Source organism: Aphelocoma coerulescens, chromosome 22 (genome assembly GCF_041296385.1).
Source record: "Aphelocoma coerulescens isolate FSJ_1873_10779 chromosome 22, UR_Acoe_1.0, whole genome shotgun sequence".
In the NCBI taxonomy this organism is placed as follows: Eukaryota; Metazoa; Chordata; class Aves; order Passeriformes; family Corvidae; genus Aphelocoma; species Aphelocoma coerulescens.
Window position 1 is genome coordinate 1,327,392 of NC_091035.1, and position 106,803 is coordinate 1,434,194.

A 106,803-nucleotide genomic window follows, 5' to 3' on the forward strand; every position below is an offset into this window, starting at 1 on the left:
GCCCGGGGGGGGCCCCCAGCGCCGGCTCAGGAAGGATTTCCGGGAGGGTGGGGGGCCGGGAACGGGCGTGGGAATGGGGGACATCCTGGCGGGGCTTCCTGGGGCGGGGGATGAGGGTGGCACGGGCACAGCTGGGGTGTCACGGGCACATCTGGGGTGTGATGGGCACAGCTGGGGTGTCACGGGCACAGCTGGGGTGCCACCGGCACATCTGGGGTGTCACGGGCACATCTAGGGTGTGATGGGCACAGCTGGGGTGTCACCGGCACATCTGGGGTGCCACCAGCACAGCTGGGGTGCCATGGGCACAGCTGGGATGTCACGGGCACATCTGGGGTGTGATGGGCACAGCTGGGGTGCCACCAGCACATCTGGGGTGTCACGGGCACATCTAGGGTGTGATGGGCACAGCTGGGGTGCCACCAGCACAGCTGGGATGTCACGGGCACATCTAGGGTGTGATGGGCACAGCTGGGGTGTCACCGGCACATCTGGGGTGCCACCAGCACAGCTGGGGTGCCATGGGCACAGCTGGGATGTCACGGGCACATCTGGGGTGTGATGGGCACAGCTGGGGTGCCACCAGCACATCTGGGGTGTCACGGGCACAGCTGGGGTGCTGCTGGCATGGGCAGAGTGGCATGGTCCTGCCCATAGTGCCAGAGGCAAAGAGGGGGTGCCATGGGGATCAGCTGGGGTGCAACAGGGAAAAACGGGATGCCCTGGGCATGGCTGGGGTGCAACAGGCAAATCTGGGGTGCCAAGGGCACAGCTGGGGTGCCATGGGGAAAACTGGGGTGCCCTAGGCATGGCTGGGGTGCCACAACACAGCTGGGGTGCCACAGGGAGAGCCAGGCTCCCACAGGCAAAGATGGGGTGTCATGGGCATGGCCAGGGTGCGACGGGCAAAAAACGGGGTGCCACAAGCACAGTCACAGCGCAACAGACAAATTTGGGGTGCCACAGGCCAATCTGGGGTGCCCTGGGCACGGCCGGGGTGCCACAGGAGCGGCCAAGCTGCCGTGGGCACGGCTGGGGTGCAACAGGCACGGCTGGGGTGCAACAGGCACAAGGACAGGGACAAAAGCCCAGCACGGGTGCCACAGGCCACGGCGCGTGCTGGGCACGACCCGGGTGCCACGGGCAAAGCTGGGGTGCCACGGGCACACTTGGGGTGCCCTGGGCATGGCCGGGGTGCCCAAAGCGGGGACCGGCCCCCTCAGGGTACAACAGGCACGACGGAGTCCCCGGTGTGCCCGCGTTTGGCGCTGGACACCCGGGGGTGCCCTGAGGGGCCTGGGGTGCCGCGGCCCCGGGCGGGTCCTGTCTCGGGCGGGGGGTCCCCACGGGGGTGCCAACCTGGGGGTCGCCAAGACGCTGCCCTCCCATTCCAGGGGTCCCCACGGCGCTGCCCTCCCATCCCGGGGGTCCCCACGGGGGTGCCAACCTGGGGGTCCCCACGACGCTGCCCTCCCATCCCGGGGGTCCCCACGGGGGTGCCAACCTGGGGGTCCCCACGACGCTGCCCTCCCACCCCGGGGGTCCCCACAGCCGCGCACCCCCGCGGGTGGGGGCTCCCCCCGCTCCCCCCGTTCCCCTGTTGCCCGTACCGGGGGGGGGGGGGGGTCCCGGTGCACCGACGGATCCGAGCGGCGGAGGAGGGGGAGGTCAGGGGGTGCCCCCGTTACGGGCGGGGGGATTCCGGCCCCTCCATCAACGGCGAGGGTGGGGGGGGAGCCGGTGCCGATCCCCGGTACCGGGAGGAACAAAGCGCCTCCCCCTCCTCCTCCCGCCCCCGCGGCTCCGCCACAACAATACCGGGGCGGGGCGGGGGGGCCGGACCGGCGCGGGGAGGGGGGGGCCCGCACTCACCTCGGGGCGCGGCGGCGGCGGCGGAGGCGGAGGGGCGGGAGGCGGCCGTGAGGGGCTGGGGGGGGTCCGGGGGGGGGGCCCGGCCGGGGCGGCCGGCGGCGGGAGGCGGCGGCGCGGGGCGGGGGGCCCGGCGGGGCCCGGGCGGGGCGGCGGCGGGAGGCGGCGAGGCGGGGCGGGGGCCCGGGGGGCGCGGGGGGGCCCGGCCGGGGCGCGGGAGGCGGGAGCGGCCGTGAGGGGCGGCGGCGGGAGCGCGCCGCGCGGCTCCGCGGGGCCCCGCCCCGCCCGTGACGTCACGGGCCCCCGAGGGGAGGGGGCGGCGGGTCGGGTCGGGTCAGATCGGAACCGCTCGGGTCGGCTGCCGTTGGATCGGAAGCGTTCGGAACCGCTCGGGTGGGGTGCGATCGGATCGGAACCGCTCGGGGCAGATCGGAACCGCGTCCGCTCGGAAGGGCTCGGCTCGGATCGGCTCAGAACCAGTCGGGTCCTACTGGAACCAGTTGGCTCGACCCAGCTCAGCGCAGCCCAGCTCGGCTCGGTTCGGGCCGGATCCAGAACCAGGCAGCCCGGCTCAGCTCAGCTGGGCTCAGCTCAGATCGGTTTGGATCGGGTTGGATTGGATCAGAACCAGTTGGCTCAGTTCAGATTGGCTCAGATTGCATTGGAACCAATTGGGTCCAATTGGAACCACTCAGCTCAGCTCAGTTTGGGTCGGAACCAGCAGGCTTAACTTAGCTCGGCTCGTCTTGGCTTGGCTTAACCCTGCGCCACTTGGCCTGGGCCTGGCTCAGCCCAGTTCAGCCCCACTGGCCTGGCTTGGCTCAACCAGGCTCAGCTCAGTCTGGCTCGGCCCAGTTCTCGGCTCAGCCCGGTTCGGGGTGTCCTGGTTAGGCTTAGCCCAGTTCAGGCCACCTTAACCAGTCTCAGCTCAACCCGGTTTGGCTCAGCCCAGCTTGGTTTAACCCAGGTCAGCCCAGCCTGGCTCCACTGGCCTGGTTCGGCTCAACCAGGCTCAGCTCAGCCTGGTTTCACTCACTCCAGTTTGGCTCAGTTCAGCTCAGTTTAACCAGGCTCGGCTCAGCTCATCCCAGTTCAGCCCTACTTGACCAGTCCCAGTTCAGTTCTTTTCATCCCAGTTCAGCTCAGCTCAATTCAGCCCAGTCTACCCAGTCCCACTCCAGCCCAGTTCAGCCCAGCTTGCCCAGTCCCAGTTCAGTTCTTTTCACCCCAGTTCAGCTCAGCTCATCCCAGTTCAGCCCAGCTTGCCCAGTCCCAGTTCAGCTCAGGTCATCCCAGTATAGCCCAGCTTGCCCAGTCCAGCCCAGCCCCGCTCAGTTTTGGGGTGCCCATGGCCCCGCTGCCCCCAGGACCCCCGGGATGGGGTGGAGGGACAGGGCCCCCCCTTCCCGCCCCGGCAGCGCCCCGGCACCTCCTGCTCCAGCTGTGCCAGCTGCCCCGGGGGCACGGCGGGTGGCAGGGACACGGCGAGTCCCCACTGCCATCCCCGGTGCCATCCCTGGTGTCATCCCCGCGCCCATCCCCGGTGCCATCCCCGGTGCCATCCCCGGTGCCATCCCGGTGCCATCCCCTGTGCCCATCCCCTGTGCCCATCCCCGGTGCCATCCCGGTGCCATCCCCGGTGCCATCCCCTGTGCCCATCCCCTGTGCCCATCCCCGGTGCCATCCCGGTGCCATCCCCGGTGTCATCCCCGTGCCCATCCCCTGTGCCCATCCCCTGTGCCCATCCCCGCTGCCATCCGGTGCCACCCCCGGTGTCATCCCCAGTTCCCATCTCCGGTGTCACCCCCAGTGCCACCCCCGGTGCCATCCCGGTGCCACCACCGGTCCTATCCCTGTGCTGCCCCCGCTGCCATCCCCGCTGCCATCCCCGCTGCCATCCCCGCTGCCATCCCCGCTGCCATCCCGGTGCCATCCCGGTGCCGTTCCCTCTTTGTCCCGGTGCACCCGGCCGGAATAAAGGAATTAGAGCGGCCCCATCCCGGCGCTGGCGCGGGGCCGCGGGGCTGTGCCAGCTCCTGTCACCCGCCCGCCGGTGGCACCGGGCACCCGCGGCACGGCGGACACGGCGCTGCGGGCACGGAGGGGCTGGCACCTGCCCGGGAATCCTGCCCGGGAATCCTCTCCGGGAATCCTGCCCGGGGTTCATTCCCGGGATACTTTCCTGGGATACCCGACCGGGAATCGCACCCGGCGTCCCTGCCCAGGGTCCATTCCCGGGGTCCCTGCAGGGTCCATTCCCGGGATACCTGCCCGGGATACCTGCCTGGGGTCCCTGCAGGGTCCCAGCCCGGGATACCTGCCCGGGAATCCTCCCCGGAGTCCCTGCCCAGGATTCCAGCCCGGGATACCTGCCCGGGACAGGGTCCATTCCCGGGATACCTGCCCGGGAATCCCGGTCCCTGCCCAGGGTCCCTGTCCAGGAATCCTTCCTGGGATACCTGCCCGGGGTCCCAGGATACCTTCCCGAGGCACCTGCCCAGGAATCCTATCCCGGGTCCTTCCCGAGGTACCTGCCCAGGAATCCTGCCCGGGAATCCTATCCCGGGTCCCTTCCCGAGGTACCTGCCCGGGAATCCTATCCCGGGTCCTTCCCGAGGTACCTGCCCGGGAATCCTGCCCGGGAATCCTATCCCGGGTCCCTTCCCGAGGTACCTGCTCAGGAATCCTATCCCGGGAATCCTATCCCGGGTCCCTTCCCGAGGTACCTGCCCAGGAATCCTATCCCGGGTCCCTTCCCGAGGTACCTGCCCAGGAATCCTATCCCGGGTCCCTTCCCGAGGTACCTGCCCGGGAATCCTGCTCATGAATCCTATCCCGGGTCCCTTCCCGAGGTACCTGCTCAGGAATCCTATCCCAGGTCCTTCCGGAGGTACCTGCTCAGGAATCCTATCCCGGGTCCCTTCCCGGGGTACCTGCTCAGGAATCCTTCCCGGGATCCCTTCCAAGGGTCCCTGTCCCGGCGAGGGGGAGGAAGGAGAGGAGGAGGACGAGCCCCAGGCGGGCAGCGCCGGTGTGGCGGCAGAGCCGGGTGACCTCCCGGGACAGGACAAGGTGTGCCGTCCCCGAGGAGCCCCGAGGCCTCGTGGTGACCTCCCCCGCTGGGGCACGGCCGGGCTGGCACCTCTCCGGGCACCGCTGGCACCGCGCTCCGCTAATTAACGGGGCCGAGATAATTAACGGGGCCGGGATAACGAGGGCACGCGCAGCCGGGCAGATGGCACCGAGCCGCGTCCCCAAGGGCACCGGGGCGACGCAGCTCTGCCCGCGTCCCCTGCCACCCTGAGATGCCCAGGGTGCACCCACAGCACGGGGTGGGCACTCCGGGTCCCCCCGATGCCCAGGGGACATCCCAGTGCCCAGGGATACCCCGATCCTCGGTTCCGAGTGACCCCTCGATGTCCAGGGACCCCACAGTGCCCAGGGATACCCCGATCCTCGGTTCCGAGTGACCCCTCGATGTCCAGGGACCCCACAGTGCCCAGGGATACCCCGATCCCCGGTTCCGAGTGACCCCCCGATGTCCAGGGACCCCACAGTGCCCAGGGATACCCCGATCCCCGGTTCCGAGTGACCCCTCAATGTCCAGGGACCCCACAGTGCCCAGGAATACCCTGATCCCGAATTCCAAGTGACCCCTCAATGCCCAGGGACCCCACAGTGCCCAGGGACCCCCGAGTGCCCAGGGATACCCCGATCCCGAATTCCAAGTGACCCCTCAATGCCCAGGGACCCCACAGTGCCCAGGGACCCCCGAGTGCCCAGGGGACATCCCAGTGAGATTGTCCTTGGGGACAATTTGGGGGCGACCAGAGCCCCCCGTGGGGCTCAGGGAGGCCCTTGGGGACAATTTGGGGGCGACCAGAGCCCCCCGTGGGGCTCAGGGAGGCCCTTGGGGACAATTTGGGGGCGACCAGAGCCCCCCGTGGGGCACGGGGAGGCCCTTGGGGACAATTTGGGGATGATCAGAGCCCCCCGTGGGGCACGGGGAGGCCCTTGGGGACAATTTGGGGATGATCAGAGCCCCCCGTGGGGCACGGGGAGGCCCTTGGGGACAATTTGGGGGCGACCAGAGCCCCCCGTGGGGCACGGGGAGGTCCTTGGGGACAATTTGGGGGTGACCAGAGCCCCCCGTGGGGCTCAGGGAGGCCCTTGGGGACAATTTGGGGGCGACCAGAGCCCCCCGTGGGGCACGGGGAGGCCCTTGGGGACAATTTGGGGGTGACCAGAGCCCCCCGTGGGGCACGGGGAGGTCCTTGGGGACAATTTGGGGGTGACCAGAGCCCCCCGTGGGGCTCAGGGAGGCCCTTGGGGACAATTTGGGGGTGACCGCAGCCCCCCGTGGGGCACGGGGAGGCCCTCGGGGACAATTTGGGGGTGACCGCAGCCCCCCGTGGGGCACGGGGAGGCCCTTGGGGACAATTTGGGGGTGACCAGAGCCCCCCGTGGGGCACAGGGAGGTCCTCGGGGACAATTTGGGGGTGACCAGAGCCCCCCGTGGGGCACGGGGAGGCCCTTGGGGACAATTTGGGGGTGACCAGAGCCCCCCGTGGGGCACAGGGAGGTCCTCGGGGACAATTTGGGGGTGTCGCGGACCCCCTTTGGGCCACCACGTGTCGCATCACCGGGAAGGGGCGTGGCTTGCAGGAGGGGGCGTGGCCTACGTCATCATCAGCCAATAGGAGGCGGCACTCAGCGCTCTGACCCCGCCCCCCGCCGCCTTCAAACCCTCGGGCGCTCAAACGTCAATCAAACCGTGGCGGGCGGGCTGCCCAGCCAATCACAGCCAGCTTTCAGCGCGAGGGGCGGGATTTAACGGACACCAACCAATCAGAACGGGCGGTGGGCGGGGTTTGGCGCTCCGCGGGCTCAGGCGCATTCCGGGTCGTTTCCGGCTGACCCGGAAGTTCCGCTGTGGGCGCTCCCGGTGCGGCGGCGGCGGCGGCGCGGCCTCGTCAGGCCCCGTTCCCGCTCCCGTTCCCGGCCCCGTTCCCGCTCCCGGCCCCGTTCCCGGTGCAGCCATGGCGGACGTGACCGCCCGTAGCCTGCAGTACGAGTACAAGGCGGTGAGTGCGGGCCCTGTGTCCCGAACCCCCCTCCCGGTACCGGGTGTTCTTAGGCCCTGCCCCCCGTGCTCTTAACCAGCCTCCCCCACCCTCCCTCAGCCCCAGTTTGGGACCCCCCTGACCCCTCTCAGCCCCATTTTGGGGGTCCAGACTCCCCTCAGGGCTCTCTAGGCCCCGTTTTAGGACCCCTGGGCCTCTCTCGGCCCCGTTTTGGGTCCCCTAAATCCTCCTCAGACTCCCCCAGCCCCAATTCGGGACCCCCCGGGCCCCCCTCAACTCCGTTTCGGGACCCCCAGCGCCATGTGAGGACCCCCCCAGACCCTCCTCAGCGCCATTTGGAGACCCCGAGTCCCATTTTGGGACCCCCAGACCTCCCTCAGCCCCAGTTTGGGATTCCCAGACTTCTCCCAGCCCCAGTTTGGGACCCCCAGCCTCATTTTGGGACCCTTTGGACCCCGCTCAACCTCATTTCAGGACCCCCAGCCCCATTTTGGGACCCTTTGGACCCCCCTCAACCCCATTTCAGGACCCCCAGCCCCATTTTGGGACCCCCAAACCCTTTTCAGCCCCATTTTAGGACCCCTGGGCCCTCCTCAGCCCCATTTTGGGACCCTTTGGGCCCCCCTCAACCCCATCCCAGCCGCTCAGCACCCTCTCCCCCCCATCCCCTGTGCCTCCTTGCCCTCCCTCTCACCCCATGTCCCGTTTTCCTCCCGTTTTTTCCTCCCGTTTTTTCCTCCCGTTTTTTCCTCCCGTTTTTTCCTCCCGTTTTTTCCTCCCGTTTTTTCCTCCCGTTTTTTCCTCCCGTTTTTCCTCCCCCGTTTTTCCTCCCCCGTTTTTCCTCCCCCGTTTTTCCTCCCCCGTTTTTCCTCCCCCGTTTTTCCTCCCCCGTTTTTCCTCCCCCGTTTTTCCTCCCCCCTTTTTCCTCCCCCCTTTTTCCTCCCCCCTTTTTCCTCCCCCCTTTTTCCTCCCCCCTTTTTCCTCCCCCCGTTTCCTCCCCCGTTTCCTCCCCCGTTTTCCCCCCCGTTGTTCCCCCCGTCTTCCCCCGTTTTCCCCCTCCTTTTCCCCCCGTTTTCCCCCCGTTTTTCCCCCGGTTTCCCCCCGTCTTCCCCCTGTCTTCCCCCCATCTTCCCCCCGTCTTCCCCCCGTCTTCCTCCCGTCTTCCTCCCGTCTTCCTCCCGTTTATCCCCCCGTCTTCCCCCCGTCTTCCCCCATTTTTCCCCCTCCTTTTCCCCCATTTTCCCCCCGTTTTTCCTCCCCCAGAACTCCAACCTCGTGCTCCAAGCCGACCGCTCCCTGATCGACCGGACGCGCCGCGATGAGCCCACGGGGGAGGTGCTGTCCCTGGTGGGGAAGCTCGAGGGCACCCGCATGGGCGACAAGGCCCAGAGGACCAAGCCCCAGATGCAGGAGGAGAGAAGGGCCAAGTGAGCGGAAAACCGGGAATTCTCGGAGCTCGGGGTGGGATGGGGTTGGGAGAGAGGTGGGAGGGGTCGGGGGGGGGGGGGTTCTGCTTGATGGGTTCTGGGATGGAGTTGGATGCTGGATCCTGGGAAAGCTGCTTTTCCTGGTTCCAAATTTCCCAGGAAAGCTGCTTTTCCTGATATCCAATATCCCAAAAAAAGCTGCTTTTCCTGATATCAAATTTCCCAGGAAAGCTGCTTTTCCTGATATCCAATATCCCAAAAAAAGCTGCTTTTCCTGATATCAAATTTCCCAGGAAAGCTGCTTTTCCCGGTGCCAAATATACCACAGAAGTTGTTCTTCCAGGCCCCCAAATTTCCCAGGAAAGCTGCTTTTCCCTGTGCCCAATTGCCCAGAAAAGCTGCTTTCCCTCCTCCCCAAACTTCCCTGGGAAAGCTGCTTTTCCTGGTCCCCAAATTTCCCAGGAAAAGCTGCTTTTCCTTATGCCCAAATTTCCCAGGGAAAGCTGCTTTTCCTGATCCCAAATTTCCTGGGAAAGCTGCTTTTCCTGGTCCCAAATTTCCCAGGGAAAGCTGCTTTTCCTGGTCCCAAATTTCCCAGGGAAAGCTGCTTTTCCTGGTCCCAAATTTCCCAGGAAAGCTGCTTTTCCTGGTGCCCAATTCAGGAAATGATTTGGGCTGGAAGGGATTTTAAAGCCCTTGAAACCCATCGAGCTCCCACTGTCCCGGATTCCAACCCGGCCTTGGGCACTGCCAGGGATCCAGGGGCAGCCACAGCTGCTCTGGGAATTCCAGCCCAGCCCCTCCCCACCCTCATTCCTTCCCAAGATCCCATTTAAATCTCCCCTTTCCCACTGGGAAGCCATTCCCTGTGTCCTGTCCCTCCAGCCCTTGTCCCCAGTCCCTCTCCAGCTCTCCTGGAGCCCCTCCAGGCCCTGCAAGGGGCTCTGAGCTCTGTCTGGGACTTTCCCTTCTCCACTTCGAGATTTTGGGAATATTTGGGGGTGGGAAACCCGGAGCCTCTGGACGCAGAGACACTTGGAAAAAGGGGCACGAAAAATGAAAAGAAATGGGGTTTCCCACTTTAGTTTGGGAAGAAAGGGCCTGGAGAAGAGCGGGGTCGGGGCTGTGAGTGCCTCAGGCTCCCGTTTTTCCCTTTTCCCAGGAGGAGGAAGCGGGATGAGGACAGGCACGACATCAATAAGATGAAGGGGTACACGCTGCTCTCCGAGGGCATCGACGAGATGGTCGGCATCATCTACAAACCCAAGACCAAGGAGACCCGGGAGACCTACGAGGTCCTGCTCAGCTTCATCCAGGCCGCCCTGGGGGATCAGGTGAGCCTGGGACCATCCCTGGGAGATGGGAATGCAGCCCTTGGATGGGGGAATGCAGCCCTGTTGTCCCAGCCGGGATGGGTTTGGGTTGGGAGTTTAAGGGGCAGCCGGTTCCACCTCAGCTTTCTGCTGGATCTGAGGTCCAAACCCTGTCCAGCCTGGCCTTGGGCACTTCCACGGATTCCAGGGAGCATCCAGGGTTTCTTCCCAGTATCCCATTTAAACCAGGATGTGGAATCATGGACGGGTTTGGGTTGGAAGGGACCTAAAAGTTCATCAAGTCCCACCATGGCCAGGGACCATCCCAAGGTGCGCCAAGCCCCGTCCAACCCGGCCTTGGGCACTTCCAGGGATCCAGGGAAGCCAGAGCTGCTCTGGGAATTCCATCCCAGCCCTTCCCAGCCGGGAATTCCTTCCCATTATCCCATTGAAACCAGGATATAGGATCGTGGAATGGCTGGGGTTGGAAGGGATGCCAAAACCCATCAAAAGTCCCACCATGGGCAGGGACACCTTTCACTATCCCAGGGTGCTCCAGCCTGGCCTTGGGCACTTGCAGGGATCCAGGAGCATCCAACATTTCTTCCCAATATCCCATTTAAACCAGGGCATGGAATCCCAGACCGGTTTGGGTTGGAAGGGAGCCTTTCAGTCCCACCACGGGCAGGGACAGCTCATCCCAGATTGCCCCAAACCCCATCCAGCCTGGCCAGGAACCCTCCCAGCCATGCAGGAAGCTCCCATTTCCCTCCTGGCCACCACGAGGAGTTGTCCTTCGCTTTCTCCTCCCCGTCGGCGCCGTTTCGGCGCCGTTCCCACGTTGGAGCCACCTTTGGGTGCTCGGAGAGCCCGCGGAGGCTCCGGTGTGGGATTCCAGGGGTGCTGTCCCGTTGGCAGCCGCGGGATATCCTGTGTGGGGCCGCTGACGAGGTGCTGGCCGTGCTGAAGAACGAGAAGCTGCGGGACAAGGAGCGGCGCAAGGAGGTGGAGCTGCTGCTGGGCCAGACGGACGACACGCGCTACCACGTGCTGGTCAACCTGGGCAAGAAGATCACCGACTACGGCGGGGACAAGGACATCCAGAACATGGGTGCGGGGTGCCACGGGGGTTTGGGGGGGTTTGGGGATTTTTTGGGGATTTTTTGGGATTTTTTGGGATTTTTTGGGATTTTTTGGGGATTTTTTTGGGGATTTTTGAGAGATTTTTTTGGGATTTTTTGAGGATTTTTTGGGGATTTTTGGGGATTTTTTAGGGATTTTTAAAGGTTTATTTTTTATTTTTTTGGGGATTTTGGGGGGATTTTTTTGGGAGTTTTTGAGGATTATTTTGGGATTTTTTTGAGGATTTTTTGGCATTTTTTGAGGGTTTTTTGGGATTTTTTTTGGATTTTTTTGGGATTTTTGGGGGATTTTTTGGGATTTTTTTGGGATTTTTAAAGGTTTATTTTTTATTTTTTTGGGGATTTTGGGGGGATTTTTTAGGATTTTTTTGGGATTTTTTTGAGGATTTTTTTGGGATTTTTTTGAGGATTTTTTGGCATTTTTAGTGGATTTTTTTGGATTTTTTTGGGATTTTTTTGAGGATTTTTTGGCATTTTTTGAGGGTTTTTTGGGATTTTTTTGGGATTTTTTTTGGATTTTTTTGGGATTTTTGGGGGATTTTTTGGGATTTTTTTTGGATTTTTAAAGGTTTATTTTTTATTTTTTTGGGGATTTTGGGGGGATTTTTTAGGATTTTTTGGGGATTTTTTGAGGACTTTTTGGGGATTTTTTTTTTTGAGGATTTTTTTGGCATTTTTTGAGGGTTTTTTGGGATTTTTTTGGGATTTTTTGAGAATTTTTTGGCATTTTTTGGGGATTTTTTGAGGATTTTTTTTGATTTTTGAGGATTTTTTGGGGGATTTTTGGGGATTTTTTGAGGATTTTTGGGGATTGGGATTTTTAAAGGTTTATTTTTTATTTTTTGGGGGGTTTTGGGGATTTTTTGGGGACTTTTTGAGGGTGTTTTGGGGATTTTTGGAGGATTTTTTGGGATTTTTAAAGGTTTCTTTTTTATTGGTTTGGGGGATTTTTTGAGGATTTTTTGGGGATTTTTTGGGGGAATTTTTTGGGATTTCTTGAGGGATTTTTTTGCCTTTTTTGGGGGGGATTTTTTTCAGGAGTTTTTTGGGATTCACAAAGGCCCAGGGCTTTTTCTGAGACTTCCCAGCAGAAATTCCGGACATTTTCCTTATGGGATAACTTTCATCCCCTTTCCCCCCATCCCATTTCCCTCCTGGAACCCCGTTCATCCCAACCTGGCACCTTCCAGACCCCATTTTTCGGGATGAGCCCAGCAGGGAGCCCTTGCACCATGGATGGGGGGTTGCTTTTCCAGCCCCCCAAAGGATTTGGCTTTGCCTTTCCGGGGTGTGGCTGTGGGAATTCCGGGGCTGTGGCCCCCAATTCCCGGGAATTCCCGGTAATTCCGGGCCCTGTTCCCTGCAGATGACAACATCGACGAGACCTACGGGGTCAACGTGCAGTTCGAGTCTGATGAGGAGGTGGGAGCTGCCCCCATTGTCCTGTTTGCCTCCACCCCATTTCCCTCCTGGCACCCCGTTTATCCCCATTTCCCTCCTGGAACCAGGTTTATCCCAGTTTTCTCTCTCCCATTTCCCTCCTGGGACCCTTTTTATCCCCATTTTCCTCCATCCCATTTTCCATGTGGGACCCCATTTATCCCCATTTCCCTCCTGGCTCCCTGTTTATCCCTATTTCCCTCATGGAACCAGGTTTATCCCATTTTTCTTTCTCCCAGTTTCCTCCTGGGATCATTTTTATCCCCATTTTCCTCCATCCCATTTTCCCTCCTGGGACCATTTTTACCCCATTCCTCTTCATCCCATTTTTCGTCATCCCATTTCCCTCCTCAGACCCCGTTTATCCCATTTTCCTCCATCCCATTTTCCTCCATCCCATTTTCCTCTATCCCATTTTTCTCATGGAAACTTCTCCATCCCATTTTCCATGTGGGATCCCATTTATCCCCATTTCCCTCCTAGGACCATTTTTATCCCATTTTCCTCCATCCCATTTTCCATGTGGGACCCCGTTTATCCCCATTTTCCTTGTTGGGACCATTTTTATCCCATTTTTCTTTGTCCCATTTTCCTTCATCCCATTTCCCTCATGGAACCAGGTTTATCCCATTTTTCTTTATTCCATTTTCCATGTGGGACCATTTTTATCCCCATTTTCCTCCATCCCATTTCCCTCCTGGCTCCCCATTTATCCCCATTTCCCTCCTGGAACCAGGTTTATCCCATTTTTCTCTCTCCCAGTTTCCTCCTGGGATCATTTTTATCCCCATTTTCCTCCATCCCATTTTCCTCCATCCCATTTTCCTCCATCCCATTTTCCATGTGGGACCCCATTTATCCCCATTTCCCTCCTGGCTCCCTGTTTATCCCTATTTCCCTCATGGAACCAGGTTTATCCCATTTTCCTCTATCCCATTTTCCTGCTGGGACCATTCTTATCCCATTTTTCTTTGTCCCATTTTCCCCTCTCCCATTTCCCTCCTGGGACCCCATTTATCCCATTTTCCTTCATCCCATTTTCCACCTGGAACCAGGTTTATCCCATTTTTCTCTCCCCCATTTCCCTCCTGGGACCATTTTTATCCCAATTTCCTCCATCCCATTTCCCTCCTGGCACCCCGTTGATCCCAATTTCCTCATGGAACCAGGTTTATCCCATTTTCCTCCTGGAACCATTTTTATCCCATTTTCCTCCCATTTTCCTCCATCCCATTTTCCTCCATCCCATTTTCCTCCATCCCATTTTCCTCCATCCCATTTTCCTCCATTCCATTTTCCATGTGGGACCCCATTTATTCCCATTTCCCTCCTGGGACCATTTCTATCCCATTTCCCTCCTGGGACTCCGTTTATCCCCATTTCCCTCATGGAACCAGGTTTATCCCAATTTCCTGTATCCCATTTTCCTCTATCCCACTTTCCCCTATCTCATTCCCTCCTGGCTCTCTGTTTATCCCATTTCCCTCCATCCCGTTTTCCATGTGGGACCCCCGTTGATCCCCGTTTTCCTCATTGGGAGGAAAGGGACAAAAAGAGGATTTTTGGAGGGAAATCCAGGAATATCCATTGGAAAATTGACAGATTGGGAGGAAAAGCAGGATTGGGATCCTGGGATCAGGACTGGGAGGGAAGGGGGTAAAAAAGGGGGGGGAAAGGGGATTTTTGGAGGGAAAGAGGGGTAAAAAGGGGATTTTTGGAGGGAAAAGAGGGGTAAAAATGGGATTTTTGGCGGGAAAAGAGGGGTAAAAATGGGATTTTTGGAGGGAAAAGAGGGATCAAAAGGGGATTTTTGGAGGGCAAATCCTGGAAAATCCATTGGGAAATTTGACAGATTGGGGGAAAAAATGGGATTGGGATGCGCTGGTCAGCATGGAAATGTTCCTTGGGATTGGGAGGGAATGAGGGAAAAGGGGGATCAAAAGGGGATTTTTGGATGGAAATCCTGGAAAATCCACTGGGAAATGGCCAGATTGGGATCCTGGGATATATCGGATTGGGAGGGAAGGGGGTAAAAAAGGGGGGAGGAAAGGGGATTTTTGGAGGGAAAAGAGGGATCAAAAGGGGATTTTTGGAGGGAATAGAGGGGTAAAAATGGGATTTTTGGTGGGAAAAGAGGGATCAAAAGGGGATTTTTGGAGGGAAAAGAGGGGTAAAAAGGGGATTTTTGGTGGGAAAAGAGGGGTAAAAAGGGGATTTTTGGAGGGAATAGAGGGGTAAAAATGGGATTTTTGGTGGGAAAAGAGGGGTAAAAAGGGGATTTTTGGAGGGAATAGAGGGGTAAAAATGGGATTTTTGGTGGGAAAAGAAGGGTAAAAAGGGGATTTTTGGTGGGAAAAGAGGGGTAAAAAGGGGATTTTTGGTGGGAAAAGAGGGATCAAAAGGGGATTTTTGGAGGGAAAAGAGGGGTAAAAATGGGATTTTTGGAGGGCAATCCCAGACTATTCCTGCAGGAAGGGGACGAGGACATTTACGGGGAAGTTCGGGACGAGGCCTCGGACGATGACATGGAAGGGGACGAGGCCGTGGTTCGCTGCACCCTCTCGGCCAACGTGAGCTTGGGATTTCCCGGGAGAATTTTGGGAATCCGGTGGCGTTTTGTGGGGAGCCGACGTCGTTTTGGGGATGGGGAATAATGGGATTTTTATGGGAATTTTTGGGATTTTTGTGGGATTTCGTGTCCCTAAACATTCCCGTTTCACCCTAAACCCAGGGGAATTGTTGGGATTTTTATGGGAATTTTTTTGATTTTTGGGGGATTTCGTGTCCCTAAATATTCCTGATCCACCCCAATCCCTGGCTGCAAACCCGGGGGAATAATGGGATTTTTATGGGAATTTTCGGGATTTTTGGGGGATTTCGTGTCCCTACATTCCCGTTCCACCCTAAACACAGGGGAATTTGGGGGATTTTTATGGAAATTCTTGGGATTTTTGTGGGATTTTGTGTCCCTAAACATTCCCGTTCCACCCTAAACCCAGGGGAATTGTTGGGATTTTTATGGGAATTTTTGGGATTTTTTTTGGGATTTTGTGTACCTAAACATTCCCGTTCCACCCCAAACCCAAGGAATAATGGGAATTTTGGGGATTTTCCCTAAGCATTCTGGTTCCACCCTAAACACAGGGGAATTGTTGGGATTTTTATGGGAATTCTTGGGATTTTTGTGGAATTTCATGTCCTTAAACATTCCTGATCCACCCCAAACCCAGGGAATAATGGGAATTTTGGGGCTTTTCCCTAAACATTCCCGTTTCCCCCCAGTCCCAGGGAAATAATGGGATTTTAATGGGAATTTTTATGGGATTTTCCAAATCTTGTGTTCCTAAACATTCCTGTTCCACCCCAAACCCATGGGAATAATGGGAATTTTGGGGATTTTCCCTGAAGATTCCAGTTCCACCATAGACACAGGAGAATTGTTGGGATTTTTATGGGAATTTTGGGGATTTTTGTGGGATTTCATGTCCTTAAACCTTCCCATTCCACCCCAATCCTTGGCTGCAAACCCAGGGAATAATGGGATTTTTATGGGACTTCTGGGGATTTTTATGGGATTTCCCAAATCTTGTGTCCCTAAACATTCCCGTTCCACCCCGACCCCACGGGAATACCGGGAATTTCGGGGGTTTTCCCAGCTGGTGGCCTCGGGGGAGCTGATGAACTCCAAGAAGAAGGATCTGCACCCGCGGGACATCGACGCCTTCTGGCTGCAGCGGCAGCTCAGCCGCTTCTACGACGACGCCATCGTGTCCCAGAAAAAGGCAGACGAGGTCCTGGAGATCCTCAAGGTCTGTGGCCACCGAATCCTCAGGATCCGGGGGATTTTTCCATCAAAAAAGCGGGAATTTGCCTCAAAACCCCGTTCCTGGTGTTTGGTCCCACTAAATGAAATTGTGGCCCAACCGGAGCGGTTCCAATCTTGGAACTCCCAGGGATCTCCTGAGGGGAATGTGGTGCTGTTTCCTGGGAAATCATCGTCCATGGGGTCTGGTTCCATCCTTTTTGCCGTGTTTTGGGGGAAAAATGGGAATTGGGGTTGGTTTTGAGGCTCCAGGATTGGTTTTGAGGCTCCGGGATTGGTTTTCCCTCTATCCCTGGGCTCTGTTTCCCGCCTATTTTCCATTCTGCAGTGGAAAACTGGGAATTGGGGAGATCCTCAAGGTCTGTGGTTGCCACATCCTCGGGATCTGAGGGATTTCTCCATCAAAAAAGCGGGAATTTGCCTCAAAACCCCGTTCCTGGTGTTTGGTCCCACTAAATGAAATTGTGGCCCAACCGGAGCGGTTCCAACCTTGGTCCCTGAATTCCCAGGGATCTCCTGAGGGGAATGTGGTGCTGTTTCCTGGGAAATCATCGTCCATGGGGTCTGTTTCTGTCCTGATTTCCGTGTTTTGGGGCAAAAATGGGAATTGGGATTGGTTTTGAGGCTCCAGGATTGGTTTTCTCTCTATCCCTGGGCTCTGTTTCCCGCCTATTTTCCATTCTGCTGTGGGAAACTGGGAACTGGGGAGATCCTCAAGGTCTGTGGTTGCCACATCCTCGGGATCTGAGGGATTTTTCCATCAAAAAAGTGGGAATTTGCCTCAAAACCCCGTTCCTGCTGTTTGGTCCCACTAAATGAAATTGTGGCCCAACCGGAGCGGTTCCAATCTTGGAACTCCCAGGGATCTCCTGAGGGGAATGTGGTGCTGTTTCCTGGGAAATCATCGTCCATGGGGTCTGGTTCCATCCTTTTTGCCGTGTTTTGGGGGAAAAATGGGAATTGGGGTTGGTTTTGAGGCTCCAGGATTGGTTTTGAGGCTCCAGGATCATTTTTCCCGGCTCCAGGATTGTTTTTCCCTCCTTTCCTGCAGTTCCTGACCTCCCCTCGCCTTCATCTCTTGGAAGACAGGGATTCTGGCTCTGTGGGGGCCGGAGGGGAGTGAAAATTCCATGTTTTTCTTCCCAGACCGCCAGCGATGACCGGGAATGTGAGAACCAGCTGGTGCTGCTGCTGGGCTTCAACACCTTCGACTTCATCAAGGTCCTGAGGCAGCACCGGATGATGAGTGAGTTCCTTTCCCTTTTCCCGCTTTTCCAACGGGATTCCAGCTGGTTTTGATCCGTTTTTCCCTGGTTTCCCCCCCGTTTTCTCCCAGTCCTGTACTGCACTTTGCTGGCCAGCGCCCAGAGCGAGGCGGAGAAGGAGCGGATCATGGGGAAGATGGAAGCCGATCCCGAGCTCTCCAAATTCCTCTACCAGCTGCACGAGACAGAAAAAGAGGATCTGATCCGGGTCAGGAAGCTGTGGGATCTGTGGGATTTGTGGGATCCTGCTTTGGGTGGGAAGCAGGAGCTGCCGGAATCCCCCCACATCCGTGGGAAGCGCTGCTCCCTTCGCCACTTCCCCTTTCCTGGGAAAAAAGGGTCAGATCAGCAAATTTCCCAATTTGAAACTGGTTTGAACTGGTTTCAGACCCCCCTGGGTGTGTTGGTTATCCCAGTCTGTGGGATTGAGGAGCTCCTGGATGTGTTTTCCCTTTTTCCCTCCGGCAGTTTTCCCAGTTTGGGGTCTGTGGGATTGAGGAGCCTCCTGGATGTGTTTTCCCTCCTTCCCCTCAGCGATTTTCCCAGTTTTGAACTGGTTTTAACTGGTTTCGGTGCCACCCTGGGTGTCACCTCTGCTTATCTCAGGATTTGCACTTCCATAGCTGATTGTGGGGTTGTTTTTTAGGGATTAACACCCCATTCCTGCTGGAAAACCCCACTGGTTGTGTTGGTTATCTGGTTATCCCAGTTTTTGGGGGCTGTGGGATTGAGGAGCTGCTGGATGTGTTTTCCCTCCTTCCCTTCTCCTGGATGTCACATTTGTGTGGAGAAATTCGGTTTTCCTGCCAAAAAGGGTTATTCCTGGTTTATAAAAATGGTTGTTCCTGGTTTCTGGAACAACCCAAAGGAATTGGGGGAACAGGAGCACCTTGGATGAGGCTGAGCCCCCCTTCCTTGGGCCTGAATCCCAATATTTCCCCACAGGAGGAACGCTCCCAGCAAGAACCACATTTGTGTGGAGAAATTCGGTTTTCCCACTAAAAATGGTTGTTCCTGGTTTATAGAAATGGTTATTCCTGGTTCCTGGATGCCTTTCCTGAGGGAATTGGGGGGACAGGAGCACCTTGGATGAGGCTGAGCCCCTTCCTTGGGCCTGAATCCCAATATTTCCCCACAGGAGGAACGCTCCCAGCAAGAGCCACATTTGTGTGGAGAAATTCGGTTTTCCCACTAAAAATGGTTGTTCCTGGTTTATAGAAATGGTTATTCCTGGTTCCTGGATGCCTTTCCTGAGGGAATTGGGGGGACAGGAGCACCTTGGATGAGGCTGAGCCCCTTCCTTGGGCCTGAATCCCAATATTTCCCCACAGGAGGAGCGCTACTAACAGGAGCCACGTTTGTGTGGGGAAACTCGGTTTTCCCACCAAAAATGGTTATTCCTGGTTTATAAAAATGGTTGTTCCTGGTTCCTGGATGCCTTTTCCTGAGGGAATTGGGGGAACAGGAGCAGCTGGCAGCCCTTGGAGGAGGCTGAGCTCTTTCCCTGGAGCTGAATCCCGATGTTTCCCCACAGGAAGAACGCTTCTGATGGGAGCCACATTTATGTGGGGAAATTCGGTTTTCCCACCAAAAATGGTTCTTCCTGGTTTCTGGATGCCCATTCCCGAAGGAACTGAGGGAACAGGAGCACCTTAGATGAGGCTGAGCCTCTTCCCTGGGTCTGATTCCCGATTTTTCCCCACAGGAGGAGCGCTCCTAACAGGAGCCACGTTTGTGTGGGGAAACTTGGTTTTCCCGCCAAAAATGGTTATTCCTGGTTTATAAAAATGGTTGTTCCTGGTTCCTGGATGCCTTTTCCTGAGGGAATTGGGGGAACAGGAGCAGCTGGCAGCCCTTGAAGGAGGCTGAGCTCTTTCCCTGGGGCCTGAATCCCGATGTTTCCCCACAGGAAGAACGCTCCCGGCGGGAGCGCGTGCGGCAGTCCCGCATGGACACAGACCTGGAATCCATGGATCTGGACCAGGGAGGAGAGGTAAAATCCTTGGATCTGCTCCCAGAACACTCCCAGCCAGGCCAAAAAGGGTTTTAGAAGTGACATCCCCCAGATGTGCTCAGGAAAGGTGGATTCCCACCTGGATGCAGCAGCTTTCCCTTTGATCCTCCCCCTGCGTTTGCACCCCAGGATGATTCCCAAACCCTTTTCCCTTTTCCCGTGGTTTCCAGGCGCTGGCTCCCAGGCAGGTGCTGGATTTGGAGGATCTGGTGTTCGCCCAGGGCAGTCACTTCATGGCCAACAAGCGGTGCCAGCTCCCGGACGGATCCTTCCGGAGGCAGCGCAAGGGATACGAGGAGGTTCACGTGCCCGCCCTCAAACCCAAACCCTTCGGGGCTGACGAGGTTGGTGCCCGGTTTGTTCCCAAAAAACTGATCTCCGAGCCCTTTTCCAGAGCCTAAAGGGGCTCCCAGGGAGCTTGGAGAGGGATTGGGACAAGGGCTGGAGGGACAGGACACAGGGAATGCGGTCAGAGTGGCAGAGAGGAGGATTTGATGGGATTTTGGGAAGGAATGAGGGTGGGGAGGGGCTGGGCTGGAATTCCCAGAGCAGCTGTGGCTGCCCCTGGATCCCTGGCAGTGCCCAAGGCCGGGTTGGAATCCGGGACAGTGGGAGCTCGATGGGTTTCAAGGGCTTTAAAATCCCTTCCAGCCCAAATCATTCCCTGAACTGGGCACCAGGAAAAGCAGCTTTCCTGGGAAATTGGGCACGAGGAAAAGCAGCTTTCCTGGGATATTGGATATCAGGAAAAGCAGTTTTCCTGGGAAATTGGGCATGAGGAAAAGCAGCTTTCCTGGGAAATTGGATATTAGGAAAAGCAGCTTTCCTGAGAATTTGGGCATGAGGAAAAGCAGCTTTTTTTGGAATATTTGCAGCCTCTGGGTTTTGCTGAGCTGCTCTAGAAGGGGATGGTGAGAAAAGGGAATTAGCCCTCAGGAAAAGCAGCTTTCCTGGGAAACTGGGAAATTGGAGCAGCTTGGGATGGGGGTAGGCATCCCTGGGGGTGCAATGGGGGCAGGATTTAAGGTCCCTTCCCACCCAAACCCTTCCAGTATTCCGGGATATCGTGCCAGACCCTTTCTGGGGCTTCCCTGCAGAGCCCCAGCTTTAATCCCACAACTTCCCCCCGTCCGCAGCCACTTCCCAATTCCCCTTTTCCCACTGCTCGTCCCGTGCTGAGCTTCCCCTCCTGGGGTTTTGCTGAGCCCTCCCTCTGGTTTGGCTCCTTCCTTTGCGCCTGGGCCAGAGCTGGGAATGATTCCTGGGGATAAATCCCAGTTTTTATCCCAATCTGCCCCTCAAACAGGACTTTTCCTGAGTGTGAGCCCATCCTTTAATCCCAGATCTGTTCCCACCCTGAGCACCGGGAGCAGGTTGGGTTTGGGGTTTCCATGGAAGCTGAGAGGGTAAAAAATGAGAGTTTTCCCTCTTTTCTGATTAATTGGGAATTGTCCTTTTGGGAGGAGGGAATTTTTGTGCATCCATTAATCCCAGATCTCTTCCCATCCTGAACTCTGGGTTGGGTTGGGAGGGTTTGGGGTTTCCATGGAATCTGAGAGGACAAAAAATGAGTTTTCCCTCTTTTCCAGCTCTGATTAATTAGGAATTGTCCTTTTAGGATGAGGCAATTCATGGATTAAACCCACCTGGATTAATTCCACATCTCTTCCCACCCTGAGCACCGGGATCAGTTTGGGTTGGGTTGGGTGGGTTTGGGTTGTCCATGGAAGGAAAACGAGTTTTCCCTCTTTTCCAGCCCCGATTAATGAGGAATTGTCCTTCTGGGATGAGGGAATTTGTGTGTGCATTCTCCCCCCTCCTTTCCCCCTCCTTTCCCCCTCCTTTCCCCCTCCTTTCCCCCTCCTTTCCCCCTCCTTTCCCCCTCCTTTCCCCCTCCTTTCCCCCTCCTTTCCCCCTCCTTTCCCCCTCCTTTCCCCCTCCTTTCCCCCTCCTTTCCCCCTCCTTTCCCCCTCCTTTCCCCCTCCTTTCCCCCTCCTTTCCCCTTCCTTTCCCCTTCCTTTCCCCTTCCTTTCCCCTTCCTTTCCCCTTCCTTTCCCCTTCCTTTCCCCTTCCTTTCCCCTTCCTTTCCCCTTCCTTTCCCCTTCCTTTCCCCTTCCTTTCCCCTTCCTTTCCCCTTCCTTTCCCCTTCCTTTCCCCTTCCTTTCCCCTTCCTTTCCCCTTCCTTTCCCCTTCCTTTCCCCTTCCTTTCCCCTTCCTTTCCCCTTCCTTTCCCCTTCCTTTCCCCTTCCTTTCCCCTTCCTTTCCCCTTCCTTTCCCCTTCCTTTCCCCTTCCTTTCCCCTTCCTTTCCCCTTCCTTTCCCCTTCCTTTCCCCTTCCTTTCCCCTTCCTTTCCCCTTCCTTTCCCCTTCCTTTCCCCCTCCTTTTCCCCCAATTGGTTTCAGTGCAAAAGCTGCCCAAACACACCCAGGCCAGGTCTGAGGGGTTCAAAACCCTCAGCAGGATCCAGATCTCCACAATTGCTCCACCATCCCGGGCCTTTTCCCATTTGCATCCTGATACCCCACATCTGGAAACAAAGCCTGAATTCCTGGTTTTCCCTTCTTTTCCCTTCATTTTTCCTCCTTCCCAGCAATTGGTTTCGGTGGAAAAGCTGCCCAAATACGCCCAGGCTGGGTTTGAGGGGTTCAAAACCCTCAACAGAATCCAGAGCAAGCTGTTCCGGGCGGCGCTGGAGTCGGACGAGAACCTGCTGCTGTGCGCTCCCACGGTGAGATTCCCGGGATTTCGGGGCGCCTTTGGGCTTTGGCACTGGCCGGGCACCCGCAGAAGTGGCTGGCTCGCCCTCCCCTGGCACAGCTGGGCAGAGGAGAGAGGAAAACCATTAACAAGGGGTCCGGGAGGTGAGATAAGGACGGGCAGGAAACGCTCCCAGGGCAGGACGGGCTCGGCTCGGAGGAGCACGAGGAGAAGCGAAAGAAACCCTTAAAAGCACCTTTTTCACCCCAATTCCTGCCTCCTGCCTGCTGAGAGCACAGGGGAAAGGGGGGGGCTTTGGTCAGACCCATCCCTGTGGATCTCCATGGCTGGGGTGGATCTCTGCATCCCCATGGATCCCCATGGGCTGCGGGTGGATCTCTGCATCCCCATGGATCCCCAGGGGCTGCGGGTGGATCTCTGCATCCCCCGTGGATCCCCAGGGGCTGCAGAGGGGTCCCTGTGGCCCCCAGGCCTTGCAAAGCCAAGCTGGGGTGCCCGGTGCATTGGGGTGCCTGGTTTTGGGGTGCCTGGTGCACTGGAGTGCCCGCTCTGTTGCGGTGCCCAGTTTTAGGGTGCCTGGTGCACTGGGGTTCCCACTCTGTTGCAGTGCCCGGTTTTGGGGTTCCCACTCTGTTGTGGTGCCTAGTTTTGGGGTGCCCCGTTTTGGGGTGCCCGGTGCACTGGGGTTCCTGCTCTGTTGCGGGGCCCGGTTTTGGGGTGCCCGGTGCACTGGGGTTCCCACTCTGTTGCGGTGCCCGGTTTTGGGGTTCCCACTCTGTTGTGGTGCCCAGTTTTGGGGTGCCCGGTGCACTGGGGTTCCCATTCTGTTGCGGTGCCCGGTTTTGGGGTGCCTGGTTTTGGGGTGCCCGGTGCACTGGGGTTCCCGCTCTGTTGCGGGGCCCGGTTTTGGGGTTCCCACTCTGTTGCGGGGCCCGGTTTTGGGGTGCCTTGTGCACTGGGGTTCCCGCTCTGTTGCGGGGCCTGGTTTTGGGGTGCCTTGTGCACTGGGGTTCCCGCTCTGTTGCGGGGCCTGGTTTTAGGGTGCCTTGTGCACTGGGGTTCCTGCTCTGTTGCGGGGCCTGGTTTTGGGGTTCCCGCTCTGTTGCGGTGCCCGGTTTTGGGGTTCCCGCTCTGTTGCGGGGCCCGGTTTTGGGGTGCCCGGTTTTGGGGTTCCCGCTCTGTTGCGGGGCCCGGTTTTGGGGCGCGGCTTTGGGGTGCCCTGTCCCCGGGGCCGGCCGGGCGCCCTGGTGAGCCGCGCGGGCGTTGGCCGCAGGGCGCGGGGAAGACGAACGTGGCGCTGATGTGCATGCTGCGCGAGATCGGCAAGCACATCAACATGGACGGCACCATCAACGTGGACGACTTCAAGATCATCTACATCGCCCCCATGAGGTCCCTGGTGCAGGAGATGGTCGGGAGCTTCGGGAAGGTGAGACGGGCTGGGGTCGGATCCCAGGGAGGTTTGGGGTCGGATCCCAGGGGAGGTTTGGGGTTGGATCCCAGGGGAGGTTTGGGGTCGGATCCCAGGGAGGTTTGGGGTTGGATCCCAGGGGAGGTTTGGGGTCGGATCCCAGGGAGGTTTGGGGTTGGATCCCAGGGAGGTTTGGGGTTGGAACCCAGGGAGATTTGGGGTCAGAACCCAGGGGGGTTTGGGATGAGTGGGATCAGATTCCAGGGAGGTTTGGGCTCATGGAGGGGTTGGGGTTGGGAATGGAGGTGGGGAAGGGGTTGGAGAACAAGGAGAAGAGTCTGGAGAACTCCTGAAGGGCTCAACCTGGAGAAAAGGGGGATCAGGGGTGGGATATGGGGTTGGAGATCGTCCAGGGATGGGATATGGGGTTGGAGAGCGTCCAGGGATGGGATATGGGGTTGGAGAGCGTCCAGGGATGGGATATGGGGTTGGAGAGCGTCCAGGGATGGGATATGGGGTTGGAGAGCGTTCAGGGGTGGGTTATGGGGTTGGAGAGCGTCCAGGGGTGGAGAATTCCTGAGGGAGCTGGGAAAGGGGCCCAGCCTGGAGCAAAGGAAGCTCAGGGGGGACCCTTGTGGCTCTGCACAAGTCCCTGACAGGAGGGGGCAGCCGGGGGTGGGAGGGGATTTTGGGATCTTAGCCCGGGGAACAACCACCAGGACAGGAGGGAAGGGCCTCGAGGCGCGCCAGGAGAGGTTTGAGCGGGATTTTGGGACTCTCCGTGCTCATCCCGCGGGTTTTCCCCAGCGTTTGGCCACCTACGGGATCACGGTGGCCGAGCTGACCGGGGACCACCAGCTGTGCAAGGAGGAGATCAGCGCCACGCAGATCATCGTGTGCACGCCCGAGAAGTGGGACATCATCACCCGCAAGGGCGGCGAGCGCACCTACACCCAACTGGTGCGACTGGTCATACTGGTGAGCGCCCGGGGCTCCTCCACGGGGATCTGGGCTTTGGGCTGGAGGAGCTCAGGTTTGCAGATGTTTTCGTCGAGAAATCAACCCAAAATTGGGGTTTGATGGGATCTTGGGAAGGAATGAGGGTGGGCTGGAATTCCCAGAGGAGCTGTGGCTGCCCCTGGATCCCTGGGAGTGTCCAGGACAGGGTTTGGAGCCACCTGGGACAGCGGGAGGTGTCCCTGAGGGTGGCTCTGGAGGGGATTTAAGGTCCCTTCCCAAGCTAAACCAGTCCAGGATTCCATGTTTAGATGGGATTTGGGGAAGAAATTCCTCCCTGTGAGGGTGGGGAGGGATTGGGAGAGGGACTGGGATAAGGGATGGAGGGACAGGACCCAGGGAACGGCTTCCCAGTGGGAAAGGGGAGATTTAAATGGGATCTTGGGAAGGAATGAGGGTGGGGAGGGGCTGGGCTGGAATTCCCAGAGCAGTTGTGGCTGCCCCTGGATCCCTGGAAGTGCCCAAGGCCGGCTTGGAGCCCCCTGGGACAGCGGGGAAGTGTGGGACCCATGGTGGGACCAGATGAGCTTTGAGGTCCCTCCCAACCCAAACCATTCCAGTATTCCATGTTTAGATGGGATTTGGGGAAGGAATCCTGACTTTTGAGGGTAGGGAGGGGCTGGGCTGGAATTCCCAGAGCAGCTGTGGCATCGCTGGACGTGCCTAAGGCCAGGCTGGACGTGCCCAGGCGTGGTTCCCGTGGTGGGGCCGGATGAACTCTGAGATCCCAGCGGCTCCACGATCCCACAGATCGGCCTCAGGGGTCGCTCCGTGTCCGTTCCCTTTTCCCAGGACGAGATCCACCTCCTCCACGACGACCGCGGGCCCGTGCTGGAGTCGCTGGTGGCCAGGGCCATCCGCAACATCGAGATGACGCAGGAGGACGTGCGGCTGGTGGGGCTCAGCGCCACGCTGCCCAACTACGAGGACGTGGCCACGTTCCTCAGGGTGGACCCGGCCAAGGGGTTGTTCTACTTCGACAACAGGTATTGGGAAAAACGGGAGGAGCTTTTCTAGCTGGATTTCCATCCATCCTTCTGTTCATCCAGCCATCTCTGGATCCATCCAGCCACCCCTGGATCCATCCCTGGATCCATCCATCCATAGATCCATCCCTGGATCCATCCAGCCATCCCTAGATCCATCCATCCATAGATCCATCCCTGGATCCATTCAGCCACCCCTGGATCCATCCCTGGATCCATCCAGCCACCCCTGGATCCATCCATCCCTCCCTGTATCCATCCATGCATCCATCCCTCTGTCTGTCCCATCCATCCCTCCCTGGATCCATCCCATCCCTCCGTCTCTCCATCCCCGTGTCCATCCCATCCCCGTGTCCATCCTCGTGTCCATCCCATCCATCCCTCTGTCCATCCCCGTGTCCATCCCATCCCCATGTCCATCCACGTGTCCATCCCCGTGTCCATCTCCATGTCCATCCCTGTGTCCATCCCCATGTCCATCCCATCCCCGTGTCTATCCCATCCCCGTGTCCATCCTCGTGTCCATCCCATCCATCCTTCTGTCCATCCCCGTGTCCATCCCATCCCCATGTCCATCCCCATGTCCATCTCCGTGTCCATCCCCGTGTCCATCCCCATGTCCATCTCCATGTCCATCCCCGTGTCCATCCCCATGTCCATCCCATCCCCGTGTCCATCCCACCCCTGTGTCCACCCCCGTGTCCATCCCATCCATCCACGCCTTTATTGATCTTTGGGATTGGCTTTTTGAGGGTTTGGGTTTTCCATGGAATCCCAGGGGACGGAACGCGCGGCTTTTCCCTCTTTTCCAGCCCTGGGTGATTGGGAATTGTCCTTTTGGGATCAGGGAATTTCCGTGTCCGCACCGGGATAAATCCCGGATCCTTTCCCGTCCTCAGCGCCGCGTTGGGCTTTGGGGGTTTGGGTTTTCCTTGGAATCGGCGACCACAGCACAAAAAGAATTTCTCCTCTTTTAATGAATTAATGAATTAATGATTAATGATTTATTTTGGGATCTCAGATCCCCAAAAAATAAAACCTTGGACAAGCCAGGGAAACCCTGCTGGAGAAAAAACCCCAAACCAGGCTGCTGCTGCTGCTGCTTCCCAAAATTCCCTTTTTCCTCCCTGAATACCCCCGGAAATTCCACAAATCCCAACAAATCCCAGAACCACCAGAACTCCCGGAAAACCGAGGCGCAGACAAATCCAACTGCTCCAAATAAAACCCCCAGGATGTGACTTTTGAGCTTGGTTTTGTGTTTTTTTTGTTTTTTTTTTTTTTTTCCTGGAGATTTCTCCTCTCATTCCTCATTCCATTTTTTTTTCCCGGATCTTTTGCCCTCTCCCAGTTTCCGGCCCGTGCCCCTGGAGCAGACCTACGTGGGAATCACGGAGAAAAAAGCCATCAAGCGCTTCCAGATCATGAACGAGATCGTCTACGAGAAGATCATGGAGCACGCCGGCAAGAACCAGGTCGGAGGAGGCATTCCCGACCTTCCTTTTCCCTTCATCCTGGAAAAAAATCAGGGATTTTCCCTCTTCCCCCCCCATTTTGAGCTCCGGATGCTCCAGAGAAATTCCTGGCAGGGTTTGGGTTGTTTGTGGATGGAAAATGAGTTTTCCCTCTTTTTTTTCCCGTTTTTTTTTCCCCTGATGGATTGGGAATTCTCCTTTTGGGATGAGGGGGTTTTTGTGTCTGCACTGGGATTAATCCCAATTTTTTCCTGCAGTTTTCCCTCTTTTCCATCTCTGATTCATTGGGAATTCTCCTTTAGGATGAGGGAATTCCTGGATTAATTCCACCTGGGTTAATCCCAGATATTTTCCCGCAGTTTTCCCTCTCCTCCAGCCCCGATTCATTGGGATCTCTCCTTTAGGATGAGGGAATTTCTGGATTAATCCCAGATTTTTTCCCTCAGGTTTCCCTCTTCTCCAGCCCCGATTCATTGGGATCTCTCCTTTAGGATGAGGGAATTTCTGGATTAATCCCAGATTTTTTCCCTCAGGTTTCCCTCTTCTCCAGCCCCGATTCATTGGGAATTCTCCTTTAGGATGAGGGAATTCCTGGATTAATCCCAGATACTTTTCCCTCAGGTTTCCCTCTTCTCCAGCCCTAATTCATTGGGAATTCTCCTTTAGGGATGAGGGAATTCCTGGGTTAATCCCAGACCTTTTCCCGCACTTTTCCCTCTTCTCCAGCCCCGATTCATTGGGAATTCTCCTTTAGGGATGAAGGAATTCCTGGATTAATCCCAGATACTTTCCCCTCAGGTTTCCCTCTTCTCCAGCCCCGATTCATTGGGAATTCTCCTTTAGGGATGAAGCAACTCCCCCGTTTCCCCACCCCTGTCTAACCCCTGGGCCCAGCTGGGCTGGCCATTCCCCCGGAGCCGGAATTCCGGGCTCATCCCGGTTTTCGCCGCGCCCCTGCCGCAGGTGCTGGTGTTCGTGCACTCGCGGAAGGAGACCGGGAAGACGGCGCGGGCCATCCGGGACATGTGCCTGGAGAAGGACACGCTGGGGCTCTTCCTGCGGGAGGGCTCGGCCTCCACCGAGGTGCTGCGGACTGAGGCCGAGCAGTGCAAGGTGAGGGGAAAATCCTGAGGGGATTTGTGTGCAGGGCTTGGTCTGGGGAAAGTGGGGTTATGTGGGGAAATTGGGGAAATCCTGAGGGGATTTGTGTGCAGGGCTTGGTCTGGGGAAAGTGGAGTTATGTGGGGAAAATTGGGGAAAAATTGGGGAAAAATTGGGAAAATTCCTTCAGGGAATTTGTGTGCAGGGCTTGGTCTGCAAGGGAGTTATGTGGGGAAACTGGGGAAATCCTGAGGGGATTTGTGTGCAGGGCTTGGTCTGGGGAAAGTGGAGTTATGTGGGGAAATTGGGGGAAAATTGGGAAAATTCCTTCAGGGAATTTGTGTGCAGGGCTTGGTCTGGGAGAAGGTGGAGTTATGTAGGGAAATTGGGGAAATCCTGAGGGGATTTGTGTGCAGGGCTTGGTCTGGGGAAAGTGGAGTTATGTGGGGGAAATTGGGGAAAAATTGGGAAAATTCCTTCAGGGAATTTGTGTGCAGGGCTTGGTCTGGGGAAAGTGGAGTTATGTGGGGAAATTGGGAAAATTCCTGAGGGGATTTGTGTGCAGGGCTTGGTCTGCAAGGGAGTTATGTGGGGAAATTGGGGAAATCCTGAGGGGATTTGTGTGCAGGGCTTGGTCTGGGGAAAGTGGGGTTATGTGGGGAAAATTGGGGAAAAATTGGGGAAAAATTGGGAAAATTCCTTCAGGGAATTTGTGTGCAGGGCTTGGTCTGGGAGAAGGTGGAGTTATGTAGGGAAATTGGGGAAATCCTGAGGGGATTTGTGTGCAGGGCTTGGTCTGGGGAAAGTGGAGTTATGTGGGGGAAATTGGGGAAAAATTGGGAAAATTCCTTCAGGGAATTTGTGTGCAGGCCTTGGTCTGGGGAAAGTGGAGTTATGTGGGGAAATTGGGAAAATTCCTTCAGGGAATTTGTGTGCAGGCCTTGGTCTGGGGAAAGTGGAGTTATGTGGGGAAATTGGGAAAATTCCTGAGGGGATTTGTGTGCAGGGCTTGGTCTGCAAGGGAGTTATGTGGGGAAATTGGGGAAATCCTGAGGGGATTTGCGTGCAGGGCTTGGTCTGGGGAAAGTGGGGTTATGTGGGGAAAATTGGGGAAAAATTGGGGAAAAATTGGGAAAATTCCTTCAGGGAATTTGTGCGCAGGGCTTGGTCTGGGAGAAGGTGGAGTTATGTGGGGAAATTGGGGAAATCCTGAGGGGATTTGTGCGCAGGGCTTGGTCTGCAAGGGAGTTATGTGGGGAAACTGGGGAAATCCTGAGGGGATTTGTGTGCAGGGCTTGGTCTGGGGAAAGTGGAGTTATGTGGGGAAATTGGGGGAAAATTGGGAAAATTCCTTCAGGGAATTTGTGTGCAGGGCTTGGTCTGGGAGAAGGTGGAGTTATGTAGGGAAATTGGGGAAATCCTGAGGGGATTTGTGTGCAGGGCTTGGTCTGGGGAAAGTGGAGTTATGTGGGGAAATTGGGGAAAAATTGGGAAAATTCCTTCAGGGAATTTGTGTGCAGGGCTTGGTCTGGGGAAAGTGGAGTTATGTGGGGAAATTGGGAAAATTCCTGAGGGGATTTGTGTGCAGGGCTTGGTCTGCAAGGGAGTTATGTGGGGAAATTGGGGAAATCCTGAGGGGATTTGTGTGCAGGGCTTGGTCTGGGGAAAGTGGGGTTATGTGGGGAAAATTGGGGAAAAATTGGGGAAAAATTGGGAAAATTCCTTCAGGGAATTTGTGTGCAGGGCTTGGTCTGGGGAAAGTGGAGTTATGTGGGGGAAATTGGGGAAAAATTGGGAAAATTCCTTCAGGGAATTTGTGTGCAGGCCTTGGTCTGGGGAAAGTGGAGTTATGTGGGGAAATTGGGAAAATTCCTTCAGGGAATTTGTGTGCAGGCCTTGGTCTGGGGAAAGTGGAGTTATGTGGGGAAATTGGGAAAATTCCTGAGGGGATTTGTGTGCAGGGCTTGGTCTGCAAGGGAGTTATGTGGGGAAATTGGGGAAATCCTGAGGGGATTTGTGTGCAGGGCTTGGTCTGGGGAAAGTGGAGTTATGTGGGGAAAATTGGGGAAAAATTGGGGAAAAATTGGGAAAATTCCTTCAGGGAATTTGTGTGCAGGGCTTGGTCTGGGAGAAGGTGGAGTTATGTGGGGAAATTGGGGAAATCCTGAGGGGATTTGTGTGCAGGGCTTGGTCTGCAAGGGAGTTATGTGGGGGAAATTGGGAAAATCCTGAGGGGATTTGTGTGCAGGGCTTGGTCTGCAAGGGAGTTATGTGGGGGAAATTGGGAAAATCCTGAGGGGATTTGTGTGCAGGGCTTGGTCTGGGGAAAGTGGAGTTATGTGGGGAAATTGGGGAAAAATTGGGAAAATTCCTTCAGGGAATTTGTGTGCAGGGCTTGGTCTGGGGAAAGTGGGGTTATGTGGGGAAATTGGGGAAAAATTGGGAAAATTCCTTCAGGGAATTTGTGTGCAGGGCTTGGTCTGGGAGAAGGTGGAGTTATGTGGGGAAATTGGGGAAATCCTGAGGGGATTTGTGTGCAGGGCTTGGTCTGCAAGGGAGTTATGTGGGGAAATTGGGGGAAAATTGGGGAAAATTGGGGAAATTTGGGGAAAAATTGGGGGAAATTTGGGAAAATGCCTTCAGGGAATTTGTGTGCAGGGCTTGGCCTGGGAGAAGGTGGAGTTATGTGGGGAAATTGGGGAAATCCTGAGGGGATTTGTGTGCAGGCCTTGGTCTGGGGAAAGTGGAGTTATGTGGGGAAATTGGGGAAAAATTGGGGAAAAATTGGGAAAATTCCTTCAGGGAATTTGTGTGCAGGGCTTGGTCTGGGGAAAGTGGGGTTATGTGGGGAAATTGGGGAAAAATTGGGAAAATTCCTCCAGGGAATTCATGCCCAGCCCTTTATCCAGTGAAAACCTGGAGCCCCCATTCCCGAGGGATTCAGCGCTGGATGTGGCACTTGGGAGAGGCCTTTTCCAGCCTCTCCAATTCCCTAAATCCATCCTGGGAGCATTCCCAGCTTTTCCCCTGGGCTATCCCTCTTTTCCCTGGGCTGTCCCTCTTTTCCCTGTCTTCCTGGGGTTATTTGGGAAAATTCCATCAGGGAATTTGTGTCCAGCCCTTGATCCAGAGAAAAGGTGGAGTTATGTGGGAAAAAATAGGGAAAAAATAGGGAAAATTTGGGGAAAATTTGGGAAAAAATTGGGAAAAAATTGGGAAATTTGGGAAAAATTTAATAAAAATTGGGAAAATTTGGGAAGAATTTGGGAAAATTTTGGAAAAAATTGGGAAAAATTTGGGGAAATTTGGGAAAATTCCTCCAGAGAGTTGGTGTCCAGCCCTTTATCCAGGGAAAGGGTGCAGTTATGTGGGAAAAAATTTGGGAAAAAATTGGGAAAATTGGGAAAAAATTGGGAAAATTGGGAAAAAATTGGGAAAAAATTGGGAAAATTCCTCCAGGGAATTCATGCCCAGCCCTTTATCCAGTGAAAACCTGGAGCCCCCATTCCCGAGGGACTCAGCGCTGGATGTGGCACCCGGGGACGCTCTCCGAGGCCTTTTCCAGCCTCTCCCATTCCCTAACCCCCACCCTGGGAGCATTCCCAGTTTTTCCCCGGGTCTATCCCGCTTTTCCCTCCCTTCCCGGGGTTACCTGGGCTGTGTTTGTGCCGCAGAACCTGGAGCTGAAGGATCTGCTGCCCTACGGATTCGCCATCCACCACGCCGGCATGACGCGCGTGGACCGGACGCTGGTGGAGGATCTCTTTGCTGACAAGCACATCCAGGTGGGATGGCAATTCCAGAGGCAATTCCCGGCTTTTGATCCTCACAGAACCCCACACCAGCCGTGTTTTTCCGGGGTAAAACCCGGCTTGAGCTCGTCCCGCTCTGCTGCGGAGGCGGCGGGGATTTGCCTGAAGGGTGGGGAGAAAATGGGAGCTGAAAGTGGATTTTCTGGGAATGTTTGAGGGCTGGGATTGGCTGGGAAGGGGAAGTGGGAAAAGGGAATTGGGCACCAGGAAAAGCAGCTTTTTTTGGGATATTTGGGATGAGGAAAAGCTGCTTTTTTTGGGAAATTTGGGATGAGGAAAAGCAGCTTTTTTTGGGAAATTTGGAACCAGGAAAAGCAGCCTTTTTTGGGAATTGGGCACCAGGAAAAGTACCTTTTTTTGGGATATTTGGGATGAGGAAAAGCGGGTTTTTTTGGGATATTTGGGATGAGGAAAAGCAGCTTTTTTGGGGAAATTTGGAACCAGGAAAAGCAGCTTTTTTTGGGAATTAGGCACCAGGAAAAGCAGCTTTTTTGGGGATACTGGCTATCAGGAAAAGTGGCTTTTTTAGGGAATTGGATATCAGGAAAAGCAGCTTTTTTGGGGTATTTGGGATGAGGAAAAGCAGCTTTTTTTGGGAATTGGATATCAGGAAAAGCAGCTTTCCCGGGATATTTACAGCCTGGGAGTTTTGCTGAGTTGGTTTGGAAAGGGGAGCTGGGAAAAGGGAATTAGGAATCAGGAAAAGCAGCTTTTTTTGGGATATTTGGAATGAGGAAAACCAGCTTTTTTTGAGAAATTTGCTGATAAACGGAAGGCAAAGGACTTTCCCAGGAAATTCCAGCCTGGATCCTGCTGTTCTCTGGCCCTTCCTGTGCTCAGCCATCGGGACATTCCCACTCCTCGCCCTTTGTCCCTTCTCCAAAACATTTCCAGCCATTTCCTTCCTTGGGAAGAGCTTTTTGGGTGCATTTTGGAGGTTTCTGGCTGGATTTTGGAGGTTCCTGGCTGGATTTGGAGGTTCCTGGCTGGATTTTGGAGGTTCCTGGTTGGATTTTGGGGGTTCCTGGCTGGATTTGGGGGTGCCTGGTTGGATTTTGGAGGTTCCCAGGTGCATTTTGGGAGTTCCTGGTTGGATTTTGGAGGTTTCTGGCTGGATTTTGGAGGTTCCTGGCTGGATTTTGGAGGTTCCTGGCTGGATTTTGGGGGTTCCCAGGTGGATTTTGGAGCTTCCTGTCTGGATTTGGGGGTTCCTGGTTGGATTTTGGAGGTTCCTGGTTGGATTTTGGAGGTTCCTGGTTGGATTTTGGAGTTCCTGGCTGGATTTTGGAGGTTCCTGGTTGGATTTTGGGGGTTTCTGGCTGGATTTGGGGGTTCCTGGTTGGATTTTGGAGCTTCCTGGGTGGATTTTGGAGCTTCCTGGGTGGATTTTGGAGGTTCCTGGCTGGATTTTGGAGGTTCCTGGTTGGATTTTGGAGGTTCCCAGGTGGATTTTGGAGGTTCCTGGTTGGATTTTGGAGCTTCCTGGGTGGATTTTGGAGGTTCCTGGCTGGATTTTGGAGGTTCCTGGTTGGATTTTGGAGGTTCCCAGGTGGATTTTGGATCTTCCTGGATGGATTTTGGAGCTTCCTGGCTGGATTTTGGAGCTTCCTGGCTGGGTCTGATCCCTGTTTCCCTGCAGGTCCTGGTGTCCACGGCCACGCTGGCCTGGGGTGTGAACCTGCCGGCCCACACGGTCATCATCAAGGGCACCCAGGTGTACAGCCCGGAGAAGGGGCGCTGGACGGAGCTGGGAGCGCTGGACATCCTCCAGGTGGGAACTGGGACGCTCTGGCATCCGGGGCAGGATTTTCCCGTCCTCAAATCCCATCTAAAATCCCATTTTTGGGATTCCTTCGTGCTCATTGCTCTTCCCAGTGCTGTGGGATTGGAGGGGAGGGGGGGAAATTGCTCAGGAATTCCTTGCCCAGACCCATCCCAGATAATTCCTCTGGAATTCCATGCCCAGACCCATCCCAGATAATTCCCCAGGAATTCCATACCCAGCCCCATCCCAGCCAACCCCTCCGGAATTCCACACCCAGCCCCATCCCAGCCAACCCCTCCGGAATTCCACACCCACCCCCATCCCAGCCAATCCCTCTGGAATTCCATACCCAGCCCCATCCCCATCCCAGCCAACCCCTCTGGAATTCCACACCCACCCCCATCCCAGCCAATCCCTCCAGAATTCCATACCCAGCCCCATCCCAGCCAATCCCTCCAGAATTCCATACCCAGCCCCATCCCAGCCAATCCCTCAACAATTCCATACCCACCCCCATCCCAGCCAATCCCTCAACAATTCCACACCCACCCCCATCCCGGCCAATCCCTCCAGAATTCCATACCCAGCCCCATCCCAGCCAATCCCTCAACAATTCCACACCCACCCCCATCCCGGCCAATCCCTCAACAATTCCACACCCACCCCCATCCCAGCCAACCCCTCCGGAATTCCACACCCAGCCCCATCCCAGCCAACCCCTCCGGAATTCCCGGCCCCCCTGACGCGCTGTCCCGCCGGCAGATGCTGGGCCGCGCCGGGAGGCCGCAGTACGACACCAAGGGAGAGGGAATTCTCATCACGTCCCACGGGGAGCTCCAGTACTACCTGTCCCTGCTCAACCAGCAGCTGCCCATCGAGAGCCAGATGGTGGCCAAGCTGCCGGACATGCTCAACGCCGAGGCCGTGCTGGGCAACGTCCAGAACGCCAAGGTGGCCGGGAATTCCCACCTTCCGGAGGGATTTGTGCCCCTGGATCCATCCCTGGTGGAGTTGGGATGGGGTTTGTAGGGATCTGTGCCCATGGATCCATCCCTGAGGGAAATTGGGATGGGGTTTGTAGGGATTTGTGCCCGTGGATCCATCCCTGGTGGAGTTGGGATGGGGTTTGTAGGGATTTGTGCCCCTGGATCCATCCCTGAGGGAGTTGGGATGGGGTTTGTAGGGATCTGTGCCCATGGATCCATCCCTGGTGGAGTTGGGATGGGGTTTGTAGGGATTTGTGCCCCTGGATCCATCCCTGAGGGAAATTGGGATGGGGTTTGTAGGGATTTGTGCCCGTGGATCCATCCCTGGTGGAGTTGGGATGGGGTTTGTAGGGATCTGTGCCCCTGGATCCATCGCTGGTGGAGTTGGGATGGGGTTTGTAGGGATTTGTGCCCCTAGATCCATCCCTGAGGGAGTTGGGATGGGGTTTGTAGGGATCTGTGCCCATGGATCCATCCCTGGTGGAGTTGGGATGGGGTTTGTAGGGATTTGTGCCCCTGGATCCATCCCTGAGGGAAATTGGGATGGGGTTTGTAGGGATTTGTGCCCGTGGATCCGTCCCTGAGGGAGTTGGGATGGGGTTTGTAGGGATTTGTGCCCCTGGATCCATCCCTGAGGGAGTTGGGATGGGGTTTGTAGGGATCTGTGCCCCTGGATCCATCCCTGGGACAATTTGGATGGGATTTTTTAGGGATTTGCTGGCAGGGATTGGGTGGTCGGGATGTTCTTGGAAAAGTTTTTGGTGTGGGAATAGAAATTCAGAGAATTCCAGGCAAAATCAGGGAATTCTTGGAGGGTGGGGGTGTTTGGGGCTTAATTCCAGAATGTTTTCCTGGTGTTGGAGAGGAGCCGGTGTTTGGAAAGGGGAGGTGAGGGAAGGGATGAGGGACAGGGAAAAGCAGCTTTCCTGGGAAATTTGGAACCAGGAAAAGCAGCTTTCCTGGGAAATTAGGGACTGGGAAAAGCAGCTTTTCCGGGAAATTTGGAACCAGGAAAAGCAGCTTTCCAGAGGAATTTGGTACCAGGAAAATCAGCTTTCCTGGGAATCCCAGCTGGATTTTGTTGGGATTCAGCCGGGATCCAGCGGGATTTAACTCCCAGCTCCACTCTGGACCTCCCCCGGTGCTTCCTGGGCTTGCCAGGACATCCCTGGGATGAGCCAGGATTTGGGAATTCCTTAGGATGCGGTGAACTGGCTGGGATACACCTACCTGTACATCCGGATGCTCCGCTCTCCGACGCTCTACGGGATCTCCCACGACGACCTGAAGGCGGATCCGCTCCTGGAGCAGCGGCGCCTCGACCTCGTCCACACCGCGGCCCTGATGCTGGACAAGAACAACCTGGTCAAGTACGACAAGAAAACCGGGAATTTCCAGGTGGGATGGCAAGAAAAGTGGGAATTTCCCGGTGGGATGGTGAGAAAACGGGGGGGAGTTTCTAGGCGGGATGGTGAGAAACTGGGAATTTCCAGCTGGGAGAGTGAGAAAATGGGAATTTCTCAGCGGGATGGGAAAGAAAGCAGGAATTTCCAGGTGGGATGGCAAGAAAATGGGGAATTCCAGGTGGGGTGGAGAGGAAAAGAAACTGGGAATTTTCAGGTGGGAAGGCAAGAAAAGTGGGAATTTCCAGTTGGGATGGGTTATCCCGGCCATTCCCGTGGATTATCCCGGCCATTCCCATGGGTTATCCCGGCCATTCCCGTGGGTTATCCCGGCCGTTCCCATGGTTTATCCCGGCCATTCCTGTGGGTTATCCCGGCCGTTCCCGTGGGTTATCCCGGCCATTCCCGTGGGTTATCCCGGCCGTTCCCGTGGGTTATCCCGGCCGTTCCCGTGGGTTATCCCGGCCATTCCCGTGGGTTATCCCGGCCGTTCCCGTGGTTTATCCCGGCCATTCCTGTGGGTTATCCCGGCCGTTCCCATGGTTTATCCCGGCCATTCCCATGGGTTATCCCGGCCATTCCCGTGGATTATCCCGGCCATTCCCGTGGGTTATCCTGACCATTCCCAGGGTTCCTCCTGACCATTCCCATGGTTCCTCCTGACCATTCCCATGGTTTATCCCGACCATTCCCGCTGTTATCCCCACCATTCCCGTGGTTTATCCCGACCATTCCCAACCATTCCCAACCTCCCGGCTGTTCCGGCTGTTCTCCCGACGGTGCCGGCCGTTGTCGCGGCAGGTGACGGAGCTGGGCCGCATCGCCAGCCATTACTACATCACCAACGAGACGGTGCAGACGTACAACCAACTGCTGAAACCCACCCTGAGCGAGATCGAGCTCTTCCGCGTCTTCTCCCTGTCCTCGGAGTTCCGCAACATCACCGTGCGCGAGGTACGGGCGCAGCGGGAACGGGCGACGGCCGACGGCGGCCAACGTCAAACACCCAACAGCAGGCAACATCCACCACCCAACGTCCACCACCCAACAGCAGCCAACATCCACCACCCAACGTCAAACACCCAACAGCAGCCAACATCCACCACCCAACGTCAAACACCCAACAGCAGCCAACATCCACCACCCAACGTCAAACACCCAACAGCAGCCAACATCCAACAGCCAACGTCAAACACCCAACAGCAGCCAACATCCACCACCCAACGTCAAACACCCAACAGCAGCCACCATCCAACAGCCAACGTCAAACACCCAACAGCAGGCAACATCCACCACCCAACGTCAGACACCCAACATCCACCACCCAACGTCAAACACCCAACAGCAGCCAACATCCAACACCCAACAGCAGGCAACGTCAAACACCCAACGTCAAACACCCAACAGCAGGCAACATCCACCACCCAACGTCAAACACCCAACAACAGCCAACAACAGCCAACATCCAACATACAGAAACACCCAACGTCAAACACCCAACAGCCAACAACAGCCAATGTCAAACACCCAACAACAGCCAGTGTCAAACGTCAGACACCCAACATCCAACACCCAACAACACCCAACGTCAAACACCCAACGTCAAGCACCCAACAACAGCCAGTGTCCAACATCAAACACCCAACATCAAACACCCAACAGCCACCAACCAACACCCAACACTTAACAGTACCCAGCACCCAACATCCATCAATCAACACTCAACAACAGCCAACTCCAACACCTAACAGCCAACAACACCCAACACTCAACATCCAACACCATCCAACAGCCAGCACCCAACATCCAACACCCAACACTCAACATCCAACACCCAACACTCAACATCCAACACCATCCAACAGCCAGCACCCAACATCCAACACCCAACACTCAACATCCAACACCCAACACTCAACATCCAACACCATCCAACAGCCAGCACCCAACATCCAACACCCAACACTCAACATCCAACACTCAACATCCAACACCATCCAACAGCCAGCACCCAACATCCAACACCAACAACACCCAACATCCAACACCCAACACTCAACATCCAGCACCCAACAGCCAACAACATCCAATACCCGACACCAGCAACACCCATCACCCACACCCAACACTCAACGTCCAACACCCATCACCCAACACCCATCTCCAACACCCATCCCCAACACCCAACACCCAACACCCATCACCCAACACCCATCACCCAACACCCAACACCCATCACCCATCACCCAACACCCATCCCCAACACCCAACACCCATCACCCATCACCCATCACCCAACACCCAACACCCATCTCCAATCCCTAATTCCCAATAAAACCTCAGGATACGGATCCAGAATCCCGGGACGTGCGTCCCACCTTTGGGATTGGGCATCCCTAATTCCAGAGTGCGCATCTTGGATTTCAGGAGCCGCATCCGGAATTTTCGGGATGTGCATCCGGAATTCCAGAGCCTGGATCCGGAATTTCGGGATGTGCGTCTGTAATCCGTAAAATTCCAGGATGTGAATCTGTAAAAGTCCAGGATGTGAATCCACAAAAGTTCAGGATGTGACTCTGTAGAAGTTCAGGATGTGCATCCATGAAATTCCAGGATGTGAATCCATGAAATTTCAGGATGTGAATCTGTAAAAGTTCCGGATGTGCATCCATGGAATTTTGGGATGTGAATCCGTAAAAGTTCAGGATGTGCATCCATGGAATTTTGGGATGTGAATCCGTATAAGTTCAGGATGTGCCTCCATGAAATTCCAGGATGTGCATCCATGAAATTCCAGGATGTGAATCTGTAAAAGTTCCAGATGCGAATCCGTAAAAGTCCAGGATGTGCATCCATGAAATTTCAGGATGTGAATCGATTAAAGTTCAGGATGTGAATCCGTAAAATTCCAGGATGTGAATCCGTAAAATTCCAGGATGTGCATCCAGGATTGCCGTTCCTCGGGGGATGCGGAGCCGGTGGCTCCAGTTCCTTTGGGAGCTGCAATTCCCTCCGCCCCACTCCCGGACTCCTCCTGGAGAGGGGAATTTTCCCCTGGAGATCTCCCAGCTCCTTTCCCGACCTCTCCCAGCTCCGTGAGGAGCACCCGGTGTAGGCAGCGAAAGCGTCCGGACGAGATTTTGGAGAGAGGCGGGGGAAAAACCAAGGAAAAGCTGGAATTCCCACCTGCTGTGGGCGCTGCAGAGCTTTTCCAGAGGGATCATCCCGGCCCTCCATCCCTGTTTTCCCTCAGGAGGAGAAGCTGGAGCTGCAGAAGCTGCTGGAGCGAGTGCCCATCCCGGTGAAGGAGAGCATCGAGGAGCCCAGCGCCAAGGTGAGCCCCGCAGGGAATTCCCGGCGGGAATTCTGCTCCCTTCCCTCGCTGGGGTGTCCTGCACGGGGCTGGGAAGCTCGGGGAGAATCCGGGTGCTCCGTGGGCGCAATGGGAGAGGGGAATGGGGTGCCAGGAAAAGCAGATTTTTTGGGAAGGGGGTGCCAGGAAAAGCGGCTTTTTTGGGAATGGGAGTCCAAGAAAAGTGGCTTTTTTGGGAATGGGCTTTTTTGGGAATGGGACTCCAGGAAAAGCGGCTTTTCTGGGAATGGGACTCCAGGAAAAGCGGCTATTTTTGGGAATGGGGCGCCAGGAAAAGTGGATTTTTTGGGGATATTTGGAATGAGGAAAAGCGGATTTTCTGGGAAACTTGGAACCAGGAAAAGCAGCTATCCTGGGATATTGGATAGCAGGAAAAGCAGCTTTTTTTGGGAATTAAGCACCAGGAAAAGCGGCTTTTTTGGGAATGGGGCACCAGGAAAAGTGGCTTTTTGGGAATGGGGTGCCAGGAAAAGTGGCTTTTTTTGGGAATTGGATATCAGGAAAAGCAGCTTTCCTTGGGAATTGAGCATCAGGAAAAGCAGCTTTCCCAGGATATTCCCTGAGAGCCTCTCCGTTGCCATTCCCAGATCAATGTCCTGCTCCAGGCCTTCATCTCGCAGCTGAAGCTCGAGGGCTTCGCCCTCATGGCTGACATGGTCTACGTGACCCAGGTGAGCTGGGAATTCCCTCGGAATTCCACAGGGGAGAATCTGCTTGGTCCACAAAGGGCGGATTTGGAAAGGGGAATCGCCAGCTGCTCCACTCGGGCCACATTCCGGCTGGGCCACGGCCATTCCCACCCTGGAAATGGAGGTTTTGGGGTAAAAATTCCCCTGGGAATTAGAGGTGGGAGCGGTGGGAAGTGCGGATTCCTGCCAGGGTTGGGAGTGGGATCCTCATCGGAGCCTGTGGGGCGAATTTGGGAAGTTGGGAATCGCCAGCGGCTCCACTTGGAGGTGTTTGGGGTGGAAAATCCTAAATTGTCCTTCCGGGCTTCGGAAGGAAAGATGGGAAAAGGTTCAGAATGGCAGGATGGGAGGGGATGGCTTCGGAGCGGGAAAGAGGGGATTGAGGTGGGATTTTGGGGAGGAATTCTCCCTTTTGGGGCTGGGCTGGAATTCCCAGAGCAGCTGTGGCTGCCCCTGGATCCCTGGAAGTGCCCAAGGCCGGCTTGGAGCCCCCTGGGACAGCGGGAAGTGTGGGACCCATGGTGGGACCAGATGAGCTTTGGGGTCTCTCCCAACCCAAACCATTCCAGTATTCCATGTTTAGATGGGATTTGGGGAAGGAATCCTGACTTGAGGGTGGGGAGGGGCTGGGCTGGAATTCCCAGAGGAGCAGCTGTGGCTTCCCCAAGGCCAGGCTTGGATGGGATCCGCTGGACGCTGTGGGGCGGAGCCAGTTGGGATTTCCGGTCATTCCCACCCCAAACCATTCCGGGATTCCACGTGGAGATTGAGATGGGATTTGGGGAAGGAATCCCTGCCTGTGAGGGGCTGGGCTGGAATTCCCAGAGAATCTGGGGCTGCCCCTGGATCCCTGGAAACGCCCAAGGTCGGGCTTGGCTGGGCTCCGCCCGTCACTGTGGGGTGGCACCGCTTGCGGTGACCCCGGTTGGGATTTCCGGTCATTCCCACTCCAAACCTCTCCGGGATGGCACAGGGTGGGGAGGGGGGGATGGTCTGGGAATTTGGGAAGAGCCGGGAGGTGACCACGGAGCCGCTGCCTGTCCCGCAGTCGGCCGGGCGGCTCATGAGGGCCATCTTCGAGATCGTCCTGAACCGCGGCTGGGCCCAGCTCACCGACAAGACCCTCAACCTGTGCAAGATGATCGACAAGCGCATGTGAGTCTGGGACGGGCCTGATCCCCGGGATTCCCGGGATTCCCGGGATTCCCGGGTGTCCCCTGAGCCCCCGGCTCGTCCCCGCAGGTGGCAGTCCATGTGTCCCCTGCGCCAGTTCAAGAAGCTGCCCGAGGAGGTGGTGAAGAAGATCGAGAAGAAGAATTTCCCCTTCGAGCGCCTCTACGACCTCAACCACAACGAGATCGGTGCTGAGACGGGGGGGAAAAATCCCCCAAATGCGGGCTGGGGAGGGGTTTGGGGTCATGGGAAAATCCCCCAAATGCGGGCTGGGGAGGGGTTTGGGGTCATGGGAAAATCCCCCAAATGCGGGCTGGGGAGGGGTTTGGGGTCATGGGAAAATCCCCCAAATGCGGGCTGGGGAGGGGTTTGGGGTCATGGGAAAATCCCTCAAATGCGGGCTGGGGAGGGGTTTGGGGTCATGGGAAAATCCCCCAAATGCGGGCTGGGGAGGGGTTTGGGGTCATGGGAAAATCCCCCAAATGCGGGCTGGGGAGGGGTTTGGGATTGTGGCACAGGGAAATTCCCAAATCCAGGCTGGGGAGGGGTTTGGGGTCATGGGAAAATCCCCCAAATGCGGGTTGGGGAGGGGTTTGGGATTGTGGCACAGGGAAATTCCCAAATCCAGGCTGGGGAGGGGTTTGGGGTCATGGGAAAATCCCCCAAATGCGGGCTGGGGAGGGGTTTGGGATCGTGGCACGGCTTGGACAGAGGGGTTGTGGCTGCCCCTGGATCCCTGGAAGTGCCCAAGGCCGGCTTGGAGCCACCTGGGATAGGGGTGGGAACGGGGTGGGATTTCAGGTCCCTCCCAACCCAAACCATTCCAGGGTTCCTTGGGCTGGTTTAGATGGGATTTTGGGAAGGAATTCCTGGCTGGGAGGGAATTCCCAGAGGGGTTGTGGCCATCCCTGGATCCCTGGGAGTGCCCCAGGCCGGGCTGGAGCGCCCTGGGACAGGGGAAGGCGATTGAAGGTGATTTTGTGGGATGGGATTTAAGGTCCCTTCCACCCCAAACCATTCCAGGACCCTGTGGGCTGCTTCAGATGGGATTTTGGGATGGGATTTTTGACTGTGAGGGTGGCGAGGTTGCCCAGAGGAGAGCTCAGAGCCCCTTGCAGGGCCTGGAGAGGCTCCAGGAGAGCTGGAGAGGGATTGGGATAAGGGATGGAGGGACAGGACACAGGGAACGGCTTCCCAGTGGGAAAGGGGAGATTTAAATGGGATCTTGGGACGGAATGAGGGTGGGGAGGGGCTGGGCTGGAATTCCCAGAGCAGCTGTGGCTGCCCCCGGATCCCTGGAAGCGCCCAAGGCCGGCTTGGAGCCCCCTGGGATAAGGAAAGGTGTCCCTGCTGGAATGGGATGGGATTTAACCTCCTCCCACCCCAAACCATTCCATGATTTCCACGGAGAAGTTGAGGAACCGCTCCAGGTCACCCCTCCAAGGGTCTGGAGAGGCCTCACCTGCCTCAGAATCCCGCTCCTGTCGGCATCGGCGCTGACCCCATCCCGGTTGATTTTTGTTTTCCCCCCCCACCCCACCACCTCAGGGGAGCTGATCCGGATGCCGAAAATGGGGAAAACCATCCATAAATACGTGCACCTGTTCCCGAAGCTGGAGCTGTCCGTGCACCTGCAGCCCATCACCCGCTCCACGCTCAAGGTGGAGCTCACCATCGCCCCCGACTTCCAGTGGGACGAGAAGGTGGGGCCGGGACGTCGCGGTTTGGGGCGGAAAAGGGGCGGTTTGGGGCTGCATTGTGGGAATTCTCAGGGGGAATGTGCTGGTTTGGGGGGGGGGGAATGGGATTTATGGGGTTGGGGTGTGGAAATCGTGAGGGGAAAATGGGATTTATGGGGTTGGGGTGTGGAAATCGTGAGGGGAAAATGTCCTGATTTGGGGGGAAAATGGGATTTATGGAGCTGGGGTGTGGAAATCATGAGGGGAAAATGGGATTTATGGAGCTGGGGCTTTGAAATCATGAGGGAAAAATGGGATTTATGGAGGTGGGGTGTGGAAATCATGAGGGGAAAATGTCCTGATTTGGGGGGAAAATGGGATTTATGGAGCTGGGGGGTTGAAATCATGAGGGGAAAATGGGATTTATGGAGGTGGGGTGTGGAAATCATGAGGGGAAAATGGGATTTATGGAGGTGGGGCTTTGAAATCATGAGGGGAAAATGGGATTTATGGAGGTGGGGCTTTGAAATCATGAGGGGAAAATGGGATTTATGGAGGTGGGGGGTTGAAATCATGAGGGGAAAATGGGATTTATGGAGGTGGGGCTTTGAAATCATGAGGGGAAAATGGGATTTATGGGGCTGGGGGTTTGAAATCATGAGGGGAAAATGGGATTTATGGAGGTGGGGGGTTGAAATCATGAGGGGAAAATGGGATTTATGGAGCTGGGGGTTTGAAATCATGAGGGGAAAATGGGATTTATGGAGCTGGGGTGTGGAAATTGTGAGGGGAAAATGTCCTGATTTGGGGGGAAAATGGGATTTATGGAGGTGGGGGGTTGAAATCATGAGGGGAAAATGGGATTTATGGAGCTGGGGTGTGGAAATCATGAGGGGAAAATGGGATTTATGGGGCTGGGGGTTTGAAATCATGAGGGGAAAATGGGATTTATGGAGGTGGGGCTTTGAAATCATGAGGGGAAAATGGGATTTATGGAGCTGGGGGTTTGAAATCATGAGGGGAAAATGGGATTTATGGAGCTGGGGTGTGGAAATCATGAGGGGAAAATGGGATTTATGGAGCTGGGGTGTGGAAATCATGAGGGGAAAATGTCCTGATTTGGGGGGAAAATGGGATTTATGGGTCTGGGGTGTGGAAATTTTCGGGGTAAAGGCCTAATTTAGGGGGAAAAGGGAAATTCTGGGGCTGGAGCATGGAAATCATCAGGGTAAATGTCCTGATTGGGGGGCAATGGTAAATTTGGGGTCTAATGGTAAAAACCATGAGGGAAAGCACATTCCTGGGGTAAAAAGGAGGAATTTTGGGGTTGAATTGTAAAAACCATGAGGGAAAAACACAATCCTGGGGTGAAAATGAGGAATTTTGGGGTCCAATTATAAAAACCACGAGGGTAAACACAATCCTGGGGTGAAAATGAGGAATTTTGGGGCCGGATTGTAAAAAACCATTTGGGAAGACACAATCCGGGGGGTGAAAATGAAGAATTTTAGGGTTGGATTGTAAAGACCATTTGGGAAAACGCAATCCTGGGGTGAAAATGAGGAATTTTGGGGCCGCGTTGCCGCGCTGGAGCTCCTGAACAACCTGGAAATTTGGGGCTGGGGCAGGGAACTGAGAGCTGCCCCTTTTCTCCCAGGTTCACGGCTCCTCCGAGGCTTTCTGGATCCTGGTGGAGGACGTGGACAGCGAGGTGATCCTGCACCACGAGTACTTCCTGCTCAAGGCCAAGTACGCCCAGGACGAGCACCTGGTGACGTTCTTCGTGCCCGTCTTCGAGCCGCTGCCGCCCCAGTACTTCATCCGGGTGGTGTCGGACCGCTGGCTCTGTGAGTGCCCCTTTTCCCTGGGATTTATTCCTGGTTTTTCCCAGGGTTTATTCCCGGCTTTCTGGCTCTGTGAGTGCCCCTTTTCCCAGGGTTTGTTCCCGGTTTTTCCCAGGCTTTATTCCCGGTTTTTCACGGGGTTTATTCCTGGTTTTTCCCAGGGTTTATTCCCGGTTTTCTGGCTCTGTGAGTGCCCCTTTTCCCAGACTTTGTTCCCAGTTTTTCCCGGGCTTTATTCCCGGTTTTCTGGCTCTGTGAGTGCCCCTTTTCCCGGGCTTTATTCCTGGTTTTCTGGCTCTGTGAGTGCCCCTTTTCCTGGGCTTTATTCCTGGTTTTTCCCAGGGTTTATTCCCGGTTTTTTGGCTCTGTGAGTGCCCCTTTTCCCTGGGATTTATTCCTGGTTTTTCCCAGGGTTTGTTCCCGGCTTTCTGGCTCTGTGAGTGCCCCTTTTCCCAGGGTTTGTTCCCGGTTTTTCCCAGGCTTTATTCCCGGTTTTTCCCAGGGTTTATTCCTGGTTTTTCCCAGGGTTTATTCCCGGTTTTCTGGCTCTGTGAGTGCCCCTTTTCCCAGACTTTGTTCCCAGTTTTTCCTGGGCTTTATTCCCGGTTTTCTGGCTCTGTGAGTGCCCCTTTTCCCAGAGTTTATTCCCGGTTTTCTGGCTCTGTGAGTGCCCCTTTTCCCGGGATTTATTCCTGGTTTTTCCCAGGGTTTATTCCCGGTTTTTTGGCTCTGTGAGTGCCCCTTTTCCCTGGGATTTATTCCTGGTTTTTCCCAGGGTTTGTTCCCGGCTTTCTGGCTCTGTGAGTGCCCCTTTTCCCAGGGTTTGTTCCCGGTTTTTCCCAGGCTTTATTCCCGGTTTTTCCCAGGGTTTATTCCTGGTTTTTCCCAGGGTTTATTCCCGGTTTTCTGGCTCTGTGAGTGCCCCTTTTCCCAGACTTTGTTCCCAGTTTTTCCTGGGCTTTATTCCCGGTTTTCTGGCTCTGTGAGTGCCCCTTTTCCCAGAGTTTATTCCCGGTTTTCTGGCTCTGTGAGTGCCCCTTTTCCCGGGATTTATTCCTGGTTTTTCCCAGGGTTTATTCCCGGTTTTCTGGCTCTGTGAGTGCCCCTTTTCCCAGACTTTGTTCCCGGTTTTGCTGGGCTTTATTCCTGGTTTTCTGGCTCTGTGAGTGCCCCTTTTCCCGGGCTTTATTCCTGGTTTTCTGGCTCTGTGAGTGCCCCTTTTCCCTGGGATTTATTCCTGGTTTTTCCCAGGGTTTATTCCCGGTTTTCTGGCTCTGTGAGTGCCCCTTTTCCCAGAGTTTATTCCTGGTTTTTCCCAGGGTTTGTTCCCGATTTTCTGGCTCTGTGAGTGCCCCTTTTCCTGGGCTTTATTACTGGTTTTCTGGCTCTGTGAGTGCCCCTTTTCCCGGGATTTATTCCCAGTTTTTCCCAGGGTTTATTCTTGGTTTTCTGGCTCTGTGAGTGCCCCTTTTCCCAGACTTTGTTCCCAGTTTTTCCCGGGCTTTATTCCCGGTTTTCTGGCTCTGTGAGTGCCCCTTTTCCCGGGCTTTATTCCTGGTTTTCTGGCTCTGTGAGTGCCCCTTTTCCTGGGCTTTATTCCTGGTTTTTCCCAGGGTTTATTCCCGGTTTTCTGGCTCTGTGAGTGCCCCTTTTCCCTGGGATTTATTCCTGGTTTTTCCCAGGGTTTGTTCCCGGTTTTCTGGCTCTGTGAGTGCCCCTTTTCCCGGGCTTTATTCCCGGTTTTTTGGCTCTGTGAGTGCCCCTTTTCCCAGGGTTTGTTCCCGGTTTTTCCCAGGCTTTATTCCCGGTTTTTCACGGGGTTTATTCCTGGTTTTTCCTGGGCTTTATTCCCAGTTTTCTGGCTCTGTGAGTGCCCCTTTTCCCGGGATTTATTCCTGGTTTTTCCCAGGGTTTATTCCTGGTTTTCTGGCTCTGTGAGTGCCCCTTTTCCCAGGGTTTATTCCTGGTTTTCTGGCTCTGTGAGTGCCCCTTTTCCTGGGCTTTATTCCTGTTTTTTCACAGGGTTTGTTCCTGGTTTTTCCCAGGGTTTGTTCCCGTTTTTCTGGCTCTGCCAGTGCCCCTTTTCCTTTGGGATCCATTCCCATTCCTATTCCCAGCCCTTTGGGATCCATTCCCATCCCTTTGAGATCCATTCCCATCCCTATTCCCATCCCTCTGGGATTCCTTCCCATCCCTTTTCCCATCCCTTTGGGATCCATTCCCATCCCTATTCCCATCCCTCTGGGATCCCTTCCCATCCCTTTTCCCATCCCTTTAGGATCCATTCCCATCCCTTTTCCCAGTCCTTTGGGATCCATTCCCATCCCTTTGGCATCCATTCCCATCCCTTTTCCCATCCCTCTGGGATCCCTTCCCATCCCTTTTCCCATCCCTTTGGCATCCATTCCCATCCCTTTCCCAGCGCCAGCCCCATAACCCCGACCCCACCTCCCCACGGCTCAGCCTGATCCCGCCTCTGGACCCCGTGCATCCTCCTGCCTCTGGAATCCAGGAATTCTTTCCCCCTTGCAGCCTGCGAGACCCAACTTCCCGTGTCCTTCCGGCACCTGATCCTGCCGGAGAAGTACCCTCCTCCCACGGAGCTGCTGGACCTGCAGCCGCTGCCGGTGTCGGCCCTGCGCAACAGCGCCTTCGAGGGCCTCTACCAGGACAAGTTCCCCTTCTTCAACCCCATCCAGACACAAGGTGGGCGTTCCTGCTCCTCATCCCAGCCCGATTTCCCGGGATTTGGTGGTTTCTGTAGGAATTCTGTGGGAAATGGGGAATCCCAGAGCCCGAGCGCTTTGGGCGTTCGGTATCTCTGTGGGAGGGGGTTGGGAATTGGGGTCTCAGCCACGTTCAGCAGCTCCTGGAGAAGTTGGGGGTGTTCCTTCCCCTCGTCCCAGCCGGATTTCCCGGGATTTGGTTGTTTTTGTAGGAATTTTGTGGGAAATCATTCCTCATTTTCCCATTTCTGGGGTCCGAGTGTTCGGAATCAGGGGCTCTCTGGGGGAGGGGGTTGGGAATTGGGGTCTCTGCCACGTTCCTGGGGTGGCCCCGGTGAGCAGATCCTGCCAAGTTGGGGCTCTTCCCAAATTTCTCCAGCTCAGCTTTCCTGGGATTTGGTCATTTTTGTAGGAATTTTGTGGGAAATGATTCCTCATTTTCCCATTTCCAGGGTCTGAGCGTTTGGAATCGGGGTCTCTCTGTGGGAGGGGGTTGGGAATTGGGGTCTCAGCCATGTTCAGCAGCTCCTGGAAAAGTTGGGGATGTTCCTGCTCCTCATCCCAGCCGGATTTCCCGGGATTTGGGATCCGTGGTTTATCCGCTGTTCCCAGGGTTTTGGGATTTGTGGATTATCCCCTTTCCCCAAAGGAAAAGCCTGCAGGAATCCCAGTGGCAGCAGAGATTTGGGATCTGTGGTTTATCCTCTCTTCCCTGGGGAAAAAAACTCCTGGAATCTAAGGAAAAACCTTCAGGAATCCGGGGGGAAAAACTCCTGGAATCTAAGGAAAAACCTTCAGGAATCCGGGGGGAAAAACTCCTGGAATCCAAGGAAAAACCTGCAGGAATCCAGGGGAAAAACTCCTGGAATCCAAGGAAAACCTCCTGGAATTGCAGTGGCAGCTGAGCTTTGGGATCCGTGGTTTATCCCCCATTCCCAGAGCTTCGGGGTCCGTTTGGTTCCGTTGTTTATTCCGGAATTCCGTGGGAAATGGGGAATCCCGAGGTTGGGAATTGGGGTCTCTGGGGTGGCCCCGGGGAGCAGCTCCTGCAAGTTGGGGCTCTTCCCAAAATTCTCCAGCCCTGCTGCTCGCAGGGAAGGAGTTGGGAGCTTCCCCCTTTGGAATTTCGCTGCCTGGAATGCAGAATTGGGAATTCCTGGGTCAGCCTAGAGTTTGTTTTCCTGAGGGGATCCCAGGTTGGAATTCCCTAAATTCCCTTTCCTGGAGCTCCTCTCTCTCAGACCCGATCCAGGCCGTGTTTCCCCATCCCATTCCCAGATTTTTTGCCCTAAATCCACAGGGATTTTCCCTGAAATTGGGAATCCTGTGAGAGTTCCCTCAGTGAATCCCAAGCGAGTGAATCCTTGGATCTCCTCTGAAATTGGGAATCCTGTGAGAGTTCCCTCAGTGAATCCCAAGCCAGTGAATCCTTGGATCTCCTCTGAAAATGGGAATCCTGTGAGAGTTCCCTCAGTAAATCCCAGACTAAAATTCCCAAACCAACCCTTCCTGGATCTCCTCTCTCTCAGGCCGCATCCAGGCCTCCCCATTCCCAGTTTTTTTGCCAGAAATCCACAGGGATTTTCCCCCTCCCCCATTCCCAGATTTTTTTGCCCTAAATCCACGGAGATTTTCCCTGAAATTGGGAATCCTGTGAGAGTTCCCTCAGTGAATCCCAAGCCAGTGAATCCTTGGATCTCCTCTGAAATTGGGAATCCTGTGAGAGTTCCCTCAGTAAATCCCAGACTAAAATTCCCAAACCAACCCTTCCTGGATCTCCTCTCTCTCAGGCCGCATCCAGGCCATGTTCCCCTCCCCATTCCCAGTTTTTTTGCCAGAAATCCACAGGGATTTTCCCCCTCCCCCATTCCCAGATTTTTTTGCCCTAAATCCACGGAGATTTTCCCTAAAATTGGGAATCCTGTGAGAGTTTCCTCAATGAATCCCAGACTAAAATTCCCTAAATTCCCTTTCCTGGAGCTCCTCTCAGACCCGATCCAGGCCATGTTTCCCCATCCCATTCCCAGATTTTTTGCCCTAAATCCATGGAGATTTTCCCTGAAATTGGGAATCCTGTGAGTGTTCCCTCAGTGAATCCCAAGCCAGTGAATCCTTGGATCTCCTCTGAAATTGGGAATCCTGTGAGAGTTCCCTCAGTGAATCCCAAGCCAGTGAATCCTTGGATCTCCTCTGAAAATGGGAATCCTGTGAGAGTTCCCTCAGTAAATCCCAGACTAAAATTCCCAAACCAACCCTTCCTGGATCTCCTCTCTCTCAGGCCGCATCCAGGCCGTGTTTCCCCATCCCATTCCCAGATTTTTTGCCCTAAATCCACAGGGATTTTCCCTGAAATTGGGAATCCTGTGAGAGTTCCCTCAGTGAATCCCAAGCCAGTGAATCCTTTCCTGGATCTCCTCTCTCTCAGACCCGATCCAGGCCATGTTCCCCTCCCCATTCCCTGATGTTTTGCCCTAAATCCACGGGGATTTTCCCCCTCCCCATTCCCCGATGTTTTGCCCTAAATCCACGGCGATTTTCCCCCTCCCCGTTCCCCGATGTTTTGCCCTAAATCCACGGCGATTTTCCCCCTCCCCGTTCCCCGATGTTTTGCCCTAAATCCACGGGGATTTTCCCTGTCCATCCCTGCTTTCCCAGTGTTCAACACGGTGTACAACAGCGACGACAACGTGTTCGTGGGCGCGCCCACGGGCAGCGGGAAAACCATCTGTGCGGAATTCGCCATCCTGCGCATGCTGCTGCAGAACTCCGAGGGCCGCTGCGTCTACATCACGCCCATGGAGGCCCTGGCCGAGCAGGTGAATCCCAGGAATCCCCTGGAGGCGGGAATCCCCTCCCTCAGCCCTCGGCGGGGTGGGATCAACCCGGGGATCCCCCGTCCCGCCGCTCCCGGGGGGGGGAGTTCTGCAGGAATCGGGAGGGAATTGCCCCAGTTGGAGGGGGAATGTGAAGGGGTTTGGGTGGGAATCGCCCCCATTGGAAGGGGGTTTGGTGGGAATTTGGTGGGAGTCGCCCCAGTTTGGTGGGAATTGCCCCAATTTAAAGGGGATTTGGTGGGAATTGCCCCAGTTTGGTGGGAATTGCCCCAATTTGGTGGGAATTTGGTGGGAATCGCCCCAATTTAAAGGGGATTTGGTGGGAATCGCCCCAGTTTGGTGGGAATTGCCCCAATTTGGTGGGAATTGCCCCAATTTGGTGGGAATTGCCCCAGTTTGAGAGGAATTTGGTGGGAATTGCCCCAATTTAAAGGGGATTTGGTGGGAATTCTGTGGGAATTGCCCCAATTTGAGAGGAATTTGGTGGGAATTGCCCCAATTTAAAGGGGATTTGGTGGGAATTCTGTGGGAATTGCCCCAATTTGAGAGGAATTTGGTGGGAATTTGGTGGGAATTGCCCCAGTGTGAGGGGAATTTGGTGGGAATTTGGTGGGAATTGCCCCAATTTAAAGGGAATTTGGTGGGAATCATCTCAATTAGAGGGAAATATGGTGGGAATTGCCCCAATTTGAGGGGAATTCGCTGGGAGTTTGAGGGGAATTCTGTGGGAATTGCCCCAATTTGGTGGGAATTGCTCCAGTCTGAGGGGAATTTGGTGGGAGTTGCCCCCATTTAAAGGGAACTTGGTGGAAATTTGGTGGGAATTGCCCCAATTTGAGAGGAATTTGGTGGGAATTGCCCCAATTTAAAGGGAATTTGGTGGGAATTCCCCAATCTGAGGGGAATTTAGTGGGAATTGCCACAATTAGGTGGGAATTGCCCCAGTTTGAGCGGAATTTGGTGGGAATTGCCCCAATTTAAAGGGAATTTAGTGGGAATTCCCCAATCTGAGGGGAATTTAGTGGGAATTGCCACAATTAGGTGGGAATTGCCCCAGTTTGAGGGGAATTTGGTGGGAATTCCTCAATTTGGTGGGAATTAGGTGGTAACCACCCCAGTTTGAGAGGAATTCGGTGGGAATTCGGCGGGAATTTGGCGGGAATGGCCCCAACTCGAGGCTAATTCCCCGTTTCTCCGGCGCAGGTTTTCATGGATTGGTACGAGAAATTCCAGGAGCGCCTGAACAAGAAGGTGGTTCTCCTCACCGGGGAGACCAGCACGGACCTGAAGCTGCTGGGCAAAGGGAACATCATCATCAGCACCCCGGAGAAGTGGGACATCCTGTCGCGCCGCTGGAAGCAGCGCAAGAACGTGCAGAACGTCAACCTGTTCATCGTGGATGAAGTGCACCTGATCGGGGGCGAGAACGGGGTCAGCCTCCTGCGCGGGGCCCCACGCGGCAATTCCCCCGGGGAATTTTCCTGCTGGGAATGGCTTGGGATGGGAGGGCGGGAGGGGTTTGCCTGGGGTGTTCTGCGGGATCTCAGCCAGGAATGGTCCTGATCCCGATCCTGATCCCGATCCTGATCCTGATCCCTCTCCTGATCCAGCTCCTGATTCTGATCCCTCTCCTGATCCTGCTCCTGATCCCTCTCCTGATCCCGCTCCTGATCCCGCTCCTGATCCAGCTCCTGATCCAGCTCCTGATTCTGATCCCTCTCCTGATCCCGCTCCTGATTCTGATCCTGCTCCTGATTCTGATCCCGCTCCTGATCCAGCTCCTGATCTGGCTCCTGCTCCCACTCCCGCTTCTGATCCTGCTCTTGATCTGGCTCCTGATCCTGCTCCTGCTCCTGCTCCCACTTCTGATCCCGCTCCCTCTCCCGCTCCCTCTCCTGCTCCCTCTCCTGATCCCACTCGTGATCCCACTCGTGATCCCGCTCCTGATCCCGCTCCTGATCCCGCTCCTGATCCCGCTCCTGATCCTGTTCCTGATCCCGCTCCCAGTCCTGCTCCCTTGGGAAGCTCAGGAGGGGTTTCCCTGGGTTCTCCTCTCCAGATCTTATCCTGATCCCATTCCCAATCCCTTTCCCCCCCTCTCACAGCCCGTGCTGGAGGTGATCTGCTCACAGTTCCCATTCCCGATCCCTTTTCCCCCTCAGCCCGTGCTGGAGGTGATCTGCTGACAGATCCCATTCCTGATCCCTTTTCTCCCCCCTCACAGCCCGTACTGGAGGTGATCTGCTGACAGATCCCATTCCTGATCCTTTTTCTCCCCCCTCAGCCCGTGCTGGAGGTGATCTGCTGACAGATCCCATTCCCGATCCCTTTTTCCCCCCTCAGCCTGTGCTGGAGGTGATCTGCTGACAGATCCCATTCCTGATCCCTTTTTTCCCCCCTCAGCCCGTGCTGGAGGTGATCTGCTGACAGATCCCATTGTTTGTTCCCCCCTCAGCCCGTGCTGGAGGTGATCTGCTGACAGATCCCATTCCTGATCCCTTTTCTCCCCCTCAGCCCGTGCTGGAGGTGATCTGCTGACAGATCCCATTCCTGATCCCTTTTCTCCCCCCTCACAGCCCGTGCTGGAGGTGATCTGCTGACAGATCCCATTCCCGATCCCTTTCTCCCCTCAGCCCGTGCTGGAGGTGATCTGCTCACAGATCCCTTTTCTCCCCCCTCAGCCCGTGCTGGAGGTGATCTGCTGACAGATCCCATTGTTTGTTCCCCCCTCAGCCCGTGCTGGAGGTGATCTGCTCGCGCATGCGCTACATCTCCTCGCAGATCGAGCGGCCCATCCGCATCGTGGCTCTCAGCTCGTCGCTGTCCAACGCCAAGGACGTGGCGCACTGGCTGGGCTGCAGCGCCACCGCCACCTTCAACTTCCACCCCAACGTGCGCCCCGTGCCCCTGGAGCTGCACATCCAGGTGGGAGAGCCTCGGCAGCGTGGCTAATTGGTGCCTAATTGGGTCTGGGATAATTAATTCGTGGCTGATTGATCCTGGGAAAAATCCCGCGGGATCGCCGCTAGCGGCGCTCTCGTGGGGTCTTGGAAAAACCTCTTGGGATCGTGGGTAATTGTTGGCTGATTAATTGTTGGCTAATTGATTCTTGCCTAATTAATTCTTGGCTAATTGGGTCTTGGAAAAATCCCTTGGGATCGTGGGTCATTGGTGCCTAATTGGGTCTGGGATAATTAATCCGTGGCTGATTGATCCTGGGAAAAACCCCGCGGGATCGCCGCTAGCGCTGCTCTTGTGGGGTCTTGGAAAAACCTTTTGGGATCATCAGTAATGGCTGGCTAATGGGGTCTTGGCTAATTAATTCTTGGCTAATTAATTCTTGAAAAAATCCCTTGGGATCACTGGTAATTCTTGGCTAATTGGGTCTTGGCAAAATCCCTTGGGATCATTGGTAATTGTTGGCTAATTGGGTCTTGCCTAATTAATCCTTGGCAAAATCCCTTGAGATCATTGGTAACTCTTGGCTAATTAATTCTTGGCTAATTGGGGTTTTGGTAAAATCCCTCGGGATCATTGATAACTCCTGCCTAATTAATCCTTGGCAAAATCCCTCGGGATCATTGGTAATTCTTGGCTAATTAATTCTTGGCTAATTGATTCTTGGAAAAATCCCTTGGGATCATTGGTAATTGTTGGCTAATTGGGTCTTGGCTAATTAATTCTTGGAACAATCCCTTGGGGTCATTGGTAACTCTTGGCTAATTAATTCTTGGCTAATTGGGGTTTTGGTAAAATCCCTCGGGATCATTGGTAACTCCTGCCTAATTAATCCTTGGCAAAATCCCTTGGGATCGTGGGTAATGGTTGGCTAATTAATTGTTGACTAATTGATTCTTGCCTAATTAATTCTTGGCTAATTGATGCTTGGAAAAATCCCTTGGAATCATTGGTATCTCCTGGCTAATTAATCCTTGGAAAAATCCCTTGGGATCATTGGTATCTCTTGGCTAATTAATTCTTGGCTAATTGGGGTTTTGGTAAAATCCCTTGGGATCATTGGTAACTCCTGTCTAATTAATCCTTGGAAAAACCCCTTGGGATCGTGGGTAATTGTTGGCTAACTAATTCTTGGCTGATTAATCCTTGGAAAAATCCCTTGGGATCATTGGTATCTCTTGGCTAATTAATTCTTGTCTAATTGAGGTTTTGGTAAAATCCCTCGGGATCATGGATAACTCCTACCTAATTAATCCTTGGCAAAATCCCTCGGGGACCATTGCTACCTCCAATCGAATGAATTCTTATCTAATTACCTCTTCCTAATTACCCCTTGGCCCTCATCCCCACCCCTTCATTACCACCCGTCCTTATCCCGAGAGCCGCTTTCCCGGCGGTTCCCGGACTTTGGCGGGGAATCCTTCGGAACGGAGTGGGATTTGGTTTTTTTTTGGGGGTGGGGTGGCCGATTCCTCTTGTCCCCGTGCAGGGTTTCAACATCAGCCACACGCAGACGCGCCTGCTGTCCATGGCCAAGCCCGTCTACCACGCCGTCATGAAGCACTCGCCCAAAAAACCCGTGCTGGTCTTCGTCCCGTCCCGCAAGCAGACGCGGCTCACGGCCATCAACATCCTGACCACCTGCGCCTCCGACGTGCAGCGCCACAGGTGCCGCCCGCGGCCACCCAGGGGCACGGAGCGGGGCTGGAGGGGGTCCGGGGGTGGGGAATGGGGTTGGGAGTGTTCAAGGGTGGGGAATGGGGTGGGGAGTGTTCCAGGGTGGGGAATGGGGTGGGGGAGTGTTCCAGGGTGGGGTATGGGGTGGGGAGTGTTCAAGGTGTGAGTTATGGGGTGGGGAGTGTTCCAGGGTGGGGTTATGGGGTGGGGAGTGCTCAGGGGTGGGTTATGGGGTTGGGAATGTTCAGGGGTGGGGTATGGGGTTGGGAGTGTTCAAGGGTGGGGTTATGGGGTGGGGAGTGTTCAAGGGTGGGGTATGGGGTGGGGAGTGTTCCAGGGTGGGGTATGGGGTGGGGAGTGTCCAGGAGTGGGGAATGGGGTTGGGAATGTCCAGGGGTGGGGAATGGGGTTGGGGAGTGTTCAAGGGTGGGGAATGGGGTGGAGAGTGTTCAAGGGTGGGTTATGGGGTTGGGAGTGTTCAAGGGGTGAGGAATGGGGTGGGGAGTGTTCAAGGTGTGGGGAATGGGGTGGGGAGTGTTCAAGGGTGGGGAATGGGGTGGGGAGTGTTCAAGGATGGGTTATGGGGTTGGGAATGTTCAGGGGTGGGGTATGGGGTTGGGAGTGTTCAAGGATGGGTTATGGGGTTGGGAATGTTCAGGGGTGGGGTATGGGGTTGGGAGTGTTCAGGGGTGGGGAATGGGGTTGGGAATGTTCAGGGGTGGGGTATGGGGTGGGAAGTGTTCAAGGGGTGAGGAATGGGGTGGGGAGTGTCCAGGAGTGGGGAATGGGGTGGGGAGTGTTCAAGGGTGGGGAATGGGGTTGGGAGTGTTCAGGGGTGGGGAATGGGGTGGGGAGTGCTCAGGGGTGGGTTATGGGGTTGGGAGTGTTCAAGGATGGGTTATGGGGTTGGGAATGTTCAGGGGTGGGGTATGGGGTTGGGGAGTGTTCAAGGATGGGTTATGGGGTTGGGGATGTCCAAGGGTGGGGAATGGGGTTGGGGAGTGTCCAAGGGTGGGGTATGGGGTTGGAGAGCATCCAGGGGTGGGAGCATCCAGGAGAGTGTTCAGGGGTGGATTATGGGGTTGGAGATTGTCCAGGGATGGGTTCTGGGGTTGGAGGTGGAGAATGGGAATTCCTGAGGGAGCTGGGAAGGGGGCTCAGCCCAGAGAAAAGGGGGATCAGGGATGGGATTTGGATTGGCGTTGGGGTTGGCGTTGGGATTGGGATTGGGTAGCATGGGACAGGATTGGGATGGATGGGATGGGTGATCCCAAAGACCTTTCCCAGCCCGTCCCATTCCCTGGATATCCCCCAGGTTCCTGCACTGCGCCGAGAAGGACCTGGTGCCCTACCTGGAGAAGCTCAGCGACCCCACCCTGAAGGAGACGCTGGTGAACGGGGTCGGGTACCTGCACGAGGGGCTCACGGCCATGGAGCGGCGCGTGGTGGAGCAGCTCTTCAGCTCCGGTGAGACGGCACCGGGACCGGCACGGCGTGGGAACAGCTCCTGGGAAAGCCTTTCCTGGAGCCCAGCGCTGCTCAGAGTCCTGGGATTGGGGCGAAGGCCGTGGCCAAGCTCTGTGTGACCTCTGTGGGGACACCTCAGAGCCCCTCGCCGGGCCTGGAGGGATGGATGGGATGGGTGATCCCAAAAGGGGATCCAGGAGAGCTGGAGAGGGACTGGGGACAGGGGATGGAGGGACAGGACACAGGGAATGGCTTCCCAGTGGGAAAGGGGAGATTTAAATGGGATCTTGGGAAGGAATGAGGGTGGGGAGGGGCTGGGCTGGAATTCCCAGAGCAGCTGTGGCTGCCCCTGGATCCCTGGAAGTGCCCAAGGCTGGCTTGGAGCACCCTGGGTCAGTGGAAGGTGTCCCTGCCCATGGCAGGGCTGGCACTGGATGCTCTCCAGCAGCTCTCCCAACCCAACCCACTCCACGCTTCTCCACCTCCCACCCCAAAAAATCCGGGATCTTCCCCATCCCCCCTCTCCGAGTGCCCGTTATCCCGGGATGTCCGGCCCCGCTGAGCCCGGTCCCGTCCCGGCTGTCCCCAGGAGCTGTCCAGGTGATGGTGGCCTCGCGCAGCCTCTGCTGGGGCATGAACATCGCGGCGCACCTGGTGATCATCATGGACACGCAGTACTACAACGGCAAGATCCACGCGTGAGCCCCGCCCCCGTCCCCCGGGATCCCTGGGGGGGGGTGGGATCCGTGGGATTCATGGGATCGATGGATGGGATGGGATCAGTGGGATCCATGAGATCGATGGGATGGGATGGGATGGGATCCGATCCATGGGGTGGGATGCGATGCAATCAATGGGATTCATGAGATGGATGGGATGGGATCCATGGGGTGGGATGGGATGGGATCAATGGGATTCATGGGATCAGTGGGATGGGATCAACGGGATCCATGGGGTGGGATGAGATGGGATCCATGGGGTGGGATGGGATCAATGGGATTCATGGGATCAATGGGATGGGATGGGTTCCATGGGGTGGGATGGGATCAGTGGAATTCATGGGATTGATGGGATGGGATGGGATCCATGGGATTGATGGGATGGGATGGGTTCCATGGGGTGGGATGGGATCAATGGAATTCATGGGATTGATGGGATGGGATGGGATCCATGGGATTGATGGGATGGGATGGGATCCATGGGATGGGATCAATGGGATTCATGGATCGATGGGATGGGATGGGATGGGATGGGATGGGATGGGATGAGATCCACGGGGTGGGATGGGATCAATGGGATCCATGGGATCGATAGGATGGGATGGGATGGGATGGGATGGGATGGGATGGGATCAGTGGGATCCGTGAGATCAATGGGGTGGGATGGGATCAGTGGGATCCGTGAGATCGATGGGATGGGATGGGATCCCTCCCTGGAGCTGCCTGACCCCGTGCCCATGCCAGGTACGTGGATTACCCCATCTACGACGTGCTGCAGATGGTCGGCCACGCCAACCGGCCGCTGCAGGACGACGAGGGGCGCTGCGTCATCATGTGCCAGGGCTCCAAAAAGGTGGGAGACGGGGCCGGGGACGTTCCTGGCCCTTCAGCTGGGATTGTCCTCCTCCAGCTGGTGGAGGACCCTCATTCAGGGCTGGGATGGGGCTTGGGCTGGGGTGAGATGGGATCCATGGGATGGGATGAGATTGGGATCCATGGCATGGGATGGGATCCATGGGATGGGATCCAAACCCTCACTCAAGGCTTGGATCACCATGGGGATGATCCAAACCCTCCCCGAGTTCTCAGCCTGGCCGTTCCCACAGCATTTTTGGGGTCAGTTCCTTAATCCCTGCCCTTTTCCTGCCCGTCCCGCCGCAGGATTTCTTCAAGAAGTTCCTGTACGAGCCGCTGCCGGTGGAATCCCACCTGGACCACTGCATGCACGACCACTTCAACGCCGAGATCGTCACCAAGACCATCGAGAACAAGCAGGACGCCGTGGACTACCTGACCTGGACCTTCCTGTACCGCAGGATGACCCAGAACCCCAACTACTACAACCTGCAAGGTGGGAGCGGGGCCTGCCACGGCCTGGGAACTGCTCTTGGCCATGGCCTGGGGCCATGATGGTGCTGGTGATCCCGCCCCGTCACATCCCGTCCCGTCCCGCCCCGTTCCGTCACATCCCATCCCATCCCATGGACTCTATCCTATCCCATGCCATGCCATGCCCTCCCATGGATCCCACTGATCCCATTCCCACCCCATCCTACCAATCCCATCCTATCCCATGGATCCCATTGATCCCATTTCCATCCCATCCCATTGATCCCGTCCCATAGATCCCATCCAATCTCATCCCATGGATCCCATCCCATCCCATCCCATCCCATCCCATCCCATCCCATCCCATCCCATCCCATCCCATCCCATCCCATCCCATCCCATGGATCCCATCCCATGAATTCCATCCTATCCCATGGATCCCATCCCATCCCATCCCATCCCATCCCATCCCATCCCATCCTATCCCATCCCATCCCATCCCATCCCATCCCATCCCATCCCATCCCATCCCATCCCATGGATCCCATCCCATCCCATCCCATCCCATTTATCCCATCCCATCCCATTGATCCCATCCCATCCCATCGATCCCATCCCATTAATTCCATCCCATCCCATCCCATCTCATCCCATCCCATCTCATCCCATCCCGTCCCATGGATCCCATCCAATCTCATCCCAGGGATCCCATCCCATTCCATCCCACCCCATGGATCCCATCCTATTGATCCCATGGATCCCATCCTATTGATCCCGTTGATCCCACCCCATGGATTCCATCTCATGGATCCCATCCCATGGATTCCACCCCATGGCTCTCACCCCATGGATCCCATCCCATCCCATGGATCCCATCCTGTCCCACTCCATGGATCCCATCCCATCCCATCCCATCCCATCCCATCCCATCCCATCCCATCCCATCCCATCCCATCCCATCCCATCCCATCCCATCCCATCCCATCCCATCCCACCCTATGGTTCCCATAGATCCCATCTAACCCCATGGATCCCACCCCATGGATCCCATGGATCCCATCCCACCCCATGGATCCCATCCCATTCCATCCCATCCCACCCCACCCCACGGATCCCACGGAGCCCAGGGAGCCCCTCGGTCCCCGCAGGCGTGTCCCACCGGCACCTGTCGGATCACCTGTCGGAGCTGGTGGAGCAGACGCTCAGCGACCTGGAGCAGTCCAAGTGCATCAGCATCGAGGACGAGATGGACGTGGCACCGCTCAACCTGGGCATGATCGCCGCCTACTACTACATCAACTACACCACCATAGGTGCCCAGAACCTGCGTTCGGTGCTTCCCCCAAAACATCCTGAGTCCTCTGTGCTTCCCCCAAAACATCCGGATTTTTGGGGTTTTTTCCCCCCCAAAAAATCCGGATTTTTGTGTGTTTTTCCCCTCAAAAATCCTGATTTTTGTGTGTTTTTCCCCTCAAAAATCCTGATTTTTGTGTGCTTTCCCCTCAAAAAATCCTGATTTTAGTCTGTTTTTCCCCCCAGAAAATCCCTTTGTTGGTGTGTTTTCCCCCAAAAAAATCCTGATTTTTGTGTGTTTTTCCCCTCAAAAATCCTGATTTTTATCTGTTTTCCCCCTCAAAAAATCCTGATTTTTGTCTGGTTTTCCCCTCAAAAAATCCTGATTTTAGTCTGTTTTTCCCCCTCAAAAATCCTGATTTTAGTCTGTTTTTCCCCTCAAAAAATCCTGATTTTTGTTTGGTTTTCCCCTCAAAAAATCCTGATTTTTGTGTGCTTTCCCCTCAAAAAATCCTGATTTTAGTCTGTTTTTCCCCCCAAAAAATCCCTTTGTTGGTGTGTTTTCCCCCAAAAAAATCCTGATTTTTGTGTGTTTTTCCCCTCAAAAATCCTGATTTTTGTGTGTTTTTCCCCTCAAAAATCCTGATTTTTGTGTGTTTTCCCCCTCAAAAAATCCTGATTTTTGTGTGTTTTTCCCCTCCAAAAATCCTGATTTTAGTCTGTTTTTCCCCCCAAAAAATCCAGATTTTGGTCTGTTTTTCCCCCTCAGAAAATCCAGATTTTGGTCTGTTTTTCCCCCTCAAAAAATCCTGATTTTAGTCTGTTTTTCCCCCCAGAAAATCCCTTTGTTGGTGTGTTTTCCCCCCAAAAAATCCTGATTATTGTGTGGTTTCCCCTCCAAAAAATCCTGATTTTTGTCTGGTTTTCCCCTCCAAAAATCCTGATTTTTGTGTGTTTTCCCCCCAAAAAATCCTGATTTTTGTGTGTTTTCCCCCCAAAAAATCCTGATTTTTGTGTGTTTTCCCCCTCAAAAATCCCTGGTTTTGTTTTCCCCAAAATTCCCAATTTTTGTCTGTTTCCCCCCCATAAAATCCTGCTTTTGGCGTGTTTTTTCCCCCAAATTCCCAATTTTTGCATGTTTTTCCCCCTAAAATCCCAATTTTTGCATGTTTTTCCCCCTAAAATCCCAATTTTTGTGTTTTCTCCCCCTAAAATCCCAATTTTTGTCTGTTTTTCCCCCCAAATTCCCGCTTTTTGTGGGTTTTTCCCCCCAAAATCCCGCTTTTGGCGTGTTTTCCCCCAGAACTGTTCAGCATGTCCCTCAACGCCAAGACCAAGGTGCGGGGGCTGCTGGAGATCATCTCCAACGCCGCCGAGTACGAGAACATCCCCATCCGGCACCACGAGGACAACCTGCTGCGGCAGGTCCGGAGAGGGAGGGGATCCCTGGGATCCGTGGGATCAATGGGATCCGTGGGATCCATGGGATGGGATCCGTGGGATGGGATCCATGGGATGGGATCCGTGGGATGGGATGGGATCCATGGGATGGGATCCATGGGATGGGATGGGATCCATGGGATGGGATAGGATCCATGGGATGGGGTGGGATCCATAGGATGGGGTCGATGGGATGGGATCCGTGGGATCCATGGGATGGGATCCATGGGATGGGATCCATGGTATGGGATCCATGGGATGGGATGGGATCCATGGGATGGAAATGGGATCGATGGGATGGGGTGGGATCCGTGGGATCAATGGGATCCGTGGGATCCATGGGATGGGATCCATGGGATGGGATCCATGGGATGGGATCCATGGGATGGGATGGGATCCATGGGATCCATAGAATGGGGTCCATGGGATGGGATGGGATCCATGGGATGGGATCCATGGGATGGGATGGGATCCATGGGATGGGGTGGGATCCATAGGATGGGGTCGATGGGATGGGATCCATGGGATGGGATGGGATGGGATGGGATGGGATGGGATGGGATGGGATGGGATGGGATCCATGGGATGGGATGGGATGGGATGGGATGGGATGGGATGGGATCCATGGGATGGGATCCATGGGATGGGATGGGATGGGATGGGATGGGATGGGATGGGATGGGATGGGATGGGATGGGATCCATGGGATGGGATCCATGGGATGGGATGGGATGGGATGGGATCCATGGGATGGGATGGGATGGGATGGGATGGGGTGGAATCCATGGGATCCCATAGGATGGGGTCCATGGGATGCGATGGGATCCATGGGATGGGATAGGATCCATGGGATGGGGTCCATGGGATAGGATGGGATGGGATGGAGTGGTGGGATCCATGGGATGGGATGGGATGGGATCCATGGGATGGGATGGGATGGGATGGGATGGGATGGGATGGGATGGGATGGGATGGGATGGGATGGGATGGGATGGGATGGGATGGGATGGGATGGGATGGAGTGGTGGGATCCATGGGATGGGATGGGATGGGATGGGATGGGATCAATGGGATGGGATCCGTGGGATGGGATCAGATCAATGAGATCAGTGGGATGGGATGGGATCAATGAGATGGAAATAGGATCAGTGGGATGGAATCAATGGGATCAACAGAATGCATGGGATGGGATCAGATCGATGGGATGGAGATGGGATCTGTGGGATGGGATTAATGGGATCGATGGGATGGGATCAGTGGGATCCATGGGACGGGATCAGTGGGATCAATGGGATGGGATCTGTGGGATGGGATGAAATGAATTGGATGGGATGGAAATGGGACCAATGAGATCAACAGAATCCATGGGATGGGATCAGACCAATGAGATCAACAGGATGGGATGGAGATGGGATCAATGAGATGGGAATGGGATCAATGGGATGGGATGAATTGGATAGGATGGGATCAATGGGATGGAGATGGGATCCGTGAGATGGGATCGATGGGATGGGATTTTACTGGGATTGGGATGGATGGGATGGGATTGGACTGGGATTGGGATGGATGGGATGGGATGGATGGGATGGATGGATGGGATGGGCACTCAACGATCCCAACCGTGGTCATTCCACGATCCCAAAACGCTCCTCCCACACCGCCCCCGGGACGAAGCTGTTCCGGGGCTCCGTCCCTGCTCGCAGCGGTCGAGCACCAAAGGGTTTCTCCTTGGCCCCACAGCTGGCCCAGAAGGTGCCCCACAAACTGACCAACCCCAAATTCAACGACCCCCACGTGAAGACCAACCTGCTGCTGCAGGCCCACCTGTCCCGGATGCAGCTGAGCGCGGAGCTGCAGTCGGACACCGAGGAGATCCTCAGCAAGGTGGGACCCCAGCCCCGAGCACGAGGGATCCCAAATCCATCCCGGGGAAACGGCTGGGACTGGGGCTGGGATTTGGGGTCAGGGAAAGCAGGGCGGGATAGCGAGGTGCTCCAGGGATGGCTCCATCCCGTGGGGTCAGGGATGGCTCCATCCCATGGGGTCAGGGATGGCTCCATCCCATGGGGTCAGTTCTGTAGGGATGGCTCCATCCCATGGGGTCAGGGGTTGCTCCATCCCATGGGGTCAGTTCTGTAGGGATGGCTCCATCCCATGGGGTCAGGGATGGCTCCATCCCATGGGGTCAGTTCTGTAGGGATGGCTCCATCCCGTGGGCTCCATCCCACGGGGTCCCCATTCCTGGCTGTGTCCCTTTCCCTGTCCATCCCTGTCCATGTCCCTGTCCCTGAACATCCCTTTCCATGTACCTGACAATCCCTGTCCGTGTCTCTGTCCATCCCTATCCCTGACCATCCCTGTCCCTGACCCATCCCTGTCCATGTTCCCGTGTCCATGTCCCTGTCTGTGTCCCTGTCCATCCCTGTCCATGTCCGTGTCCATGTCCCTGACCATCTCTGTCCGTGTTCCTGTGTCCCTGTCCATCCCTGTCCCTGTCTGTGTCCCTGTCCATCCCTGTCCATGTCCCTGTCCATCCCTGTCTGTGTCTCTGTCCATCCCTGTCCATGTCCGTGTCCCTGTCCATCCCTGTCCATGTCCCTGTCCATCCCTGTCTGTGTCCCTGTCCATCCCTGTCCCTGACCATCCCTGTCCGTGTCCGTGTCCCTGTCCATCCCTGTCCGTGTCCCTGTCCATCCCTGTCCGTGTCCCTGACCATCCCTGTCCCTGTCCATCCCTGTCCATCCCTGTCCGTGTCCGTGTCCCTGTCCATCCCTGTCCCTGACCCCCCTGTCCGTGTGTCCAGGCGATCCGGCTCATCCAGGCCTGTGTGGACGTGCTGTCCAGCAATGGGTGGCTGAGCCCGGCGCTGGCCGCCATGGAGCTGGCCCAGATGGTCACTCAGGCCATGTGGTCCAAGGACTCGTACCTGAAGCAGCTGCCCCACTTCACCTCCGAGCACATCAAGCGCTGCACGGACAAGGTACGGCCCAGGGGACACCTGGGGACACCCAGGGGACAGCCAGGGGACAGCCAGGGGGTCACTCAGGGGACACTCAGGGGACACCCAGGGGACAGCCAGGGGGTCACTCAGGGGACACCCAGGGGACACTCAGGGGACAGCCAGGGGACAGCCAGGGGACACCCAGGGGACAGCCAGGGGGTCACTCAGGGGACACCCAAGGGACACCCAGGGGACAGCCAGGGGGTCACTCAGGGGACACCCAGGGGACAGCCAGGGGGTCACTCAGGGGACACCGAGGGGACAGCCAGGGACACTCGGGGTCACTCATGGGACACTCAGGGACAGCCAGGGGACAGCCAGGGGACAGCCAGGGACACCCAGGGGGACACTCAGGGGACACCGAGGGACAGCCAGGGACACTCGGGGACACTCAGGGGACACCCAGGGGACACTCAGGGGACACTCGGGGACACTCGGGGACACCCAGGGGACACTCAGAGGACACTCAGGGACACCCAGGGACACTCGGGGACACTCAGGGGACACCCAAGGGGGCACCCAGGGACACTCACAGGACAGCCAGGGACACCCAGGGACACCTGGAGACACCCAAGGGACACCCAGGATACCCAAAATTATTCCCCCAATTAACGAGATCCCCTTAATTATTTCATCAATTAACAAGACACCCCACCCATTAACGAGATCCCCCCCGCGTCACTCCTCCAATTAACGAGCACCCGACGAGCTCTGCTGAGGGCTTGGGACCCCCCCCAGGTTCTTCCACCAATTAACGAAGATCCGCCGAGTTATCCCCCCCCCAATTAACGAGGCGCTAACGAGCTCCTGGGGGGGCGTGGGGGTGACACATCCCGACCTTGGCAGGGCGTGGAGAGCGTGTTCGACATCATGGAGATGGAGGACGAGGAGCGCACGGCGCTGCTGCAGCTGCCCGAGGCGCAGATCGCCGACGTGGCGCGGTTCTGCAACCGCTACCCCAACATCGAGCTCTCCTACGAGGTGGGGGACAGGGACAGCATCCGCAGGTTTGTATGGGATCACCGGGATCACCGGGATCACTGGGATCATTGGGATGGGATGGGGATGGGATCACAATGGGATCAGGGTGGTTCTGCAACCGCTACCCCAACATCGAGCTATCCGATGAGGTGGGGGACAGGGACAGCATCCGCAGGTTTGTATGGGATCACCGGGATCACTGGGATCATTGGGATGGGACGGGGATGGGATCACAGTGGGATCAGGGTGGTTCTGCAACCGCTACCCCAACATCGAGCTCTCCTACGAGGTGGGGGACAGGGACAGCATCCGCAGGTTTGTATGGGATCACCGGGATCACCGGGATCACCGGGATCATTGGGATCATTGGGATGGGACGGGGATGGGATCACAGTGGGATCAGGGTGGTTCTGCAACCGCTACCCCAACATCGAGCTGTCCGATGAGGTGGGGGACAGGGACAGCATCCACAGGCGGGTCTGGATCAGGGATGGGATTGGGGGTGGGATCAGGGTTGTGGATGGGATCGGGGTTGTGGATGGGATCAGGGTGGGATTGGGGTTGTGGATGGGATCAGAATGGGATCAGGATGAGATTGGGGTTGTGGATGGGATCAGAATGGGATCAGGATGGGATTGGGGTAGGATCAGGATGGGATCAGGATGGGATTGGGGTTGTGGATGGGATCAGGGTAGGATCAGGATGGGATCAGGATGGGATTGGGGTTGTGGATGGGATCAGGGTAGGATCAGGATGGGATCAGGATGGGATTGGGGTTGTGGATGGGATCAGGGTAGGATCAGGATGGGATCAGGATGGGATTGGGGTTGTGGATGGGATCAGGATGGGATTGGGATGGGATCAGGGTGGGATCAGGATGGGATTGGGGTTGTGGATGGGATCAGGGTGGGATCAGGATGGGATCAGGATGGGATTGGGGTTGCGGATGGGCTCGGGATGGGATCAGGATGGGATCCCGCCGTTGCTGATCCCGCGCTCCGTCCCCAGCGGCGGCCCCGTGGTGGTGCTGGTGCAGCTGGAGCGGGAGGAGGAGGTCACCGGGCCGGTCATCGCCCCCCTGTTCCCACAGGTACCGCGGCACCGGGATCGGGGCCGGGATGGGACTGTCCCCAAGTCCCCGTGTCCCTGTGCCCGTGTCCCTGTGCCCGTGTCCCTGTGTCCCTGTGCCCGTGTCCCTGTACCCGTGTCCCTGTGCCCGTGTCCCTGTGTCCCTGTGCCCGTGTCCCTGTGCCCGTGTCCCTGTGCCCGTGTCCCTGTGTCCCTGTGCCCGTGTCCCTGTGCCCGTGTCCCTGTGTCCCTGTGCCCGTGCCCCTGTACCCGTGTCCCTGTGCCCGTGTCCCCGTGCCCGTGTCCCTGTGCCCGTGTCCCTGTGTCCCCAAGTCCCCGTGTCCCTGTCCCTGTGCCCGTGTCCCTGTGTCCCCAGGTCCCCGTGTCCCTGTCCCCGTGTCCCTGTGTCCCTGTGCCCGTGTCCCTGTGTCCCTGTGCCCGTGTCCCCAAGTCCCCGTGTCCCTGTGCCCGTGTCCCCGTGTCCCTGTGCCCGTGTCTCCGTGGGTAACGCAGCCTGGGTGACACAGGGCAGGTGGCACCGAGGTGTCCCTGTGCCCAGCCCTGGTGTCCCCTGAGATGTCCCCATGTCCCCGATGTCCCCGCAGAAGCGTGAGGAGGGCTGGTGGGTGGCACAGGGTGGGTGACAGTGCCCCTGATGTCCCCTGATGTCCCCTGGTGTCCCCTGGTGTCCCCGCAGAAGCGTGAGGAGGGCTGGTGGGTGGTGATCGGGGACTCCAAGTCCAACAGCCTCATCTCCATCAAACGCCTGACGCTGCAGCAGAAGGCCAAGGTGGGACGGGGGGACAGAGCGGGGACAGCGGGGGGTGACAGGGGGTGGGTGACACCGGGGTGGGTGACACCAGGGGAGGTGACACGGGATGGGTGACACCGGGGGTGATAATGAGGGGGTGACACGGGGGGTGTCACCAAGGTGCCACAGCAGGGTGACACTGGGTGGGTGACACAATGGGGTGACAGAGGTGACACTGGGGGTGGTAATGGAGGGGAGTGACACAGGGCAGGTGACACAGAGGGGGGGGTGACAGCAGGGTGACATCCACTGGGTGAAACCAGGGGTCACACTGGGGCGGGTGACACTGGTGGGTGCCACAGGGAGGGGGTGACACTGGGGGTGACACTGGGGGGGTAACACAGGGGTGCCATGACGGGGGTGACACTGAGGGTGACACTGGGGTGCCATAATGGGGGTGACACTGGGGGTGACACTGGGGTGCCATAATGGGGGTGACACTGGGGGTGACAGGGGGAGGGGGTGACACTGGGGGTGACACCGGGGGCATAACACAGGGGTGCCATGACGGGGGTGACACTGGGGGTGACAGGGGGAGGCTGCCCCGGGCTGGGTGCCACTGCGGTGCCACCGAGGTGCCGTGGAGGTGCCGTGGAGGTGCCGTGGAGGTGCCACCGAGGTGCCACCACCCCCCTGCAGGTGAAGCTGGACTTCGTGGCGCCGGCGGCGGGCACCCAGCACTACACCCTGTACTTCATGAGCGACGCCTACATGGGCTGCGACCAGGAGTACAAGTTCAGCGTCGACGTCAAGGAGGCCGAGAGCGACAGCGACTCCGACTGAGCCCCAAAGCCCCCCGAGTCCCAAAAAAACCCCCCAAAATATTGAAAAGTCCCAGAAAAATCCCAGCAGAATCCCATAAAATCCCAGCAAATCCCAGAAAAAAAAAAAAAACAACCCCAAAATATTGTAAAATCCCATAAAATTGCCATAAAATCCCATAAAAACCCCTGAAAATCCCATTAAATGCCCCCAGTGCCCCCTCCCCAGCCCCTCCCGTGTTCCCGTCGGGTTTCGGGGATGTTTTGTACAGAGCTTTTCTTAGGTTGGAATAAACTTCGGGATCCGACTCGGCCTCGGTGCTGTGGGGGGGAAGGGACCCCAAACCCTGGATCCCAAACATTTGGATCCCTAATTCCCAGATGCCAAATTCCTGCACCCCAAACTCCCTCAGACCCCTTGGGGGTTCCAGGCCGACCCCAAACCCCTGGGGAAGGGAAGAGCCGAGGGATTTTCCCTGGAAATTGTTGGATTTATTTGGGGCAGAAAGTCCCACCCGGGTCCCATTTGGGAATCCCAAACCCACCCCGATCCCAATGATCCCAATGATCCCGACCCCACAGCGTCCGAATGGGGAGGGAGAGGACGCTGGGGGACACCTGGGGGGTCCCAGGGGACACTGGGGGGGTCCTGGGGGACGCTGGGGAGTCCTGGAAGCCACAAAAAGGGTCCTGGGTGACAGAGAGGACCCCAAAGGCCGCGGGGGAGGTCCTGGAGGTCACTGAGAGGGTCCTGGGGGACACGAGGAGGACACTGAGATGTCCTGGAGGTCACAAGCTGCTCCTGGAGGCCATGGGAGGGTCCTGGAGGCCACAGGAAACTCCTGGGGGGGACCTTGGTGGGAAGGGGGTGGTCCTGGAGGACGCTGGGAGGGTCCTGGGGAACACGAGCGGGTCCCGGAGCACACAGGGTGGTCTTGGAGAGCACGGGAGGGGTCTTGGATGCCACCAAGAAGTCCTGGAGGCCACTGGATCATCCTGGAGGCCACGAGAGGCTCCTGGAGGCCACTGGATCATCCTGGAGGCCACTGGGTGATCCTGGAGGCCACGAGAGGCTCCTGGAGGCCACTGGATCATCCTGGAGGCCACGAGAGGCTCCTGGAGGCCACTGGATCATCCTGGAAGCCACTGGATCATCCTGGAGACCACTGGGTGATCCTGGAGGCCACTGGACCATCCTGGAGGCCACTGGACCATCCTGGAGGTGCCCTCAGAGCCCCTCGGGGCGCTGGTAGCGCCAGAAGGCGATGTCGCCGTCGTCCCCGCAGGACGCCAGCAGCCCCGGCTCCCGCGGGTGCCAGGCCACGCCGTTGACGTCCTGGGCGTGTGCCCGCGGCACGTGGGCGGCCAGGCTGAAGGTGACCGGGCACCCCGGGGACGCCGGGGTCACCTCCTCGAACACCCGCACGGCGTCGTCGCCGCACGCCGTGGCCACCGCGCCCGTCAGGTGGCACCTGCGGGGACGGCGAGGGCACGGGGTCAGCGGGCACCCAGAGGGGGGATGGGGAGGGGAGGGGGTCAGTGGGCACCAGGAGGGGTCACCCGGAGGGGTCACGGGGTCAGTGGGCACCTGGAGAGGTCACCAGGGAGGGGACAGGGAGGGGAAGGGGTCAGTGGGCACCAGAGGGGTCACAGAGGTCACCAGGGAGGGCAGGGGGTCCCGGTGAGGTGGCACCTGGAGGGGTCACCAGGGTGGTGGCACCTGGAGGGTCCCAGGGAGGGGACAGGGCCCTGGTGAGGTGTCCCCAGTATCCCCAGGTGTCCCCAGTATCCCCAGGTGCCCCCCAGATGCCCCCAGATGCCCCCAGGTGCCCCCCAGGTGTCCCCACTGACCAGGCCACGTCGTAGATGGTGCGCCCGTGGTACCCCGACAGGGTGCAGACGCATTTCCAGCTGGGCTCCGAGCGGCTGCACGGCACACCTGGGACAGGAGGGGACAGAGGGACAGGAGGGGACAGAGGGACAGAGGGACAGGAGGGGACAGAGGGACAGAGAGACAGGAGGGGACAGAGGGAACAGAGGGACAGAGGGACAGAGAGACAGGAGGGGACAGAGGGGACAGAGGGACAGGAGGGACAGGTCAGGGACATTGCAGACAGCAGCGCCCTCCCCCTCTCTCCTCCTCCCCTCTTCTCCCTCTCCCTCATTTCCCTCTTTTTTCCTTCTCTTTCTCTCTCTTTCTTTCCACCTCCCTTTTTTCATTCTCATTTTTCTCTTCTCTCTCCCTTTCCCTTCTCTTTTCTCTCCCCCCCTTTCCCTCTCCCCTCTCCCGTTCCCTGTCCCCAGTCCCCGTTCTTTGACCCTGTCCCCTCTCCCTGTCCCCGTTCCCTCTGTCCCCCTGTCCCTCTGTCCCTCTGTCCCTCTCTGTCCCTCTGTCCCTCTGTCCCCTCTGTCCCCTCTGTCCCTCTGTCCCTCTCTGTCCCTCTGTCCCTCTGTCCCTCTGTCCCCTCTGTCCCTCTGTCCCTCTCTGTCCCTCTGTCCCTCTGTCCGTCTCTCTGTCCCTCTGTCCCCCTGTACCTCTATCCCCTCTGTCCCCCTGTCCCTCTGTCCTCTGTCCCCCCTGTCCCTCTGTCCCTCCCTGTCCCCCTGTTCCTCTGTCCCTCTGTCCCTCTGTCCCTCTGTCCCTCTGTCCCCCTGTCCCCTCACCCTCCTGGTTGCCCTCCTCGAAGCGCTGCCACACGCGCAGGGTTCGGTCATCGCTGCAGGACACCAGGCGGTGGCCGGAGCGCTCCCAGGCCACTGCCCACACGGTGGACTCGTGCCCCTCCAGGGTGGCACAGCACACCCAGTCGTCCTCCTCCTCCCGGTACAGCCGCACCGTGTCATCGTAGCTGGCACTGGCCAGGAGCTGGGGACACACGGGGGGGGACAGAGGGGACACGGGGGACATGGGGGACACAGGGGACATGGGGGGGACACAGGGGACACGGGGGGGACACAGAGGGCATGGGGGGCACGGGGGGGACACACAGGGGGACAGAGGGGACACAGGGGGGACACGGGGAGGACATGGGGACACAGGGAGGACACAGAGGGGGACATAGAGGGAACACGGGGGGGGACACACAGGGGGGTACAGGGGGGACAGAGAGGGGGATGGGGGGCACACGTGGGGGGGGGACACGGGGAGGTACAGGGGGGACAGAGAGGGGGACACATGGGGGGGACAGAGGGGGGACAGAGGGGGACATGGGGGGGACACGGGGGAGGACAGAGGGAGGACATGGGGGGGACATGGGGGGGACAGAGCAGGGCTGAGCCAGGGGCTGAAGTCTGCACTGGGGGCAGCTGGGATGAGGCCCCGGCAGGGTTTGGGGTCTCAGGGGGTCCCTGGGGGTCTCTGGGGTCTCAGGATGGGGCCCTGGCAGGGTTTGCGGTCCCTGGCAGTCCCTGGGGTCTCTGGGGGTCCCTGGGGGTCTCTGGGGGTCTCAGGATGGGGCCCTGGCAGGGTTTGGGGTCTCTGGGGGTCTCAGGATGGGGCCCTGGCAGGGTTTGGGGTCTCTGGGGGTCCCGGGGTGCCCCTCACCTCCTGGCTGGGGTGCCACACCACGTGCTTGACGTCCTGCGTGTGGGCGTTGAGGACGCTGACGCACTCGTACTCCTCCTCCTCGTCCACTGCAGCGGGGCCGGGGGGTCAGGGGGTCAGGGGGGCCAGGGGGTCAGCAGGGTCAGTGGGGTCAGCAGCAGTCGGGGGGTCAGAGGGGTCAATGGGGTCACGGGGGTCAGCGGGGCCAGAGGGTCAGGGGGGTCAGTGGGGTCAGCGGGGTCAGGGGGTCAGTGGGGTCACGGGGGTCACAGGGGTCAGTGGGGTCACAGGGGTCAGCGGGGCCAGGGGGGTCACGGGGGTCAGGGGGGTCAGGGGGTCAGTGGGGCCAGGGGGTCAGCGGGGTCAGGGGGTCAGCAGTGGTCAGCAGTAGTCAGTGGGGTCAGCAGGGGTCACCAGTGGCCAGCGCTGGTCAGCACTGGTCAGTGGGGTCAGAGAGGACCAGCAGTGGTTGGGGGGCCAGCAGTGGCCAGCAGTGGCCAGCAGTGGTTGGGGGGCCAGCAGTGGCCAGCAGTGGCCAGCAGTGGCCAGCAGTGGCCAGCAGTGGTTGGGGGGCCAGCAGTGGCCAGCAGTGGCCAGCAGTGGTTGGGGGGCCAGCAGTGGCCAGCAGTGGCCAGCAGTGGCCAGCAGTGGCCAGGCTCCCCGGCCCTCACCTTCCCACACCCAGACGCTCTTGTCGCGGCTGCAGGTGGCCAGCAGTGACCCCGAGGGTGCCCAGGCCACCGACTTCACCTCGTTCTCGTGGCCCTCCAGAGTGGCCACCACCTGCGGGGGAGGGGCCGTGGGTGGCGGGGGACCCCAAAATCCTGCTCAGGGTGGGGGGAGGGGAATTGGGGTGTCCAGGGGGATTTGGGGGGGGGTCTGGGGGGGATTTGGGGTGGAATTTGGGGGGTCTGGGAGGGGTCAGAGCAGCAGGGAGGGGAACTGGGGGGGCCTCGGGGGGGGTCTGGGGGGGTCAGGGCAAGGGCGAGGGGAATTGGGGTGTCCACGGGGATTGGGGGGGGTCTGGGGGGAATTTGGGGTGAAATTTGGGGGGTCTGGGAGGGGTCAGGGCAAGGGGGGACCCCAAAATCTACCTGAGAAGGAGAATTGAGATGTCCAGGGGAATTTGGGGGGGTCTGGGGGGAATTTGGGGTGAAATTTGGGGGCATTTGGGGGGGTCTGGGAGGGGTCAGGGCAAGGGGGGACCCCAAAACCTGCCCAGGCAGGGGGGAGGGGAACTGGGGGGGTCTCGGGGGGGTCTGGGGTGGAATTTGGGGGCATTTGGGGGGGTCTGGGAGGGGTCAGGGCAAGGGGGAGGGGAACCGGGGGGGTCTCGGGGGGGTCAGGCAGAGTTTGGGGGGGTTCTGGGGACCAAGGGGGGGGGTCCCGGGTGGGCGGCGGGGGGAGGGGCCTGACCTCGAAGGCGCCGTCCTGGCGCTTCCAGACGCACGTGGTGCCATCGAAGCTGGCCGAGGCCAGGTAGTGGCCACAGGGCGACCAGGCCACCCTGCGCACGGTGCGCTGGTGCCCGTCCGCCAGCACCGCCCGGCACGCCCAGCCCGAGCCTGGCACCGGGGGGCACCGGGGGGACCGGGGGGCACCGGGGGGACCGGGGGGCACCGGGGGGAGCGGGGGGACACGGGACCCTCTCAGCCTCGCACGCCCCGGTCCCCGCGGACCGACCGGAGCTGCCCGGTCCCGGTCCCCGCTCACCCTCCTGGTCCCGGTCCCGGTCTCGTTCTCCTCCAGACCCGCCCGGTCCCCGCTCACCCTCCTGGTCCCGGTCCCGGTCCCGTTCTTCCCCAGACCCGCCCGGTTCCCACTCACCCTCCTGGTCCCGGTCCCGGTCTCGTTCTCCTCCAGACCCGCCCGGTCCTGCCCCGATCCCCGCTCACCCTCCCGGCCCCGGTCCGGGTCCCCGCTCACTCTCCCGGCCCCGTTCTCGCCCACACCCTCCCGGCCCTGGTCCCGGTCCCGGTCCCCGCTCACCCTCCCGGTCCCGGTCCCGGTTCCCGCTCACCCTCCCAGTCCCGGTCCCGGTTCCCGCTCACCCTCCCGGCCCCGGTTCCCGGTTCCCGCTCACCCTCCCGGCCCCGGTTCCCGGTCCCCGCTCACCCTCCCAGCCCCGGTTCCCGGTCCCGGTCCCCGCTCACCCTCCCAGTCCCGGTTCCCGGTCCCCGCTCACCCTCCCGGCCCCGGTTCCCGGTCCCGGTTCCCACTCACCCTCCCGTTCCCGGTTCCCGGTCCCCGCTCACCCTCCCAGCCCCGGTTCCCGGTTCCCGCTCACCCTCCCAGCCCCGGTTCCCGGTTCCCGCTCACCCTCCCGGTCCCGGTCCCGGTCCCCGCTCACCCTCCCGTTCCCGGTTCCCGGTTCCCGCTCACCCTCCCGGCCCCGGCCCCGGTTCCCGGTCCCCGCTCACCCTCCCAGCCCCGGTCCCGGTCCCCGCTCACCCTCGCGGCCCCACACGCGCACGGTGCGGTCTCCGCCGCAGGACGCGAGCAGGGCCCCGCCGGGGCTCCAGGCCAGGGCCCAGCAGCGCGACTCGGGGTGCGCGGGGACCCGGCCCAGCAGCGCCAGCGCCTCGGGCATGGCGGCACCGGAGCGGCACCGGAACCACCGGAACCGGAACCGCCCGCACCGGAACCGGAACGGAACCGGAACCGGAACTGCGGCGGCGGCCGGGGCGGGGCCGCTGGGGAGGGCTCGGAGCCGCTGCCGGGCCCGGGCCGGGATCGGGGCGCCTGCGGCCGCTGCCGGTGCTGCCAGGCCGGGATCGGCTGTCCCGGGCCGCTGCCGGGCACGCGGAACCGGTACCGGTTATCCCGGGGCCGCTGCCGGGGCGGCCGGGGCGGTGCCGGGGGTCGGGGGCAGCTGTGGGGGCAGCGCGATCGGTGCGGGGGGACTCGGGCCGGGCTCGGCACCGCGGCCGGGGAACCCGGGGAGGCTGGCGGGGCTCCCGGAGCCGGTCCCGGCTATCCCTGGGCCGGTACCGCTGGCCCGGGGCGGGTGTCGGTGAGTCAGGGCGAGTGTCGGTGACTCGGCCCGGTACCGGTGACTCAGAGCGGGTTTCGGTGACCCGGGACGGCTGTCAGTTGTCCCAGGGCTGGTAGCGGTGACCCGGAGCCGGTCCCGCTGACCCGGAGCGGGTGTCGGTATCCCTGGGCCGGTCCCGGTTATCCCTGGGCCGGTCCCGGTCACCCGGAGCCGGTCCCGCTGCCCGGGGCCGGGTGTCGCTGACCCGGAGCCGGTATCGCTTATCCCGCAGCCGCTCGGGCCGCTCCCGTAGCCTCTCCCGGTGCCCCGTGGCCTTTCCCGGTGCCCGGAGCCGCTCGGGCCGCTCCTGTAGCCGGTCTCGGTTATCCCATAGCCTTTCCCGGTGCCCGTACCCTCCCGGGCCACTCCCGTAGCCTCTCCCGGTGCCCCGTAGCCTTTCCCGGTGTCCCATAGCCGCTCGGGCCGCTCCCGGTGCCGGTACCGGTTATCCCGTAGCCACTCCCGGACCGTCTCCCGGTGCCCGTAGCCTCTCCCGATGCCCCATACCCTCTCCCGGTGCCTGTAGCTGCTCAGGCCGCTCCCGTAGCCTCTGCCGGTTATCCCGTAGCCACTCCCGGTGCCCACAGCCGCTCCCGGTTATCCCGTAGCCGCTCTCGGTTATCCCGTAGCCTCTCCGGTGCCCACAGCCGCTCCCGGTTATCCCGTAGCCGCTCTCGGTTATCCCGTAGCCACTCCCGGTGCCCACAGCCGCTCCCGGTTATCCCGTAGCCTCTCCCGCTCCCGCAGCCGCCCGGGCCGCTCCCGGTGCCCGGTGCCCGGTGCCATGTACGCGGCGGGCCCGGCGGCGGCGGGCGGGCGGCGGCGGCGGGGCGCGGTGCCCAAGCAGCCGGAGCGCAGCCTGGCCTCGGCGCTGCCCGGGGCTCTGTCCATCACCGCGCTCTGCACCGCGCTGGCCGAGCCCGCCTGGCTGCGCATCCACGGCGGCACCTGCGCCCGCCAGGAGCTGGGCGTGCCCGACGTGCTGGGCCCCGTGCGCCCCGAGCTGCTGCGAGGTGAGCGCCTGCTGCCCGCCGGCACCACCGGCACCCTCCCGTGCCCTTCCAGATCCTTCCGTGCCCGCCGGGACCACCGGGACCCTCCCGTGCCCTTCCGTGCCCTCCTGTGCCCTTCCAGATCCTTCCGTGCCCGCCGGCACCACCGGGACCCTCCCGTGCCCTCCTGTGCCCTTCCGTGCCCTCCCATGCCCTCCCGTGCCCTTCCAGATCCTTCCGTGCCCTCCCGTGCCCTTCCAGATCCTTCCGTGCCCGCCGGGACCACCGGGACCCTCCTGTGCCCTTCCAGATCCTCCTGTGCCCTTCCAGATCCTCCCATGCCCTTCCAGATCCTTCCGTGCCCGCCGGCACCACTGGGACCCTCCCATGCCCTTCCAGATCCTTCTGTGCCCACCCAGATCCTCCCGTGCCCTTCCAGATCCTTCCGTGCCCGCCGGGATCCTCCTGTACCCTTCCAGATCCTTCTGTGCCCACCGGGACCCTCCTGTGATCTCCTGTGCCCTCCCGTGCCCTTCCAGATCCTTCTGTGCCCTCCTGTGCCCTTCCAGACCCTTCCATGCCCGCCAGGACCCTCCCGTGCCCTTCCGTGCCCTCCTGTGCCCTTCCGTGCCCTCCTGTGCCCTTCCAGATCCTTCCGTGCCCGCCAGGATCCTCCTGTGCCCTCCCGTGCCCTCCCGTGCCCTTCCAGATCCTCCTGTGCCCTTCCAGACCCTTCCGTGCCCGCCGGGACCCTCCCGTGCCCTCCTGTGCCCTTCCAGGTCCTTCCATGCCCGCCGGGACTCTCCCGTGCCCTTCCGTGCCCTCCCATGCCCTTCCAGATCCTTCCCTGTCCCTCCCTGTCCTCCCTACTTGGGATATTTTGGGGGGGAAAAGCGGAGTTTTGGGGGTTTTTTCGTGACTTCTAAGTGGAAAAGTGGAATTTTTGGGGGATTTTTTGGGTGGAAAAGGGGATTTTTGGGGGGGTTTTTTGGGTTTTTTTTGGGTGGAAAAGGGAATTTTTTGGGGGGTTTTTTTTGGGTGGAAAAGGGGATTTTTTGGGTTTTTTTTGGGTGGAAAAGGGGATTTTTTTGGGTGGAAGAGGGGATTTTTTAGGGTGGAAGAGGGGATTTTTTGGGGGTGTTTTGGGTTTTTTTTTTTTTGGGTGGAAAAGCTCATTTTTTGTGGGATTTCATGGGCAGGAAATTGGATTTTTGGGCAAATTTTTGGGGAGGAATTTCTTCGTGTGACAAAACCAGAAACTTCAGGACAAAACCCCAGATTTTCCTGGGTGCCAAACCCGTAATTTTGGGGGTGGAAACCCTGCCATTTTGGGGCAGGAAAGCGGCGTTTGGGGGCGTTTTTTGGAAGGGAGATCAACTTTTTGGTTGGGAACTCGGCTTTTTTCTCCCGCTGATGCCGTTTTTTGCCCGTTTTTTGCCCGTTTTCGCCCCGTTTCCGCCCAGATTTCTGCATGAACCCGCAGACGGTGCTGCTGCTCCGCGTCATCGCCGCCTTCTGCTTCCTGGGCATCGTCTGCAGCCTCGGCGCCTTCCTGCTCGACGTCTTCGGGCCCAAGCACCCGGCCCTGAAGATCACCCGGCGCTACGCCTTCGCCCACATCCTCACGGGTGGGGGGAGCCCCGAAATCCAGCCCCAAATCCCCCCCAAAAATCCCCTGAAAATCCCCCCAAACATCCCCAAAAAATCGCCATAAAAATCCCCCGGAAAAATCCCCCCAAATATCCCCAAATGCCCACAAAAATCCCCTGAAAATCCCCCCAAATATTCCCAAAAAATCGCCATAAAAATCCCCCGGAAATCCCCCCAAATATCCCCAAATGCCCACAAAAATCCCCCGGAAAAATCCCCCCAAATATCCCCAAATGCCCACAAAAATCCCCCGGAAAAATCCCCCCGAAAATCCCCCCAAATATCCCCAAATGCCCATAAAAATTCCCTGAAAATCCCCCCAAACATCCCCAAAAAATCGCCAGAAAAATCCCCCGGAAAAATCCCCCCAAATATCCCCAAATGCCCACAAAAATCCCCTGAAAATCCCCCCAAATATCCCCAAAAAATCGCCATAAAAATCCCCCGGAAAAATCCCCCGGAAATCCCCCCAAATATCCCCAAATGCCCACAAAAATCCCCTGAAAATCCCCCCAAATATCCCCAAAAAATCGCCATAAAAATCCCCCGGAAAAATCCCCCCAAATATCCCCAAATGCCCACAAAAATCCCCTGAAAATCCCCCCAAATATCCCCAAAAAATCGCCGGAAAAATCCCCCGGAAATCCCCCCAAATATCCTCAAATGCCCACAAAAATTCCCTGAAAATCCCCCCAAACATCCCCAAAAAATCGCCAGAAAAATCCCCCGGAAAAATCCCCCCAAATATCCCCAAATGCCCACAAAAATCCCCTGAAAATCCCCCCAAACATCCCCAAAAAATCGCCATAAAAATCCCCCGGAAAAATCCCCCAAAAATCCCCCCAAATATCCCCAAATGCCCACAAAAATCCCCTGAAAATCCCCCCAAACATCCCCAAAAAATCGCCATAAAAATCCCCCGGAAAAATCCCCCCAAATATCCCCAAATGCCCACAAAAATCCCCCGGAAAAATCCCCCGAAAATCCCCCCAAATATCCCCAAATGCCCACAAAAATCCCCTGAAAATCCCCCCAAATATCCCCAAAAAATCGCCATAAAAATCCCCCGGAAATCCCCCCAAATATCCCCAAATGCCCACAAAAATCCCCTGAAAATCCCCCCAAATATCCCCAAAAAATCGCCATAAAAATCCCCCGGAAAAATCCCCCCAAATATCCCCAAATGCCCACAAAAATCCCCTGAAAATCCCCCCAAACATCCCCAAAAAATCGCCATAAAAATCCCCCGGAAAAATCCCCCCAAATATCCCCAAATGCCCACAAAAATCCCCCGGAAAAATCCCCCGGAAAAATCCCCCCAAATATCCCCAAATGCCCCCAAAAATCCCCTGAAAATCCCCCCAAATATCCCCAAAAAATCGCCATAAAAATCCCCCGGAAAAATCCCCCCAAATATCCCCAAATGCCCACAAAAATCCCCTGAAAATCCCCCCAAACATCCCCCAAAAAATCGCCATAAAAATCCCCCGGGGAAATCCCCCCAAATATCCCCAAATGCCCACAAAAATCCCCTGAAAATCCCCCCAAATATCCCCAAAAAATCGCCATAAAAATCCCCCGGAAAAATCCCCCGAAAATCCCCACAAAAATGCTGCGAAAAATCCTCTGAAAATCCCCCGAGAAATCCCCCGAGAAATCCCCCGAAAATCCCCACAAAATCCTGAAAGAAATCCCCACAAAAATCCCCCGAAAAATCCCCCCAAAAATGCTCCAAAATTCCACTGGGAAATCCCCCAAAAAATCCCCCAAAATATCCCCCAAAAAATCCCCACAAAGTCCCCCAAAAAATCCCCCCAAAATCCCCCAAAAAATCCCCACAAAAACGCTCCAAAAAATCTCCCGAAAAATCCCCCAAAATCCCCCCCAAATCCCCAAAAACATTCTCCAAAATCCCACTGGGAAATCCCCAAAAAAATCCCCCCCAAATCCCCCGAAAAATCCCCCAAAATCCCCCCCCAAAAAATCCCCACAAAAATGCTGCAAAAAATCCCCCAAAAATCCCCCGAAAATCCCAAAAATCCCCACAAAATCCCCAAAAAAATCCCCACAAAAATGCTCCAAAAAATCCCCCCAAAAAATACCCTGAAAATCCCCCAAAATATCCCAAAAAATGCCCCAAAAATCCCCCCAAAATACTCTCCTGGAGACCCCAAACTCCCCCATTTCTCCCCAGTTTTCCCAGTTCTCCAGTGCTCCACCGGGATCGGGTTCTGCTCCTGGGCCTTGGAGCTCCCCCAGACCCCAAACCCCCCAGTTTTTTTCTCTTTTTCCCCATTTTTCCCCATTTTCTCCCAATCTAACCCATTTTTTTCTCAATTTAACCCATTTTCTCCCCATTTCTCCCCATTATCCCAGTTCTCCAATGCGCCACCGTGATCAGGTTCTGCTCCTGGACCTTGGAGCTGCTCCTGGCGCTCCCCCAGACCCCAAACCCCCCATTTTTCCCCGTTTTTCCCCATTTTCTCCCAATCTAACCCTTTTTTTTTCTCTTTTCTCCCCATTTCTCCCCATTTCCCCCAGTTCTCCAATGCGCCACCGTCATCGGGTTCTGCTCCTGGGCCTCAGAGCTGCCCCAAACCCCAAACACCCCATTTTTTTCCCCATTTTCCCCCAATCTAACCCATTTTTTTTCTCTTTTTTCCCCATTTTTCCCCATTTTCTCCCAATCTAACCCATTTTTTTTCTCTTTTCTCCCCATTTTCTCCCCATTTTCCCCAATTATCCCAGTTCTCCAATGCGCCACCGTCATCGGGTTCTGCTCCTGGGCCTCGGAGCTGCCCCAAACCCCAAATCCCCCATTTTTCCCCATTCTCTCTCTCAATCTAACCCCTTTTCCCCCATTTTCCCCCAATCTAACCCATTTTTTTCCCCATTTTCTCCTCATCTAACCCATTTTTTTTCTCTTTTCTCCCCATTTTCCCCCATTTTCTCCCAATCTAACCCATTTTCTCCCCATTTTCCCCCATTTCCCCCAGTTCTCCAATGCGCCACCGTCATCGGGTTCTGCTACTGGACCTCGGAGCTGCCCCAGACCCCAAACACCCCATTTTTTTCCCCATTTTCCCCCAATCTAACCCATTTTTTTTCTCTTTTTTCCCCATTTTTTCCCCATTTCTCCCCATTTCCCCCAGTTCTCCAGTGCGCCACCGTGATCAGGTTCTGCTCCTGGACCTCGGAGCTGCTCCTGGCGCTCCCCCAGACCCCAAACCCCCCATTTTTTTTCTCTTTTTCCCCATTTCTCCCCATTTCCCCCCATTTTCTCCCAATCTAACCCATTTTTTTCCCCATTTTCTCCCAATCTAACCCATTTTTTTTCTCTTTTCTCCCCATTTTCTCCCCATTTCTCCCCATTATCCCAGTTCTCCAATGCGCCACCGTCATCGGGTTCTGCTCCTGGGCCTCGGAGCTGCTCCTGGTGCTCCCCCAGACCCCAAACCCCCCATTTTTCCCCGTTTTTCCCCATTTTCTCCCAATCTAACCCATTTTTTCCCCATTTTCTCCCAATCTAACCCATTTTTTTTCTCTTTTCTCCCCATTTCTCCCCATTATCCCAGTTCTCCAATGCGCCACCGTCATCGGGTTCTGCTCCTGGACCTCGGAGCTGCCCCAAACCCCAAACACCCCATTTTTCCCATTTCTCCCATTTCTCTCCCAATCTAACCCATTTTTTTTCTCTTTTCTCCCCATTTCTCCCCATTATCCCAGTTCTCCAATGCGCCACCGTCATCGGGTTCTGCTACTGGGCCTCGGAGCTGCTCCTGGCGCAGCAGCAGCAGCACAAGAAGTACCACGGCTCCCAGGTGTTCGTCACCTTCGCCGTCAGCTTCTACCTGGTGGCCGGCGCCGGCGGCGCCTCCATCCTGGCCACGGCGGCCAACCTGCTGCGCCATTATCCCAGCGAGGAGGAGGAGCAGGCGCTGGAATTGCTCTCGGAGATGGAGGAGGCCGAGCCCTACGGCGCCGACTACGAGGTGGTCCATCAGTTCCAGCCGCCGCCCGCCTACACGCCCTGAGCGGGATCCCGGCGCCGCCCCGGCGGGAAGGGGGGCGGTGAGGAGGGAGCCGGAGGTGCTGCGGGGGAGGGTTTGGGGAGCGGGGTGGGTCCTGGGAGTTTTCTTCCGGGGGGGATGGATTTCTCCAGGTGGAGCCTGGGAGCTTTTCCAGGGATGGATTGGTGTGGATGGATCCCAGGAGCTCTTCCAGGGATGGATTGGTGTGGATGGATCCCGGGAGCTCTTCCAGGGATGGACTGGTGTGGATGGATCCTGGGAGTTCTTCCAGGGATGGACTGGTGTGGGCAGATCCCAGGAGCTCTTCCAGGGATGGATTTCTCCAGGTGGATCCTGGGAGCTTTTCCAGGGAAGGACTGGTCTGGGCAGATCCCAGGAGCTCTTCCAGGGATTTCTCCAGGTGGATCCTGGGAGCTCTTCCAGGGATGGACTGGTCTGGATGGATCCCAGGAGTTCCTCCAGGGAAGGACATTTCCAGGTGGATCCTGAGAGCTCTTCCAGGGATGGATTTCTCCAGGTGGATCCCAGGGAAGGACTTTTCCAGGTGGATCCCGGGAGCTCTCCCAGCACCAGATCGCTCTGGATGGATCCCAGGAGCTCTTCCAGGGAAGGACTTTTCCAGGTGGATCCCAGGAGCTCTTCCAGGGAAGGATGGCTCTGGATGGATCCCAGGAGCTCTTCCAGGGATGGACTTTTCCAGGTGGATCCCAGGGAAGGACTCATTGGGGCAGATCCCAGGAATTCCCCCTGATCCCGGCACGCCCTGATCCCGATCCCGGTGGGAATGGGGCGGGTGAGGAGGGATCTGGGAGTTCTCCTAGGACAGGATCTCTCCCGGTGGATCCCGGAAGTTCCCCCAAGGAAGGATTTTCCCGGTGGATCCCAGGGGGTTTTCCCTGGGCAGGATTCTGGGATCCTTCCCGGCGTTGCTTCCGACTGGGGGGGGGAGGGGTTTCTGGGAATGAGGGGAGCGGGATCTGTGGGATCCCCATGGAATGAGGGGTTTGGGATCCTCGATTCCCCCCTGGGACGAGGGCTGTGCCATCCAAAATATTCCTGGAAAAAAGATGGGAGCGGCCTCCAAAATTCCCCGTGAAACGAAGGGTTTGGGATCCACCGTCTGCCACGGATCGAGAGCTTTGGGATCCCCCTGGAATGAGAGCTTTGGGATCCCCAGTTCCACCTGGATCGAGAACTTTGGGATCCCCAATTCCCCTTGGACTGAGAGCTTTGGGATCCCCAATTCCCCCTGGAATGAAAACTTCGGGATCCCCAATTCCGCCTGGATTGAGAACTTTGGGATCCCCACAGAACAAGAACTTTGGGATCCCCAATTCCCCCCTGGAATGAGAACTTTGGGATCCCCAATTCCCATGAAATTGAGAACTTTGGGATCCCCACAGAACAAGAACTTTGGGATCCCCAATTTCCCTTGGAATGAGAACTTTGGGATCCCCCTGGATCGAGAACTTTGGGATCCCCAATTCCCATGAAATCGAGAACTTCGGGATCCCCACAGAACAAGAACTTTGGGATCCCCAATTCCCCCTGGATCGAGAACTTTGGGATCCCCAATTCCCATGAAATCGAGGACTTTGGGATCCCCAATTTCCCTTGGATCGAGAACTTTGGGATCCCCAATCCCAAGAGATCGAGGACTTTGGGATCCCCCTGGAATGAGAACTTTGGGATCCCCACTCCCACCCCGGACCCCTCCCCCGGCTCGGATCCCCCTTTTTTCCCTCGGGAATATTTATCCCCTCCCCCCCTCCCTTATTTAAAAATTTGGGAATTCCCATCCCTGCTCCCCCTTTTCCCTCCCCGGGGACGTTCTGCACTTTATTCCAAGCTCTGGGAATTCCCCCAGCTTTTTATTTTTATTTTTATTTTTTTTTTGGGATCATCCCTCCCCATCCCCCAGCAAAAATTTGGGAATTTTTGGCACCCCCGGAGCTTTTATGCAAATCCCATCCCCCCCCTTTTCCCGCTTTTCCCCTTCCCAAAATTCCCATTTTTCCCCTCCCCCCCCTCCCCGCTCGGATTTTTCCAACCCCGCGGGACCAAGCCCAGAAATTTTTGGGGCCAAAACCCCCCCAAAAAAAACCCCCAAAAATGAAAAAAAAAAAAAATTCCCATAAGGATTCGGATTCCCGACGGAATTCCCGACAAATTCCCGTTCCCGGAAGGCTTCGGCTTGGGAAGGATTTTTTTAGGGAAGCTCCGGAATTTTTTAGGGGATTTTAAACCCGGGATGCAGCTCCTTGAAGGTCCCGGTGCTTTTATCCCGATTTTTCTGCTTTTATCCCAATTTTCCAGCTCTTTTATCTCGATTTTCCTGCTCTTTTCTCCCAATTTTCAGCTCTTTTATCCCAATTTTTCTGCTTTTATCCCAATTTTTCTGCTTTTATCCCAATTTTCCAGGTTTTTTATCCCGATTTTCCTGCTCTTTTATCCCGATTTTCCAGCTTTTATCCCTTTTCCTGCTTTTGTCCCGATTTTTCTGCTCTTTTATCCCATTTTTTTCTTTTATCTTGATTTTCTTGCTCTTTTTTTCCCACTTTTCCAGCTTTTATCCCAATTTTTCTGCTTTTATCCCAATTTTTCCACTCTTTTTTCCCAATTTTTCTGCTTTTATCCCAATTTTTCAACTTTTTTTTCCCAATTTTTCTGCTCTTATCCCGATTTTCCTGCTTTTATCCCATTTTTTATCTTGATTTTCCAGCTCTTTTATCTCGATTTTCCTGCTCTTTTCTCCCAATTTTCCAGCTCTTTTATCCCAATTTTTCTGCTTTTATCCCAATTTTCCAGCTCTTTTATCCCGATTTTTTTTCTTTTATCCCATTTTTTTCTTTTATCTTGATTTTCCTGCTCTTTTTTCCCCACTTTTCTAGCTTTTATCCCAATTTTTTTTGCTTTTATCCCGTTTTTTTCTGCTTTTATCCCATTTTTTGTTTTTATTTTGACTTTCCAGCTCTTTTATCTCGATTTTCCTGCTCTTTTATCCCAATTTTTCTGCTTTTATCCCAGTTTTTCAACTCTTTTTTCCCAATTTTTCTGCTCTTATCCCGATTTTCCTGCTTTTATCCCATTTTTTATCTTGATTTTCCAGCTCTTTTATCTCGATTTTCCTGCTCTTTTCTCCCAATTTTCAGCTCTTTTATCCCAATTTTCCTGCTTTTATCCCAATTTTCAGCTCTTTTATCCCGATTTTTTTTCTTTTATCCCATTTTTTTCTTTTATCTTGATTTTCCTGCTCTTTTTTCCCCACTTTTCTAGCTTTTATCCCAATTTTTTCTGCTTTTATCCCATTTTTTGTTTTTATTTTGACTTTCCAGCTCTTTTATCTCGATTTTCCTGATCTTTTATCCCAATTTTTCTGCTTTTATCCCAGTTTTTCAGCTCTTTTTTCCCAATTTTTCTGCTCTTATCCCGATTTTCCTGCTTTTATTCCATTTTTTGTTTTTATCTTGATTTTCCAGCTCTTTTATCCCGATTTTTTTTCTTTTATCCCAATTTTTTCTTTTATCTTGATTTTCCTGCTCTTTTTTCCCCACTTTTCCAGCTTTTATCCCAATTTTTCAACTTTTTTTTCCCAATTTTTCTGCTCTTATCCCGATTTTCCTGCTTTTATCCCATTTTTTATCTTGATTTTCCAGCTCTTTTATCTCGATTTTCCTGCTCTTTTATCCCAATTTTCAGCTCTTTTATCCCGATTTTTTTTCTTTTATCCCATTTTTTTCTTTTATCTTGATTTTCCTGCTCTTTTTTCCCCACTTTCCCAGCTTTTATCCCAATTTTTTTTGCTTTTATCCCGTTTTTTTCTGCTTTTATCCCATTTTTTTTTATTTTGACTTTCCAGCTCTTTTATCTCGATTTTCCTGCTCTTTTATCCCAATTTTTCTGCTTTTATCCCAGTTTTTCAACTCTTTTTTCCCAATTTTTCTGCTCTTATCCCGATTTTCCTGCTTTTATCCCATTTTTTGTTTTTATCCCGATTTTCCAGCTCTTTTATCTCGATTTTCCAGCTCTTTTCTCCCAATTTTCAGCTCTTTTATCCCATTTTTTTCTTTTATCTTGATTTTCCTGCTCTTTTTTCCCCACTTTTCCAGCTTTTATCCCAATTTTTTTCCTTTTATCCCATTTTTTTCTGCTTTTATCCCGATTTTCCTACTCTTTTTCCCCCCTTTTCCCCCCTTTTTTCCCTTTTTCCCCCCTTTTTTCCCTTTTTCCCCCCTTTTTCCCCTTTTTCCCACTCTTTCCCCCCCTGGCTATGCAAGAGCTCCCCCGGGATGGAAATCCCGGGAAAATCCCTTTTTTCCCCCCCCCAAAAAAATCCCGGGAGAGGCTTCGGGAGGAGCCCAAAGGCCCCTAAACCCCCTGGGGGAGATGCCGGGATTTGGGATCGGCCGGGAAAAGCGTCGGGATCCCCGGGATATGCAAAGAGGGGGCGAATAAATGGGGGAGAAACGGGATTTTCGGGAAAGAATTCCCAAAAAAAACCAACCCCAACCAAGCGGGAGGGGGAGGGGGAGGGCGGGAATGGCGGGATTTGGGATCGGGGGGGGGATTTGGGATCGGGGGAGGGATTTGGGATCGGGGAGGGGATTTGGGATCGGGGAGGGGATTTGGGATCGGGGAGGGGATTTGGGATCGGGGGAGGGATTTGGGATCGGGGGGGGGATTTGGGATTGGGGGGAGGATTTGGGATCGGGAGAGGGATTTGGGATCGGGGGGGGGTGAAGGGGCTGCAAAGAGCGGCCGGGGAGGGGAGGGGAGGGGGGTGGGTCCTAAAAAAATCACCCTGGATCCCAAAAAAACGGCCCTGGATCCCAAAAAAGCACCCCCGAACCCCAAATACCGCCCCCCCCCCCAGAACCCCAAATATCGCCCCATAACCCCTCCAAACCCCACAGAGCGCCCCAATAACCCCCCATAACCCCACAGTGCGCCCCATAACCCCCCCAAACCCCACAGAGCGCCCCATAACCCCCCATAACCGCCCCATAAATCCCCCATAACCCCACAGAACCCCCCCTAACCCCCCCAATAACCCCCCGTAGCCCCCCAACAACCCCACAGAGCGCCCCATAACCCCCCATAACCGCCCCATAAATCCCCCATAACCCCACAGAACCCCCCATAACCCCCCCAAACCCCACAGAGCGCCCCATAACCCCCCAATAACCCCACAGAGCGCCCCAATAACCCCACAGAACCCCCCCTAACCCCCCCAATAACCCCCCATAGCCCCCCAACAACCCCACAGAGCGCCCCATAACCCCCCCATAACCCCACAGAGCGCCCCATAACCCCCCATAACCCCCCATAACCCCACAGAACCCCCCATAGCCCCCAATAACCCCACAGAGCGCCCCATAACCCCCCCATAACCCCCCATAACCCCTCAATAACCCCACAGAGCGCCCCATAACCCCCCCATAACCCCCCATAACCCCTCAATAACCCCACAGAGCGCCCCAATAACCCCACAGAACCCCCCATAACCCCCCCATAACCCCACAGAGTGCCCCATAACCCCCCCATAACCCCACAGAACCCCACAGAGCGCCCCCATAACCCCACAGAACCCCCCATAACCCCCCATAACCCCACAGAGCGCCCCAATAACCCCACAGAGCGCCCCCATAACCCCCCATAACCCCCCATACCCCCTCAATAACCCCACAGAGCGCCCCCATAACCCCACAGAACCCCCCCATAACCCCCCATACCCCACAGAGCGCCCCAATAACCCTACAGAAGCCCCCATAACCCCCCATAATCCCCCATAACCCCTCAATAACCCCACAGAACCCCCCATAACCCCCCCATAACCCCCCATAACCCCCCATAACCCCCCATAACCCCCCAATAACCCCACAGAAGCCCCCATAACCCCCCAATAACCCCCCATAACCCCCCCATAACCCCACAACCGCCCCACAGCCGCCCCACAGCCCCGCCCCCCTCAGCCCCCCTCAGGCCCCGCCCCCCTCTCGCCCTTGCGCGCCCCTTTCCGGTCTCTCCCTCGGGCGCGTGTGGGCGTGGCTTCCGCATCCCCAGCCAATCACCGCGCGGGGCGGGGCGGCTCGGACCAATGGGAGCGCGGCGCGCGCGCCGGTGACGCCATCGGAGCGCGCCGCGGGGCGGCAGAGCGCGGGGCGGGGGGGGCGGCGGCGGCATGTGGCGGCCTCTGGCCGCGCTCGCCGCCCGCGGGGCCACCGGAGCCTCCGCCGGGGCTTCCAGCGGGGCCGGCAGCGCTCCCTCGGTGCCCGAGTGGGGCCGGGAGCTGCTGCTGCTGCTGCTGGCGCCGCTCGGCCGCCGCTGGGCGCGGAGAAGGCGGCGGGCCTGGCAGCGCGGCGGGCCCGGGGACGGCGGAGCGGCGGCGGCGGCGGAGAGCGGCGGGGGCTGGCGGGGGTGGGGGTGGGGCTGGGGGCGCTCCGGAGGCTCCCGGGGCCGCGCCGGGCTGGGCGGGCCCCGGTGCGCCATGGCCGCGCTCGGTACCGGAGCGTTCGTGTGGGACGGGCGGCGCATCGAGGAGGAGGAGCTGCGGCGGTGAGCGGGATCGCGGCGGGAGTAGCGGGAATAACGGCGGGAATAGCGGGAATAACGGCGGGAATAACGGGAATAACGGAGGGAATAGCGGGAATAACGGAGGGAGTAGCGGGAATAACGGAGGGAATAGCGGAGGGAATAACGGCGGGAATAGCGGGAATAACGGAGGGAATAGCGGGAATAACGGCGGGAATAGCGGGAATAACGGCGGGAATAACGGGAATAACGGAGGGAGTAGCGGGAATAACGGAGGGAATAGCGGGAATAACGGCGGGAATAACGGCGGGAATAGCGGGAATAACGGCGGGAATAGCGGGAATGCAGCACCGGGAATCGAGTACCGGGAATGCGGGGGATGACGGCGGGGATGGGGCACCGGGAATGCGGGAATGGGGTACTGGGAACAGCGGGAATACTGGGAATACTGGGGCACCGGGAATAGCAGGAGTACCGGGAATGGGGCACCGGGAATAGCGGGAATGGGGCACTGGGAATACCGGGATACTGGGGATACTGGGAATGGAGCACTGGGAATAGCGGGAGTACCGGGAATGGGGCACCGGGAATAGCGGGAATGGGGCACTGGGAATACCGGGATACTGGGGATACTGGGAATGGGGCACTGGGAATAGCGGGAGTACCGGGAATGGGGCACCGGGAATAGCGGGAATGGGGCACTGGGAATACCGGGATACTGGGAATGGGGCACTGGGAATAGCGGGATACTGGGGATACTGGGAATGGGGCACTGGGAATAGCGGGAGTACCGGGAATGGGGCACTGGGAATAGCGGGGTAGCGGGAATGGCGGGATAGCGGGAATACTGGGAACACTGGGATAGCGAGAACAGCGGGAATGGGGCACCGGGAATAGCGGGATACTGGGGATACTGGGAATGGGGCACTGGGAATACCAGGAATAGCGGGAATGGAGTACTGGGAATACTGGGAATAGCGGGCTACTGGTGATAACAGGATACTGGGGATACCGGGAATACTGGGAATGGGGCACTGGGAATACTGGGAATAGCGGGATACTGGGGATAACGAGGATGCTGGGAATGGGGCACCGGGAATATCGGATTTTCCCACCCAAATCGGGGATTTTCTTGCCCAAAATCTGGGAATTTCCGACCCCAAATTCCGGGATTTCCCCACAAAATCCGGGATTTTCCCCCCACATTCCGGGATTTCCCCCCAAAATCCGGGATTTTCCCCCAAAATCTGGGAATTTCTGACCCCAAATTCCGGGATTTCCCCCAGCTCGGCGCAGGAGCTGCAGCAGTTGGAGAATCCCGAGGAATTCCGGGAGCAGGAGCGGCCCTGGGAGCTGATCATGGAGCGGGAACATTTCCGGCTCTGGCGGCGCCCGATCCCGGGATCCCACCTGTTCCAGTACCGAGGTGCTCCCAAAATCCCTGGGAATCGGCCCCAAATCCCCGGGATTGGCCCCAAATCCCCGGGATTGGCCCCAAAATCCCCGGGATTGGCCCCAAAATCCCTGGGAACGGCCCCAAATTCCCCGGGAACGGCCCCAAAATCCCCGGGAATCGGCCCCAAAATCCCCGGGAATCGGCCCCAAATTCCCCGGGAATGGCCCCAAAATCCCCGGGAATGGCCCCAAAATCCTCAGGATCGGCCCCAAAATCCCTGGGATCGGCCCCAAATCCTCGGGATCGGCCCCAAAATCCCCGGGAATGGCCCCAAAATCCCCGGGAATCGGCCCCAAATCCCCGGGATTGGCCCCAAAATCCCTGGGAACGGCCCCAAATTCCCCGGGAATGGCCCCAAATCCTCGGGATCGGCCCCAAAATCCCCGGGAATCGGCCCCAAATCCCCGGGATTGGCCCCAAAATCCCTGGGAACGGTCCCAAATTCCCCGGGAACGGCCCCAAAATCCCCGGGAATCGGCCCCAAATTCCCCGGGAACGGCCCCAAAATCCCCGGGAATGGCCCCAAAATCCTCAGGATCGGCCCCAAAATCCCTGGGATCGGCCCCAAATCCTCGGGATCGGCCCCAAATCGCCGGGAATGGCCCCAAAATCCCCAGGAACGGCCCCAAAATCCCCAGGAACGGCCCCAAAATCCCTGGGATCGGCCCCAAAATCCCTGGGAATCGGCCCCAAAATCCCCGGGAACGGCCCCAAAATCCTCGGGATCGGCCCCAAAATCCTCGGGAATGGCCCCAAAATCCCCGGGATTGGCCCCAAAATCCCTGGGATCGGCCCAAAATCCCTGGGAACGGCCCCAAAATCCCCGGGATTGGCCCCAAAATCCCTGGGATCGGCCCAAAATCCCTGGGAACGGCCCCAAAATCCCTGGGAACGGCCCCAAAATCCCTGGGAACGGCCCCAAAATCGTCGGGATTGGCCCCAAAATCCCCGGGATTGGCCCCAAAATCCCCGGTAACGGCCCCGAAATCCTCGGGAACGGCCCCAAAATCCCTCAGGAACGGCCCCAAAATCCCTGGGAACGGCCCCAAATCCTCGGGATCGGCCCCAAAATCCCCGGGAACGGCCCCAGAATCCCTGGGAACGGCCCTAAATCTCTCGGGAATGGCCCCAAAATCCCTCGGGAACGGCCCCAAATCCCAAAATTCTGGGAAAAAAACAGGAATTCCGGGCATTTTTTTCCGTTTTCTTTGGGATTCAATCCCAGCTTTTCCCGCCCTGGGAGCGGGAATTTGGGATCGGGGCATTCCCGGGATCTGTTGAATTCCCAGCATTTGTGGATTCCTGGGATTGTTTGGATTTGATTTTCGGCGTTTTTGGGTTTTCAGAATTTTTGGGTTTTCAGGATTTTTCTATTCCAGGGATTTCTGCATTCCCAGGATTTTGGCATTCCCGGGATTCGCCGATTTCTGGCATTTTTGGCTTCCCAGGATTTTTTGGGTTCCCGGAATTTTTGCAGATTCCCGGGATTTTCAGATTTTCAGGATTTCTTGCGTTTCCGGGATTTTTTGCGTTCCTTGGATTTCTTGGCTTCCCAGGATTTCTGGATTCCTGGGATTTGTTAATTCCCAGGATTTGCCAATTCCCAGGATTTTTTGGCTTCCTGGGATTTGCTGATTTTTGGATTCCTGGGATTTTTGGGTTTTCAGGATTTTTGCGTTCCCGATTTTTTGCGCTCCTGGGATTTGCCAATTCCCAGGATTTTCGGTTTCCCAGGATTTTTTGGCTTCCCGGGATTTGCTGATTTTTTGCATTCCCAGGATTCGCTGATTTCTGGGATTTTTGGATTTTCAGGATTTTTTGCATTCCCAGGATTTGCTGACTCCCAGGATTTTCGGGTTTTCAGGATTTTTGCCTTCCTGGGATTTGCTGATTCCCAAGATTTTTGCATTCCCAGGATTTTTGGCTTCCCAGAATTTTTTGGCTTCCCGGGATTTGCTCATTCCCAGGATTTTTGGCTTCCCAGGATTTTTGCATTCCCCGAATTTGCCCATTCCTGGGATTTTTTCCCCCATTCCCAGCATTTCCCCATTCCCGCCGTTTCTCTCCGCAGTTTTCGGCTCCTACACCGACGTCACTCCCCGGCAATTCTTCAACGTCCAGGTGAGCGCCGGGAATTCCTCGGGAATTCCTTGGGAATTCCAGCCGGGAATCCTGGCACTCCCCCAGCCCCTCCCAGCTCCCAGAAATCCGGGAGAATTCCCATTTTCCAGCCTTTTCCAGCTGGGAATCCTGGGACTCCCTTGGCCCTGTTGGGCTCCCAACACATTTCTGAAATTCCCAACACATTTCCAGAATTCCTGACACATTCCCAAAATTCCCAACACATTCCCGGAATGCCCAGAGGGGTTTTTGGGGTGAAAGGGGGGGTCCTAAAGGGTTTTTCCGGGGTTTTTCCCGGAATTCCGGCCGTTCCCCCCCCAGCTGGACATGGAGCACCGCAAGCAGTGGGATCCCGTTGGGCTCCGGGCACATTCCCAGAATTCCCAACACATTCCCAAAATTCCCAGAGGGGTTTTTGGGGTGAAGGGGGGGGGGATCCAAAGGGTTTTTCCGGGATTTTTCCGGAATTCCAGCCATTCCCTGCCCCCAGCTGGACACGGAGTACCGCAAGCAGTGGGATCCCATTGGGCTGCCAGCACATTCCCAGAATTCCCAACATTCCCAGAGGGGTTTTTGGGGTGAAGGGCGGGGGGATCCAAAGGGTTTTTCCAGGATTTTTCCGGAATTCGGGCCGTTCCCCCCCAGCTGGACACGGAGTACCGCAAGCAGTGGGATCCGCTGGTGCTGAGGTTGGAGGTGCTGGAGCGCGACCCCGGCTCCGGCTCCGAGCTCATCCATTGGGTCACGCGCTTCCCGGTGAGCGGCACGGCCGGATCCGGCCGGATCCTGCGGGAGCCAATGGGAGCCAACGGGAGCCAGTGGGGGCCAATGGGAGCCAATGGGAGCCAATGGGAGCCAACGGGAGCCAACGGGGGCCAATGGGAGCCAGTGGGAGCCAATGGGAGCCAGTGGGGGCCAATGGGAGCCAGTGGGAGCCAATGGGAGTCAATGGGAGCCAATGGGGGCCAATGGGAGCCAATGGGAGCCAATGGGGGCCAATGGGAGCCAACGGGAGCCAACGGGAGCCAATGGGAGTCAACGGGAGTCAACGGGAGTCAGTGGGAGTCAATGGGGGCCAATGGGAGCCAATGGGAGCCAACAGGAGCCAACGGGAGCCAATGGGAGCCAGTGGGGGCCAATGGGAGCCAATGGGAGCCAGTGGGAGCCAATGGGAGTCAACGGGAGCCAACGGGAGCCAGCGGGAGCCAATGGGAGTCAATGGGAGCCAACGGGAGTCAACGGGAGCCAGTGGGGGCCAATGGGAGTCAATGGGAGCCAACGGGAGTCAACGGGAGTCAGTGGGAGTCAATGGGAGTCAATGGGGGCCAATGGGGGCCAATGGGGGCCAATGGGAGCCAGTGGGAGCCAATGGGAGCCAATGGGAGCCAACGGGAGCCAACGGGAGCCAACGGGAGCCAGTGGGAGCCAGTGGGAGCCAACGGGAGCCAATGGGAGCCAATGGGAGCCAACGGGGGCCAGTGGGAGCCAATGGGAGCCAGTGGGAGCCAACGGGAGCCAATGGGAGCCAACGGGAGCCAGTGGGACCCAGTGGGAGCCAATGGGAGCCAACGGGACCCAGTGGGAGCCAATGGGAGCCAACGGGAGCCAACGGGAGCCAATGGGAGCCAGTGGGAGCCAATGGGAGCCAGTGGGAGCCAACGGGAGCCAATGGGAGCCAACGGGAGCCAACGGGACCCAGTGGGAGCCAATGGGAGCCAATGGGAGTCAATGGGAGTCAATGGGAGCCAACGGGAGCCAATGGGAGCCAACGGGAGTCAGTGGGACCCAGTGGGAGCCAATGGGGGCCAACGGGAGCCAACGGGAGCCAGTGGAGGCCAATGGGAGCCAGCGGGAGCCAGCGGGAGCCAATGGGAGCCAATGGGAGCCAACGGGAGCCAACGGGAGCCAGTGGGAGCCAATGGGAGCCAACGGGAGCCAACGGGAGCCAATGGGAGCCAATGGGAGTCAATGGGAGCCAACGGGAGTCAACGGGAGTCAGTGGGAGCCAATGGGAGCCAACGGGAGCCAACGGGAGCCAATGGGAGCCAATGGGAGTCAATGGGAGCCAACGGGAGTCAACGGGAGTCAGTGGGAGCCAATGGGAGCCAACGGGAGCCAGTGGGGGCCAATGGGAGTCAATGGGAGCCAATGGGAGCCAATGGGAGCCAACGGGAGCCAGTGGGAGCCAATGGGAGCCAATGGGAGCCAATGGGAGTCAGTGGGAGCCAATGGGGGCCAATGGGAGGCAACAGGGGCCAACGGGAGCCAACGGGAGCCAACGGGAGTCAACGGGAGTCAGTGGGAGCCAGTGGAGGCCAATGGGAGCCAGCGGGAGCCAATGGGAGCCAACGGGAGCCAACGGGAGCCAACGGGAGCCAGTGGGGGCCAGTGGGAGTCAATGGGAGCCAACGGGAGTCAACGGGAGTCAGTGGGAGCCAATGGGAGCCAACGGGAGCCAGTGGGGGCCAATGGGAGTCAATGGGAGCCAATGGGAGCCAATGGGAGCCAGTGGGAGCCAATGGGAGCCAACGGGAGCCAGTGGGGGCCAATGGGGGCCAACGGGAGCCAACGGGAGCCAGTGGGAGCCAATGGGAGTCAATGGGAGCCAATGGGAGCCAATGGGAGCCAATGGGAGCCAATGGGAGCCAGTGGGAGCCAATGGGAGCCAACGGGAGCCAGTGGGAGCCAACGGGAGCCAACGGGAGCCAATGGGAGTCAGTGGGAGCCAATGGGGGCCAATGGGAGGCAACAGGGGCCAACGGGAGCCAATGGGAGCCAACGGGAGTCAACGGGAGTCAATGGGAGCCAATGGGAGCCAGTGGGAGCCAATGGGAGCCAACGGGAGCCAGTGGGAGCCAATGGGAGCCAATGGGAGTCAATGGGAGCCAGCGGGAGCCAATGGGAGTCAATGGGAGCCAACGGGAGCCAATGGGAGCCAACGGGAGCCAATGGGATTTGGGATCTGGGGTCGGGATTTGGGATCAGGATTTGGGATGCTTTGGGGTCGGGATTTGGGCCAGGATTTGGGGTTGGGATTTGGGGTCAGGATTTGGGTTTTGGGATTTGGGTTTTGGGATCAGGATTTGGGGTTGGGATTTGGGGTTTGGGGTCGGGATTTGGGATTTGGGATCAGGATTTGGGGTTTGGGGTCGGGATTTGGGGTCGGGATTTGGGATTTGGGGTCGGGATTTGGGATGCTTTCGGGTCGGGATTCGGGATGATTTGGGGTCGGGATTTGGGGTCGGGCTTTGGCGTTTGGGGTCAGGATTTGGGGTCGGGATTTGGGGTCGGGATTTGGGGTGGAGATTTGGGATGATTTGGAGTTGGGATTTGGGGTCGATGATTTGGAGTTGGGATTTGGGATGATTTGGGATGGGGCTTTGGGATGATTTGGAGTTGGGATTTGGGATGATTTGGAGTTGGGATTTGGGATGATTTGGGGTGGGGATTTGGGATGATTTGGGGTTGGGATTTGGGATGATTTGGAGTTGGGATTTGGGATGATTTGGAGTTGGGATTTGGGATGATTTGGGGTGGGGCTTTGGGCTTTGGGGTTGGGATTTGGGATGATTTGGAGTTGGGATTTGGGATGATTTGGGGTGGGGATTTGGGATGATTTGGGATCAGGATTTGGGATGATTTGGGGTGGGGCTTTGGGCTTTGGGGTTGGGATTTGGGATGATTTGGAGTTGGGATTTGGGATGATTTGGGGTGGGGATTTGGGATGATTTGGGGTCGGGATTTGGGGTGGGGCTTTGGGGTTGGGATTTGGGGTCAGGATTTGGGTTTTGGGATTTGGGATCAGGATTTGGGGTTGGGATTTGGGGTTTGGGGTCGCGATTTGGGATTTGGGATCAGGATTTGGGGTTTGGGGTCGGGATTTGGGATTTGGGGTCGGGCTTTGGCGTTTGGGGTCAGGATTTGGGGTCGGGATTTGGGATGATTTGGGGTCGGGATTTGGGGTGGGGCTTTGGGGTCAGGATTTGGGGTCGGGATTTGGGGTCGGGATTTGGGATGCTTTGGGGTTGGGATTTGGGATGATTTGGGGTCGGGATTTGGGGTGGGGCTTTGGGGTTGGGATTTGGGATCAGGATTTGGGGTCGGGATTTGGGATCAGGATTTGGGATGCTTTGGGGCGGGGCTTTGGGGCCGTTGCGGGCTCTGAGGCGGCGCCGTGTCCCCGCAGTACCCGCTCTTCTCCCGCGATTACGTTTACGTGCGGCGCTACAGCGTCGACAGCGACCGGAACCTGATGGTGCTCGTGTCCCGGTGCGGCCTTCCCGGCAAAGCCGGCACCCCAAAAACCCCTGGAATCCCCCCCAAAAAACCCCCCCTGGAATCCCTAAAAAATCCCCTTGGAATCCCCCCAAAAAAACCTCCATGGAATTCCCAAAAAAATCCCCTTGGAATCCCTAAAAAATCCATGGAATCCCCCCAAAAAAACCTCCATGGAATCCCCCCAAAAACCCCCCTGGAATGCCTAAAAAATCCCTGGAATCCCCCCCAAAAAAACCCCTTGAGGTTCCCCAAAAAATCCATGGAATCCCCCCAAAAAAATCCCCTTGGAATCCCTAAAAAATCCCCTTGGAATCCCCCAAAAAACCCCCTTGGAATCCCTACAAAATCCATGGAATCCCCCCAAAAAAAACCCCTTGAAATTCCCCAAAAAATCCATGGAATCCCCCCCAAAAAACCCCCATGGAATCCCCAAAAATCCCCTGGAATCCCCCAGAAAACCCCCATGGAAATCCCTAAAAAATCCCTGGAATCCCCCCCAAAAAAACCCCTTGAGGTTCCCCAAAAAATCCATGGAATTCCCAAAAAAATCCCCTTGGAATCCCTAAAAAATCCATGGAATCCCCCAAAAAAACCCCCATGGAATTCCCAAAAACCCCTGGAATCCCCCAAAAAAATCCCCTTGGAATCCCTAAAAAATCCATGGAATCCCCCCCAAAAAACCCCCATGGAATTCCCAAAAAAATCTCCTTGGAATCCCTAAAAAATCCATGGAATCCCCCAAAAAAACCCCCATGGAATCCCCCAAAAAACCCCCTTGGAATCCCCCAAAAAACCCCCATGGAATCCCTACAAAATCCCTGGAATCCCCCCAAAAAACCCCCATGGAACTCCCTAAAAAATCCATGGAATCCCCCCAAAAAAGCCCCCTGGAATCCCCAAAAACCCCTGGAATCCCCCCAAAAAAATCCCCTGGAATCCCCACATAAATCCATGGAATTGTCCAAAAAAATTCCCCCGGAGTTCCCCAAAAAATTCCATGGAATTTGTAAAAAAAAAAAAAAAAAATCCCCTGGAATTCCCCCAAAAATCCCCTGGAATTCCCAAAAAAATCCTCTGCAATTCCCAAAAAACCCTTGGGAATTCCAGGAATTTTGGGTCGTTTTTGGGTGGTTTTGGGGCAGTTTTGGGTAGTTTTTGGGTCGTTTTTGCTCGGTTTGGGTCATTTTTGGGTCAGTTTGGGTCATTTTCGGTCATTTTTGGGTCGTTTTTGGTCAGTTTGGGTCGTTTTTGGGGTCAGTTTTTGGTCATTTTTTGGGTCATTTTTGGTCGTTTTGGGTCATTTTTGGTCGGTTTGGGTTGTTTTGGGTCAGTTTTTGGTCATTTTTGGGTCGGTTTTGCTCGGTTTGGGTCGTTTTTGGGTCATTTTTGGGTCGTTTTTGGTCAGTTTGGGTCATTGTTGGGGTCAGTTTGGGTCATTTTAGGTCAGTTTTTGGTCATTTTTGGTCAGTTTGGGTTGTTTTGGGTCGGTTTTGGGTCATTTTTGGGTAGTTTTTGGTCTTTTTGGGTCATTTTTGGTCGTTTTGGGTCATTTTTGCTCGGTTTGGGTCATTTTCGATCATTTTTGGTCGCTTTTTTGGCTCATTTTTGGGATCCATCCCTGCTTCCCGCCGGGATCCGGCAGCAGCCCATTCCCGCTTTTCCGGCAGGGCCGTGGAGCATCCCGGAATTCCCGAGGATCCCGAGCACGTGCGCGTGCGCAGCTACGAATCGCGCATGGTGATCCGGCCCCACCGCGGCTTCGACGAGGTGGCAACGGGAAAAGGGCTCGGAAAAGCGGGAATGGGGCCAGGGAGGAGGGGCCGGAGCTGGGAGGGAGGGGAAAGAGGGAAAAGGGGGAAAAAAAATCCCGAAAAATGGGGTGGGAAAGGTCGAAAATGGGAAAAAAGCGGCCGAAAACTGGGAAAGAAACGGCCAAAAACCAGGAAAATCCCAAAAATTGGGGTGGGAAATGCTCGAAAATGGGAAAGAAACGGCCAAAAACCAGGAAGAAAAGGGGCAAAAACCGGGAAAATCCCGAAAAATGGGGTGGGAAATGCTCGAAAATGGGAAAGAAATGGCCGAAAATGGGGAAAATCCCCAAAAAGTGGGGAAAGAAACGGCCAAAAACCAGGAAAATCCCAAAAAATTGGGGTGGGAAATGCTCGAAAATGGGAAAGAAATGGCCGAAAATGGGGAAAATCCCCCAAAAGTGGGAAAGAAACGGCCAAAAACCGGGAAAATCCCAAAAAATTGGGGTGGGAAATGCTCGAAAATGGGAAAGAAACGGCCGAAAATGGGGAAAATGCCCCAAAAGTGGGAAAGAAACGGCCAAAAACCTGGAAGAAAAGGGGCAAAAACTGGGAAAATCCCGAAAAATGGGGTGGGAAATGCTCGAAAATGGGAAAGAAACGGCCGAAAATGGGGAAAATGCCCCAAAAAGGGGGAAAGAAAGCCCTAAAATTGGGGTGGGAAAAGCTTGAAAATGGGAAAATCCCAAAAATTGGAGTGGGAAAAGCTCAAAAATGGGAAAGAAACGGCCAAAAACCGGGAAGAAAAGGGGCAAAAACTGGGAAAATCCCGAAAAATGGGGTGGGAAATGCTCGAAAATGGGAAAAAAGTGGCCGAAAATGGGGAAAATGCCCCAAAAAGTGGGAAAGAAATGGCCAAAAACCAGGAAGAAAAGGGGCAAAAACTGGGAAAATCCCGAAAAATGGGGTGGGAAATGCTCGAAAATGGGAAAAAAGTGGCCGAAAACTGGGAAAGAAACGGCCAAAAACCAGGAAAATCCCAAAAAATTGGGGTGGGAAATGCTCGAAAATGGGAAAGAAACGGCCGAAAACCAGGAAAATCCCAAAAAATTGGGGTGGGAAATGCTCGAAAATGGGAAAGAAATGGCCAAAAATGGGGAAAATGCCCCAAAAAGGGGGAAAGAAAGCCCTAAAATTGGGGTGGGAAAAGCTTGAAAATGGGAAAATCCCAAAAATTGGAGTGGGAAAAGCTCAAAAATGGGAAAGAAATGGCCAAAAACCGGGAAGAAAAGGGGCAAAAACTGGGAAAATCCCGAAAAATGGGGTGGGAAATGCTCGAAAATGGGAAAAAAGTGGCCGAAAACTGGGAAAGAAACGGCCAAAAACCAGGAAAATCCCAAAAAATTGGGGTGGGAAATGCTCGAAAATGGGAAAGAAATGGCCAAAAATGGGGAAAATGCCCCAAAAAGTGGGAAAGAAACGGCCAAAAACCGGGAAAATCCCAAAAAATTGGGGTGGGAAATGCTCGAAAATGGGAAAGAAACGGCCAAAAACCAGGAAGAAAAGGGCCAAAAACCGGGAAAATCCCGAAAAATGGGGTGGGGAAAGGTCGAAAATGGGAAAGAAACGGCTGAAAATGGGGAAAATGTTCCAAGAAGTGGGAAAGAAACGGCCAAAAACCGGGAAAATCCCAAAAACTGGGGTGGGAAATGCTCGAAAATGGGAAAGAAATGGCCGAAAATGGGGAAAATCCCCAAAAAATGGGAAAGAAACGGCCAAAAACCGGGAAAATCCCCAAAAATTGGGGTGGGAAATGCTCGAAAATGGGAAAGAAACGGCTGAAAATGGGGAAAATGCCCCAAAAAGTGGGAAAGAAACGGCCAAAAACCAGGAAAATCCCGAAAAATGGGGTGGGAAATGCTCGAAAATGGGAAAAAAGTGGCCGAAAACTGGGAAAGAAACGGCCAAAAACCAGGAAAATCCCAAAAAATTGGGGTGGGAAATGCTCGAAAATGGGAAAGAAATGGCCGAAAATGGGGAAAATGCCCCAAAAAGGGGGAAAGAAAGCCCTAAAACTGGGAAAATCCCCCAAAATTGGGGTGGGAAAAGCTTGAAAATGGGAAAGAAACGGCCAAAAACCGGGAAGAAAAGGGCGAAAAACCGGGAAAATCCCAAAAAGTGGGAAAGAAATGGCTGAAAAATGGGAAAATCCCCAAAATTGGAGTGGGAAAAGCCTGAAAATGGGAAAGAAACGACCGAAAACTGGGAAGAAAAGGGCCAAAAACTGGGAAAATCCCAAAAATTGGGGTGAGAAAAGCCCAAAAATGGGAAAAAAGTGGCCAAAAACTGGGAAAGAAACGGCCGAAAATGGGGAAAATCCCAGAAATTGGGGCGGGAAAAGCCCAAAAACCGGAAAAAAACCCAAAAAACTGGGAAAGAAACGGCCGAAAACCGGGGAAAATGCCCCAAAAAGTGGGGAAATGCCGAGTTTGGGAGTGGGAAAAGCCCAAAAAGGAGGAAAATCCCAGGATTTGGGGGATTTGGGGGATTTGGGGTCCTTTTCCAAAGGCGGGACTGGGAAAAGGGGTTGGAAAACCGGGAATTGTTGGGAATTTCTGGGAATTTTTGGGGGGAATTGGGGCGGCTCCCAAGGAGGGCGGGGGAGGGGGGAATTCCCACCGGGAATTGTTGGGAATTTTGGGAATTGTTGGGAATTTTTTTTGGAATTTTTTGGGGGAATTGTTGGGAATTTCTGGGGGAATTTTTGGGAATTTCTGGGAATTTTTTGGGAATTTCAGGGGAATTTGGGGGCAGCTCCCAAGGCGGGGTGGGGGAGGGGCCCAGAATTCCTGCTGGGAGCGGTTGGGAATTGCAGGAATTGTGGGAATTGTTGGGAATGTCGGGGAATTTTTGGGGGGAATTTCTGGGATTTTTTGGGGGGAATTTCCGGGAATTGTTGGGAATTTTTGGGGGGAATTTTGGGGAATTTCTGGGCATTGTTGGGAATTTTTGGGGGGAATTTCTGGGATTTTTTGGGGGGAATTTCCGGGAATTGTTGGGAATTTTTGGGGGGAATTTTGGGGAATTTCTGGGATTTTTTGGGGGGAATTTCTGGGAATTGTTGGGAATTTTTGGGGGGAATTTTGGGGAATTTCTGGGCATTGTTGGGAATATTTGGGGGGAATTTCTGGGATTTTTTGGGGGGAATTTCTGGGAATTGTTGGGAATTTTTGGGGGGAATTTTGGGGAATTTCTGGGATTTTTTGGGGGGAATTTCTGGGAATTTTTGGGGGGAATTTTGGGGAATTTCTGGGAATTGTTGGGGGGAATTTCTGGGAATTGTTGGGAATTTTGGGGGGAATTTCTGGGAGTTTTTGGGGGGAATTTTCTGGGAATTTTCTGGGAATTTCAGGGGGAATTTGAGGACGCCTCCCAAGGGGATGGGGGAGGGGCCTGGAATTCCTGCTGGGAGCGGTTGGGAATTCCAGGAATTGTGGGAATTGTTGGGAACTTCTGGGAATTTTGGGGGGGAATTTCTGGGAATTGTTGGGATTTTTGGGGGGGAATTTTGGGGAATTTCTGGGAATTGTTGGGGGGAATTTCTGGGAATTGTTGGGGGGAATTTTGGGGGGAATTTTGGGGAATTTCTGGGAATTTTTGGGGGGAATTTTTGGGGGGAATTTTGGGGAATTTCTGGCATTTCTTGGGGGGAATTTCTGGGAATTGTTGGGAATTTTTGGGGGGAATTTTGGGGAATTTCTGGGAATTGTTGGGAATTTTGGGGGGAATTTCTTGGAATTTTTGTGGGGAATTTTTTGGGAATTTCAGGGGGAATTTGAGGGTGCCTCCCAAGGCGGGGCAGGGGAGGGGTGCGGAATTCCTGCTGGGAGCGGTTGGGAATTGCAGGAATTGTGGGAATTGTTGGGAACTTCTGGGAATTTTGGGGGGGATTTCTGGGATTTTTTGGGGGGAATTTCTGGGAATTGTTGGGAATTTTTGGGGGGAATTTTGGGGAATTTCTGGGATTTTTTGGGGGGAATTTCTGGGAATTTTTGGGGGGAATTTTGGGGAATTTCTGGGATTTTTTGGGGGGAATTTCTGGGAATTGTTGGGAATTTTTGGGGGGAATTTCTGGGAATTTTTGGGGGGAATTTTCTGGGAATTTTTTGGGAATTTCAGGGGGAATTTGAGGACGCCTCCCAAGGGGATGGGGGAGGGGCCTGGAATTCCTGCTGGGAGCGGTCGGGAATTCCAGGAATTGTGGGAATTGTTGGGAACGTCGGGAAATTTCTGGGAAATTTTGGGGGGATTTTTGGGGGGAATTTTGGGGAATTTCTGGCATTTTTTGGGGGGAATTTCTGGGAATTGTTGGGAATTTTGGGGGGAATTTCTTGGAATTTTTGTGGGGAATTTTTTGGGAATTTCAGGGGGACTTTCAGGACGCCTCCCAAGGGGATGGGGGAGGGGCCCGGAATTCCCGCTGGGAGCGGTCGGGAATTGTGGGAATTGTTGGGAATCCCGGGAATATTTGGGAATATTTGGGAATATTTGGGAATTCCTTTTGCTCCCCAGAACGGCTTCGATTACCTGCTGACCTACAGCGACAACCCGCAGACCGTGTTCCCCCGCTACTGCCTCAGCTGGATGGTGTCCAGCGGTGAGAATTCCCAAATTCCCCCCAAATTCCCCCCAAATTCCCCCCAAATTCCCCCAAATTCCCAATGGATCCGCTGGGGGAGGGCGGGGAGGGGGGTTTTGGGGGGATTTTTCGGGTTTTTTTAGGGATTTTGGGGGGGGAAAGGGAAAATTGGGGGGAAAATTTGGGGGGAAATTGGGGAAAAGTTTGGGGGGAATTGGGGGAAAAAGGGGAAAATTTGGGGGGAAATTGGGGGAAAGTTTGGGGGGAAATTGGGGAAAATTTGGGGGGAAATTGGGGAAAAATATGGGGGAAAAGGGGAAAAATTTGGGGGGAAATTGGGGAAAAATTAGGAAAAATTAGGAAAAAATTGGGGAAAAATTGGGAAAAAATTAGGAAAAAAATGAGGAAAAATTGGGGAAAAATTAGAAAAAATTAGGAAGAAATTGAGGAAAAATTAGGAAAAATTGGAAAAAAATTGGGGAAAAATTGAGGAAAAATAGGGGAAAAATTAGGAAAAAATTGGGAAAAAATTGAGGAAAAACTGGGAAAAAATGAGGAGAAATTAGGAAAAATTAGGAAAAAATTTAGGAAAAATTAGGAAAAAATTGAGGAAAAATGGGGAAAAAATTGGGAAAAATTAGGAAAAAATTGAGGAAAAATTGGGGAAAAATTGGGAAAAATTGAGGAAAAATTGGGAAAAAATTGAGGAAAATTGGGAAAAAATTAGGAAAAAATTGAGGAAAAATTGAGGAAAAATTGGGAAAAAAATGAGGAGAAATTAGGAAAAAATAGGAAAAAATTGAGGAAAAATTAGGAAAAAATTGAGGAAAAATTAGGAAAAATTGGGGAAATATTGGAAAAAATTAGGAAAAAATTGAGGAAAAATTGAGGAAAAATTGAGGAAAAATTAGGAAAAAAATGAGGAGAAATTAGGAAAAAATTGAGGAAAAATTAGGAAAAAATTGAGGAAAAATTAGGAAAAAATTGAGGAAAAATTGGGAAAAAATTGGGGAAAATTTGAGGAAAAATAGGGGAAAAATTAGGAAAAATTAGGAAAAAATTGGGAAAAAATTGAGGAAAAATTGGGAAAAAAATAAGGAGAAATTAGGAAAAATTAGGAAAAAATTGAGGAAAAATGGGGAAAAAATTGAGGAAAAATTGGGAAAAAAATAAGGAGAAATTAGGAAAAATTAGGAAAATATTGAGGAAAAATGGGGAAAAAATTGAGGAAAAATGGGGAAAAAATTGAGGAAAAATGGGGAAAAAATTGGGGAAGAATTAGGAAAAAATTGAGGAAAAATTGGGAAAAAATTGAGGAAAAATTGGGAAAAAATTGAGGAAAATTGAGAAAAAATTAGGAAAAAATTAGGAAAAAATTGAGGAAAAATTGGGAAAAAATTGAGGAAAAATTGGGAAAAAATTGAGGAAAATTGGGAAAAAATTGGGGAAAAATTAGGAAAAATTGGGAAAAAATTGAGGAAAAATTGGGAAAAAAATGAGAAAAAATGCAAAAGAAATGGGGAAAAATTAGGAAAAATTAGGAAAAACTTGAGGAAAAATTAGGAAAAAATTGAGGAAAAATTGGGAAAAAATTGAGGAAAAATTAGGAAAAATTAGGAAAAAATTGAGGAAAAATGGGGAAAAAATTGGGAAAAATTAGGAAAAATTAGGAAAAAGTTGAGGAAAAATTAGGAAAAAATTGAGGAAAAATTGGGAAAAAATTGGGGAAAAATTGGGAAAAAATTGAGGAAAAATTAGGAAAAAATTGAGGAAAAATTGGGAAAAAATTGAGGAAAAATTGGGAAAAAATTGAGGAAAATTGAGAAAAAATTAGGAAAAAATTAGGAAAAAATTGAGGAAAAATTGGGAAAAAATTGAGGAAAAATTGGGAAAAAATTGAGGAAAATTGGGAAAAAATTGGGGAAAAATTAGGAAAAATTAGGAAAAAGTTGAGGAAAAATTAGGAAAAATTAGGAAAAAATTGGAAAAAAATTGAGGAAAAATTGGGAAAAAATTGAGGAAAAATTGGGAAAAAATTGGGGGAAAATTAGGAAAAATTAGGAAAAAATTGAGGAAAAATTGGGAAAAATTAGGAAAAAATTGGGGAAAGCTGGGAAGGGGGAGCGGAGTCGCGGCCGGGCCGGGAGCCCCTCGCGAGCCGCGGCCGCTCCCAGGAATGCCGGAATTCCTGGAGAAGCTGCACTCGGCGGCGCTGAAGGCCAAGAAGATGGAGCTGGAAGTTCGGGATTATCTGAGCCCCTCCAAGGGCCCGGAGCCGCGCGGGGCCGCGCGCCTGGAATACGCCTGAGGAGCGGCGGGAAAAGCCCGGGAATAAACCCGGGAATAAACCTGGAAAACACTGGGAATAAGCCGGGAATTCATCTGGGAAACCCCGGGAATAAATGTGGGAATAACCCGGAAAATCCCGGGAATAAATCCCGGAATAAACCTGGAAAACACTGGGAATAAATCCGGGAATAAACCTGGAAAACACCGGGAATAAACTCGGGAATAAACCGGGAATAAATCCGGGAATAAACCCGGAAAACCCCGGGAATAAACCTGGGAATAAACCTGGAAAACACTGGGAAAACACCGGGAATAGATTTGGGAATAAATCCGGGAATAACCCGGAAAACCCCGGGAATAAATCCAGGAATAAACCTGGAAAACCCCGAGAATAAATCCAGGAATAAACCTGGAAAACCCCGGGAATCAATCTGGGAATAAATCCAGGAATAAACCTGGAAAACACTGGGAATAAACTTGGGAAGAAACCGGGAAGAAACCGGGAATAAACCTGGAAAACCCCAGGAATAAACCCGGGAAAAGCTCGGGAATAAACCCGGGAATCACCCAGAAAACACCGGGAATAAATCTGGGAATAAACCTGGAAAACATTGGGAAAACACTGGGAATAAACCGGGAATAAATCCGGGAATAAACCTGGAAAACCCCGGGAATAAATCCAGGAATAAACCTGGAAAACCCCGGGAATCAATCTGGGAATAAATCCAGGAATAAACCTGGAAAACACTGGGAATAAACTTGGGAAGAAACCGGGAAGAAACCGGGAATAAACCTGGAAAACCCCGGGAATAAACCCGGGAAAAGCTCGGGAATAAACCTCGGGAATAAACCCGGGAATCACCCAGAAAACACCGGGAATAAATCCGGGAATAAACCCGGGAATTGCCCCAAAAATGCCGGGAAAAACACCGGGAATAAACCCCTGGCCAGGACCTGGATCCATCCCCATCCCCCTTCCCGATCCCGTTTTTCCATCGTTTCCGTGTCCCAGTGAGGAAAAACCTCGGGAATGCCCCGGAAAATCCCGGGAATAAACCCGGGAAACGCCGGGAATAAACCCGGGAATAAACCCGGAAAATCCCGGGAATAAACCCGGGAAACGCCGGGAATAAACCCGGGAATAAACCCGGGAATAAACCCGGATCCAGCCCCGATCCCCTTCCCGACCCCATTCCCACCAGGAGCGGGATTTTCCCGGCATTTCCTCGTCCCAACCCAGGGAATTCCCGGTTTTTTTTTTGGATGCTTGGCCTGGGAATTTCTCGGGATGCGGCGGCGTCGCCTTTTCCAGGGGTTTTTCCCCCCAAAAAAGAGTCTGGGGGCTCCTCAGCCCTGGAATTCCCAGATTGGGGTGGGAATTCCCAGGATTGGGGTCAGAATTCCTGGGATTTGGGCTGGAATTCCTGAGATTTGGGTCAGAATTTTTGAAATTGGGGCTGGAATTCCCAGAACTGGGGCTGGAAATTGGGGGATTGGAATTCCTAGGATTGGGGTTGGAATTCCCAGGATTTGGGGTCGGAATTGCCAGAATTGGGGTCGGAATTCCCAAGATTTAGGTCAGAATTCCCAAGTTTTGGGTCAGAATTCCCAGGATTTGGGTTGGGATTTTTGGAATTGGGACTGGGATTCCCAGATTTGGGGCCTGAAATTGTGGGATTGGGGTCGGAATTCCCAAGATTTGGGTCAGAATTCCCAATATTCGGGTCAGAATTCCCAGGATTCGGGTCAGAATTCCCAAGATTTGCGTTGGAATTCCCAGGATTGGGGTCGAAATTCCCAAGATTTGGGTCGGAATTCCCAAGATTTGGCTCGGAGTTCCCAGGATCTGGGCTGGAATTCCCAGGATTTGGGCTGTAATTCCCAAGATTTGGGTCAGAATTCCCAGGATTGGGGTCGGAATTCCCAAGATTTGGGCCAAAATTCCCAGAATTGGGGCCAGAAATTGTGGGATTGGAGTCGGAATTCCCAGGATTTGGGTCAGAATTCCCAGGATTGGGGTCGGAATTCCCAGGATTTGGGTGTTCAGATGGGAAAAAAAGGCGACTTTGGGGCGGTTTTTTGGGATTTTGGGGCTCCGTCACCCTCGGGAATTCGGGAAAAGCAGGAATTCCCAAATCCCTGCCATCCCAATTAGCTCCTCATTAACGCCCCTCCCCCCTTAACGAGCGCTCGGAATTCCCGGTTTTACCGAATCCATCCCGGATTTTTCTCCCTTCCCGGAATTCCCGGCCCAATTAACGCCGGCGATTAATGAGGAAAAGATTTGGAATTCGGGGAGAATTCCCAGTGGGATTCCCCACCCCCACTCCCCCCATAAAGGGAATTTTGGGATCCCCCCACCCCCATCCCGATGGAATTTTGGGCGATTTTCCCAAGATTTTGGGCCGTTTTCCTGCTGGGGTGAGGACGAACCCCTCCCCCACCCCCCCAAAATTCCCCAAATCCCCCCCAAAATCCCGGGAATTTCGCGGGGGGGGGAGGGGAGGGGGTCACACCTTTATTGCACAACCACAGCGGGGGGGGGGGGGGTCCCCTAATCCCGGAATTCCACCCCAAAATTCCTTGGGGGAAGGAGGGAGGAGGATTTTGAGGGTC

The 106,803-nt window shown here is 55.7% G+C and overlaps 4 protein-coding genes and 1 long non-coding RNA gene across 5 annotated transcripts; 3 read left to right on the top strand and 2 right to left on the bottom strand.

Moving 5' to 3' along the window:
• The first annotated feature begins 6,799 nt into the window (after positions 1–6,799).
• Positions 6,800–68,182, top strand: SNRNP200 (small nuclear ribonucleoprotein U5 subunit 200). Its single transcript, XM_069035339.1, has 45 exons — positions 6,800–6,953; positions 8,217–8,380; positions 9,543–9,714; positions 10,612–10,804; positions 12,202–12,257; positions 14,747–14,845; positions 15,932–16,084; positions 17,245–17,344; positions 17,435–17,571; positions 19,273–19,356; positions 19,548–19,721; positions 21,968–22,105; positions 23,369–23,524; positions 24,314–24,484; positions 25,316–25,509; positions 26,861–26,984; positions 27,948–28,097; positions 31,760–31,870; positions 33,537–33,668; positions 34,425–34,613; positions 35,849–36,046; positions 36,853–37,005; positions 39,305–39,385; positions 40,012–40,095; positions 41,162–41,268; positions 41,356–41,474; positions 42,835–42,989; positions 44,623–44,812; positions 47,342–47,515; positions 50,191–50,351; positions 51,573–51,800; positions 53,103–53,294; positions 54,817–54,995; positions 56,320–56,471; positions 57,061–57,169; positions 57,935–58,043; positions 58,352–58,541; positions 59,668–59,832; positions 61,116–61,237; positions 62,993–63,136; positions 64,056–64,232; positions 65,100–65,260; positions 66,243–66,324; positions 67,000–67,092; positions 67,753–68,182. Exons 1-45 carry the CDS (start codon positions 6,909–6,911, stop codon positions 67,894–67,896), a joined length of 6,411 nt encoding a protein of 2,136 aa, XP_068891440.1. The 5' UTR covers positions 6,800–6,908; the 3' UTR covers positions 67,897–68,182.
• A 162-nt stretch (positions 68,183–68,344) lies between these two features.
• On the bottom strand, positions 68,345–74,054 carry CIAO1 (cytosolic iron-sulfur assembly component 1). Its single transcript, XM_069035338.1, has 7 exons — positions 73,870–74,054; positions 72,835–72,983; positions 72,090–72,201; positions 71,419–71,507; positions 70,539–70,740; positions 69,726–69,813; positions 68,345–69,346 (listed from the first exon to the last, which is right to left on the bottom strand). Exons 1-7 carry the CDS (start codon positions 74,006–74,008, stop codon positions 69,103–69,105), a joined length of 1,023 nt encoding a protein of 340 aa, XP_068891439.1. The 5' UTR covers positions 74,009–74,054; the 3' UTR covers positions 68,345–69,102.
• Positions 74,055–75,133: 1,079 nt separating this feature from the next.
• On the top strand, positions 75,134–81,153 carry TMEM127 (transmembrane protein 127). The gene is made up of 3 exons (XM_069035515.1): positions 75,134–75,465; positions 76,908–77,072; positions 80,821–81,153. Exons 1-3 carry the CDS (start codon positions 75,237–75,239, stop codon positions 81,126–81,128), a joined length of 702 nt encoding a protein of 233 aa, XP_068891616.1. The 5' UTR covers positions 75,134–75,236; the 3' UTR covers positions 81,129–81,153.
• A 6,130-nt stretch (positions 81,154–87,283) lies between these two features.
• Positions 87,284–104,267, top strand: STARD7 (StAR related lipid transfer domain containing 7). Its single transcript, XM_069035622.1, has 8 exons — positions 87,284–87,680; positions 88,943–89,082; positions 91,184–91,233; positions 91,879–91,989; positions 95,420–95,502; positions 97,179–97,278; positions 101,832–101,916; positions 104,073–104,267. Exons 1-8 carry the CDS (start codon positions 87,307–87,309, stop codon positions 104,204–104,206), a joined length of 1,077 nt encoding a protein of 358 aa, XP_068891723.1. The 5' UTR covers positions 87,284–87,306; the 3' UTR covers positions 104,207–104,267.
• LOC138121786 (uncharacterized) lies at positions 104,160–104,992 on the bottom strand. Its single transcript, XR_011156255.1, has 3 exons — positions 104,925–104,992; positions 104,404–104,878; positions 104,160–104,247 (listed from the first exon to the last, which is right to left on the bottom strand). It is a non-coding gene; the product is annotated as an uncharacterized lncRNA (long non-coding RNA).
• Positions 104,993–106,803: the final 1,811 nt, after the last annotated feature.

Bases quoted from the DNA above. Each gene is read 5' to 3' on its own strand.
- SNRNP200 (XM_069035339.1), top strand. From the start codon at position 6,909: ATGGCGGACGTGACCGCCCGTAGCCTGCAGTACGAGTACAAGGCG. The intron at 17,572-19,272 runs GTCAGGAAGCTG...GTTTCCCCACAG, and splicing joins AAAAAGAGGATCTGATCCGG to GAAGAACGCTCCCGGCGGGA. The intron at 44,813-47,341 runs GTGAGTGCCCCT...TCCCCCTTGCAG, and splicing joins GGTGTCGGACCGCTGGCTCT to CCTGCGAGACCCAACTTCCC.
- CIAO1 (XM_069035338.1), bottom strand. From the start codon at position 74,008: ATGCCCGAGGCGCTGGCGCTGCTGGGCCGGGTCCCCGCGCACCCCGAG. The intron at 72,984-73,869 runs GTGAGCGGGGAC...CCCCGGTGCCAG, and splicing joins GCGCGTGTGGGGCCGCGAGG to GCTCGGGCTGGGCGTGCCGG. The intron at 69,347-69,725 runs GTCAGTGGGGAC...CCGTCCCCGCAG, and splicing joins ACCATCTACGACGTGGCCTG to GTGCCACCTGACGGGCGCGG.
- TMEM127 (XM_069035515.1), top strand. From the start codon at position 75,237: ATGTACGCGGCGGGCCCGGCGGCGGCGGGCGGGCGGCGGCGGCGGGGC. The intron at 75,466-76,907 runs GTGAGCGCCTGC...GTTTCCGCCCAG, and splicing joins GCGCCCCGAGCTGCTGCGAG to ATTTCTGCATGAACCCGCAG. The intron at 77,073-80,820 runs GTGGGGGGAGCC...CCATTATCCCAG, and splicing joins CTTCGCCCACATCCTCACGG to TTCTCCAATGCGCCACCGTC.
- STARD7 (XM_069035622.1), top strand. From the start codon at position 87,307: ATGTGGCGGCCTCTGGCCGCGCTCGCCGCCCGCGGGGCCACCGGAGCC. The intron at 89,083-91,183 runs GTGCTCCCAAAA...TTCTCTCCGCAG, and splicing joins CCACCTGTTCCAGTACCGAG to TTTTCGGCTCCTACACCGAC. The intron at 101,917-104,072 runs GTGAGAATTCCC...GGCCGCTCCCAG, and splicing joins CAGCTGGATGGTGTCCAGCG to GAATGCCGGAATTCCTGGAG.